The sequence below is a fragment of the Trachypithecus francoisi genome, unplaced genomic scaffold, assembly GCF_009764315.1.
Source record: "Trachypithecus francoisi isolate TF-2019V2 unplaced genomic scaffold, Tfra_2.0 Lachesis_group16, whole genome shotgun sequence".
NCBI lineage: Eukaryota > Metazoa > Chordata > Mammalia > Primates > Cercopithecidae > Trachypithecus > Trachypithecus francoisi.
Genome location: NW_022681461.1, coordinates 91,754,587 through 91,876,482, shown reverse-complemented (window position 1 = coordinate 91,876,482; position 121,896 = coordinate 91,754,587). Strand labels below are relative to the sequence as shown.

At 47.4% G+C, this 121,896-nt stretch overlaps 9 protein-coding genes and 1 pseudogene across 13 annotated transcripts; 4 read left to right on the top strand and 6 right to left on the bottom strand.

Moving 5' to 3' along the window:
• The first annotated feature begins 560 nt into the window (after positions 1 to 560).
• NPR2 (natriuretic peptide receptor 2) lies at positions 561 to 19,429 on the top strand. 2 transcript variants are annotated; one of them, XM_033238133.1, is made up of 22 exons: positions 617 to 2,108; positions 2,926 to 3,131; positions 10,042 to 10,155; positions 10,449 to 10,584; positions 10,816 to 10,910; positions 11,136 to 11,268; positions 11,494 to 11,578; positions 12,064 to 12,184; positions 12,347 to 12,421; positions 12,627 to 12,704; positions 12,936 to 13,040; positions 13,165 to 13,236; positions 15,319 to 15,478; positions 15,638 to 15,793; positions 15,873 to 16,041; positions 16,201 to 16,347; positions 16,828 to 16,951; positions 17,135 to 17,203; positions 18,241 to 18,415; positions 18,487 to 18,585; positions 18,854 to 18,945; positions 19,078 to 19,429. In XM_033238133.1, exons 1-22 carry the CDS (start codon positions 1,442 to 1,444, stop codon positions 19,141 to 19,143), a joined length of 3,144 nt encoding a protein of 1,047 aa, XP_033094024.1. In that variant the 5' UTR covers positions 617 to 1,441; the 3' UTR covers positions 19,144 to 19,429. The 2 variants fall into 2 exon arrangements, with proteins under 2 accessions (XP_033094025.1, XP_033094024.1); XM_033238134.1 differs by lacking the exon at positions 12,347 to 12,421 and having other exon boundaries at positions 561 to 2,108; positions 19,078 to 19,417.
• An 85-nt stretch (positions 19,430 to 19,514) lies between these two features.
• On the bottom strand, positions 19,515 to 22,058 carry SPAG8 (sperm associated antigen 8). Of its 2 annotated transcripts, XM_033238143.1 has the most exons (7): positions 21,815 to 22,058; positions 20,872 to 21,715; positions 20,576 to 20,750; positions 20,330 to 20,375; positions 20,132 to 20,246; positions 19,941 to 20,003; positions 19,515 to 19,826 (listed from the first exon to the last, which is right to left on the bottom strand). In XM_033238143.1, the coding sequence occupies exons 1-7, from the start codon at positions 21,850 to 21,852 to the stop codon at positions 19,644 to 19,646; spliced, it is 1,464 nt and encodes a 487-aa protein (XP_033094034.1). In that variant the 5' UTR covers positions 21,853 to 22,058; the 3' UTR covers positions 19,515 to 19,643. The 2 variants fall into 2 exon arrangements, with proteins under 2 accessions (XP_033094034.1, XP_033094035.1); XM_033238144.1 differs by lacking the exon at positions 19,941 to 20,003 and having other exon boundaries at positions 21,815 to 21,852.
• Positions 22,059 to 22,663: 605 nt separating this feature from the next.
• On the bottom strand, positions 22,664 to 25,183 carry HINT2 (histidine triad nucleotide binding protein 2). 2 transcript variants are annotated; one of them, XM_033238128.1, is made up of 5 exons: positions 24,603 to 25,183; positions 23,339 to 23,479; positions 23,140 to 23,244; positions 22,962 to 23,034; positions 22,664 to 22,849 (listed from the first exon to the last, which is right to left on the bottom strand). In XM_033238128.1, the coding sequence occupies exons 1-5, from the start codon at positions 24,681 to 24,683 to the stop codon at positions 22,758 to 22,760; spliced, it is 492 nt and encodes a 163-aa protein (XP_033094019.1). In that variant the 5' UTR covers positions 24,684 to 25,183; the 3' UTR covers positions 22,664 to 22,757. The 2 variants fall into 2 exon arrangements, with proteins under 2 accessions (XP_033094019.1, XP_033094020.1); XM_033238129.1 differs by having other exon boundaries at positions 23,140 to 23,214.
• A 2,743-nt stretch (positions 25,184 to 27,926) lies between these two features.
• Positions 27,927 to 38,511, bottom strand: FAM221B (family with sequence similarity 221 member B). The gene is made up of 7 exons (XM_033238127.1): positions 38,036 to 38,511; positions 35,079 to 35,703; positions 34,775 to 34,918; positions 29,637 to 29,747; positions 28,932 to 29,129; positions 28,626 to 28,745; positions 27,927 to 28,242 (listed from the first exon to the last, which is right to left on the bottom strand). Exons 2-7 carry the CDS (start codon positions 35,701 to 35,703, stop codon positions 28,205 to 28,207), a joined length of 1,236 nt encoding a protein of 411 aa, XP_033094018.1. The 5' UTR covers positions 38,036 to 38,511; the 3' UTR covers positions 27,927 to 28,204.
• Positions 38,512 to 38,790: 279 nt separating this feature from the next.
• On the top strand, positions 38,791 to 63,937 carry TMEM8B (transmembrane protein 8B). Its single transcript, XM_033238126.1, is given in 14 exon segments — positions 38,791 to 39,525; positions 43,960 to 44,149; positions 44,500 to 44,707; positions 50,625 to 50,758; positions 51,017 to 51,285; positions 51,880 to 52,205; positions 55,480 to 55,537; positions 55,540 to 55,572; positions 55,830 to 55,953; positions 56,036 to 56,178; positions 56,367 to 56,545; positions 62,340 to 62,486; positions 62,654 to 62,770; positions 63,014 to 63,937. Coding segments are annotated over 14 exon segments (2,772 nt in total). The 5' UTR covers positions 38,791 to 39,017; the 3' UTR covers positions 63,350 to 63,937.
• Positions 63,938 to 68,424: 4,487 nt separating this feature from the next.
• On the bottom strand, positions 68,425 to 71,975 carry LOC117098996 (olfactory receptor 13C7-like). The gene is given in 2 exon segments (XM_033238125.1): positions 68,425 to 69,290; positions 69,292 to 71,975. Coding segments are annotated over 2 exon segments (990 nt in total). The 5' UTR covers positions 70,093 to 71,975; the 3' UTR covers positions 68,425 to 69,101.
• On the bottom strand, positions 71,067 to 74,357 carry LOC117099278 (olfactory receptor 13J1). Its single transcript, XM_033238721.1, has 3 exons — positions 73,633 to 74,357; positions 72,620 to 72,683; positions 71,067 to 71,150 (listed from the first exon to the last, which is right to left on the bottom strand). The coding sequence occupies exons 1-3, from the start codon at positions 74,355 to 74,357 to the stop codon at positions 71,067 to 71,069; spliced, it is 873 nt and encodes a 290-aa protein (XP_033094612.1).
• Positions 74,358 to 83,334: 8,977 nt separating this feature from the next.
• On the bottom strand, positions 83,335 to 83,719 carry LOC117098995 (annotated as a pseudogene).
• A 31,010-nt stretch (positions 83,720 to 114,729) lies between these two features.
• Positions 114,730 to 115,782, top strand: HRCT1 (histidine rich carboxyl terminus 1). Its single transcript, XM_033238123.1, has one exon. It carries the CDS (start codon positions 114,921 to 114,923, stop codon positions 115,272 to 115,274), a length of 354 nt encoding a protein of 117 aa, XP_033094014.1. The 5' UTR covers positions 114,730 to 114,920; the 3' UTR covers positions 115,275 to 115,782.
• A 2,317-nt stretch (positions 115,783 to 118,099) lies between these two features.
• On the top strand, positions 118,100 to 120,583 carry SPAAR (small regulatory polypeptide of amino acid response). 2 transcript variants are annotated; one of them, XM_033238122.1, is made up of 2 exons: positions 118,100 to 118,554; positions 119,136 to 120,583. In XM_033238122.1, the coding sequence occupies exon 2, from the start codon at positions 119,443 to 119,445 to the stop codon at positions 119,668 to 119,670; it is 228 nt and encodes a 75-aa protein (XP_033094013.1). In that variant the 5' UTR covers positions 118,100 to 118,554; positions 119,136 to 119,442; the 3' UTR covers positions 119,671 to 120,583. The 2 variants fall into 2 exon arrangements, with proteins under 2 accessions (XP_033094013.1, XP_033094012.1); XM_033238121.1 differs by having other exon boundaries at positions 118,100 to 118,587.
• Positions 120,584 to 121,896: the final 1,313 nt, after the last annotated feature.

The following is a 121,896-nucleotide window of genomic DNA, read 5'->3' as shown; positions in this document are numbered from 1 at the left end:
AGGGCAGGGGGGGGCCATGGAGACAGCGGGGGGCCTAGGGTTCAGTCCCAAGCAAGAAGGAGCCTCGTGGACTTTCTAAGGACTGGTGGGAAGTGTAGCGCAGGGGCCCCTGGCTGCTGGAGGGGCCCGTCCAGGGAGCGGGCCTGGTCCCGGGTGGAGTAAGCTGCACTGCCGTCGGGAGGGCGCTATGGTTTGCTAGGTGGAGGGGCTGGTGAGGACACCACACGTCTGGGGATCCTCGACAGCTTCCTGGAGACTGGAGCCACTGAGGGACTCAGGGAGTTCACAGGGGAGACCCAAGAAGAGCTGGCTAAGCGAGGGGGAGAGGACAAACCCTGGGGTCGCCGGCGTGTGTGAAATGGAAGGAGAGGTGGCGGGGGGACCAGGGGCGTGGGGGAGACCGGGGTAGGCCCTGAGAGTGAGGGAGCGCCCGGGAATCCTGCTGGTCGGCGAGGCCTTGGTGCGGAGCCCCCAAGTGCTCACTGGGGTGGGTTTGGGACCTGGCGGTCCCGGGCGCCCGGGTGGGGGGTGGGGAAGGCAGCCGGCGCCGGAGGGTGGGGCCGGGAGGGAGGAGGAGGGGCAGCGGGGGAGGGGCGGGGGCGGGCGGCCTGCCCGGGGGAGTCGCACTCGGCCGCCGGCGCAGCGAGCGGAGACGGGCCGGGCCGAGGCGACCTGACCCGGACGAGCGGCGCGCGCGGGGCCCAGGCGGGGGGCGGGAGGAAGCGCCGGGCAGCGCCGGCCGCCAGGGCCCAGGAGAAGCGGAGCAGAGAGGAGCGGGGACACGGGCGGGGCCGCCGTAGCTCCGGATGGGACCAGCGCCCGGGCCCGTTAGTCCAAGCAGGAGCTTCGGAAGAAGCCTTCACAGGGAGATTTACCCCTGCCTTCCCCTGCCCTCCGGCCCAGGCCTCGCTTCGCTCCCCGCCTGCCCATGATCCCAGTCCGTCCTTCCGCGGCGCGGGCACCCTCCCACCTTACCCCCTTGGTCCTATGTGTCTTAGCGCCCTCCTGCCCTCCCGGCCCTTTCAGCTGTGAGGTTCCCCCAGGCCGTTTCTTTGTACCACCCGCCCCCCACCCCCATCCCATCCCAGTCCCAGATCCCCTTTTCCTTCTCAGCTTTGGATTCATCAGGCTACTTCACCTCTCACTGTCCCCATCCCGGCCGCAGGACTCCTCGGTGCCTCCCTCCCCCTGCCACCCCGCTCTCAGTCCTCAGTCCTTGCCTTAGGCTGGTAGCCGACTCCTTGCCCGCCCCCCGCCTTCCTCCCATTTCCCTGTCCTCTCCCTGGCCCCCAGCACCTTCTGCATCCCAGCCTACCTAGCCTACTCCTCCTTCTCTTCCTGGCCTTCTTCCCCAGGCTCCAGGCTGGGGGGTGTTCGTGTCTCCCCTGTAGGCCAGAGCAGCCCCAAGTTCTGGGGGCGGTGGGGCTGCTGCTTTATCCCCATGGCGCTGCCATCACTCCTGCTGTTGGTGGCAGCCCTGGCAGGTGGGGTGCGTCCTCCCGGGGCGCGGAACCTGACGCTGGCGGTGGTGCTGCCAGAACACAACCTGAGCTATGCCTGGGCCTGGCCACGGGTGGGACCCGCTGTGGCACTAGCTGTGGAGGCGCTGGGCCGGGCACTGCCCGTGGACCTGCGGTTTGTCAGCTCCGAACTGGAAGGCGCCTGCTCTGAGTACCTGGCACCACTGAGCGCTGTGGACCTCAAGCTGTACCATGACCCCGACCTGCTGTTAGGCCCCGGTTGCGTGTACCCTGCTGCCTCTGTGGCCCGCTTTGCCTCCCATTGGCGCCTTCCCCTGCTGACTGCGGGTGCTGTGGCCTCTGGTTTTTCTGCTAAGAATGACCATTATCGTACCCTGGTTCGCACTGGCCCCTCTGCTCCCAAGCTGGGTGAGTTTGTGGTGACACTACACGGGCACTTCAATTGGACTGCCCGTGCTGCCTTGCTGTACCTGGATGCTCGCACAGATGACCGGCCTCACTACTTCACCATCGAGGGCGTCTTTGAGGCCCTGCAGGGCAGCAACCTCAGTGTGCAGCACCAGGTGTATGCCCGAGAGCCAGGGGGCCCTGAGCAGGCCACCCACTTCATCCGGGCCAACGGGCGCAGTGAGTGTGGCCCGGGCTATTTTAGGGTCAGGGGAGGAGGGTTGCTGTGTCCCTAAAGCTCAGCACTGGGGAACTGTAGATGGAGACAGGCATTGAGCAGCTGTATGTGGTGGTTGGGATCAAGAAGCACACGTGGACAGAGCACCTGTGAGAGGGCCAAGGCTTCATGATGGGAGCTTGTGGACACCCTAGGCAGATGCAAACAAGGCAAAAGAGAGCATGAGGGGTGAAGCTTGTATCAAGGTGGAATGTGAAAATGAGGGGATATTTAGTTTCAGGAGCAATGTATGCACCCTAGAGTAGTGAATGTGATTGATGGCCACTCTGAAATGTGCCCTGTCTGTGATCAGAGCTACCACCCAAACTGGGTGCCAAGACCCCTTGGTGGTGTAAAAATAGTGAGGGCTCCATGAACGGGCTCAAGACTCAGCAGATTTGGGAAAGACAGGTAAAGCTCATACTGAGAAATCTGTGCTGTCAGTGCCTTTGAGCCCAGAGAAGGGCAGGGAAGAGTCAGGGAGTGAGGCAGGTTGGGTGGGGAGCAGCAAGGGAAGCTCTGGGAAAGGGAGGGGCTTGAGAGTGACAGCTCCTCTGGGGTCTGGACAGGCTCTGACTTCTGCCAGATGGTCCATATGGTCCCAGGGTACTTATGGTGGACTCCAAGGGGTGCGGGCTGTGGAGCATCTACTTTGGGGTTGATAGGTTAGGGCACTCTCTTTCTTGCTGAAGAGGGACATCCTAGTGATTCAGAGAGGGGGCTGTGTGGGGGACCTGGATACCTTCTCAGGGTGCTCCTCTGTCATGTACCTGCTCCCAGTTGTGTATATCTGCGGCCCTCTGGAGATGCTGCATGAGATCCTGCTTCAGGCCCAGAGGGAGAATCTGACCAATGGGGATTATGTCTTCTTTTACCTGGATGTCTTTGGGGAGAGTCTCCGTGCAGGCCCCACACGTGCTACAGGCCGGCCCTGGCAGGACAATCGCACCCGGGAACAGGCCCAGGCCCTCAGAGAGGCCTTTCAGGTATCATTTGAGCCAAATCTGAAGGAGGAGGGGGAAGAGGTGCTTCGTTGGAAATTCCCTATCTCTCACAAGACCCCGCAGAAACCCTACAAACCAGGGAGGAATTGTGAGCCACAGGAGTAAAATGAACAGAAGCGTTCTGAGTCTAGTGTCATCCTTTCTTACTTCTCTACTTTTGTGACTCTTAGTGTGCTTGCTGCCAAGACTGACTTTGGCTGCCTCTAAAATCCTAAAACACTGACTTTCCTAAGTGCCAGTAGTAGGCTATATTGTGGGGGAGAAAAGTTCAGGAAAAGATTTGATCCTAACCCTTGGGTGGGCTTCCACTCTTTATGGAGAGGTGAGGCATCGTTCTGGTACAGTTAGACAAAGTTTGAGAAAGGATATGATTATGTGTCCTGGAACAGACACTAAGAACTTTAGTGGCTCAGAGGAGGAAGAGTCAATGTGGGCTGTGTTTAGGGAAGACTTTTATACAGGAAGTGAGACCCTATTGTGACTTTAATGATAGATGTCATATTCACAGTTAGAGTGGGAGAGGAGATCCAGGCATCCTGAGCAAAGAGAAAAAGATAGGAATGGGCGTGTTTGAGAGACCAAGAAGATACTGACTTGACAAGAATGAGGGGTTCACTTAAAGGAGATACAGGAAATAAAGTTGCAAAGCTATAATCAGATTAAGGAGAGCTCTAAGTCTTAATGCACCCTTAGGACTTGAATTTGGGGTCCTTGACTTTTTTTTTTTTTTTTTTTGTGGAGATAAATATACAGTAGTGACAGAATTCAGGATTAGAAGAGAGGGAGACCTGGGGCAGTGAGACCAACTGTAACAGGTTAGAAGGGGGTGAGGTGATATGCTTAAACTAGTGTGATGATAGCAGGAATGGAAAGAAACACATTTCAGATTTCAGAAAATTTGTGGGGAATGTTGGCATGACTCTGTTCATTTCACTCCTGCTCAAAACTTTCAGTGACTTGCCTTTTAGAGAATAAAATCCCGACTCCTTTTTGTGACATTTAAGACCTTCTGCAGTCTGTTCTCAAACCACTTTTTCAGTTTTACCTCCTGGTACCCTCATGCTGAGAACTGCAGCTCACCAGGCCTCTCTGAGTTCCCCCAACCCCAGAGCCTTCCTGCCCCTATGCCTTTATGTTCTTTTTCCTTTTGTCTGGAATGCTCTTCCTTCCCTCATATAAGTGTTTCCCATGTATTTATCCATATCCCTCCTTTTTACCAAGAAGGATTGGAGGTGGCTTATGGGATAACCTTAAGGTCCTTTAAACTCTGGGATTATTTGGTTCTAAGTAGCTGTGTATAAGGGCTGGACCTGGGTGGCCATTCTTCTCCAGTGAGTAAGGTTTTATGTGGCTGTGATTATATATTTGGTTGCGACTGACAAGTGTGTCTGACTGTGAATGACATAGCTGTTTACATGCCTGAGAATGAGTTTGTGACTGTCACACTTGAATATGGGCAGTGGCAGGACAGGTTTTGTTTATGTTATAATGTTTTCCTAAAACAATCTTCTCACATTTGTCTGGGTAATGCTTCCATATTCTTTAAGATTCATACCAGTTATTTTCCCTTCTAGGAAATGATCCCAGAATCCCTAAGTGGGACTGAATTTCCTACTCTTTTGCTTAACTCCATCTATGATAGAACTACCCATATTATTCAGTCAGTGTTTGATTTATTTGAAGGCTGACTCATTTCATTAGTATTGACTGAGCCCCTATCATGTCCAGTCACTGTGCTAGGTACTGATATACAAGGGAGAGCATAACAGACTTAGTTCCTGCCTTTTTGGAGTTTACATTTGGTAGGATGGGCAGGCAGTAAACAAGTAAGCAAATAAATACAAATGTAGAAACATATTGTGATGTGTTACTAAAACATAAAGAGGAAAGGAATAGAGTGCTATGAAGGGAAGAACGAGGGGATTATACCTCAGCTGGTGTGGACTTCAGAAGATCTGTGGCCCTCTCAGGTGGGAGCTCTCCATAACCCTCCTGGTGATATCCTTTTTTTTTTTTTTTTTTTTTTTAGTCGGAGTCTTGCTCTGTCGCCCAGGCTGGAGTGCAGTGGCCGGTTCTCAGCTCACTGCAAGCTCCGCCTCCCGGGTTTACGCCATTCTCCTGCCTCAGCCTCCAAGTAGCTGGGACTACAGGCGCCCGCCTCGTCGCCCGGCTAGTTTTTTGTATTTTTTAGTAGAGACGGGATTTCACCGTGTTAGCCAGGATGGTCTCGATCTCCTGACCTCGTGATCCGCCCGTCTCGGCCTCCCAAAGTGCTGGGATTACAGGCTTGAGCCACCGCACCCGGCCCCTTTTTCTTTTTGAGTCAACACCGTTGCCCAGGTTGGAGTTCAGTGGTATGATCACAGCTGCTCACTGCAGTCTTGACCTTCCAGCCTGAAGCAATCCTCCCACCTCAGCCTCCTGAGTTGCTGGGACTACAGGCATATGCCACCACACCCCTCTAATTTTTTATTTTTTGTGGAGATGGGGTCTTGTCATATTGCCCAGGCTGGTCTCAAATTCCTGGGCTCAAATGATCTTCTTGCCTTGGCCTCTCAAAGTGCTGGGATTACAGGCATGAGCCACTGTGCCTTGCTGGCTGTATTCTATTTGTGGAAGAAAAGTCTCGCTTTCTTCTGTGAGAATTATTGGCCAGCCAAGGGTCCCCAGCATTAAGGGTAGGGAGAGGAGGGATCTAGTCATCCAATAATCAGTTATATCAGTTAACTCTCAGTTCTCCCCCTCACTGTGGGCATTATTCAGACAGAAATAAAGAGGGAGCCTTTGCTGCAACACAAGCGAAGGGAACTAGGCAGCCAGGAATATGCTGACGGGAAGGTCAAGGCTTTGGGTAGGTGGGGCTGAGGGGTGATGAGGTGCCCTGCCTCTCCCCCTCACCTTCCAGTGTGGAAGCAGGGGAGGGGCTGAGGGAAGTCGGGCAGTTAGCTCCAGCCAAGCAAGGATGAAAGAGCACAGAGACCTTCTCCCAGAGACACTGGCCCTCTGAGGTCCCAGACCAGGCCAGCCTGGAAAAGGTGGCAATAGAGGAAAGGAGGCCTTGACACAGATGCCCACAGCTTTTCCAGGAGGGTATCATGCTCAAGGAAAGGCCCTAGCTCATGCTGTATTGATACTGGCTACTGAGGAGAGAGCTCTGAAATCAAGTATGTTGATATGATTTTTCTGTCCCATTTAGATCTAGCTGCTCCAGGGCAGGGATCATGCTTATCTTCATATTCCATATGTGTAGTATGTAGTAGGTGTTTAACACATATTTGCTGAATTGAATTAGGTGTGTGTTGGGGAGAGGGGGATAGGGATTCATCTAGACAGGAGTAGATAATGTAAACTAGGTGATCAACCAGGATAGGGAAGAAAAGATTGAGTGGAACTAAATAAGCAATGACCAGGCTCTGAGGATCCAGAGGCCCAGGCTGGTCAATGGAGGACTGCAGGGTTAGAAACCCAGGCATGGGTCACAACCTACATGACCAGCATGAGATTGGGTTACATGCAGGGAGCACCAGTGGCAAGAATGGAAGAGAGCACTAAACCAAGGGCTTGGAGATCACTCGTCTTGTCAGGCCACTGTTGACCACCCTCCTGCTGTGGCCAGGGCAGGTCTCAGTGGGCGAGTCCGCAGGTAGAGGAAATGTGCCTCCTGATGGTGCACATTTCCTAGGTGTGTTGCTGGCACCCACCCACCACTGCACCCATTTGTGGTGGCCTTTGCTTGTTTTTTCCACCTGGGATCCACTGTGAAATGGAACACAATTATCCTAAACAATCTAAACAATCTCAAGCACCTGAGCAAACCCAGAAACTGTTTGAGGTTGGGTTTTTTTGGTTTGTTTTTTCATTTTTGTCTTTTGGTACTACAACTATAACTAGTAACAGCAAAAACAGTTCTAGCATAGCAGTTTAGGGGGACCATGGGGTCAAAACTATTTAAAAATAATACTAAGATCTTATCTGCCTGTCATGCTTGTTCTTTTGTGATTGTGTAGTGAAGTTTTCCAGAAGTTACATGGCATGATGATGTCATCACTTGGACAGCTGTAGAAGGTGTACTTGTGTGTTCTTGCATTTTCAAAATTTATCAGTTTTAATTTCTAAGATGGTGGTCAATATTGATAGATATGGTCCACATAAATAAACTTTATTTGGGGGTCCTTAATAATTTTTAAGAGCACAAAGTGATTATGAGACCAAAAAGTTTGATAACTGCTAGCCTAGCAAACCAGCCAACCTAGAGAATTGTGTTAAAAATATGTTAAAAACTTTTCATCGGCCTTTATTGAAATATAAATTGTGTTGAACTGATCTTTTCTCGCTCTTTTCCTGACTTTTTTTTTTTTTTTTTTTGATATGGACTCTCGCTGCCGCCCGGCTGGAGTGCAGTGGCGTGATCTTGGCTCACTGCAAGCTCTGCCTCCTGGGTTCACACCATTCTCCTGCCTCAGTCTCCCGAGTAGCTGGAACTACAGGCGCCTGCCACCATGCCCAGCTAATTTTTTGTATTTTTAGTAGAGACGGGGGTTTCACCATGTTAGCCAGGATGATCTCGATCTCCTGACCTCGTGATCTGCCCACCTTGGCCTCCCAAAGTGCTGGAATTACAGGCGTGAGCCACCACACCCTGCCTTTTCCTGACATTTTATATTGCTTGTCAAAAATATTCTACTTCTTTCTTTAATTCTTGGAACAGGTGCTACTGAATGAACTGTTTCAACCCTTTCCTCAGTTCCCTTGTCTTTTTTTTTTTTTTTGAGACGGAGTTTCGCTTTTGTTGCCCAGGCTGGAGTGTAATGGCATGATCTCGACTCACCACAACCTCCGCCCCTCAGGTTCAAGTGATTCTCCTGCCTCAACCTCCCGAGTAACTGGGATTACAGGCATGTGCCACCACGCCCAGCTAATTTTTGTATTTTTAGTAGAGACGGAGTTTCTCCATGTTGGTCAGGCTGTTCTCGAACTCCCGACCTGAGGTGATCTGCCCGCCTCAGCCTCCTAAAGTGCTGGGATTTCAGGCATGAGCCACTGCGCCCGGCTTCCCTTGTCTTTTTAAAAAAATTTTACCTGAGACTGGGAGAATATTAGAAGTGTGTAATCAGGCAGCCAAATGCTCTAGTAAGAATAATGATATCTTGGCCGGGCGCGGTGGCTCAAGCCTGTAATCCCAGCACTTTGGGAGGCCGAGACAGGCGGATCACGAGGTCAGGAAATCAAGACCATCCTGGCTAACACGGTAAAACCCCGTCTCTACTAAAAATACAAAAAACTAGCTGGGCGAGGTGGCGGGCGCCTGTAGTCCCAGCTACTAGGGAGGCTGAGGCAGGAGAATGGCGTGAACCCGGGAGGCGGAGCTTGCAGTGAGCTGAGATCCGGCCACTGCACCCCAGCCTGGGCGAGAGAGCAATACTTCGTCTCAAAAAAAAAAAAAAAAGAATAATGATATCTTGAGGCAAGCTGCAGTCTAATGTAATGAATGCATATTAGAAATCGACTGGCCGGGCGTGGTGGCTCAAGCCTGTAATCCCAGCACTTTGGGAGGCCGAGACGGGCGGATCACGAGGTCAGGAGATCGAGACCATCCTGGCTTACACGGTGAAACCCCGTCTCTACTAAAAATACAAAAACTAGCCGGGCGAGGTGGCGGGTGCCTGTAGTCCCAGCTACTCGGGAGGCTGAGGCAGGAGAATGGCGTAAACCCGGGAGGCGGAGCTTGCAGTGAGCTGAGATCCGGCCACTGCACTCCAGTCCGGGCAACAGAGCGAGACTCCGCCTCAAAAAAAAAAAAAAAAAAAAAAGAAAGAAATCTACTTTATTATTTCCTATCTGAAATGAATTGATACATAATAGGCCATATGTGATGTGTCTAGTGCAGCGTATCTCTATGGTCCACGTGTACTTTCTACGACAAGAATAAACAAACCTGAGAGAAATGACCAGATTTTAAATTATCATTTCACAAAGTCACGTATCACAAAATATATTGAACTGAAGTCTTTCCTTGAAGTTGTGATGCCAGTTTCCTGTTGGAGCAGAGATTGGTCTCAGTGACTATGTGGACTGAGGCAGGGCCTGAGGCTGGGAGGTCCAGCAGCTCAGGCAGGAGAAACGTGTGAGACTAATGGGAGCCAAGCAGGCACTTCGGTGAGAGACAGAGATGCTGACTCATGCACCAGTGAGATGTGTGCATGGCTGAGATCACACGTGTCATTTGCTTACCTGTGAAATGTGTGTGGGCATGTGACTGTGACATATCTGTTACTCAGTGAGCAGGACAGTGCTGTTTGTGGTAGGTGGTCCACACGTTAAATGGATGAGCACACAGCTTTTCACAGGTGGAATAACTGTCTCAAAGGATTTCCCTCTTAATTCACTGGGCAGAGACACTGTGTTCAAGTGGCCCAAATGACAATGTCAGTATTTTACTGATGACATTAACAGTGATTAACACCTCAGAGAGGAGCTGTTGGTGGGTGTTGTCCTTGGTCATGAGCAGATACCCAGAAAGCATGGGACAGAGGAGCAATGTGAGCTGTGGTGGCCTGGCGGGAACCTGGATGCTGGAAGGGAGCTCTGGAAGATGTTGGGCTGGGCTTTGGGGATGGGGTTGACTATTATTTTCCAGTTTCCACCTTCCCAGAACCAGTCCTATCTACCTTTCAGGAGGAGTGCCACTCCCTCTTCCCAGATGTATGAAACACAACACACACACACACACACACACACACACAGAGGTTAGTAACCCTTTCAAAGCCTTCTAACACACCCGTGTATATTTTATATTGTGTATATTTTACCAAGTTTCCCTGTCCTGCATCTTCTCTTCCCCTAATGCCTATCTTGAATCCTGTTCACTCTTCCCCATATGCTGCTGGTACAGACTGTATTGGTGATCACATACCGAGAACCCCCAAATCCTGAGTATCAGGAATTCCAGAATCGTCTGCTGATAAGAGCCCGGGAAGACTTTGGTGTGGAGCTGGGCCCTTCCCTGGTAAGTAGATCTCTCCCTTCCTGAGAGTCAGGCCAGGTTTTGGGGAAGGGCTTCTCTCCCAAACTCAGCATCAAGTCTTGGCTGTGGAGCAAGCCCAACTTTGGGGGGTATCCACTTCCATCCAGGATTTTTCCTTCTGCTCTAGGGAGTAGTTAGGAAGGGATGGCACTTTAGGAATGAAAGGAGGGAAGAAAGCAAACCAGTAGAGAGACTAGGTAGAAGGGAGACCCCAGAGAGTGGGGAAGGGGCCTTGCAGGACATTTGGAGAGTACTGCTGAAGTTGCCACCCCCAGATGAACCTCATCGCTGGCTGCTTCTATGATGGGATCCTGCTATACGCTGAAGTCCTGAATGAGACAATACAGGAAGGAGGCACCCGGGAGGATGGACTTCGAATTGTGGAGAAGATGCAGGGACGAAGATACCATGGTAATGAAGAGGGGTTGATGGGGGTGTGAGGGCTGATGTCAGGAATAGAGTGGGCTGAAGAAGAAACAGATGTCAGGGTCACCGCAGCTTTAGTGGGGGTTAGTGAATGTGGCAGAGGTGCCCACACCTCAAGATCAGGGAGGGGCAGACTCTGAGGGAGCCGTAGGCGTGGGTGAGTGGGAGAGGAGCCCAGGGTAGAACTCACAGTAAGGACACTCTTTTCTATCTTAGGTGTAACTGGACTGGTTGTCATGGACAAGAACAATGACCGGGAGACTGACTTTGTCCTGTGGGCCATGGGAGACCTGGATTCTGGGGACTTTCAGGTGATGGGGGAGGAGGCAGGGAAGAGAGTGTGGCCTTGCAAAATCCAGCTTTCAAGGGTTCAGTGGGGGCAGAACCAAAAGTACTAGAGGAGGGACTTGTTTTATCTGCTGGTGCTGCATCCTGGCTGGGTGGTAGGCTGGGGAGAAAAGCAGCAAAGCAGCTGGGGTCTGGGGAGGAGGCTGGTGGGAGTAGGCCTGTGGGCCCAGCTTTTTGCTTCCTTACAGCCTGCAGCCCACTACTCGGGAGCTGAGAAGCAGATTTGGTGGACGGGACGGCCTATTCCCTGGGTGAAGGGGGCTCCTCCCTCGGACAATCCCCCCTGTGCCTTTGACTTGGACGACCCATCCTGTGATAAAAGTGGGTGTGTGCAGGGACTGGGAGCAGCCTTCCTCCCTTTGCTTTCCATTCGTGGTCTCCACCCTTACTGACCCTCCACTCTTAACTGTGCTTCTGCCTTTACGTCTGCATCCCTCCCTCATTTCTTCCTACTCCCAAGGAATCTGTCTATGTACCTATGCACCCCATTCTCCATTCTGCCAAGTCCACACACAGTCTTCCTCAGGGTCTCTATCTCCCCTTCAGCTCCACTTTCAACTCTGGCAATTGTGGCTCTGGGCACAGGAATCACCTTCATCATGTTTGGTGTTTCCAGCTTCCTAATTTTCCGGTGAGTTCTGTGTTTCCCGCTGACCTACTCCCTACCCCCACTGCCACGCAGCCTCTGGCTGAAGCCAGGTGGTCCCTATAATGTGGGATAGGGTAGCAGGTTTAATTTGCTGGTTGTTTCTTAGGTCCAACAGTGTCTTCCTCTCTAGCCTTTCTCTTTAGTTGTCTTTTAGCCTACGTGTTTGTTCCACTTTTGGTTCTAGACTGGATATACTAACTAGTGTTTTTCAGTGGGGTTCAGATCAAAGGTAAATTTTCCATGGGTCTTCTTTTAGGAAAGAACTTTCACCCCCAATCTCTGTGTTTGTTAGTGAGCATAGGGCATGTGCCAGATATGCCGAGAATGCAGCCTTATCTTCCAGCCCTGTCTCTTAAGTGTAACAGTTGCAGCTTCAGGAGCTGCAGGGAAGCCCCTGCAACCCTGCTGTTGGCTTGGGGGTGGCAGGATTTGGCTTGCCGGTCAACTGAGGTGTGCAGTCCTTACAGAAAGCTGATGCTGGAGAAGGAGCTGGCGAGCATGTTGTGGCGCATTCGCTGGGAAGAACTGCAGTTTGGCAACTCAGAGCGTTATCACAAAGGTGCAGGCAGTCGCCTCACATTGTCGCTGGTGAGCCCTTGTCTCAGCTGTCCCTCTGCCTCCCTCTGAGTTCCTGTCCCTTCTTACCCTGGATCTCTCCCAGCACATTGGCTTGTAATGATAGCCCCTGCACTACCACCATCATCTAATGTTCCTTTCATCCTTCCGCCTCCATGTTGCCCTTGGCCCCAGCGGGGATCCAGTTACGGCTCGCTCATGACAGCCCATGGGAAATACCAGATCTTTGCCAACACCGGTCACTTCAAGGTGAACAGTCATCTGCTTGTTCTGGTCCTCACCATTTCATCTTGTCTCATCCCCATCTGCCACCTCTGCCCCTGCACCTCTGCCCCTCATACCCCCCTCTCTGTGCCCAGCTGAGCTCCTGGATGCTTCCACTGCTCTCTAGCATTTCCTTGCACCCAGAACTTCTGATATTCATTTTCCTTTCCCCTTTCACTCCCACCATCAGGGAAATGTTGTCGCCATCAAACACGTGAATAAGAAGCGCATTGAGCTGACCCGGCAGGTTCTGTTCGAACTCAAACATGTATGTAACGGAGGATGGGTTGAGGGTGAGGGGTAAACAGAGATGGGGAAGAGGAGTGGGGAAAACTACAAAATAGTAAAATTGGCTAGACGGGCAAGGGGTTGATTTATAAATGATTTTAAAATTGTAGATACAACTAAGAGAAAGGTCCTCGTATGTAGTGGTAAGTTTCTGTATCTAATTTTTAACTCTTCCAATTTTCTTATCCTTCCCATTGTTTTTTTTCTGCAGATGAGAGATGTTCAGTTCAACCACCTCACTCGCTTCATTGGCGCCTGCATAGACCCTCCCAACATTTGCATTGTCACTGAATATTGTCCTCGTGGGAGTTTACAGGTGAGAGATAGGTGTAGGAGATTATGGCAGGGGTGGGGAGGGTAGACCCAAAGTTATACTGACTCTATGTCAGGTGACAGCTAGTGGGACCAGGACAGACAATCTATTCCATGTCACTTACCAGGATATTCTAGAAAATGACAGCATCAACTTGGACTGGATGTTTCGTTATTCACTCATTAATGACCTTGTTAAGGTGAGTCTTCCCCACTCCTTAAAAGTTCATCCACTTTAAATCACTTCCACTGTTCTTTGATTGTGGTTTTTCTCCTTCTAGTCCTCTGAAAGTCCTGTTCTCTCATCTCCCCTTATTCCCATGGGGGGGTAATAATGGGTAAACAAGAAGTCTGGGACTCATAACTGGGAGAGTGAGTTTTACCTGCCACAAGGAGTCCTGTGCCTGTAGAGAGTTTCTGTCTTTCTGTCTTAAATATCTCAGGTCTCTTTCCATCATCTCTTTTACCTCCAAAAGCTCATAAAATGAGTAGGGTCTCTGAACATATTTATCTCCTATATTTCCTCTCATTATTTTACTCTCTGACCAATGTTTGGCATGTCTACCCTTTTGTTCAGAAAACTGAAATTTAAAAAAGGAACTTTTACTTGTAGAACTAAGAGAAACCAAGGAAGATTGTACTAAAAACCTTTGGTACTCTTCTGTTATACTAGGTTTCAGCTACGTTCAAATGACTCAGAGGCTCATGGGTTTGTGGAACATAAAACAGAATCTTGCAGGAGTTGGACAGGTTTTCTGAAATAAGTCTCATAGCCAGTGAGCATCCCAGTGGATCACCCCATGCTGTATTTGAAGCTAGCTTTGGTTTTCTGCTAAATTCTCATGAAATTATTTAAAAAGTATTTTTTTGTGTGTAAAAATCTGCTATCAAGTGAGAGATAAAATATTAGTAAAGCCAATGTCATGCTCATCTAGAGGTGTGATGATAAATATAAGAAAAACATGACTCTTGAGAGAATAGTGATTTGGTGGAAAAGTGATTTACAACAAAGCCAGAAGCCCAATCCTGTGATTTTTGAAGGCACCCTTTGCACAGTTTCCACACAAGTAAATTCACAACTTCAGAGATTCCTAAAAGTTTTGTTGATACCAAAAGAAATAAAAAGGAAGAGTTCATAGAGATTAGAGATTAGACATTAGAGTTATGAATTAAGTCCAGAGCTAAACATTTAGACAGAAATGTTTTTCATTAGCATATAGAACCTTGTATCCTCTTTCTGTCTCACCTGAACTGACTTGGGTGGCTCCTAGGGTTTCATTTTTGGGGAGCATCATTAAGACATTTTTTTCTTTTTCTTTTTTTCTGAGACTGGGTCTTATTCTGTCGCCCAGGCTAGAGTGTAGTGGCTAGATCACTGCTCACTGCAGCCTCGACCTCCTGAGCTCAAGTGATTCTCCCACCTTAGCCTCCTGAGTAGCTGGAACCACAGCGTGTGCTGCCGTGCCCAGCTCAGTTTTGTATTTTTGGTAGAGATGGGGTTTCGCCATGTTGCCCAGGCTCATCTTGAACTGCTGGGCTCAAGTAATCTGCCAGCCTTGGCCTCCCAAAGTGCTGGGATTACAGGCATGAGCCACTGATCCCGGCCTTTAAGGCCATCTTTCAGCTCTTCAGAGGCAAATGTTCTTCCCTCTCTGGACCCACGGAGCCAGCAGTTTTAGGCTTCTGCACTGGCTTAGCAGATTTTGTCCATTTTCCGGGTTTTTCTGTTTTATGATGTTCTGCACTTTCTCTCTGATCCAGCATTCCCTCTAGTAGATCTTATTCCTCCTTTACCCTGACTTGCCCACCTACACATGGTATGGTTATGCATTAAAGTTTACAACTGGTCTTCCTTGGTGTATCCAGGTACTCTTGATACCTAGGTCTCAAGTCATGTCTTTCTAATTAGTAGCCAGGTATCTGAGGCCACCATGGGTGTCATATCATTTTGGTCTTTACCCAAGTTCTGTTTTCTTCACTAATCAGAAGATTGACTGCCCTTTCCAGGGTAGTCGTTGGTAGCTCCACTTATCCATCTTTTTAAGTATTTTCCCTGTCCCTGGTGGCTGGGTGCCTGTGTCCTGCTTATGATACCAGGAAGAGATGACTCTTCTGTTCTTCCTGCTTCCTTGAGTGGAAGCTGCAAAGGATGCCTTCCAAAATCAGCTTCTTATTTTTGTGGACCTAAGATCTGTAGACAGCTAGCCAGCGCCCATCTCATGGAAAGAGGGTATTCTAAGCCAGATATGATCCAGTCCCATGACTTGATCTGTATCCTGCAGGGCATGGCCTTTCTCCACAACAGCATTATTTCATCGCATGGGAGTCTCAAGTCCTCCAACTGTGTGGTGGATAGTCGTTTTGTGCTCAAAATCACAGACTATGGCCTGGCCAGCTTCCGATCAACTGCTGAACCTGATGACAGCCATGCCCTCTATGCCAGTGAGGCCCACCCCCACAACCCACTTTATATATTGCTGCTCTTTCCACCTAGGGATGGTGGGAGAGGGAGGTGTAGTGACAGTAATATAGGGATGAGCCCAGGTGGGCTTGGGGGTACCCCATTTTGGGGGACCTGGCCAGCCTGTTTCCTCTTTTCAGAGAAGCTGTGGACTGCCCCAGAACTGCTCAGTGGGAACCCCTTGCCAACCACAGGCATGCAGAAGGCTGATGTCTATAGCTTTGGGATCATCCTGCAGGAGATAGCACTTCGCAGTGGTCCTTTCTACTTGGAGGGCCTGGACCTCAGCCCCAAAGGTAAGAGTCAATCCACTACCCACAGCCTCTTCTTCCTGGGGGAACTCAGTTCCTCATCCAAACCTTTGATCACCCTCAGAGATTGTCCAGAAGGTACGAAATGGTCAGCGGCCATATTTCCGACCAAGCATTGACCGGACCCAACTGAATGAAGAGCTAGTTTTGCTGATGGAACGATGTTGGGCTCAGGACCCAGCTGAGCGGCCAGACTTTGGACAGATTAAGGGCTTCATTCGACGCTTTAACAAGTGAGAGGGCATTATGGGGCAGGGGCTTCCCAGGGATAGAAGCCTCATTAGTCCTAGTGCATGAAGTGGGGCAGGTGGGACCCTGAGGGTGGGTTGGATAGGAAGTCCTAGGAGTCTTCAGAATCTTAGAGCAAGTGCCATAATCTGGCCTCCCCACAGGGAGGGTGGCACCAGCATATTGGACAATCTCCTGCTGCGCATGGAACAGTATGCCAATAACCTGGAGAAGCTGGTGGAGGAACGCACACAGGCCTATCTGGAGGAAAAACGCAAGGCTGAGGCTCTGCTCTACCAAATTCTACCCCAGTGAGACTTTGTCCCCCTTCCTGAATTTTCCTTTGGGATTCTGCTTTGTTGGGCTCTGCCTCATCAGGCACCTGAGAACTCGCCTCCCAACCCTCAGAATGCTGCTGGCCACAGGGAGTCCCCCTGGCTATAGATTTTTTGCTGTCATTCTGTCTTTGCATCAGCTGTGCTGCCTTCTTACTGGCTTCCCATCCCTTCTTACAACACTGCTCTACCATGCCCTTGCTTCAGCAAGTGTTTGTAAAACAGTCCCAACTTGAGACAGCTCCCATGCACAGGGATCCCCTCAAAAGCCCCCGCCACTTGTGCACCTTACCTTGCATTAGACTGTAATGTCTTCCCAGCCACTTTCCTCCCTCCCACTTGCAAAGCCCAGCTTTCTTGTTTCAGCTCATATCTGCTGCAGCCACATGCACCTTCCCTCTCTCTTCTGCTCCTACTCTCTTGGAGTTTGGCTCACACAGCACCCTTGCTTCCTAGTTCAGTGGCAGAGCAGTTAAAACGGGGAGAGACTGTACAGGCTGAGGCCTTTGACAGTGTTACCATCTACTTCAGTGACATTGTTGGCTTCACAGCATTGTCAGCAGAGAGCACCCCCATGCAGGTGAGAGCCATGGGTGAGAGGTGGCGGGTGGGGTCGGGTGGGTAGGGACCTGGGGAAGCCTCATTGATAACAGGGAAGATGAGTTTGTTCTAGAGTTCCTACATCTTGTGATGGCTCGTGGGTTAAGAATTCTTAGAAAGTTGGGTACAAGTTTCAGGGCCTCTGCTTTTCTATCCCTTTTAGGTAGTGACACTTCTTAATGACCTGTATACCTGCTTTGATGCCATAATTGACAACTTTGATGTCTACAAGGTGAGAGCTGGGGTGGCTCTTCAATAGAAGACTCTTTAATAGAGACCCCCTTTGAAAGCCAGTCTCCCTGAACCCCACACACCTTACCCACCCCATGATCAGCTTTCCCTCCAGGGGTCCCAGCATCCTGGTGCTGGAGTGTACTTTGTAAACAGATGTAGCTCCAGCACTGTCATTGTACACTCCAGTCAAATTTCTTGTGAATCCTTTGGCTTCCCTAATCAGAACCATCATGAGATTTAGCTCCTATCTCCCTGGAGTATAAATACAGCCTATCCAACATTTCTCTCCAGTCTTCTCCAGACATGGAAGAATCATATAGGATGTGGGTTGAGACTGATTTAGTGGGGTGAGGGAAAATATATTTTAAAAAGCAAAACTTTTTGTTGAAGTCATTGAGTTGGATTTATTGTCCTTGGAAGTAAAAATCATCTGAATTTGAATATTGGCTTGTTACTAACTGTGTGGCCTTACAGGTAAGTAACAGAATCTCCCTGAGCCTCAGTTGTTTTATCTGTAAGATGGGAATAATAGATTTGTTGTATGGAAAGTGCCTAACATTGTTTGGCATGTGGCAGAACAATGACATTCATTCTCTTACATACCTTTGGTACAATTACCAACATCAAATGCCTGCTTTCCTCCTCTCTGACAGTTTGGGCTGTCTGGTCATTTCATTGGGCCTGCTTTACCTCCTCGCCAGCCTCTGTTCTCTTGAGTTTAGCCTGTTTTCTTGCTTCCCATTTCCTGATGGCAGAGCCTATTTGTTCATGTCCTGCTGCAGACAGGGTGTTCATTCATTCAGCAAATGTTTACTGAGTATTCACCAGGTGCTGGGTGGAGAAAGAGGACTTAAAGATTCCCTTGACATCTCGTCTCCCCTAGACTCTCAGGACCATGGCACTTATTTTCTAGTCAATATTCTGGCCTCCAGGATGTCAGGATGATTAATCATGGTGTCCAGCTTGTCTCCCTCTACTCTTTCTCATTCCCATGGATACAAATAGAGGTGACCTTTTAATCCCCCTCTCAATCAGGTGGAGACGATTGGGGATGCTTACATGGTGGTATCTGGCCTCCCAGGCCGAAATGGTCAACGGCATGCACCAGAAATTGCTCGTATGGCCCTAGCATTACTAGATGCAGTTTCTTCCTTTCGCATCCGCCACCGACCCCATGACCAGCTGAGGCTACGCATAGGGGTCCATACTGGTAAGGCTGACTCTCACTTCAGCCCTAGTCTCCACCTTTCCCAGACTCTCCCAACCTGTTTCTTCTCATAGGGCCAGTCTGTGCTGGGGTTGTTGGCCTGAAGATGCCCCGTTATTGTCTTTTTGGAGACACAGTGAACACTGCTTCTCGAATGGAGTCTAATGGTCAAGGTAAGACACTAGCCCTCAACCCCACTGTTGGCCTCAATTTATCTTGCCATTTTCTTCTTTTCATAGTTCCTCCAATCTCTTAATCTGAGAGACCATAGTTCCTTAGTGTTGCATCCTTGGGCATATTTTGGTTCTAATAGATATGCATTGAGAGGTCTGGGAGCTTCCCTGGAATGGTTGGTTGGGCACGGTGCTATACAGTATCACCAATTCTTTGCCTTTTCTTTTATTCCTCTTTCCACCATCCTCCCTATCCCACCCACCCCAGCGCTGAAGATCCATGTCTCCTCTACCACCAAGGATGCCCTAGATGAGCTAGGATGCTTCCAGCTAGAGCTACGGGGGGATGTGGAAATGAAGGTGATGGCACGCCATGGGGAGGGAGGCATGGGAAAGGGGGGTGAAAGTGATTATGGGAATCATGGGGAAAGAGAGGGAGATAAAGGGACTAACGCTGAAGCATCTGAATCATGTCCACTCTCCCACTTCCAGGGAAAAGGAAAGATGCGAACATACTGGCTCTTAGGAGAGCGGAAAGGACCTCCTGGACTCCTGTAAACCCCCATTCTTCCCAAGTCAGACAGTCTCCTGCTGCTGGTACCTGGGTGGGCAGTGGCCACCATGTCTGCACACACCAGAAATGGACATTCTCATATGTAATGGAAAACAGCCACAAAAAAACCTACCTTATATGGAAGTTGTAGCCCTCTGCAGCTCAGCCCTGTACATATACCTGTCCCACTCTGGCTTGGTCCCCTTCCTCCCTACTTTCTGTAAATATCTGTATCTAAACCAGAATATTTTGGTCAAATATAAAACAATAATAAAAAAAGTTCTGATGTCATAGTGTGGGATGGGGCAATCCCAAGGAAAGGTTGTGGGGTATGCATGCAGTGACTCACAGAATCACTAAATTAGCAGTCTCGGGATGAGAGAGAACCCTTTATGTAAAGCCTCTTCAAGTACAGCGAGAATTAACTTTCTCCTGACCTCTCTAGTGCAGACAGAAATAGATTCCATATTCCATATCCCACTTCCCTCCTCACCCCTGACAGGAGTCATTCACCCCCTCCACCACCCAGCCTTCCTCCCTGACAGGAAAGGGAAGAGATTTCTCCCAATTGGTGGGGGTAATTCTCAGGTTCATAGGGCAAAAGTTGCCCCAGAGACAAGGGTACTGGTGTTGAGAAGCTGCAGTTCTTCCGGAAAGGTGTATCCAGTGTCCTGATGTTACTGACACCCTGGAGGAGTGCCAGGATGAGGATGGATCTCGCTTTCCCCAAGCCAGAACAAAACAACTCTGCCCTACCTTTCCTGCCCCACTCTGCCCCCAACACCTAGTCACCCTCACACACCGGTAGCTGTGGTGCCCTCTGTATCCAGAAGGTCTCAGGCTGCTCCTGGCGGTAGTCGTGAGGCTGTGAGGGAGGGTACTGAGTAACTCCTGGCCTTCAGCCCTCTCTCTCAACCTCTGGGCCTGGTACTTGACCACAGCCAGTCAGAGCCCAGCTGTGCAAGTGGCAGGGGGTGGGGAGTGGGTTCTCACCTTTGTTGGGGCAGGAGTCCCTGATTGCACCAGCTCCATTCGGTAGTCATGGTGTGTCACAGACTCGACCTCAAAGAGCTTCCTTGTGGGTTCCTGTTCTGCCTGTACCTCTTTACTATGTAGCCCGAGAGGTGTCAAGGCCATTCTCACCCAATTTTTCTCCTCCCCCTCCCTCTTCCCTTTTACCCAATCCCTTACCAGATCTGATGCTGCAGAAGCATCTCCAGCATGGCTTCACGCTTCCCTGTGAGAGGGCGGAGGGTGGGCAGGGTGGGCCTGGTTAAGAAGGAGGCCCAGAAGAAACTAACTTGAGAAAAGGAAGAAAGACCTTGGGGTTCTGCCCTTATATCCATTGGACAATCCACAGCCCCACCAGCAATTCCTTCCTCTTTTTCCCTCTGACTATTGGACTCGTTCTGGCCTACACTCTCTCACATTTCACACCTCGAAGTGGCCAATAGACATTTCCTGGTGGCTGGTAGGAGTCTTTCTGGGTGGTGCTGCGGGGCATGGGTGACTTTAGTTGCATAGTCAGCAGTCCCCGGTGTCCGTGTCGGAAGAAAAAACTCTCAGAGCCATCCTGCATGCTTGGGACTTGATCCAGGTGGTTGGTGGCTCTCTGTGGATCCCAAGTTGAATGACTATAATATCCCTTCTGGTACCCACCCTTACGTAAACTGCCTCCCCTAAGAAACTGAGGGCAGCCTTCAAGAAAAGGGAGCAGGCCAAAACTTTAATACCTCTTCCTCCCAGTTGTAGAGGAGGCACTGGCCCCGTGGCAATGTTTCATAGTGAATTGTAGGCTTCCCTTTAATGTCTGGGGGTTTCCATAGTCCTCGGGCACCCGGTTCTAAGACTTGCAAAAATTCCCAAGGTGGTTGTTTCTGGGGCTCCCAGGGGCAGTGCTGACTCCAGGAGGTATAGTTAGGGACCCGATCTGCCCCCAGGTTTCTGAACCCTGGAGGAATATAGGGGCTAAGCTCAGAGTCAGGGCCAGTGCCTGGACCAGGCCCAGAGGCAGGACCAGGATGAGAGCCAGAGCCATGACCAGGACCAGAGCCAGGACCAGGACCAGAGCCAGAGACAGGGACAGAGCCACAGCCCGGACCAGAGCCAGAGCCAGGGACAGAGCCATGACCAGGACCAGAGCCAGAGCCAGAGCCATGGCCAGCACCTGAGCTGGAGCCAAGAACAGGCCCAGAGCTAGAGCCTGGAACAACGCCAGAGTTAGAACTATGGTCGGTTGTACTGCAAGGGTCCTGAGCAATACAGGAAACATAGACGGGCTCAAAGCCAAGACTCCCATGGGCTCTATTGTGGGTAAAGCTGGGTCCCGCACAGGGCTCCCCAAGAAGGCTGGGGTCAGAGGATGGCTCCATGAACTCAGAGCAGGGAGCTGGGGTCTTTGTAGATAATGCAGCTGCTTTGGTGGTGGTGAAGGCTGCAGTAGCTGCAGCAGCTGATGCAGCCGCTGCAGCTGCTGCGGTTGCAGCTGCCAGGGCCGACCTAGGACTGTCATCTGAAGAAGGAAACGGTTCCGAAGTGGGCTCCAGTCCTTCGGAGCTGGGCTGTATGTCTAAAGATCTGAAAGAAAGCAAACACAAGGCTGTCAAAAGCGCAGCAGAGGAAGTCCGCTGACCTTCCTCATCCCCTTCTGCCTGCAGCCAGAGCTGCGGCTCTCACCGCGACCGCGATCCCTCCGTAGACTCGTTGGTCTCCATCTTCAGACTCCAGCTACCGGGTTGCCATAGAGACAGCAAACAACTCCTGGAGCCTGCGCAGAAGTAGAGCTAGGCGGACTTGCAGGTGGGGGTGGAGGCAAGTCCTCTGCGGGGCGGAAGTCTTCAGCCTAGTGCTGTCAGGGAGGACCGCTTTCCGGTCCCGGCGGCAATCCGCCTCAGACTGGGTTTTAGGGTTCCGGCTGGCTTAAGACCTCGCCCTCCACGTCCGAACAGTCTTTGCGGTTTTCTAAGGTGATGCTTTATGGGGATATGTTGTAAACAGGCACAGGCCTGTGGCATTATCTAACAGCCTACTTGGTGCTTGCAGAGAGGCAACAGTAGCTTCCCTTTAGTTTGCTTAGTTCATTCTCAAAAGTGAGTAGGGTCTTTAACAAATGTTAAGGTTGAAAATAAACAAACTAGCTTGAGCAAAATGGTGAGACATGGAACAGTGAAAAGGCAGCCGCTTTTGTTTGGGTGCTTACTCCTCCTCTAATAAAAGATCCTCCTCCTAAGCCCCTTAGAACCTGGTTTGACCTCTGAAGAAGGGCCAGGATGGGCTTTCAGTTTTTCTGGCTTTCAGTTTCTTCCTACTCATTTAGGCTCACTCCTACTGTTAACTTTTTTAGAAGCTTGACCTAGGGTGGACCACTTGTCAAGAAGACTTACATATCTGCAGGCAACCTTTAACCACAGGTTGGACCCTCCTCAGTGTCTTTCACTCAGACCAGTCAAGGGGCATCATAGCCCTGAATCAGTTTTCTTTCCCCTTTGTGGTATAAAATTTTATATTAAAGACAGGAGAGCACAATTAAGGGATAACAGTTTTATTAGCATCACAGGGTCAATTTTTCCCTTTCCATCCAAGCATCCAGAGTCTGGTGTCCTTTGGTCAGTTGGCAGGTTCAACCTGGAGGCCACTGGAGCTGCCGGCCCCCAAGTACATGAATGTGCAGATGATACACAGATTGTGCACCCAGCTTCCCATCGTTGATCACTGAAATTGAGCTTGGGGTTAGGGAGTCAGGATCATGGCAGAGGTCAAAGAATGAAGATCATATTGAGAAGTAGGAATGAGAATTCATAGGTGAGGGCCAAAAGTCACTCACCAAGTCGGTATCCATCTCCCAGGCCCTCAGCCTTTGCTATCTTCTTGGCCACAAGGAGTAGGTGTCCTAGAAGCTATAGGGAGAGCAGAGGGACATAGGTGGTTTCATTCATAGGGAGCAAGACCTCTAGCTGGGTCCAGGGCTCTTCCCAGCCAAACCCTGGCCCTGTTCTTCCCACCTGCTGGTCTTCTTCTTCAGCCTGGCTAATCCGAGGAATGGGCTTCTTAGGAATGACCAGGAAGTGCACAGGAGCCTGAGGGGCCACATCAAGGAACACAAGACACTGGGGGCAGTGATAGGCCAGAGGCCACATTACTTCAACAGGGTGAATGGTATCTACAACATTCCTAAGGGGATGGGTCCTAAGAGCACCCCACCTGCTGGTCCTCATAAAGAATGTCAGCTGGGAGGCTCCTGTCCAGGATCCGGGAGAAGACGGTTGGGGCTGCTCCCCCAGGAGTTGCCTGTTGGGCCTTGGCCACTTCATTCCCATCAGTCACACCTGCAGCTCCTCGGACCTGAAGGTGGATCGACCATATTCAAAGGAGGGAGCTGGCAGAAGCTGTGCTCTGGTAGTTGTTAACTTCGTCCTTCTAAGAACCTATTCGTGGTTCCCACCCAGGAGGAAAATCCCTGAATTTCAGAGCACCAGCAGCAAAGGGTAGGGCCAGATGGTGCTGGACCTGGTTAGATAACAGGCAGTATTATTACCCAGAATTCAGCAGTGCAGTTGATTCCTGCTCACATGTCTATGAAATATAGCACTGTTTAGGCAAAAGATCTAGAATGAGATACTGGGGATTTTGGTCTCAGTTCCTATCTTACCACACCACTGAACTACCTCAGATAAATTCCTTCTCTCAGCTTCTAAAATAAAGGGTGGTTTCCATAATCTCTTACGATGGCTTGAATCTCTTTCCACTCTCACCTTGTTAGTACATTTCCACTTATTTCCGTTACTTGTTTTCTGATCTTTCAGCCTTGTCGCCTGTTTTATTTAGGTTTTAATGCAATCACCCTGTTTGACACTAGTTGACCCCTCATCTGGGTGTCACATGTGACTCTGAATTTTAACTCTTGTCCCTTGAATGAATGGAGGTAAGAGTTCAGCTAAGTGACCTCTGCTTCCCTAGCCCCAGGGGACTGCGGGTAAGGCAGTCCCAGTTTCCAGGGGATTCAGAAAAGGCTGACGTCAGTGCATCACGCTGGGGGAGAATGGGACGGAATGAATTCCCTGACCTCCAAGCCGCTTCTGGCAAGTGCAGAAGAGAGGTTAACACTAGTGCTCATTAGGAGGCCAGAGGCCTGAGGAGGGCAGAGCACTGGCTCCAAGAAGAGAAGGCTCATTTCCTGCAGGGGGCACCGGGCCAGCCGGGCTGCAGGCAGTGGAAAGAGGCGGCAGCCGCTGTAGTGACCCTGTCCCGACCTCGGCGACCGGGCCTGCGCAGGGCGGGGATCATCACTAGCTCGTTCTCTGCAGCCACCAGTCCGACCTCACCGGACAGCCCCGGAGCTTGTGCCTCGGAGGGGCAGAGGCCACAGACAGGACCTCTGCGCTGCTCTGTGCGCCTTCGGTGGCCCTGGCCCCGGATGGCTTCGGGGCCCGCAGGACCCCCTACTCGCTCCCGCGCCACTTCTCACCTGCCCCCCGCGCACCCCCGTGGCCGCCACGGCTCTGCGCGCCGCGCGCAACCCGGCGGCCAGCACCACGACTGCCGCCATCTTCCCGGGGCCGCGGGAACCTCTCACCCGGGTCAGCACTCGGCTCCGCGGCCGGCCCGGGGTGGGGAGTCCGGGAGCGGGGAAGCGGGGTAGCGGTGGCTGGGCGAGCCCTGCTACCCCATTGGAGCGCGCCCCTGGGCACGATTCGCCCCATTGGCTCTGCAGCCACTTTGGAGGCGGGCTCTTTTCATCTCATTGGCTCCTTCTACCAACGCGAGGACAATTTTCCATTCCATTGGCTTCGTCTTCTAGTCCGTGTGAACGTTCTTTTCCCATTGGATCCCCTAACTAGTTTCGCTGTGAGAGAAACTTCCACTCCATTGGAAGGATTAAGGAGACTGGAGGTGGGATTTTCTCCTAGTTGGATTTGATACACAACCCTGGCTTCTAGGTTGCGGCTCCCGAGTGGGTGGGGCTTTTCGTTCTTGGTTCGTCCTCTTCAGGTCTGGTTCCTATTGGTGCGCGGGGAGGAAGGGAGCGTGGCTCCGTCACCTGCTGCAGAAAGGGCTATTTTAGACCCTCTCGCTGCTTTGGCCAGGAGGAGGGCGGGGCTCTGGGGGCATCCGGCGCTTATTGGCTCCAAGAACCACCCGATGAGGCTAAAGGTGAACGGGGATGAGGTGTGTTTTTTTGTTTTTGCTTGTTTGTTTTAACTGGCGGGGCTGATGCGCAGCATTTTCTCCACAAGGGCAGTTTCAGTCCCTTGAGCGCTTTGGAGATTTTAATGTACTTATCTAAGGGAAATTCTTCCTTAATTCTATGTTCTTGTTAACGCATTGACTCCATAGGTTAAAAATTCTGTGGTTTTTGCATTTGTTTTTGTTTTTTTTTTGAGCAGGCGGAGATAGTGTCCTATCTTGCCGCACAACTATTATAATAAGCAAAGGAGTATGTATTCATTGTTCTTTTCTAATCAGAAAAGGTGTGTGATACAGTTAGCTCGGTGCCTGGCGTTTTCTTTTTTTTTTCTTTTTTTCTTTTTCTTTTTCTTTTCTTTTTTTATTTTTTGAGACGGAGTCTTGTTCTGTCGCCCAGGCTGGAGTGCAGTGGCGCGATCTCGGCCCACTGCAAGCTCCGCTTTCCGGGTTCACGCCATTCTCCTGCCTCAGCCTCCCCAGTAGCTGGGACTACCGGAGCCCGCCAACACGCCCGGCTAATTTTTTGTATTTTTAGTAGAGACGAGGTTTCACCATGTTAGCCAGGATGGTCTCCATCTCCTGACCTCGTGATCCTCCCGCCTCGGTCTCGCAAAGTGCTGGGATTACAGGTGTGAGCCACCGCGCCCGGCCGGTGCCTGGTGTTTTCAGTGAGTCAGGTTTGCACTGCTGGAATATATATTTTTGACATAAGAAACGTGGGGTCACAAAATACTAATGTTCTCAGACACTAAGTAAGTATTAGTCTGACATCACATAGAACAAGTTACCACTGTGTTTCTTTGGTTTTTCTTTTTTTCTTTTTTTTTTTAACACATGGCCTGATACATACAGGTGCTCAGTAGTTGTTGAATGAATAACATCTGGTGTTTCCTGTCATTTTTTCACAATATGTAATACTATGTATTGCATATGATACTAACCCATGTGTAATCAATTTTTCATATTTGTACAGTCTATGTAAATATAGTTTGTATTAGCTGCTTGTTATTTCCTTCAATGAGTTTATCATAGAGTATTAATAGAGTAATCCTAACTCTATTGTTGACTATTAGTTGAATTAGTTTCAGGTGAATGGTTATCATGGTACATATAACTACTGTCGGCAAACTCTCTTCTAGAGATAGTACAATCTCTTTTGTATAGCTATATTATTGTTAGAAAGTCCTTTCTCCTCCAAAGGGCAGACATTTGATTCTGTGATTTTCCCCAGGGATCCTAGCGGTTCAGATTACATTCCTTCCTTTGGAGGAACAGATGGCCCCCCTAATTGTGAGGAAATGTAGAATGGCCTCTTCTCTGGGCCCCAGAGGTTGCAGTTCTCTGTGGTGCCTCTGGGACACTGGGAGACCCTAGAATTGTCCTGGAGAAGGGCAAGAGATAAGTGGATCTGGGATCTAGGAAGAGGAAGGAAGCCAGTCTGGAGGATAGGTGGATACAAAGCACTTTGAAATTAGTTATTTCTTTGGTTCTCATAGAAAGCAGGCAACACAGAGGTTATTCCTATTTTACAGGTTCAGAAACTCAGCCTAAAGAGGGACAGTCACTTGTGTGGGGTCCCAGAACCTATTCGTGTTAGAATCCCCTACTCCCATAAGAACCTATGGACTTCCTAGTCACTTCCCACATTCACTGATTTTGATCCCTGCCCCACAGTCTTCTCTACTCCAAGCACGTATCACCTGCAGTTGCCCTCATGTGAAAGGTGTTCTGCTCTGCAGCCTCTGGACACTGTCTCCTGTACTTCAACCCCTGCCCCTGTGTCTGCTACTGTACCTCATTAGAGACTTCTCTTCCTTTGACTGCTCCCGTTTTCAATCTGACATTTGCCTCCTGGCATCACTTTCTTTCCCTTTTGGTACCATATGCTCCCTTCACATCCTCACGCCTTCTTTTGCTTAGTTTTCCTGATCATCCTCCCTGATACCCTCACATCATCAACCCATTAACTATTTGGCTTCTCTGCTCCTCTAACTAGGTTCTCACTTCCAACCATGCCCAAATCCTAAACTACCCACTGATCAGGTTTTTCTCCAGTTCCCTACATTAGCCTTCCCAAACCTTCCCTTTTCTTCTCTTGTCTCCTACTCCCTACTCTTATCCCTCTCCCCCTGGACCCCCAGCCATTGGCCTTATCTCCTACTTCACAGGGCATATAGAAGCCATCAGAGGGGAACTTCCACAGATTCTTGTTCCCTGAAACTCTGGGAAGGCTCCATCTTCTTCCTTCGTCTTGGTCATAGGAAGTGGTGTTTCTCCTGTCCAGAGCAAATCCCTTTACCTCCACTTTGACCTCATCCCTTTCCTCTGTCTCTGGGATCTTGTCTCACCAGGTATCTCTTCTCTCTCTTCTGGGCCCTTCAAGGTCCTTTAGTCTACTGGCCTCTTTCCCTTTTCCTTTCTATAAAAGTGCTTCCTTGACTCCACAACTCCCTCTGGATATTGTCTGACTTAAGCTTCTTTACGAGACTCCTTGAAACTCACTGCTATTTGACTCCTGCCTCCACTGCACCAGTGTGAAACTGCACTCTCTGAAGCTTCCAGAGATCTTCTAACTGTAAAACCCAATGGATACTTTTCAGTCTTTATCTTATTGGTGCCCCAACTGCATCTAACATCACTTCCCACTCTATCCTTCTTGAAACTTCCTCCCTTTTGGCTTCCTTGAAGCCACTTTCCTTCAAGCAGGCAGCTTGAATGTGGGTATGATGGAGGCAGATGGCCAGATCCAGGCTTTCTCCTGTGCCTAATAGGTGTCAACTCTAAGTTACTAGGCAGTCTCTCCCTGGGCTGGGATCTACCTGCCCCATATGGAGCCAAGTCAGGTTCCAGTGACTCCTCTTTTATTGCTGATCTGGGCCAGACTCACAAAGGCCTGTGCCAGTTGCTGACAGTGTCTGTCCCTGGAGGAGGGAAGAGCAGAGGTGAAAGGGTCAGGTATGGGGGTCAGAAGGGAGGCCAGGCTGGAGGTTGTGTGAGGCAGGGAGTCCCCGGGGACTAGGGTGGGAGCTGGGAAGGCCAGAGGGCCCCTGTATCTGCAGGGCCTCGAAGTCAGAGTTGCTGAGGATGGCTTCTCGGAGCACAGACATCTCTGCAAAAGGTACATAGTCTGCTCCTGGGGGTGAAAACCAGTGCAGATGTGGGATGCAGGTAGGTGGGTGGTGGGGAGGTGGGCTGAGGAAGCGTGCTAGTCCTGGAGGGGATGGTTGAGGATGGGAGTGCCTTCCTGCCTGGCCTTCTGACTACAGACCCTGGAATGGCCCCCTGTCCCAGGTTTCTGCCTCACCGTGAGGTCTCCCTCCTCGTCGCCGGGTCCTCTGGGTCTCAAAGAAAGTCTCATGTTCCTCCCAGCGCCGGTCACAGGCCGCACAGAGGAAATTAGACTCAAAACAGCCGCAGCAACAGCCTGGGGCAAAATTGCAACCAAGAAGCGTTTAGGAAATGGTGGTATCCCCAGGAGCTGATCACATTCTCATCTCTTCCTCAGTGACCGCATGCCCAAGTCTCTCATACTCGCTCCCGTCATTATCCCCAGACTGCATCCTATCCCCACCTACCCTGTTCCCAATACACCTCTTGCCCTGGAAGTTACCATGATGCCTGCAGGGATGGGGCCCAGTGGCTGCATGTTCTTCGTGGCTGTGTTTGCAGCGACATTGGGCCCTCCAGGCCTTGGGGTCAAAGGTGGCCCGTCTCTTGAGCCAGAACTCACCCACCTCCTCTGGGCGTGATGGGATAAAGCAGAACATGAGGCAGTGGCACTGGCTCACCTTGCAGGGCACCGATATGTCTGTGGGATTGGGGATGGATGGTAGGGTTAGACCAGTATCTGAAAGGACTTTGCCTTCTTGTGCCAACCCCATCCTCCATCCCCACCACCCCCTACGCACTCAAACATGCTTTTTTTTTTTTTTTTTTTGAGACGGAGTTTTGCTCTGTCACCCAGGCTGGAGTGCAGTGGCATGATCTCAGTTCACTGCAACTTCCACCTCCTGGCTTCAAGTGACTCTCCTGCCTCAGCCTCCTGAGTAGCTGGGACTACATGTACATGCCACCACGCCCGGCTAATTTTTTGTATTATTATTATTATTTTTAGTAGAGACGGGGTTTCATCATGTGAGCCAGGATGGTCTTGATCTCCTGACCTTATGATCTGCCCGCCTCTGCCTCCCAAAGTGCTGGGATTACAGGGGTGAGCCACTGTGCCCAGCCACATGCTCTCTCTCATACTTCCCAAGACATGACAGAGTACAGTTATTCCTCCACACTCAAGAGGGGCTGGTCAGTTCTCCCCTACCTGAGATGATCCGGTGCTCTCTCAACAAGTGTCCACAAAAGCATCTGGACTCATCCCCAATCCGGAAACAGTCCCATAGGTAATGGGGGCAGCGCCAGCCAATGTAGAGACCTAGGTGTGCAGGATTAATAAGGAAAAGTGAGAAGTAAAAAAATTCTAAGCTCCCCCAAAGTGTTCTTACCTATCCCTTGATGGGGGTGAGTGGGTGGGGGGAACTTACCTCTCCCCACCCCCAGGTATCTTTATTTCCACCTGAAAGTCCTCACCTCTACCCCTTAGATTTTCTTTTTCCTTGGGATTTTCTCATTACCCCACAAGTGTCTTCAGTTCTCTTTCTACCCAGGATCCACTCCATCTCTGTCAGCCTGCCAGAGATGACTCAAGAGAGTCTTCGGTTTCTGAGCAGGAAGATTATAGATGAAATTTTGTTTGAGGATGAACATGAATCTCACTGAGTTCTCTGTGACCACAGGGATTCTCATCTCCTCTCCTGATCCCACTAAAGCCCAACTTTGCTTTGTTTTCTTGAAGTGTCTAAGGTGAAGGAAAGGGAAGATGATTGGCCAAGTGTACAGACAATGGGATTGAACTTTGCTTTGTTTTCTTGAAGTGTCTGAGGTGAGGGAAAGGGAAGATGATTGGCCAGGTGTACGGACAATGGGATTGGCTCCTAAGGAGCATGGTTATTGAAGGTCCTGAAGAGGAGGAGGAGGTTGGATAGCCCTGGTGCTGGAAGGTAGGTGGAGGGTTTCCTCTCAAGTCTCCAGGTTGGTACCTTAATACCTCCCTCTGTGTTCCTGGTGCTATTGTCCCAGTGCCCTCTTTGTACCTAAGAAGGGCTGCCAAAGGTTCTTCAAGGGTTAGGAGAAAGGGGTAGGTAGCAGTCATGAGCGGTGAAGACCAAAAATTATACATTGTGAGGCTAAGCAAGGAGGCATGGAAAGGAAAGTGAGGCTAAGAAGTGTCCCTGAGAGTAGGCACCAGTAAGAGGTCACAACCCTTGAGAGCTGGTATTCAGCAGTGAGGTCTGAATCCCTGATTTTGTGACCAGTCTTGAGGTGAGGATGGTACTCCTCACCATTCAGATTTTCTCATTCTCCATGAGAGCCGAGAGTACCCCAACTTCTAGCCAAGAATCCTGTATGAGGCCCCATGGAGTGGACCTCCAGGTGTAGGATTCTTAGTCCCAATTAAAGGCTCAACTGAAATGTCACCTCCACCAAAAAGGTGTCCCTGACTTCCCCTGTCTGTCTGGGCTCCTCCTCTTGCCATCCGTAGCTCCTTGTGCTACTCCCATCGCAGTACAGTGCAATATAATAGGCCATTCCCTTGTATTCCTATTAATCCATGAGTTCTTCAAGGGAGCTGTCTTTTCACCCATATCTCTAATCCTAGTACAGGGCCTGGCACAAAATGGTTGCTGAGAGAATGTAGATTGCCTGATTAAACAAATGAGCTCATTCCTTCAAGAGGAAGAGAGAGCCAGTATTCAGGCATAACCCGGAGGCTCCGTAACATGAATGAGGAGAGTGGCATCATCTGGTCTTTGACTCTCGTCAGGGCCACAATTCACAATTTTGTGCCGCAGATTAAGTTTTCTTGTCTTACCCATAGTCTGCCAGGATCTAAAGCCTGTCTAGATGTGCCTTTTGGCTTTGCTGCTTCTGTCTTGATGCTGATTGCCTATAGTGCCACTGCCCCCTTACACCAGGGAGGCTTTGTTGAGAGAGCAGGGTATAGGCAGTCACAATGCGGGTGGGCGGGAGCCAGGATTCCACTAGAGGAGTTCTGAATTCTGTCTGGAGTAGCAGGATACATTAAAAAAACAGGAGGTGAGGCCCATAGATCAAGGCCTGCTCGGAGGGCCTGGGGAGGGGGAGTCAAGTCCAAGCACTAGTGTAGGAATCAGTGCCCAGCATTCAGATGAAGAAGACTGGAGTTTGAACAGGGAGACTGGCGACTATACTTCAGATTCTGTTACAAGTGTTAGTGCTCTTAAAGTGGGAGAATTGGAAGGTGGCTGTGGATTCCAGTGGGACCCTCTACTCTCTGTCTTGATTCCAAACTCCCTTCCTGTTGTGGGTGGACAAGGCCTGGCAGGGGAGGAGACATTGTTTGGGATGCCATTTTGATTCGTCTAATACAGTCCAGTTCCACAATCACATAATCACATTTGCATGATGACATCTCTTCATGCATAGTATGGCTCCATAAAACACACAGCTGTCTTTACAGGAACAATGTCTCCAGCCTAGCCCTTTCTCCTGAGCTTCAGACCCATATGGCCAGCTGTCTACTAGATTCTTGGGCCAGCATGTTTCATAAGCACTTCAAATGTCTTATGCCCAATTATTCCCTCCAAACCTGGCTCTCATCCTTTGTCCTCTGTTAATCCAACACATGCCTACCAAGCATCTACCCTTTTCCAGGCATTCAGTTAATGGCACCATCATCCTACCACTTATGCCAAAAACTTAGGTGGCATTCCAGGCATTTCCCTCTCTCTTATCCTATACATCCAGTGTTCCAATGGTCAGTTTCACTTTGTTAGCTTTTCTTTTCTTTTCTTTTTTCTTTTCTTTCTTTTTTGACAGAGTCTTGCTCTGTTGCCCAGGCTGGAGTGCAGTGGTGCAACCTCGGCTCACTGCAACCTCCGCCTCCCAGGTTCAAGCAATTCTCCTGCCTCAGCCTCCCAAGTAGCTGGCATTACAGGTGCCCACCACCACGCCTGGCTAATTTTTTGTATTTTTAGTAGAGACAGGGTTTCACCATGTTGTCCAGGCTGGTCTCGAACTCCTGGCCTCAGATGATCCACCCACCTTGGCTTCCCAAAGTGCTGGGATTACAGGTGTGAGCCACCATGCTCGGCCTGTTAGCATTTCTTGAACCTGTCCACTTCTCTCCACCTAAGCCCATCTACTTCTTACCTGGTTATGACCAGTGCCTCACAATGTATTCACTTGCCTTTCCATACCTCCTCTCTTAGCCTCACAACTCCAGTCTTGTCTTTCTCCGGTCTATCCTATTGCCAGAGTGATCTTTCAGAAACAGAAATTTGCTCATGTTATTGTTCTACTTTAAACCTTCTAGTGACTCTCAGTTGCCCTCAGGATATAATTCTAGCTTTTAGCTTGGCACAGAAATGCCTACAGAATTCTGCCCTTCTAGAACAGAGCTGGCTCTTCTCCCCACCACTCTATGCATCAGGCATAGTGCATTGCTGTAGATTCCTGCTATGCCTTACCCTATCGTGTCTCATCTTACAGCACTCTTTACTTGGCCACCTCTTCTTACTCATCTTACAGATATCAGCTGAGAAGTCATTCCTTCCAAGGCTTATTGTTCCTCAAGCACTCCAGATAAGATGCCCCTTTTTTCCTGCTCATGCAGCAGTCTAGGATAACCTTGATTATAGGAATTATTAGAGTGAATTATAATTGTCCTTGTACTTATTGGTATCTCTCATTAGAGTACCAAGTATTTTGTCTTTGAACCCCCACCCGCATTACCACTTCCATAGCTAGCTCAATGCCTGGCACATAGTTGGTGCTCAATAAATGTTTGTTGAATGAATAAAAACAAAGGTTACACTTGATATTTCTGTACACATCACATATACTGTTATGGACTACCCAGGACTCAACATCTCCACTATTAGGAGGGGACCTCAAATATAATTGTTCAGGGTTGAATGACACGAATTTCTTTATAAAACTTCCTGTTTAACAAGAAGATGAAGAAGTTCAATTTGAAGAAGAAAAAGAAATACAGTGACCTTGAGGAGTGGGGAGTAGACAGGAGGTTCTAAGAAGGGGAATAAGAGAACTGAACACATCCTGCATTTTTTTTTTTTTTTTTTTTTTGAGACATTCTGTCACCCAGGCTGGAATATACTGGCACAATCACGGCTCACTGCAGCCTTGACCTCCTGGGCTCAAGTAATCTGCCCACCTCAGCCTACTAAGTAGCTGGGGCTACAGGTGTGCACCACTATCCCTGGATTGTTTTATTTTATTTTTATAGAGATGGGGTCTCACTATCTTATCCTGGCTGGTCTCTAACTCCTGGGCAATTAAGTGATCCTCCTGGCTCAGCCTCCCAAAATTTTGGGATTACAGATGTGAGCCACCTTGCCAGCCAGAATTTGCAAGAAAATAAGAGTAATCGAATATGTTAATATAGCAAACAGAGCCATTTCAATGCCTGAATTGAGACTGGGAAACAAATGAGATCACTATGACTTTCTTGGCTTGGTGGCAGGGCGGGGTGGGGGGGGGGCAAGGACGGGGAGGTGGAGGGTCCCTGCATGGGAAAGGGGAAAGTAGATTTCATGGAGGAGGGGTAAGCATTTAGAATTATCTGATTGTCTTTATATTTTAGGCCTGTCATCATAGCTCTGTTCCCATCATAAAGGGAAAGGAAGTATAAAGGACCGAAATAAATGTCATAACTATTGAATTCAGTCTAGAAAGACCTGAATCCTTATAGCAGGTCAGGGTGGCCCTCTTGCTTAAGGTAATCCCTGCAGATACGAATTTCCATAACACAGGTAGACATGCTCATGCACAGGATGGCATGTTTTTACAAGTTCATCTGTACGCAGCATGCCGCTAACAGGACTGTCAGGAGGACTAATCATAGGCTGAGGCTTGGAATCAACAGGGCCAGAGGACACAGCTCTCCCCTTTGGTAACAGAACTCAAAGTTTTTGGGCACCCAGCATGGGCCTGGCATGCAGGGGTGTCAGCCTTTTAATGGAGTTCCACCAAAGGGACTGAGGTCTTTGTCATATCAGAACAGCAAGTTTCCTGGGGACTGTCCAGGGTCCTGGGCCATCTCTGCTTTAGGGTCTGTAGGCTCTCTAGGCCCTATATCTGGGGTGGGCCCATGACCCTTCTGTTTTTAATAATTTTAGTTCAGTTACCTGTTTCTACCTGGGCTTTATATGAATCTCCCCACTTTTTGTCTGCATCCACCCTTGTATTCCTTGGCCCACTTGCCTGCTCCTTTTCCACACAGGTGGTATTGCCATTTCCAAAAGGGGCAGCTATCTGCTGAATGTTCAGGTTCCCAGATCTTTTGGATTAGAGGATGCCCATGGGCCTGTCACAGGCCTCTGTAAGGCCACATGGGCTCACCTGTCTGGATGGCATTCAGGGCTGCATCCTTCTCCCACTGGAAAAGATTGTTCACCTGAGCACCAAACTCCTCTCTATGCATTGCCTTAGCCACTTCCACCAGCTCTGTCTGCTTAGCAGGGACCACTGGGCGGGCTGTGTAACCTAGGATGGGAGGGGATGAGTAACCAGGGGGAAGTGAGAAGGCCCTAAAACTAAGAGAAGGGGCCATGTCCAAGAGTAACCCAGTCTCCTCCTCCTGGGGCAAGTCAAGAACAGTGAACAGTAGTGAGAACAGGACAGGGGAGAGGACAGGTGCAATTACAGCTAACTCCTTTCTTCTTCTTCTTGCCTAGTTGGTGTCCAAGTTGGGCTGTGTGATCAGTGCTGTCACTGGCATCTACTCCCTTTCCAACCTCTCCTGCTTCTTCCTCCTGCTTTTCAGATGCGTCCATTTGGACCTGGGCTGAAGGGCCTGAAGGAGAGTGTTCTGGAAGGCTCTCAGATTCAGAGAGATGGGTAGACCTCCTTGTCCATGGGACCTCATTGGAAGAAAACTCAGAGGAGAGATCTTCCTTCAAAGTATCAGAGGAAGACAGAGAGACATAGTTTCGTGATTGGGGAGGAAGAGTAAGGTGTTTCTCTGGCACCACTGAGATGGGACTATCCAATGAAGCCTCATAGGTAGGGGTCCCTGAAGGAGTCTCAGAGATGGAAGGCTCCTGATGGGTTTCAGGGGAATAGGCCTGTAAGGGGATCTGGGAAGGGGATGGCACCAAAGGGGATTCAGAGGTATGGGGTCCTAAGGGGGTCTCAGAGGTAGATGGCTCCAAGAAGCTTTCAGAGATACGGTTCTCCTGTAAGTCCTCAGCAGAGGGGTCCTTTGAAAGGGGGTGCTCCTCTGCATCCATGGTGGTATGAGGCTCTTCTGTGATCTCATCTGCTTCCATCTAGTGGTAGAACAGGGTACAGGCTTCATTAGTTTGGAAATAGAGGGCCTGCAAGTCAGGGCACAGCCCAGGGTTCGCAGTGCATTATGGAATTTGGATAAGATTCTCAGTGCACCTGAGATATAAGAGGGAAACAACATGAACTCTGGGTCTTAGAGTGTGATGCCAGGAGGTTCACCCATGTGTCCAGACCTCATATGGCATGCTGCTGTGGCTTGTTAGGGAGGTGGAACTTAAAGATTGAAAGACTGAAGTAGTTAGAATCTCATCAGTAGATGGTAGCAGAGAACCATGTCCCAGGAGGGAGTCTGAACACCACCACTTGGCCAGTCCAAGAGCAGGGTCCTTGGCATTTCGTAAAACCCTGGAGGTCAGACCATGGAATTTTAGAGACTGGCAATACCAAGCCAAAGTTGGGGTTGGCTCCTAAGAGTGCAGGGGAATGCTATGTCGCATAAGGCAAGACTCTGCACTCAGCCTGGTTTTGTCTAAGCACCACACACATCTTCCTCCCTTAATGATGTCATTCCTGTTCAAAGCTTCAACTACTTCCAGTTGTGTATTAATGACTCCTAAATTCAAATTTCTAACTCAGACCTTTTTTAACCTCTGTACTTCACACTCATATCCACCTGCCTGCTGGCCTTCCCTTCCCTTCCCTTCCCTTCCCTTCCCTTCCCTTCCCTCCCGTCCTCTCCCCTGCCCTCCCCCTCTCTCCTCCCCCTTCCCTTCCCTTGTCTTTTCTTTTGTGATGGAGTCTCGCTCTGTTGCCCAGACTGGAGTGCAGTGGCGCAATCTCAGTTCACTGCAACCTCCGCCTCCCGGGTTCAAGTGATTCTCCTGCCTCAGCCTCACGAGCAACTGGAATTACAAGCATGTGCCACCATGCCTGGCTAAAGTTTGTATTTTTAGTAGAGATGGGGTTTCACCATGTTGGTCAGGCTGGTCTTGAACTCCTGACCTCAGGTGATCTGCCCCACTTGGCCTCCCAAACTGCTGAGATTACAGGAGTGAGCCACCATGCTTGGCCCCTGCTGGCCATTTCTAACTGAGTGTTTCCGCAGGCATCAAAACTGAACTTTGGGAATTATCCTAGTCTTCTCCTTTTCCCTTAGACTTCATCTTCAAATAGGCACCAATAACTGTATTTCCTATCTTCTAAATATTCCCCAAATGCATTCTCTCCTCTCCCTTCCAATTTTATTCAAGTTCTCATCATCTTCAGTCTTTGTGTGATAACTTTGCCCCTCTACTTCCATCTACAGCATTTTAATCCATTCACCCATTCTTTCATGGATTTATGTAACTTATACTTTTACAAAGAGCCTAATCTGATGCTTTTACTGAGCCACTGTGCTAAGCTCTAGATTGAGCTGAGTCTGGGAGAAAGACTGATTAACCAACAATGGCAATACAAATAAATTGATGTTGTGCTAGGGTGAGCCTAGGATACTGTGGGGAGGGGGATATACCTAATTTATCCTGTAAGGATGTAGTCCTCCTTCCTGACCCAATCAGGATCTTTCTAAAGTGCAAACCCAATACTGGCACTTTGGGGCTTAAAAACATTCCATGACTCAGTCTAAAGGATTAAGTCCAAATTTCTTGGCCCTGGCATTCAAGGCCTGTCATCATTTTCAATACAGCCTGAGGATTCCTGCCTTAAATTTCCATGCTCCCTACTTTCCTCCCATGTTCCAGAGACACTAGATATATCACTCCTTAAACTAATCAGAGCCTTTTTGAAGTGGACGTTTGGGAAGGGAATTAGGGGCAGAGGTAGGATTATGGGGAGGAAGATGACCAGAGTCAGCTAGAGAGAAAAGGGGCCTATGGGTGGAGAACCAGAGGATAGAAGGTGAGGAAGGGGAAAGAGAACGGGAGGAGGAAATTGGGTGGAGGAGGAGAGTAAGGATGAAAAGTACAGAATGTGGGCCAGGCATGGTGGCTTATGCCAGTAATCCCAGAACTTTGGGAGGCCAAGGCGGGTGGATCACTTGAGGTCAGGAGTTCGAGACCAGCCTGGCCAACATAGTGAAACCCCGTCTCTACGAGAAATACAAAAATTAGCCGGGCATGGTGGCCCGTGCCTGTAGTCCCAGCTACTGGGGAGGCTGAAGCAAGCAAATCACTTGAACCTGGGAGGTGGAGGTTGCAGTGAGCCCAGATTGCACCACGGCACTCCAGCCTGGGGGACAGAGCGAGACTTTGTCTCAAACAACAACAACCACAAACGACAACAAGAAGTACAGAATGTGAAGGGACTGAGGGGTGGGAGAGAGACAGAGGTCTTAGGGGGATGAGGGGGAGGGCCGTTGGAGAAACTACCTACCTCTGGGTTTTGGCTTGGTTGTTACAAGTCCTTAGGTCAAGACCTTGCCTTAGGATGACAGGGGGAGGTGTTGATCCTCAGAGAGGGAAAGCTCTTGGTTGTGGACGTGCTCCAGCTGCAGGCGCTGAGTGTTGAAATGCCTTGCCTGAAAGTCTGCTATCTGGGGAGGGGACTTGGATATCTGCAGAACTTCGCAAAGGAGATCTGGCATGACCTGGGGAATTGGGTAGGGACAAGGGGTCCAGGGCCGATGAGGGAGGGGCTTGACTGAAGCCTCTGGAACCCGGGCCGGGAGAGTAGGCACAGGTCACCAGGGCAACTGGAACGCCTAGTAGTCTCCGTGGCAACGGCGGTCTATTCAACTCCCCGGTGGGTGCAGTCTCCTGAGGAGCGTGCATTGAACCTCGAGGGGGCGAGCCCAGAGGGTTTACTTCTGAAAAGTGGGGTGTGTGTTGCGGGATCTCTGTGAGCAAGTGTCTGGGTAGGGTCTGCGGAGATCTGTGCGTACATCCGGGGGAGTCTGGGATTGTGAGGATAGGGTTCCTTTGAGACATCTGTGGGCCGGTCTTTGGGGGCTGTGAGGATCTGAGGGGATCTCGGGCTCTGTGCTTGGGTAAGAAAGGCAGGGTCTCGGGTAGCGGGGCGGGGGCGGAGTCTGTGTGTCCTCGAAGCCCGGCAGGACTAAGTTGGAGACCAATAGAGTAGGGCGGGGGCGGGCTTTACTGACAGGGACCAATTGAGCCGGCCGGGGGGCGGGGCGTCATGCCGACGTCAAGCCGAGGCCGCCGCCGCGGGGCCTGGTTATCGCCGGTTCAGCGCAGCCCGGAGTCGCCCAGGCCTGAACTCCCACCCAGGTCCTCGGCCCCCACTCCGGGCCCGTGAGGACACCGGAGGTCACCCCCTGGGGGTGGGGAGCGGAGCCGCGGGTCAGCTCTGCGAGCGCCCCGCGCTGGCCTGTCCGGCCCCGCCCCCGCCCCGGGCCATGGCCCAGCCCTTGTCCCGGCCCCTCGTCCTATCCCGATCCCCGCCTTGGCCCCCAGTCCCGCCCTCTCCCCGCTTCCCAAATCGGCCCCAACCCCTGCCTAGGTCCCCATCCAGGACCCCCTTCCAGTCTCTGCCCCTGGCCTGGCCCCCATCCCGGCCTCGGCCCTCGTTCTACCCCCTGTCACAAATCTCAGCCCAGGCCCTGTCCCAACCCCATTCCCAGTGTTTGCTTAAGGCCCTGGCTCAACCCCGTCCCTTGCTGCAGTCCCCATCACAGCCCCTCCTTCCATCCCACTCCCTGCCCTTGTTCAAGCCCCCGTGTCCAGCCCAGCCCAACTCATTATCTCAGCCTTTGCCCTCATCTCTGTGTTTACCCAAGTCTCTCCCGCTAGTCCCCCCCATCTCTCATACTCTGCCCCTCTCCCAGCCTAGACTCAAGTCTGGGTTTCAGCTGCCGCCAGCCCTATTGCTGCTGTTGCTGTTCTCTGTCCTTGGCCCGGGGGCTGGTGAGTGCAGAAGCAGGGAAGATTGAGGCAGGAATGGGGTTCCGGCAGGGAGGGGTGGGCTGGAGAGATTCAGGAGTGGTGGGACCTGGGGAACTAGATCATTGGGGAACAAGTGGGAGAAATAGAGAGGAGTGAGGTCTTACAGAGCAGAGGGATTGGCAGAGTCAAAAGAGTGGTAATTGATTGGGTTTGAGGCTCAGCAGGTGGCTTACAGTTTCTAGGACAGAGACTCCAAGATTGTTTCTGGTGTCTGTCCTGACCCCACTTTGACTCTTGCTTTTCCAGGGAAATCTTGTGGGCTTTGTCCCTGCTCACAAAGTTTGATGGGGGAGAGACAGTCCCACACCAGAAGCCCCTAGTGCAGTGTGGGAATATGTAGCCTAAACCTTTGAGATATTGGGCATGCATTCAAACAGCATGAAGAAGAGTTTTAAAGATAATATGTAGCAAACAGATGAATATGGATTAATTGCCATTATAATGAGTTTTCTTCTTGTAATGATTCTTGTTCCAAAGAAGATTGATTTGCCTAGGAATAATTCCTGATACTTTTAGAGCAGGGCTGAAACTCGGAGGCGATTTTACAGATGGGGAAACTGAGGCTCAGGGAGGGAGCAATTTGTCCAAGTTCAGATAGCTTGTGATAGGCTGCGTGCTGGGGCTAGAAAAAAGGTTTCCTAATTCCTATCTCATACTAGTGGGTTTTTTTTTCCCTCCACTGCATGTATACTTAATAGAAAAACAGACCCAAGTGGGAAAAGGCTCAAAGCATAACCTCCCTTCTCCCCAGTCTGCCCACAAGGGGGCTTTATCCACAAACTGTTCCTTATTTGCTGGGCGTCAGTCAAGGGCCACCCTCCAGTGGGGAAGTGACTTGGACAGGAGAGAGGTCCAATATTTTAATGGGTGGAATGTGGGAGGAGGAGGGGGTGTCCTGGTCTAGGGGATGTGCCATGAAGATGGCTACATCATGAAATGACTCTGGTCTTCATGGCCCAAGTCCGTAGTCACCTCTGGTGTGTGTCACTCTAGGATGGAGATGTGCCTGATGGAGTCTTAGGAAATAACAGCCAACAGAGCAGCTGTTGGTGGAGAGTGGGTATGAGTGAGCTCTGGGGGCCTGGTTCAGTGTACAAACTTAAGGAGATGAATGCACATGAAAGGTCATAGCCCCTGCAGAGATGTCTGGCCACTTATGTGTCTATGTGTGTAACTGAGGGATTGTGGGAAGGCTGGCAGTGTGTGTACATGCTTGTGTGTTGGTGAGTGTAGACACATGCATGTGTGTGGGGTGCATGTGAGCCAGTGTATCTTCTGAGCGCCTGTGTTACGGTATGAAGGGGAGGGGACATGTTGTGGCCCATGTACATTCCTCTTCAACTCTGCCTGCTCATCATATGAGCAGATCACTGAAGCTGTGAATGGGGCTGGAGACCCTTTCTCAGCAGTTCCAAGGGTGAGGGCAGTGTTGGGTGCCTCCCGGAACGAATATAAGTTATCCATCCACCCCCAGCCAGTCCCCTTGAAGGAAGGAGCCGTGGAGGCACTCAGTGTTGATTATTGCTGCTGTCAAGTTGGGCACTGGGCAGAGGCAGTAGCCAGTCAGGTTTTCAGTTTTGGTGAGGGGGAGTTTATGCTGTTGAGCCAAGTTCCTAGCTTCTATCCCCTGCCATCATGGCTGCTTCATGCGCCATTGAGCAAGCATTGGGCTGGTGAGGAGAGCTGGGTGACTGATGGCCACAGAGCATATACAGCTGAAAGTTGTGGATAAAAATACTGTTGCCCAGAAGCGGGTTCAGGTGCTTTGGGGAGAATTGTAATGAAGTTGGAAAGGAGTACCAGTCCACCCAAATGGAGGCAGGGCTGCCTTTAGTGCTGTTAATAGTGAATGCCTTGGCAATTTTGGACCTAAGTGCAGGGTGCTCTGTGACCTAATGGTGGCGATGGGTTTTGTCTGAGAAGAGGCTGGCAGGGTCATAGGACCATCATGGCACAGGACTGCATAGTGCTTATCGGTTGCTTTGGTTTCATTTCAGGAATGGAAGTTATCTCTTGGGTCTAGTGGTCCCATTCCTGATCCTTGGATCTTTTCCTTGGGCTTAGTTGAGGACCCACACATGCCTTGCTAGTCAAAAAAATGGGCTTTTATTCTACATAGTGCTGTTACTAGCAGGGCTGGCCTCAGCCTATGTGTTGTGTGGGGGTGTGCGTGTGTGGTGTGGGTGATGGTCAGAATCACCCTAGCTTCATCATAGAAATATTGGGGAACCTGGAATAAGTTCATCTGAACTCGGTAAGGGCCTTACTCATGCTTCCTCTGGACACAGCTCTGAAAGTCCCTGTTCAAACCACAAACCAAAGTTTGGGGTGAATGGGGCTGTGGACCCTTTTCAAGCATCTGCCCTCAGAACTTCTTCCAAGTTCCTCCTAGCATTCCCAGCTGCTGCTCACTCCTTTATCTCACAGGCCTATTCTGTGACCTCTGTAGCCGCTGGCCACGTGGGGATGGCTTAGCTAGTTCCCCAGTTCTCCAGGCCATACCGTGGTCTTTTGAATTACAAGCATCTTTGTGCTTGTCTGTCCATGTTTCCCAGAGGTCATTAAACTTTTCACCACTAGCCCTCTGAGGGTCTGCACTGAGAGACTGACCAACATTTCTCCTAACAGTAGCAATGGTTCATCAGATGACCCATCCCTGGTACCAGCTTTGAGGAGGAACAGCCCCTCCCTAACCCCAGCAGAAGGCATGCTAGAGTTCTGATTTCTTCTAACAATAGTATCCAGGCTGTTCACCTCTTAGCCTTCTGCCTGTTACTTAGCACAGCTAGGGTTCCTAGGAAACCTGTCTCCCCCATCAGTGGGTTCCGTTTCCCTTTATCCCTCTCGGATGCATCTCTGTCACTCTCTGAATGCTGCAGTGGTAGCCTTTCTGGGTTCCTGGGCAGTGCTCAGCTTGCAAGGTGGCAGGCTTTCCTTCTTGACAGTTGAAACTGATCATGTGGTCTGAACTGGACAGACTAGTCCTTGAGTGTAACCATGACCTCCAGTGGCCCCCACCTATGTAGGGCAGCTCTCTGGGGTGACTCCTGGGGTTGCTCTGGTTCAGTGTTCCTCCTTCAGCAGCCTCCCTTTCCCTTTCTTTATTTCAAAAACAGCTCATTTTTGGAGTTAATCTCTCCCATCTCCAGAGAGGGAGATGATTGAACTAGGTTAGCCCTGAGGGTATTTCCTGCTTGGCTGAAAATGCCCCTCCAGTGTAGTCCATACCCCAGCCCCGGGTCTGTCCTGAAGCTGCTGAGTTCCCCACCTTCTCACTTGTCCTAGAGGTGTCATCTTGGGCTTCTTTTCAGGCTGGTCCGAAGTCTCCAGAGCAGTCAGATTCCCCAAAGGTTTACTTTGAGAGACTTTGCCTGCCATTTGGGACCCTCTTCCCCTGTCTGCTACTGGGTTGCCTCCACTGTGACAGCTATTCTAGTCCCTTGCCTGGCTAGCTGCTGACACGACTTCTGCTCACCTTGGCTCTGCTCCTGACAATCATGATCAGGTATCTTGGCATTTTAATGAGAGATGACCACTTCCTCCCCACCTCCCAACTCGGCCTGCTCTGAAGATTCCCAAGGGGCTTGAAATCCACTGGGTCACCAGCTTACTGCCTCATTGGGCCTCCCTTTGGAAGAACATTCCCCCGGCCCCCACCTACTAGCTGTACATTCTGACCCGGGAGGCCTGATGAGTCTCCTTTCCTGGGGACTCTCATGGTGGCCTGCCAGCTCCTGTCCTTCTGCCACCCAAGCAGGCCCCTGGCAGCTGTACCACACTTTCCCCTCCCCTCTCCTGCCCTGAGCCAGTATACAGGCAGCGCTTGTGAGGCTGCTGAGGGTTTTTACTGCTTCTAACCACAGGGGAACAGAGAAGGGAAGAAAATCAACAAGGAAGTTACACAGTTCCATGCTGACTCCCAAGCCCCGCAGGTGGAGTTCCAGCCTGCTTAGTGGCTTAAGAGCCCATGCCAAGATACACACACACACACACACACACACACCTTCCCCACATCTGTTTTTTTTTAAGTTTGGTAAGTGGAGAAAATGGCTCCTAAGTGAGGGGCAGCTGTGAAGTCAAAGAAGGGATCTTAGTTTTGGATTTAGAGAGAGCTAGATTTGCATCCTCAGTTTGATCTAGGTCTGAGCCTCAGTTTCCTTATCTGTAAAAGGAGGGTTTTTTTTGTTTTTTGTTTTTTTTTTTTAAATAAGATTAACGTAAGGATTAAACCAGATGATGGCTAGGTTTCAGATCTGCAGCCTGAAACCTAGTTCCTGGCTCAGAGGAGAGCATTTGTGGAGTTGATGCTATCGGTGAGGAAGACTGGCATGCCTGTTGCTTAATGGAAATGCCCTCTGTCCTGCCCTGCTCCTTTCTCTCTCTCCTGCTTCCCAGGAGGCCTTTTCCTGACTGATTACTCCACCTGCTCACCCCGCAAGCTGAGTCCTTTCCGCTCCTTTGCCAGCACCGAGCTCTTCCACTTCCATGTTCCCGAGGACACATTCCTGGCTGTTTGGAACCTCATCATCTTCAAGGAGCAAGGGGGAACCTTTGGGGACCACTGCCCAGACCAAAGTGTGACTGTGTGAGTGTCTGAGTTAATTTCCCAACCCCACTTCCAACCCCTGACCACTTTCCAGACTAAAGTGTGACTTTAACTGACCCTGACGCCAACCCACGTCCAGATTGAAGTGTGACTGAGTGAGGGCCATGACCTCTGTCACATGACCACTTCTGGACTACTGTATGACTGTGCGAGTGCTTGAGCTGATCTCTCACCCGTGGCCCCTGACCTGGAACCACTTTGTTGAATGTGTCAGTATAGGGAATCTATTTGTTTTACCGGTAATGAGTGACAGTTCTTCTTTCTTTCTTCCACTTCCTGCCTCCCACCCCATTGCCTGCTTTTCTCCTCTCCTAATTCTGGTCCCCCAGGTATTTCCGGTCCGGGGCACCCCCTGTCATCAATCCCCTGCATACACACTTCCCAGGGGACACAGCTGTGCCTGGGGTTTTCTCACTGACCCTCAGCTGGACACTGCCCAACCGCACCTCAGGCATCTTTAACGTCAGCAGCCCCTTACCTGGGGACTGGTTCTTGGCTGCCCACCTTCCCCAGGCCCATGGCCACATCTCTGTCAAGGTGGGTTGATGTTGCCCAGGCTCGGGGGTCTAGAACTGCCCTTCCATCTCTGCTGAATTCCCCCCACAGGCTCCCTGGCACGCCAGCCTTGTGTCAGGGTGGGCAGCAGCACAAGGGTGGCTGGGGTGGGGCATGGCTAAAGGCCAGCAGGTCACCTAGTGGGTCAGAGGCCATGATCTGGAGGAGGCAACTTGGGAGACCCAGGAGGACATGCTGGGTCCAGGTAAGCTGAAGGGAAAGTTGAGAATCTGGAGTTGGAGGCTCTGGCATGGGGGAGTAGTGCCGCTTCCTAGTGGAAGGCACAAGTGTTAATCAAGGTGAACAGAAGCCAACTATGGGCTGGTCCAGTCTGCTGCACACACCCAGGACTGGTTTTATTCTACATCTTGATTGACAATAGCCCTGAAGACTCTCTTAGCCCACGGCCCAGCCTTTAATCCATCTGGGAGAATGCATTCCTCTTGCATCATAATTTCAGACAGCTTCCTACACCCTTCAGAAGACCACAAGAGGAGCTCTTTCCTGCTAAAAGGAGGCTTTGGGCAGCTGGTGTCCATCCTGGCCTTTGCCTCACTTTTCTCCAAATATCAGCCACCCCAAGCACTTATTTCACAGAGGTTGTTAAAGACTGAAGGGCAGGTTCAGAGGTCAGATGACTCTCTGGTTTGGAGTGGAAGGAAATGCCACAGTGTTTTCCTACCACTCTCATGGATTAGGCCAGACAGGTCTCCTACTCCTGTTCACTGGAGGAGGAGCAGGGGGTGTACTGAGCTGGCTGTTGTCAGCGTGGGATGGCCATGTGCATGGGGCCTGTGGTGAGGGTGAATAAACGAGCAAGAACAGAGCGAGGATTTAAAGAACAGGACTCTAGCACTCAGAAATGTGGTGAATAGTGCCTTTGAATGAGCTGAGACTCACATAAGGACAAGGGTGCTGGTACTGCTATTGTCAGAGATGGGAAGTAGGGCTGAGGTAGTGTCTCTAGGCCTCAGTGACGGCCATTTTTCCTGAGAGTGATGTGGATGTGCAAAAGAACTCCCCATCAAGGCCTGCGAGCCTGCTGAAGGACAGCATGTTGGGAGCTAGCGTGGAAAGGGACCTAGGTTCTAGGTAGGCCTTGACTCTCATCAGAACTGAGGGTTCTTCTGTTAGAAGGAATGTCTTCATAGGTCTTTGGCAAAATCCCAACAGGGATGTTCCTTATCCTAACTCTGATCCTTGACCCACTTTGTGAGAACTGACAGGGAAAATCCTCCTGAAGCCTGGCTATAGTTATCCAAAAACCTTTCTAGGTAAGCAGGAACCTAGGGCCTAGGCCTGGGCTGGGATTGTGGGAGCTGAGGCCCAGTTAGAAGTGGTCAGGATTGCTTATGGCTATCAGATTGGGACAATGGGGAATGGAGATGGTAGTGCAGAGAAAAGCTGATCAGACCCTAAAGGGTGATTCAAGTACCCAGACCAAGGGGGAGCTGGGCAGTGAGAAAAGAACTAGGCCTGACATGTACATTTGCATCTAGACATGGGAAGTGGGGCCTGGGGAACTTGGTACCGAACTGGAATCCTGGTCAGAGGTCCCCCAGGTATGTGGTGAGGCTAGACAGAAGAGGACCATCCCACTCTGCCCGCAAGCAGCCGTGGGTCTGGATGCCATGAGAGATGTAGTGCTTCCGCTAGGCCTGTTTGAGAGGTTGATGGGGCAAGGATCTTATGTCGGTCCTTCTAAGAATTAGATTAACTTCTGTAATCTTATATGGTCCTCAAAGGGTTCTTCAGCTCTCCAGATCCTGGTTAATTTCCAGGATTCCAGCTTGTGGGTTCCTTGTCTAGAGCATTCCTCCATCTTCCCAACTTGTTTCCTCCTGCTACTATGGTGTGCTTCCTGTGAGGCTTGGCGAACACAGGCATTTATGTGGGTTTAGGGATATCCTTTGGTGGGAACTGAAGAGTCCCAGCGATAAGAAGGCAGTGCTGTTTCTAGGGCCCTTCTCAGCTTTGGGGATGAACTCAGATCTCCCTTTAGCCTCAGTCCTTTAGTACCTGCTTTGTGCCAGGCCTTGGGTTGTGTGCTGGGGACATAGAAATAAATAAGATGCATGTTAGATACAGGAGATGTTTTAGGAGGAGAAAGGGGAGATGGCTAACTCAGTGTGGTGGAGGTGGTATTGGAAACTGTTAAGTGGCGAGGCCTGAGGTTGAGAAGGTAGGGAAGGGCATTCCAGGTAGTGGGAGTAGCATGGCCCAAAGTTTAGAAGGAACTGAAGTGGTTCAGTGTGGGCTGGTTTTGGGGTGGTGAGGAAGGTAGAGGGATGAGCAGAGGCCAGATCATGAAGGGCCTTGACATTTGAACTGTATCCTGAGCGTAATAGGGAGCCCTGAAAGGTTGTGAAAAAGAAGTGACTTACCTGGTCTGGGCCACCCTCATGAGCTCTAGTCCCACACTTCTGCCAGACCCTGTGTCTGTGTTATTTACTATGTATTCCTAGCCTTCAGTGCAGAGTCTGGCACATGATGCTGTTTTACCTCCTTTCCCTGTCACCTTCTTCCTACCAGCCACTTCTGTCCTGTCCCTGGCCTCCATCTCCTTGCCTTTCCTGTTTTGGATCCTGTGTTCATTCTAAGGTGCCCAGTTGCCAGTCTGCTCTGAGGTGCTGGCCTTTGGGTTGTGGATACCATTTGGCACCCAAATGGCTCATAAGGGGAAAGTACTCCTAAATGTCTTTTAGAGCACGGGTTCTCTTCTTATCCTTCCTCTTCCTGTGTCTAAGATTTGAAAAAGTAGGTAAAATAATGAAAGCAACTACAAGGAAAGTGAAGAAGTCAATTGTACAGGAGAAAGGATTCTGTTGAATCCACCAACTAGGACCACACGTGACTCAATATCTCAGCAGAGGTGGTTAGAATCTGCTAATAGTGCAGCTGCTTTTCCTCTTCCTCCTAAATTATTTTATTTATATTTTGAATAGGCAATCTGTGCACCTGGTACAACATTCAAAAGGTACAAAAGACATACAGTGGAAAGTAAGTTTTCCTCTTCCCTTCTTTCAGTCTAATTCCCCTCCCCAGAGTTAACTAGTAACTAGCTGTTAACTAGTTCCCTACATTACTCTTTCCTTTTTGAAACACCTTCCCTTCTTGGCCTCTGTGACTTTACAGAACTGTCCTGGTTTTCCCACTGCGCACTCCTCTGTCTCCTTTCCTGGCCTCTCCTCTGCTTGATCTCCATGTTGTAGTGGCCCAATGCTTGGTCCTGGAACAGCTCCTTTTTTATTTTTCTATTCTCTTGCGTGGTGTTCCAGCACAATAGTTTAAAATACCGTCTGTATGTTAATGCTTCCAAGAGTATTCAGCCAGTTCTAATTTCTTTGAATCTCAGACTTTATATCCCACTGCTTACTTGACATCTCCAATTGGATGTCTAAGAAATGTCTCAAAGAGTATTTAGTAAAACCAAATCAAAGTGAAGCTAAAAGTATAAAACTCTTTAATTTCTATTTCACTGCTCCCAGTCCATGCTTCTTCTTTCTGTAGTTATTGTGATCTTCCTCAGGAAATTGCACTGTCATCCACCCATTGCTCAAGCCCCAAATTAAGTGCCCCAAATCCTTGATTTTTCTTTTCTTCTTATTCCTCACAACCAATCTGTAAAGAAAAAGTCTTGTTGACACTACTTCTGAGGCATGCCCTGAATGCATCTACAGCTCTTCATTTCCACTTCCAGCACAGTTTCTCTGCTTTCTGCAGGGCTACCACAGTGGCCTCATAAGTGGTCTTCCTGCTTTCACCCTTGCCCCCTGAAGTCTGTCGAACACTCGTTTGCTTCTGCACTGATTGGGTGCTTTCTGACTGTGGGCATGGGCTCAGCTGTGCAGTCACTATTCCCGCAGAGAAGGCTAAGTGTCTTTGGGCATCTTCAATCTGCAAGCCCCACCCAGAGTCTGGCTCTGGCCACCCCGCTCAGGTCTTTCTGAAGAAACTCAGCCCATACGTATGAGGACATTCTAGGAATCTACCTACCATGCCTTCCACTCCAGGATCTTTCAGCCTGTAGCCCATCCATGTCTCACTTTTGCCTCCCCTAGTTTCTCGAGCTGCCTTGCCTGGGCCCTGGGCCTCCCCGACTGCTGATGTTCTTCTGGCCTCTTGGCTCAGTTGGGACACTCTCACTTGGCATCTGCCCTGGCAGCTCTTGAGGACCTGACTTCTGGTGCTCTTTCTCTGGCCCCATCACGGGGTGATGGTTCCCTGCATCTCCCCTGGTCTCCACTGACTAAACACTCCCTCCGCATGAAGAGGGGGGACTGGCACGTTACACAGTTGAAGGAAGGAGCACATCTTAACCAAACAGGTCATGTCCACTGATCTTTCATTGAATCAAACACAAGCAAAACTCCAAAACGTGGAGCAAAGCGTTTCTTTCCTGGACTGTCTAGCAAGGAAATGGGCCACCACTGGAGCATGAGCCCCCACCCTTGGGACCCATTCACTACAAGATTATTATGGTGGTAATTCTTGCCTATGGAGGTGGAGTCAATGCAGTGACTTGTGAGAGTCTTTTGGTTCTTAGGGTTTGACACCAAACCTGAGCATCTAGGTTGGTTCAGGAGCTCTCTGAAGGGACCCCCTTTTTGATACCCATTCTTTAATAGCTATTTTAGCACCTAGTATGTGCCAGATGGTGTGCTAGACACTGGGGATGCAAAAGGCACAGACCTTCTAGCCTTGTTGAGTTTTGCTGGAAGTCAGTGCCTTGACTGGCTTGTTCTGAGCCATGGAACTCAGTGGGATGTCAGGGCCTGGAACTTTTGTCCCAGAACAGAGTTTGAAGGTATGACCTAATTAGGAGCCCCCACTTCCCCTTAACTGTGAGGTCTGTAGGGCTCATATAGCTGCACGTGCTGCAGAAGAGGAACTGTGACAAACGGGACTGTGCTCACTGGAGAGTGGTGAGGCTGTGCGGGCCAGGGGGTGTCAACAGAGAAGGAGCTGGGGATTTTCTCCAGAAGAGAAGCTGGGGGAGACATGGTTGATATCCTTTAGCAGCAGAAGAAACACAGTCTGAGGCTGAGGGACCAGACGGATCAGTGGGTCTCCTTAAGGCAGAGTTGGGGCAGGGGCATCAAAGATGACAGGATTTGGCTTTAGCAAGGTCAGCACTTCCCCCAGATGTTGTGATCCATTTACTGATTCATTAATTCAGCAAACATTCATCTGTGAGGTATGCACTCTATGTGAGGCCCTGTGTCTAGAGGAACAAAAATCAAATAGGACAGAGTTCCTGTTCTCAAGCTGCTTATAGTCTGGAGATTGCCTGGAAGGTAATGAGTGGCCTGCACTCATTACCTGTGTAGGGCTGCTCATTACCTGGGTGTAATGAGTGTGAAAGCAGAGGCTGGACAAGCACATGGGAGTGGGGCAGGGTGGGGACTAAAGGAAATTAAAGGTTGAGATTGCTGGCGGGGAGAGTGAGGGGGTTGGATTGGAGGCCTTGAAGGAGCTTTCCACCCCACCCCACTTTGCCTAAAAGAGCCAGTGTTCTAAGTTCCTGAGCTTGGTCGGGAATGGGCTGGTTGGAGATCACAGTGCTGCTGGGCTGGTCCAGAATGCTCAGGGGGAGAGGTTAGCTTGGGAGAAGGGGCAAGCCAGGCCTGATTGTCAGGAGGGCCTGGGTTTGAATCCCAAAACCTCAGCCAGTGCTGAGGATCCCAGCAGACCTTGCAGACTGAGGTGGGACAGAGATGACCAGAAATGACTGCTCAGGCAAGAAGGACCTAGAGTTTAGAGAGACCTGGGTTAGAGGCCTGGGAATGGTGGCCAGGGTGGGGGTTTCTCCCTGGCCCACCCAGCAGGTTCTGTTTGCCTTGGTTTAGTCACGCCCCTGCTGTCTCTCCCTCTCCTGCCACCCCTGCTTTTGTCCCAGGGTCTCCAGGATGAGTGTCAGTACCTCCTTCAGCCGCAGCTGATTGTCCGGCGTTTGCTGGACGTTGCTGTACTGGTTCCTGGCCGGCCCTCAGAGCAAACCCTCTCCCCACACAATCGCTCAGCGCTCTACAAGTAAGTCAAAGACTCCCCACACCTGGTCCTTTCCCACTTCTCTGGCCTCAAATAGGCTGCAGAGTTCTCTCTTGGCTTCTCCGCCTACCTGCCTGGTCCCTGGGTGGGATCCCTGCCTCCCTCCCTCCCAGAACAGAGCGGGAGACCTGAACAGGCCTCCTTCCCACCCCATGCCCCTTCCTTGCTAGTGCTTCTCTTGCCCTGTGTTCCTCTCAGCTCTGTTTTTGCCTTCTTACCCCCAACCTCTCCTCTGCCCAGGGTCTTTGTGCCCAGCTTCACTTACAGGGTTTCAGCACAGCTGGCGTGTGTGGGGGGCCGCGGGGTATCTGCCTGCCCCCTGTCACTGCGTCTGCGTCCCAAAGCCCCACCCCTGCACAACTCAAGCTCTGTGGCCTGTGGAGGTGCCTCGGGATGCCAGCTGGAGCTGGCACTGCCCCCCTGGGGGCACTGGGTCTACGTGCGTGTGGAAACATCATCCCGGGGCCCTGGTAGGACCATCCGCTTCCAGCTGTGTGTGCGGTTGCAAGGTCAGAACCCCTGCATTTGCCCTAGTCTGTGCAGATATCCGTGGCTGGGAAGTGACGTGGCTCTGTTCAGTGGCCCTCTGCCACATCCCTACAACCTCCCCTTCCCCACCCAGGCTCCTTCACGCTCCCTGAAGCCATCCCACTTGGAGCTCCAAGTTATTGGAAGGCCTTTAGATAACTTTTTTTTTTGCATCTGACTTGAGACAACTAAAGGACCTCATTACTTTCTTTGATTTAATCTCTCAGTTTCCTGGGGTAGGCAGGGACATCCAGGACCTCTGGGACACTGTCCTTGCCAAAGCCCTTGCAAGTCAGTGAGACAGTCTGTCATACTTAATATCTGTTTCAATAGCGTCTTCACTGCCTTTAGGGAGGGATAGATGACCTCGGTTCCCTCCAGTGTGGTATTGCATTAGCTGTCACCATTAGGAAACCCCTATGACCCTGGATGCCCCACACTCCCAAGGGACATTGCATTCTAGTTCTCATCCTTCCCCACTCTTTGCGAAATCCTCTCTAGCTCAGATCTGTTTATGAGTAAGTTCAGGACTGTAAAGGCTGCAGGCCCAAGCTCTGGTTTCCTCTGCCCCACAGAGTGCCCACAGCCCGGCCTGCTTCGAGCCCTGGTCCCTGGAGCTGCCATGAACATGCCCCAGTCACTGGGCAACCAGCCACTGCCCCCAGAGCCACCATCCCTTGGAACCCCTGCGGAGGGGCCTGGGACTACATCCCCACCTGAGCACTGCTGGCCAGTGCGCCCGACTCTGCGCAACGAGCTGGACACCTTCTCTGTCCACTTCTACATCTTCTTTGGCCCCAGTGTGGCCCTTCCCCCTGAGCGCCCAGCCGTGTTCGCCATGAGGCTGTTGCCAGTGCTGGACAGTGGAGGCGTCCTCAGCCTGGAGCTCCAGCTCAATGCGGTACTCTTTATGGAGAGTGGGGAGGTTGCTCTCCCGGGGAGCTTGCGGGGAAAGGTGTCAGGGGTGTTGGGGTCTTTACCTCCTCCAGGAGGTAAAAGCCTGTCCAGGTTGCTCCCACCCATCCTGACAGTTGGAGACCATGACTCAGCCCAGTTCTGGTCAATAAACATGTTCGGAGTATTGACTCTGCTACAGATGGGAAGGTCAACCAGGTCGACTCAGTGTCTGGGGTTTCCCAGTTTTGTAGGCTCACCTCCTGCTCATTACTGGCCTTTCACTATGGCAGTTGTTAACCTTTTCTTGCAAATCTCCTTTGATGGGGAGTTTACCACCTCTTGAGGCCATGCAGTTCATGTTTGGATAGCACTGATTGCCAAAGGCATTCCTGACATCCCATCAAAATCTGTCTCCATGAATTTTTTACCCACTCATCTTTGATTCAGTGGGTAAAAGCCCTATCCAGAAGCCATTTCCAGTAAATCTATCTCTGTCTTGTTCTTTTTTAAAGCAATAGACTTAATTTTTTTTTAGAGCAGTTTTAGGTTGAGCAGAAAGCACAAAGTTCTCATATACCCACTCTCACGTTTTCCCTATTATTAATATCTTACATTAGTATGATACATTTATTGCGTCCCAGTCCTATTTTTACAGCCCTTCAGATGTTACCTCCAACCTCCCAAAAGCTGAAGAACCTCAGTGTCTTTGGGGTCTTAGTATTTGGATCTCTCCCCTTCCTTCACTGTCTCACCTGGTCATACTTCTAGTGGTCACTGTGTCTCTGAAATAAGTGATCTGAGGTGGTCTGATCGAGGTGGCAGGTAACAAGACTTGCATTTGTGCTGCCTGGGATTGAGTTACTTTTTTCAGCAGCTGCATTACACTGTGGGATCACCTAGGGCTTGTGGTGAATTGAGATCCCTGGGTCTTTTTCCTTCCTTTGTATTTTCTTCAAACCAGTTGTACACATTTTTTTTTTAATTATAAGAGTAATAGGATCACATAAAAACTTTGGAAAATAGGGGAAAATATCTCCGTAATGCAACTGTTTAACCTTTTTTTTTTTGACACAGAGTCTCGCTCTGTTGCCCAGGTTGGAGTATAGGGGTGTGATCTTGGCTCACTGCAACCTCCGCTTCCTGGGTTCAAGCGATTCTTGTGCCTCAGCCTCCAGAGGAGCTGGGATTACAGGAGTGCACCACCACACCCAGCTAATTTTTTGTATTTTTAGTAGAGACTGGGTTTCACCATGTTGCCCAGGCTGATCTCAAACTCCTGGACTCAGCTGATCTGCCTGCCTTGGCCTCCCAACATGTTGGGATTACAAGTGTGAGCCACTGTGCCACAGCTGTTTTTGGTTTATGTCCTCCCATTTCTTTTCCCCATTAATTGCTTTGTTTCTCTAGTTGTAATCAAGGAGCATACACATATTGGTGCCAATTCGCATATTGTATTTTTGCAGTGAATTTTTGAACCTGAATGGAAGAATTTATGTCCCTCCTTGAGGCATTGCCTAATACTGGTTTGGGACTCGGGCCTTCTCCACTTTGTGTAATTCACACACTTGCAAAGCCAACTTTTTGTACTTCTTAGTCATTACTGTCAGCATTAAGACCGAGATGAGGGTGGAGCCCTATGCTGGCCCATTAGAGAATATCTTCAGCTTAGCTTTGATCCAATAACTTACATACTGTTCCCCCAGCCAGGGATCCTTTTAACTCTACTATCCTCCAGCTCTGAGGGCAGGGACCACTTTCCCATCAGCCAACCTGAGGCCTGGTCTGTGGCTTCATGTGGCCTTTTATGGGACATGGTTTGGAACTTTCTAGTGGTCCTGTTAGAGTCATTTATTCACCCTGAATATATTTCTTATTTACAAAATCAAATTCTCTCTTTGTTCTCGCTAAGACTGTATGTATTTTGTGTTTGCTTATTGCCATGCCTCTGGGCAATGACAGTGAGATCTTGATTCGACCTTGAAACTGTAGACCCTGAATTAGAGGACAGCCTTGCCCATACTTGTTGTTTCTTCCTCAGTACCCTGAGAATAGAAGCCTAGCCCTCCTGCAGCCCCTCACCCTTTCCCTCTCTGCATTTCCATCCATTCACTTTAATGAGCATCTGTTTACATTCCATCACCTGCATTCTATGACATGTGCTACCCACCTCAGCCTGTTCTGTTTATTCTGAAAGGTATTTCCTCCAAATATTTTGATTTTTTTTCTCCCCTTGGATCAAGAACTGGACATGTGGATCAGAGAGAACTGTATATACTTTTTTCTTTGGCTCCCTCCTAGAAAGACTTTCACTGAGTAATACTTTGGCATATTGCCCCGGGCTTGCATTGAAGGAAGTTATATAAGCAAGTTGTATGAAACTCACTCTTGCGGCTGAGGACAGGATGCATGACAACACACAGTGCTGCTTTGATGAGAATTTATCTCAGAACTTCCCCTTTGGATGCTGTGATTCTCCAGAGACTCTGATTAGCTTTTATATTATGTAGTTGCAAATCTGGTAACTCATTATACTTCCTTTGCTTTGGTTGCTTGGAAGTCAGTATCAAATATATGGCCTACATTAGGGACAGACTTTATTTTCCTATCCTGATTTTTAAGTTTCCCTCAGGCATTTATTGTATTCTATTTTATGTAAGCTGCCTCAAATCCTTCTTGAATGAGGTGAGCTTATGGCATCCTGTTACCTTTATTCTTGTAGACAACCCCTTACATTTACTCTTGCAGATTATCTGGTTTCTTTTAATCCCAGCCATGTTGCTACATTTAATCTCTTGGGCATTCTGTTACCACCGTTCAGTACCTAGGATCATTTCACCTGAATTGGAGTGAGTGTCTTCATGCTCCACCTGTCTTGGGGTCCAGGTGAAGATGATGGAAAACCTTACAATTGCCTTTGTCCACAATTAGTTTCTATAACTGGCAACAGCCCTCTTTCCCCTCAGTGAGCTAGATAGGACTGAAAAAGAGGGTGTTCTCTCTTGCTCAGACAGAATTGAAACACTTCTGCCCAAAGAACAGATTCAGAATTGGGCCTTGCCGTCTCATCAGTCCTTGAAAGATTTCTGCTGTGGAGGATCTGTTGTTTTTCAGTTTTTCTGTTCTGAGAATGGAGGTGAGAGGGCAGCTTTGGCGTGCAGAGCGCCGGGAGGAATGGGCTGTCCTTGGAAGGTGTGGGTTAACAGGGGTGGGAGTCTGAGGGTGGCTGTGGGTGGAGCTGGAGAATGTGGCGGCCTCACCTCCATACCTACCCTCCCCAGAGCTCCGTGCGCCAGGAAAACGTGACGGTGTTTGGATGCTTGACTCACGAGGTGCCCTTGAGCTGGGGGATGCAGCAGTGACCTGTTCCAAAGGTGGGGTTAGGAATGGAGGAGGAGAAGAAGCTGCAGTGTGGTGGCAGGGGGCGGTGGTGGTGGGTGGGGGTGGGGGTGGGGGGTGGGGGGGGGGGGGGGGGTGGGGGGGTGGGAGGGGTGGCGGGCAGAGGTGAAGGTGGGGAGGGATGGAATGGAGGAATGATAGGCTAGGGTTCCGGGAAGTGGGGGCAGGTGGGTGAGGGTTCTTGGGTCCTGACCCCTCCTTCCTCTCACTGACCCCTTCCTTCTCCCTTCAGAGTCCCTGGCCGGTTTCCTCCTCTCCGTCAGTGCCACTACCAGGGTTGCCAGGCTGCGAATCCCATTTCCGCAGACGGGGACCTGGTTCCTGGCCCTCCGCTCCTTATGCGGGGTGGGGCCTCGGTGAGCGGGGCGGGGCCAGGGCTGGGACCAGGACTCGGCGGGGGTGGCCCGGGGCCCCAGGTGACTGCGAGTGTGTGCGCAGGTTCGTGCGGTGCCGCAACGCGACGGCCGAGGTGCGGATGCGCACCTTCCTGTCCCCATGCGTGGACGACTGCGGGCCCTATGGCCAGTGCAAGCTGCTGCGCACACACAACTATCTGTACGCAGCCTGCGAGTGCAAGGCCGGTGAGCGGGCTGCGGTGGACTGGAGGTGGACCTGTGGGCCTGTGGGCAGGCGGCGGGAGTAGGGGAGTGCGCAGCCTGAATTGGGGACGGCTTTGGCAGAGCCGGGGTGAGACCACCCTCCACCGGCAGTGACATAGGCCCATGGCTGCCGTCTGTCCTCTTTCATCCTGTTCCCTCCCCACCCGCAGGGTGGAGAGGCTGGGGCTGCACCGACAGTGCAGATGCGCTCACCTATGGATTCCAGCTGCTGTCTACACTCCTGCTCTGCCTGAGCAACCTCATGTTTCTGCCACCTGTGGTCCTGGCCATTCGGAGTCGATATGTGCTGGAAGCTGCTGTCTACACCTTCACCATGTTCTTCTCCACGGTATGCGGCGGTGTCTGCATCTTATCACTGGGTGCTTGTGCGTGGTGGTGGGTCACAGTCTGTATTTACACCACGTTCTCCGAGGGTTTGGGAATGTACGTGCCTTCACTGTGTCTTTTACAGACAGAGACAGCAGTGCTTCCCAACCTATCATGCATAGAAAAGGGTCATTTTTGTAAGGCACATTGGAGTAAATGAACAAAACTGTTTGCAACTTAATAAAGTAAGTTTGGGCCTCCAGCTGTTCCACACTCTGTCCACCCTTAGGGCTGAGGGGACCTTTACTCAACACATGGGCCAAGAAACTGGCCTACAGTATGGATTTGTGTCTACACAGTCACCGTGTTCTGTGTATGGGGGCAGGAAATCTGTGCTTTCCCCCACATCTCTGCATGGAGTGTCTGCATCTTCACCACATTCTTCCATGATATGAGAGCTAGCTACTCTGAGCCCCCCTTCTCCATCACACTGGGGACTTCTACATCGTTAGCACGTTCATTCCTGTGGTCTGAAATGGTGTCCCCATTCAGTCGCCGTGCCACCTTGATTTCTCATGGGAACTTTGGAAAGATAGAGGGGACCTCTGTATTGGGGGATTATAGGACAGTCTGACTTTCAGAGTCCTGAGAAGCTTTACAGACTCAACTATGTCCTGAGGCATTGTCAGAAGTGGCAGTATCATATCACATCCCAGCTCAAAGGAGTGCATTTTGATGAAAATTAATATAGTTTAAAACCCCTCCATTCCCATTGCAGAATCGCCACAATCTCTTTCCTGTGTTTTCCCCACTCCTCCGTAATCAGAAAAGTTCATTATAAGCAAGTGTCCAGAAACTATAAGGAAAGGTAGAGAAATGAGCCTGCTGATGTGACTTAACCCCAAGTAGACTTTTACCTCTGAAGTGTCACATCTGGGAATCTTTTCAACTCATCTCTAGGCTCTTGACACAATGCGACATGCATGTGAGCACTGCAAAAACTCTTAGATGGTTTCAGACTCTCAGGCCTTGGCAGCAAGGATATCACAGAAACCAAAACGGGCCTTCCTGGTGTCCAGCATTACTAGGTCAGACATATGTCTAAATTAGAAAAATCATACCTCTCATCTGGGAGAAAGCAGGGGCAAATGTGCTGAAACTGAGGGGCCTGGGTCCTCCTGGAGATTCATCCAGAGATGAGGAAGAGGAGGCTGCAGCCATGCTGCAGAGAGAGATCTTGGCTCTTTAAGCTGGGTAAGAAGCACATACCCCAGTTTTGCTTGATTGGCCCCTTTTTAGGCCTGCTCCCACAGTGCCTCATTCTATTTTTATATTAGACACTATTTCTCTTTCGTATTGCCAGATGCCCTTTCTACTGTGGCTCACCAAATCCTCCAGCAACAGCTGTTCCACCAGCCCACTCTCGGCTACATGCAGATCGAATGTGATTCATAATTAGTAAGCCTACGTAAGTGTGTCAGGAGCCTGCAGCATGTAGGGAGAGCATATTCACTCTCTGGACTTGACACAAGCATCCTGATTGGCTCCAGAGTGTTCAGTGCTAGATGATTCTTCCTTATCTGGATACGGTGTCTGTCAACCTGAAAAGACCTTCCCTGTAGCAGGAGCACTGGGAGAGCCTCAAGTTACATAAAAAGCTCCCACTTTCTTTCCTTCTTTCTTTCTTTTTTTTTTTTTTTTTTTTTTGAGACGGAGTCTCGCTCTGTCGCCCAGGCTGGAGTGCAGTGGCTGGATCTCAGCTCACTGCAACTTCTGCCTCCCAGGTTCAAGTGATTCTCCTGACTCAGCCTCCTGAGTAGCTGGGACTACAGGTGCATGCCACCACACCTAGCTAATTTTTGTATTTTTGGTAGAGACAGGATTTCACCATGTTGGCCAAGTTGGTCTCAATCTCCTGACCTCATGAACCACCTGTCTTGGCCTCCCAAAGTGCTGGGATTACAGGCGTGAGCCGCTGCGCCGTGCCAAAAGCTCCCGTTGTCTTAAATAAGGCAATAAGGAAAAGCTGCTGGCTTTGAGGTGTTGCCTAAAGCCCTGCTCTAACTCCTGTTCTTTTCCACATGGGCCAGAACATAAAGCTATGTTTTCTCTTTTCCCTGCAGGTTCTCTGTGGTCCCTCCTTGCCATTCTTAGACTTATTTCATTCTGCAGCAGTGTCCATTTAAGGGCCCATTGGTCAAATTGCAGTTGTCAGTACTAGGACAGATGACAGTTATCTTCCTTGTCTTCAAATAATCCAGGACAGTCTACACTTGGGAGTAGTAATTCATTCTTATCTGGGACATAGGAGCAGACAGTAGGGATTCAGGAGTTTACAGATGTAAAATATGTTTTGAAAAAACAAAAACAGGCCACAAACTTAGCATTTGATTTTTGTATATAGGCAAACAATTCAGATAATGTTTACAACAAAATGACATTTACTGAATATGTGCTGTTTCAGACACTGCTAATTTAATCCTCACAATAGTACTGTAATAGTTGATACATTCTTTTATTCTTGTTATCGTTTTTTTTGTAGATAAGGGAAAGTTAAATATTTTGCCTGAGGTAGAAAGTGAGTATCTACCTTAGAATCTGGGTAAGCCTGACTCCAGATCCCTAACAAGTAACAGATGAGCTGTGTTGCTCCCTTTGCACTAGGGCAGTGAGCATGCATTGATATGCTTTTAACCTGACTTCAGTTTCTCCTAAGGCCTGGAGTATGTAGAAAAAGGCATGGCCGCAGTTTAGTAGTTCTCACCAAATTCTTAAAAGATAAGAGCCAGTCAAGAGATCTGAAAATACAACTAAGCCAAATATAAGAAACCATCAGGGCAAAGATAGCAAAAATTTTAATTGTGCAACTTGAACCCATACTGTTCAAACTGTGTATCCGTCACAGTGTTCCTTGAATCCTTATAATTAGAAGACCCAGACAGAGCTGGCATTCTGGGGCTGTGCAGGTGTCCTTGCTGATTGCCGACATCCTGGCTACAAGCCTACCTTCTCATTACCCCTGACATCCCTCAGACCATCCCAGGTCATTCTCAGTGTTCCTTGGCAGAATCCCGTAACTCTTTGCAAGAGAAAATGAAAGCAGAAAACAGGAAATAAGGGAGTAACAGCGAGTTCCGTTATATCCCAATCTTGGTATGGATTAACTATGTTTTCATTTATAGTCCACATTCTGCAGTACCTGGATAGCCCATTTTGGAGCATTAGATGTACTGTTATAAAAATGTAAAATTCCATAGAAAAAAATTTTAGGATAATTTCCCTACATTGCTTCATAAATAATGTCCAAAGCTGAGAAAGTTATCAACTTAGATTAGAATTATATCAATAGAAGCCAGTTTGTAGTCTAATTTTTTTTCTTAAATTCCCTGATTTTTCTGTGTCACTTCTACCTTTTTATTGCTGTTGACAAAACGAATGCCAATCTAAAAATTAGTCCACAATTTTTAGTGGACTAATTCCCTCATGCTACAATTTTAATTTAACTCTACCCCTGTGGATTTTTCACAACCTTAAACAATCTCTTTGACCTTTTAGTATACTTGGAAGATAATCAGTTGTAAAATATTAGTGAGATGATTTCTTCAAATCCTCTCCACTCTGGAGATAATATCTCCATTTTTCTTTATTCTTCTTTTAGTGCAAAGTCCTAGGAGGAAGTCAGCCCTTAATTATTCCCCTAGATATGTCTTCAGCGTTTAGTGATTCAGCTTTGCCTTTTTTCTGCTGATATATGTCTTCCTTTATCTGAGATATAGTACAAATCCCTCTTCCAGAAACTTCTGGGCATTTCTTTCTATATACTTGAAAGTGAAGCATATGGAGCCAGTGTTTGGTTAAGCCTGGATGTAAAATTAGTGCTTTAAAATAAAATCCAAGTCATAAAACAGTATTGGGGTAATTTAGTGGCCTGTAGTACTTATGTCTGGTCTTGGAGGCAGAGAATAATCAATGTCCTATAACTAAAATAGAAAAAGACCAAAATATTGATTTGTTTAGGAACTAAATTAACTCCCAATGAATCAGCACATATAAATAGTTGAAAAATAAACCAGTCTCTTAGACATATTCAAACATTAATTACTTAACCATTTTTATTTATTTATTTATTTTTGAGACAGGGTCTCATTCTGTCACCCAGGGTGAAGTGCAGTGGCATGATCATAGCTTAGTGCAGTCTTCACCTTCTAGGCTCAAGCAATCCTCCCACCTCAGCCCCTTCTGCCCCCACCCCCAATTCCCTGTTCTCCACCAAGTAGCTGGGACTATAGGCACATGCCACCATGCCCAGCTAATTTTTGTATGTTTTGTAGAGATGGGGGTTTCACCATGTTGCCCAGGCTGGTTTGAGCTCCTGGGCTCAAGTGATCCACCCACCTCATCCTCCCAAAATGCTGGGATTAATAGGCGTGAGCCACTGCACCCAACCTAAAAAAAATAATTCTAATGTTGATATGGACCTACATGAAAAGTCTCTGAAAATTTCCCAATAAGAACTCACTTTTTCAATTTAAAAGGGAACCATGTCCCCAAAATAACAAGCCCTTTTGAAAGCCTGGAACACTCACTTAAAACATGTTCATCCTAAGGCAGTCTCTTCTTGCAGGAACAAAATTATTTACCTCCAAAGTGAAGGAAAAGAAAGAAGATAGATACACAAGCTTGAGTCTTGCAGCTTAAAATTTAAAGGAATCAAACCCAAAGTTTCCCGATGCCAATTCATATCCCAGGTTTTCTTCTTCATTTTGTTTTCTTTTTCTTAGATCCTAGCTTCTTCCTTTCCGTATTTGTCTGTTGGAGTTGTAATTTTTGCAATTTGAATGACTGGATGACATCTTCAGTAGGGTCAAAGGAAACAGCGATTTCTTTTTCATCTTTTGTCTCTAGAGACTGACTTTGGAGTATGTTTTCCAGTTCTTTTGGTGGCATCTCTGCCACTAAAGAGTTATCCCTAGAAAACTTTTTTCACAAATAAGGGAACACAGGATGCTGGAAGCCATGGCATTGTCCAGAGAGACAATCTGGACATGGGTCAGGACTACAGACAAGGGAGCAGTGGTAGACTTTGCTTGGTTGCTTAATTAGGATGTCCAGTCGAGTTTGATCCAATTCCACTTCTGTTCCCTGCATCCCCTTTGAACCTCCTCAGTAGTCCACTCTTCACTATGTTCTCCAGAGTGTAGGATGGGTGGACACTGTCCCCTCTCCATGTTCTTCCCCATGGTGTGAAGTGCCATGCCTCTCTCCATGGCCTTAGGGACTGCCTTTTTTCTTACCTGCCACACACTCGCCGCATTTGTTGGTAGGGGATGAAGAGGGTCAGTTGGTGGAAGGCCTGAGAGTGAAGCCCAGTTCAGAGTCTGAGCTATCAGGGGAAACTGGGACATAGCGGGGAGATTTGGATTCTGGGTAGCCCAGAGCTTGGGCCAGGGATGGGGATTATAGGTGGGATCCATGGTGAGCGTGAGGAGATGGGGACAGGATTGGCTTCAATTTGAGGATATCAGAACCCCCTGGCAGGGCACTCTCCACAGCACCTTCCAGAAGCAGGAAGATTAGGAAGGTCAGGACCAGGGTCAGGGCTGCCAGATACATACTATCTATGCAGCAGACTGGACCTCCTTACCACATTCTTCTCAGGATTTGGGGAGTCAGGCATTTCCCAGATCTTCTCATCTGTGACCTCTCACCTCTGCTGCTCTGACAGCAGCACACCACCCCTGGGCCTACCCCCTCCAGTTTTGTAGACCTGGACCTCTGCCTCACATTCTCTCAATGCCTGTCATTTCTTCCTTCAGTTCTATCATGCCTGTGACCAGCCAGGCATTGTGGTTTTCTGCATCATGGACTACGATGTGCTGCAGTTCTGTGATTTCCTGGGCTCCTTAATGTCCGTGTGGGTCACTGTCATTGCCATGGCTCGTTTACAGCCCGTGGTCAAGCAGGTCAGTCCAGAGTGGGCCCTGGGGAACAGCCATGGCCAAGTCTCCTTGAAATCCACTCCTGACCTCTCCCTGGGAGCATTTCCAAGTGCCTCTCATAATTCTGACCCAGCCCCTGGAGTGCTGTCTGTCACCTGGCCCAAGCCCAGCCCTGGAGTCTCTTTCTCTAGGTGCTGTATTTGCTGGGAGCTATGCTGCTGTCCATGGCTCTGCAGCTTGACCGACATGGACTCTGGAACCTGCTTGGACCCAGTCTCTTCGCCCTGGGGATCTTGGCCACAGCCTGGGTAAGGGTGGGGAGGGATGTTGGGGTAGGGTCCCAGCAGGACTTGGGTGTGGGGCCCCAGGTATCTGGTCCCCAGCTTAAGGTGGGCTTAGCTCTGTCGTCATCACCTGCTGCTGGCAGTGTCCGCTCCAGTCTTAGAAGATGTCTTTAGGTCACAACCTAAAGAGGAAACCTGAGAGTGACCAACTGTGGCTTGGGTTCCAGGGCTTGACATTCCTGAGCCCCACTTCTCTGTCTCCCCCAGACAGTACGCAGCGTCCGCCGCCGGCACTGCTACCCACCCACGTGGCGCCGCTGGCTTTTCTACTTGTGCCCGGGCAGCCTTATTGCAGGCAGCGCCGTCCTGCTTTATGCTTTTGTGGAGACCCGGGACAACTACTTCTACATTCACAGCATTTGGCATATGCTCATTGCGGGCAGTGTGGGCTTCCTGCTGCCCCCTCGTGCCAAGACTGACCACCGGGTCCCGTCTGGAGCCCGGGCCCGGGGCTGTGGTTACCAGCTATGCATCAACGAGCAGGAGGAGCTGGGCCTCGTGGGCCCAGGAGGGGCCACTGTCAGCAGTATCTGTGCCAGCTGAGAGGGGCTTTGGGCCTGGCCCTGGGGGGATATGAACGCTTCCTAGAGTTCTTTCTGGGGGCGTGGAGCCCTCTTACAAGGAGACAGGCTGTATTTCTTGAGGACATGGAGTCTTTCTCGAGGACACAGAACTCTTCCAGGGACCTGGAGCCCTTTCCAGGACATGGAGAACTTCCTGAGGGCCTGGAGTCCCCTTGCATCATGGAGTCCTTCTTAAGGACTGGAGCCTATGCAGGCACAGAGCCCCTCAGGACCAAGGAGTCCCTCCTGCAGGTGTGCAGCCTTTCCCAGGATACGGAGCCTTCCCAAGACATGGATTCCTTCCCAGGGAGACAAACCCCTGTCAGGAACACGGATCATTCCAGAGGAGGTGGAGTCTATCTTGGGGAAACCAAATTTCCAGATTTTCCCAGAGGCTCAGCAACTCTGGCCTCAGGCTTCCTTTCCAGAGGCAGCGTCTGGGCTGTGCTGTGCTGTGGAGGAGGGATTGCAGGATGGATGAAGCTGGGACTGGGGCTGTCTGGGTGGCTGGTATCCTCATTTGATACAGGTGGAGTCTGTGTGTCTCCAATGAATGATTGGTTCAGAATGGTTCTGTGCTGCCTTTTTTACCCCTGGGGTCAGGGGTGTGGGGAATGGGGGAAAGAGGGCCCCTCAGGGAATCAGCAGGGCTGATGGGAGCTACTGCTGGAGGCTTTTGTCATGCCGTGTACACAGTCTGATCCCGCTCATCTGGGCCTTGCATTCATTTCTAAACACCTTCTAATGTCCATTCCCCAATTCATATTGAGCCCAGTTTGCAGTAACTGAGGGGGTGTGTGTGTGTGTGTGTATGTGTGTGTATGTATGTGTATGCTGAGATGGTTTAAATCAGGGAGACAGACTTTCCTTATGATGCCCACACCCAACACAAAAGGAAGCCGAGATCCCAGGAAATTGGAATAGCAGGTACACATCTCAGGTGTGCAAGAAGTATCACAAGAATGTAGCTTCTGTTTTGAGCCCCCATTTTTCCTGAATGCCAGAAAAGATCTTTTGTCTATTCGGGATTCCTTCTCTTCCCGTGAGGGTCATAGCTGAGTTCAGAGGGTCTTACATAATGCCAAGAAGTTGGGAGAGCATTCTTACTGATCACCAGTGTCCATACTTCATCCATCCCCGAGATTTCCATCGTTCCATCTAGTCCCCAGTCAGAGGTCCAGACAGTTCATCTGGGATGCAGAGAGATTTCTTGTTCCCATTTGCATAACCCTCTCAGTCCTAAGGTTCTCTCTGCCACTTCTGGGCCATATGTGGAGAACTGTGAAGTTGTCTAAGGCCTTGGCTATGCAAACACGCCTTAAAGCCATTTCTGTTCTGGTTTTTGACAAGGCATGAGTTGCTGCATCTTTTAAAACCTGCAAATCTATCTTGGCCTGGGGTGTGGGGCTCAGGGACTCTCCCTTTTGGTACCCTCTGTGTCAGTATTCTCACTACATTCTCTCCCCTTCTCTCTTCTTTCCCCTTTTTGTTGATATTGGAGGTGAGGAAGCCTTACTTAATGTTTTCTCCTGAATCTTTTTTTTTTTTTTTGAGACAGAGTTTTGCTCTTATTGCCCAGGCTGGAGTGCAATGGTGTGATCTCAGCTCACTGCAACCTCTGCCTCCCGGGTTCAAGCGATTCTCCTGCCTCAGCCTCCCAAGTAGCTGGGATTAGAGATATGCGCCACCACGCTCAGCTAATTTTTGTATTTTTAGTAGAGATGGGGTTTCTCCATGTTGGTCAGGCTGCTCTCGAACTCCTGACCTCAGGTGATCCTCCCGCCTCAGCCTCCCAAAGTGCCGGGATTACAGTCGTGAGCCATCGCACCCGGCCTAGCCCGAATATTTTATTTATGCCTTAAGCCTTTTCTGTTCCCTTCAGGACCTAGGCTTTTGAACCCCAAAAGCCAGGAAAACATGCCTGTGTTATCTGCTTTCTGCAATCACATCTCTTCCCTGGGATACTGAGCAGAGAATGGTGTGGCCAATTGAGTAGTGAGAAGCAATGAGGGGATATGAGCTATGTGTCTGTTCCTGTTTTAGAAAATACTGTTCCTACATCAGAAGTACCACATTAAGATGTATAGAGCCACATCACTGGCATGCTTGAACCCAAATAGCTGGGATTCTGGATGGAGTCGGCAGAGTACAGAAAGCTCTGAACTCGGAGATGGAGCTGGGGTGCATCCCACCCAATGAGGAGGGGTCATAAAGGGCATCCTGGAAGAGTGGAACTAGGATTAACTGAGTTGCCATGATGCCAAGATAATGGGAGAGTGTTCTTTGTGGTCACCAGTGTCCATATGGCATCCCTCCCCTGAGATTTTCATCATTCCATGTGGTCTTCAGTCAGTAAAGCTCTTAGAACACTTGTATAGTGCCTAGTCTGGTATGTGATGTGGTCCAGCATATGTTAGCTTAAGGTCACCAAGTGTTTGGACATGGAGAGGGAACAGCAAGGGGGAATGCAGAGGCAGGAAAGATTGATATTTACTCTGTGCCTGGGCTGGTGCATGTCCGCATGCTTTTGTGTGTGGAGTGGGATGGTGGAGGTAAGCAGCCAGTGATGTGGTTGGATAGGTAAGTGGAGGTTGGGTCTTTAGTCTATGGGAAATGAGGAGCCGTTGGAGAGATTTAAGCAGGAGAGTAACATGGTCAGATTGGGGTTTTGATGGCTGGGGCAGAGGATGGACTTTGGGAGACCTTGGAGGACAAAGTACAGTGACACAGCTATTGGAACATTTGAGAGAGAAATGGTGAAGCCTTCTTAACGCAATGTCGGTGGAAAGGAGGGGACTCTTTAGGACTTGGTGACTGGATGTGTGGGGCGGTGAGGTATGAGAGAGCCTAGGATGATGGTAATATTCTGATTTGGGGGTGGTGGTGCCATTCCCTGAGATGGTGACACCACTTTGGGTCAGGGGACGATGAGCTTCACTTTGGACAGTTTGAGGTGCATGTGGGATTCCCGGAGGGAAGGGGGCCAGCAATATGACAGTGCTGGACGTAGCCACTGAACCAGGCCTGTCTCCAGGCTTCCAAAATGGGGATCCTTGGTTGTCTCCTGACCTGTCTCAGTGGGAGAGATCCCAAGATTCAAACAGCCCTTCCTTGCCTTGAATACAGGGCTGTGGCTGGCAGATATTGCTGCACCCTTGCACGTATCTGTACATACGACTGGGCAGAGACTTCTGAGCACCTGCAGCTGCCTGGGGCATGTTCAGCAGCACAGGGCTCAATCCCCACAGGGTGATGTTCTGAAGGCTTCTGAGTGACAATTCAGTCCCGCAAACCTTCCACAGGGAATGTGCTGTGGGAGCTACAGAGATGAGCCAGACCCGACTGAATCCTGCCCTGAATGAGCTCACACAGTGGTGAAGTGTCATGAATGTGAGTTAGATGGGACAAGTGTGAAGTGGAAGATCTGACAAAGTGCTGTAGGATGTAAAGAGAATGATCTTAAAGTGCAATGGGAAAGGATGCATGAAAGAGATGATGTCTAACCTGGCTTTGAAAACTAGTCCCAGGTATCATCAGAGAACAGCACAATACATGCAAGGGTGCAAAGACATAGGGGTGCGGCAGTACAGATAATGTAGCGAGCGGACAGCCATGTGAAGGGTGTAGTGGAAAATCAGGCTGAAGAAGCAGGTGGGGGCAGATTCTGGAGGGCCTTGAGGACTCAACTGAAGAATTTGGACTTAATGGTAATGGGAGCTGTCAAAAGTCCTTGATCAGAAAAGTGATGAATCAATCCAGGTTTGACCAAAGTAACAGAACCACTATGAGTGATAAAAACATGAGAACTTTACGGTCATGGGAGCAGTTGGAGAAATCTGTGCAAAACTGTTAACCTCTGCATTTGGTGTTGGGCTTGAAGCTGTTACAGCTCAGCTGGGCCAGCAGTTAGGAAAGAAGGTTGAGTGTGAAGTGAGGGGCAATAAGGGCACACTAGAATCCAGGAGGACAAACTGGAACCTGTGCCTGGCCCTTGTGCCTTCAATCTCAGTGACTGGTGACCTGCAGGAGAAGCTGGCACCTTTACCATGGAGCTTGCACTTGGTCCAGCAGTCAGCACAGTGGAAGGAAGTGTCCTGGTGGGGACTGGACAGGCTGTGCTAATGGGGAGCCAGCAGATTAGCGACATGTGAGTGCCCTCACTGTGTCTGGTGCCCTTTCTTTCTTTCTTTCTCTTTCTTTCTTTCTTTCTTTCTTTCTTTCTTCTTTTTTCTTTCTTTCTTTCTTTCTTCTTTCTTTCTTTCTTTCTTTCTTCTTTCTTTCTTTCTTCTTTCTTTCTTTCTTTCCTTTCTTTCTTCTTCTTTCTTTCTTTCTTTCTTTCTTTCTTTCTTTCTTTCCTTTCTTTCTTTCTTTCTTTCTTTCTTCTCTCTCTCTCTCTCTTCTTTCTTTCTTCTCTTTTCTTTCTTTCTTTCTTTCCTTTCTTTCTTCTCTCTCTCTCTCTCTTTCTTTCTTTCTTTCTTTCTCTTTTCTTCTTTCTTTCTTTCTTTTTTTTTTGAGACAGAGTCTTGCTCTGTCACCCAGGCTGGAGTGCAGTGGCAGCATCTCAGCTCACTGCAGCCTCCACCTCCAAGTTCAGGCAATCCTGCGTAGTAGCTGGGACTATAGGTGCACCACCACACCCGGCTAATTTTTTGTATTTTTAGTAGAGGCAGGGTTTCTTTTTTTTTTTTTTTTTTTTTTTTTGAGACGGAGTCTCGCTCTGTTGCCCGGGCTGGAGTGCAGTGGCCAGTTCTCAGCTCACTGCAAGCGCCGCCTCCCGGGTTTATGCCATTCTCCTGCCTCAGCCTCCGAGTAGCTGGGACTACAGGCACCCGCCACCTCGCCCGGCTAGTTTTTTGTATTTTTTGGTAGAGACGGGGTTTCACCGTGTTCGCCAGGATGGTCTCGATCTCCTGACCTCGTGATCCGCCCGTCTCGGCCTCCCAAAGTGCTGGGATTACAGGCTTGAGCCACCGCGCCCGGCCGAGGCAGGGTTTCATCATGTTGCTCAGGCTGGTCTCGAACTCCTGGCCTCAGGTGATCCGCCCACCTCGGTCTCCCAAAGTGCTGGGATTACAGGCATGAGCCACCACACCTGGCCCACTTTTGCCTTCCAAATCTCATGCAAACTTCTCTGTGGCCAACACTAACCAAATCTCATGCAAACTTCTCTGTGACCCTCTAACCTAGTTTGGTTGACTCAGTATAAAGCTACCACAAGTGAGCTAACCAGAGCTTTCTTGGGACGATTAACCTGGCAGCAACCCATGAAGGATAGATGGTCAGGATAAAGAAAACCAAACCTCCAATAGCTCTTGGGTTGACACTGTCAGCTGGTGTGGTAGTCATTAGGCCATTCACAAATCTCTCTGTCCCTCTCTTTTGCCATCCAGACACATGATAGCGTGCTTCTCCCCCTTCACAATAGGTGTGGTCCTGTGCCTTCCTGTAGCCATTGTCTTGGCCACTGAAATGTAGGTGGAGGCAACACAGCCACTTCTGAATAGAAGCTTTAAGAGTCAGTGCAGGCTTTGTTACTTTCCCTTTTCCTTTTGTCATGGTGACCAGCTGTGTTCCCAATGGTAGCTGCTTTGTCATCCTGAGTCCCAGAGGGGTGAAGACCATGATGCGGAGCAGAAGCCCCACCAGCCTCTGGTGGACCTGCAGCAGGAGCAAGAAACAAACCTTAATGGCTTTAAGCCTCTGAAGGTTTGAGTTCACGACCACAGCACAACCTAGCCTATGCCAGCTGACAGGGGCAGAGGGCAGCAGTAGCAGTGGGATGCTTTCCTGGAGAGCAGACCTCCTCTCAGCAGAGCTAGGACAGCAGCTTTCACCTCTGCGTTCCTCAGGCTGTAGATGATGGGGTTCAGTGAGGGTGTCACAACCCCATAGAACAATGTGACAATCTTATCCATGTCGCATTGGGTCCTTGGCCTTGGGTTTGAAGTACATGAAGGAGATTGTCCCATGAAAAACCACCACCATTGTGAGGTGGGCTGAGCAGGTGGAGAAGGCTTTGTACCAGCCTGCGGCAGAGGGTACCCTAAGGATGATGGCCAGGATGAAAAGGTAAGACAGGCAGATGAGCAAGAGGGGGGCCAGTGTAAGGACACCTGTGGCCACCATTAATGCCAGCGCATTGAGGGAGATGTCCCCACAGGCCAGTTTTAGCACTGCCAAGATCTCACAGAAGAAGTGGTTGATGACGTTGTGGCCACAGAAGGGGAGGCACCAGACAAGGATGGACTGTAGCAGTGAGTTGGCAAAGCCTGTCCCCCAGCTCAGCACTGCCATCCACATGCAGGTCTGCCCACTCATGAGCTCTGGGTACCTAAGCGGCTGGCAGATAGCCACATAACGGTCGTATGCCATCACAGCTAGCAGCAGGCACTCCGTTGATCCCAGCGCCAGGTTAAGGTACAGCTGCAGGGCACAGCCAGGGAAGGAGATGGTCCTCTGGGCTTCCAGGAAGTTGACTAGCATGAGAGGCACAAAGGACGAGGTGCCGCAGATGTCCATGAGGGAGAGGTTGCTGAGAAAGAAGTACATGGGGTTGTGCAGGTGAGGGTGCCGCACATTCAGCCCTATGGGGAAGGCATTCCCCAGCACATTCATGGAGTAGACGCCCAGGCAGAACATAAACAGGAGCACCTCCAGGTTACAGTGCTTGTGTAGCCCCAGCAGGACGTTTTCTGTCACAGCTGTCTGGTTTGCCTCCTTCATCTCATTCTGTCTCCTTTTCCATCTGGACCACCCAGCTTTTTGGAAAAAGCTCCAAGTGGCCTGGGAGCCCAGTGACCTGATGTCTGAGCTGCAGCAGATCAGCCTCCCTCTCTGTAATTTAGTTTCACCATCTGTATAATGAGGGAGTTGGACTTCAGATCTGCAAGCTGGCCTTCTCAGTGCTGCAGTTCTGCGGACATCACTGAGGGGAGGATGGGGCACATTCTAGTTCCCTAGGTTCCTCTCTGCTCTCCCCAGGATGGGGTCAGAGGAGACAACAGAGAAGGATTCATGTTTAAAATGATCCTTTGGAATCCAAAGTGTTTTTGGCCATTAACAGGAGCAACTTTTCTACATTACGGCTTCATATGACCAAATTATGGCCATAGAACTTCAGATTTATCCATCCACTAAATATTAAGTACCTATTCTATGCTAGGTATCAGGTGCTGGGGCTATAACAGTAAGGAAAATAAGTGGACAAAAGGATTCCACACCTGTCACAGGCGCTGCTCCACTCCCTGAGTCAAGTGAGATGAGCTCTGGAAGGCAGGGGGTAATGGATGATGCTCACCTAGTGTTCCTTTGGGCCATGAAGATCAAATATTTCAGCCCCACAGGATGTGTAAGCTTGATTTCTGGTCATCTCTCCTTAAGGAATCATGGACCATTCATTAATTTTTTTAAAAGGACACATAAGAACATACATGTCTTGATAGAGTTACTGGTCACAGGATTGAACTCTGGTCATGAAAGCCAGGTGACTTACTTTCTGGCTTCCATATTGCTTTGTAGGAGAAATGATACAATGATGTCACACGAGGAGGGAAGCCAGACACGAATCTGGTGGAGGTGCAGTCAGTCGTGACCAACTTTGCAAAGGGAGCAGTGGGCGAGGCTGTGGTCTCTCCCAGGTGACCTCCATCGCCATGCAGAGCTGCTCTCACTTCTCAGGAAAGGCCAGCATCAGGTATTCATAGGAGGAAGCCCAGGTGTCCCCAGAGAATAGTAGTCTTGTTAGGACTGGAAAACCGTCTTATGGCCAGGTGGTCCCTGGTCTGAAGGAAAAATGGGAGCTGAGTGTGAACTTTCATCACTCAGAAGATATAATCCACCTCTCCCCTCCCACCCTTCGTTCCTGGATTGGTTGTGAGGACAGTGCTTTGTGACAGCGATGGAGCCCTGTCTGTCCTTCTGGGCTAGATTTCTTTTTTCTCTTATTCCTCCTGTTTCGTTTTATCCACCATTTGTCGAGTTGCAGGGCTCACCCTTTCCTGAAGAAACCATCTCTTTTCCCAGCTCCGCACCTTTGTCCTAGATGGAGGCATGTCTTTCCTCCCATCCCCAGTGTGGGGGTGTTCTGCCCATTCTCCAGAGCCCAGTGCTGCACCATCTCTTTTCCTCCCTCTCCTTCCCCTTGCTGTTACCTGCTCCCATCTTGTGCTCCCACCGCCCTTGGCCATCCCTCCGTGTCATTGTGTGCTGTGTGGTGCACCTGTCTTCCCTACTACACCTTAAAGTCAGGAGTCTGCCTCCTTCCTACCAGCACCTCACGCAGCAAGTGCTGCGAACTGCAGGCACCTGGCAGATAGTGAATGCATGACTCCAAAACCCAGCTATGCCTCCTGGCTGTAGCTCAGACCAGCTGTGTGATACTGACCAAGACACTTGACCTCTCTGAGACTCAGCTTCCTCCTTGAAGACTGGGATGCTGTGTAGCTCAGAGGAAACATACACCTGAAGGTGCTGCCCTGGGGGGTGCAATGACCTGTCACTGAGGCTGGATGGAGGACGGCATCCATCATCAGCTACAGGTGCCTGCTTCATCTGTACTAGCCACCTCCTGGACAAAGGCTCCAGTGTCCTCCATGACACCAGCTTTCTCCAGAGCCTGTGCAGGGTTTCTTTCCTCTACCCTGAATCAGGGTGATTCTTTTTTTTTTTTTTTTTTGAGACAAAGTCTGGCTCTGTCACCCAGGCTAGAGTACAGTGGCGCAGTCTCAGCTCACTGCAAGCTCCGCCTCCCGGGTTCACACCATTCTCCTGCCTCAGCCTCTCGAGTAGCTGGGACTACAGGCACCTGCCACTACGCCTGGCTAATTTTTTGTATTTTTAGTAGAAATGGGTTTCACCGTGTTTGCCAGGATGGCCTAGATCTCCTGACCTTGTGATCCACCCGCCTTGGCCTCCCAAAGCGCTGGAATTACAGGCGTGAGCCACTGCGCCCGGCCAATCAGGGTGATTCTTAAAGGACAGTTTCAGGAACATACAGGGGCACTTGGGTAATCTTGGTCAGTAACTGACCTTTAACTATGATCCACGTGAACATCTATAGTTAGGGTTTTTCTTGGCGAGGCTTGGCAAAAAGTAAAGAATTCCCCAAGTGTGAAGCCTCATTCATTCACTCATTCAACAAATAGTTATTGAGCACCTCCCATGTGTTAGGCCCTGGGCCAGGTGCTGGGAATACAGCAAAGGCAGACCTGGCTCCTGCCCTCATGGAATTTGTAGTCATTCATTTACTCACTCGGTGACTTTGAACACCTCCCCTCCTCTCTCCGGGCTTTAGATCTCTGAGATTCTCTCTGCGTCTGGGATGTAAAGACAAAGTAAAGCCTGAAATCTGGAAAGCAGAACTGTAAGATCTTTGTTTTTGATGGGTGTGTTGTTACAGAAAGAACTATGTTCATCTCAAATTCTGACAATGGACACAGATGTGGGGGTTTCAAGCAGGTGAAGGGTGGGAAACCACCTGACTGCATTTTTCTTCATCACTCACACCTCTAACAGTAAGACCAAGTGGGCATGGTGGAGGCATTTGAGGGCTTTTGTGTGTAGGCTCTGGCCCGTCCTCCTGCCTTGCCTCCACCGCATCCCTCACGCACAACTGCTGCAGCCTCACCAGACCACTCCCTGTCTTTTGGACAAAGCCTGCGTGCTCCAGTCCCGTCCCTCTTCTTGGGCAGTTTCTTCAGGCTGGAGTGCCTTTCTTTTCTACTCATCCTTCAAGGCTCAGTTCACACACCACTGTCTCGTGCAGCCTTCTCTCAGATGGCTTCATACAAACTGACCACCCAGACAACAGGATGGTCACATAGCTGTTAGCAGAGGTTACATTCATTTTGCCTTCATTATAGTTCCTTCTTCTTGTATATCTCTCTCTGCCTAGACTATGAGCTATTGCAGTGAAAGGGCTGTGTCCTTCATCACTGTCACCCTCCAGTGACCTACAGCCAGGAGGTGTCAGTGATTGCCATTTGAGTTGAACCGTTTATTGACATCCCGTGTTGTCCTGCCAAAAATCCCGATCCTAGGAATGGTGGTTTGCACCTGTGCACCCAGCTACTCAGAAGGCTGAGGTGGGAGGAGCACTTGAGCGCAGGAATTCGAGGTTACAGTGAACTATGATAATGCCACTACTCTCCAGCCTGGGCAACAGTGTGAGTCCCTTTCTCTAAAAAAGCAAACAAAGAATGCTGAACCCAAGGTCTTGCCTCAAAATCCATTCCCCCTTCCCCCTTCCCCCTCCAAAACATATACCGCAACAGAATGATGCAGCTATTGTGATTGCTAGGAGAGGGCACCCTCAGGATGGTGGCCAGGATAAGCAAGTAGGACAGGCAAATGAATGCCAGGGGCACAGGCAGCAGCAGGATGGAGCCCGCCAGCAGGAAGACTTCACTGACCAATGTGTTACCGCACGCCAGCTTCAGCACCGCCAGGATCTCACAGGTGAAGTGACTGACCACGTGGTGGCCACAGAAGGGCAGCCTCATGGCAATGACTGTCTCAGTCACCGACTTGAGGAGGCAGAGGACCCAGGCAGCTCCCGCCAGCAGCACACAGAGTCGGTGGCTCATGAGCAGGCGGTATCTGAGTGGCTGGCAGATGGCCAGGTAGCGGTCGTAGGCCATGATAGCCAGCAGCAGGCACTCCGTGGAGCCCGTGGACAGGCTCAGACACATCTGGATGGCACAGCCAGTAAAGGAGATGGTCTTCTGGGATGACAGGAGGTGGACCAGCATCAGGGGCACAAAGGTGGACGTGTAGCAGATGTCCAGGGTGGATAGGTTGCCCAGGAAGAAGTACATGGGCGTGTGCAGGTGGACATCTAGCACGCTCACCGTCACAATGGCTGTGTTCCCCAGCAGGGTCACCAGGTACATGGCGGAGCACAGAGGGAAGAGCAGGTGCTCCAGGGCTGGGTAGCCAGAAAATCCTTTCAGAAAGAATGCGGACACCCCTGTTCTATTGAGCGGCTGCATGCTGCAGAGTTCTGAAGGGATGATCCACAGTTGGGATGAAAGGAGAGAGGGTACAGGGCATGGGGAAGCTCACAGAGCCCCTTCTGGGACGAGATGGACTGTCAGGATCTTTTCCAGCACTACCACACTTGCTCTCTGTGACGTCGGGCAATCCCTTTACCCTCTCTAGGCCTCAGTTTCTCCATGTGAAAAGTGAGGATTGATTTAGATCAGCATTCCCTGAATGTTAATCAGAACATTAGTAAGCAATCTGAAAAACCAATTTGAGACAACATTTGATTAATAAAAAATAAAGCTCTTTACTGCAGGACTTCTCGGAGTCTTTAACTTGCTAATGTGATCTATGACTCCCACAAAGCAATGTAGAACATGTGTACCCCAAACTTATTTGATCATGGATCCCCTTTTACAGAACACCCATTAACCTACTGCAGATAAGTGTTCTATGAACATAGTCTGGGAAACAGTGGGCTAGATCAACAGTTCTCAAACTTTAACATGCACCAGAATCACCTGGAAAGTTTGTTAAAACAGATTGTTGGGCCCCAAACCCAGTTTCTGACTCGGTGGGTCTGGGTGATGCTTCTGCTGCTGGTGCAGGTACCACACTTTGAGGAACTATTGGGCTAGATGGTCTCTGAGCAGGTGGAGATTCTCCTGGCTTTAAGGAAGCCTCTGAGCCATCGTATTTGCTATTCCCACTGTCCGGAATGTCCTCGGCCTGCAGTGGTCTGACCTGTCTCTTCAGGCCTACTGTAGTGTCCATGAACAAAGCATACACCGTGCTGTGTGTCAGAGGGGCTGCTGACCTTGAAGGCTGTTGGTGGGCATGTTTCCCTGCCCCCTGCCCAGGGCCTGTTTCATTAGCTACCCTGTGTGGATTGGACCTTCATAATCTGCCTTCCTGTGGGTATCCCAGCTAAAATCTGATGGAGCTCTTGGCCCAGCTCCAAACCCCTCTGTTCTGTGGGCCAGAGCCAGGGTTGCTTTGGCTTCATGAACTCCTAGGGTATTAGCATGGAACATGCCCAGAGGCCAACTTGTTGGATCTCCCATTGTATAGATGGGGATGCTGAGGTCACACAACAGGTCTCTGGAGAGGTGAAGCTAGAATCCAGCCCTCCCAACATACACCATGCTCAGAGTGGGTGTATGCTTCTATTAGGTTTCAAACAATGCTTGTTCTTTTACGGTTCTAGATGGGTATCTGTGCCCCAGGTGCTGCCACAATCCTCTCACCAGCAAAAGAGCATGAGTCACCTCTCTTTAGTGTTCCAGGGTATCTGGCATGGTGTCATTAATCCCATGGGACATGATGCCAAAGCCTGGGCAGAGCACAGTTTCTCTCAGTGCCTCCCTTACAGGAGACCATTTCTGTCTTTTATTCCTCCCTCACTTACCCCAGAACCCAGAAGTGACTGAGGACCTACTACATGCCAGGTGGTGCCAGATGTGAGGGACCACCGAGGACAGGTATGCTCCCAGGCTGCTGAGTGCAAACCCTTCCTAGGCAGAGAGGACCCCCAACTCTCCCATACCCAGCCTCCCCCTCTCCCACTCTTCCATACCCAGCCTCCCCCTCCCCCAACTCTCCCATACCCAGCCTCCCCCTCCCCCCACTCTTCCATACCCAGCCTCTCCCTCCCCCAACTCTCCCATACCCAGCCCCAACCTCCCCCCACCTCCCATACCCAGCCTCTCCCTCCCCCAACTCTCCATACCCAGCCCCAACCTCCCCCCACCTCCCATACCCAGCCTCACCCTCCCCCCACTCTCCATACCCAGCCCCAACCTCCCCCCACCTCCCATACCCAGCCTCACCCTCCCCTGACTCTCCTATACCCAGCCTCTCCCTCCCCCAACTCTTCCATACCCAGCCTCACCCTCCCCCTACACTCCCATACCCAGCCTCACCCTCCCCCCACTCTCCCATACCCAGCCCCAACCTCCCCCCACCTCCCATACCCAGCCTCACCCTCCCCCAACTCTCCCATACCCAGCCTCCCCCTCTCCCCACCCTCCATACCCAGCCTCACCCTCCCCATACTCTCCCATACCCAGCCTCACCCTTCCCTGACTCTCCTATACCCAGCCCCAACTTCCCCCCACCTCCCATACGTAGCCTCACCCTCCCCCAACTCTCCCATACCCAGCGTCCCCCTCTCCCCACCCCTCATACCCAGCCTCACCCTCCCCCCACTCTCCCATACCCAGCGTCCCCCTCTCCCCACCCTCCATACCCAGCCTCACCCTCCCCATACTCTCCCATACCCAGCCTCACCCTTCCCTGACTCTCCTATACCCAGCCCCAACTTCCCCCCACCTCCCATACGTAGCCTCACCCTCCCCCAACTCTCCCATACCCAGCCTCCCCCTCTCCCCACCCCCCATACCCAGCCAGCCTCACCCTCCCCCAACTCTCCCATACCCAGCTTCCCCCTCTCCCCACCCCCCATACCCAGCCTCCCCCTCTCCCCCCCCCCATACCCAGCCTCACCCTCCCCCAACTCTCCCATACCCAGCTTCCCCCTCTCCCCACCCCCCATACCCAGCCTCACCCTCCCCACACCTCCCATACCGAGCCTCACCCTCCCCCAACTCTTCCATACCCAGCCTCATCCTGCTTCTGTTTGCCTCCCTCTAGTGACAGGAAGCTCATTACTCCTGTACATATTTTTCTTCCTTTCTTTGTGCTGTCAGGCTACTTGAAGGGTCACAAGTGGAGTCTCTCTAGGTCTCACTGGGCCTTCGCCACTCATGAGGTTTCCGGGTGGGTGGCCCCTATGGTTACTCGTTCTCCTCCCAGAGTGTAAGTGTAGGGTTCAGAGCTTAACCCCACACACGGAGGCCCTCCCTCAGGGAGTCCGGGGTGCCTTGCAGCAAGATCTCTGATCCAGGCCTAGGGCCTGAGAGAAAAAGTCTTCAGACTCACCATGGGCCCAGGTACATGTGAGCCACAAGTTTCCTTCAAGACTTTGGAGTTCCCAGCAGGGAAACTCTGAGATTGGATTCCTGGAGCGGGACCCCCATTTAACAGGGCACAAACAGAAACAAGCACTGTGCCAGGGCTGGGGTGCGACACAGAGATGGCATCATGAGCCCCCAGTGGCTGGCTCAGGCACCACCTCCTCTTTGCGTGGTTCCAGGTACTACAGTTTATTCCCAAAAGTCACAAGGAAGCATCTGCAGCTTTGGCTACCTATTGGAATATACATGCAGGCCACCACATGTGCAGTCACCTACAGGAGAATGCACAAATACTTGTGTGACATACAGGTGCACAAATGTGTGCCTGTGAGTATAAGCCACACATAGGCTCATGTGTGTACCTGTGTTGTCATTCACATGAGCATACACACATTAGGTACCGCTCACTGTCTCTTACACATATGTGTGCACACACATGCCCAGCTCCAGTAGTGCATCCCCTTGAACCCGGGGCCAGGGTGCTTCAGAGGGCTGGGCAGATGCCTTAGTCCCTGGGAGGAGGCGTGTGGAAACCACGGCCAGGAGGGGCAGCAGGGGCATCTCTAGGAAGGAGCAGCTCTGAGGGAAGGGAGCAAACTCTGCCTACAACGACCCAGAAGGACACGGCAGCCCAGGAGCAGGGGCAAGCCACAAAAGACCTGGGACCCCCGCTCTTCCTTCTGCCCTTCAGCTGGGGGATGGGGCCTGCGGGAGGAGGAGGAACGTGACCGATGCTGTGGACTCTGGTTCCCAAAGCAGGGCCAGAAAGCTTTGTCTGCAGAGCCCATGATATTCTTTCTGCCCCCACCTCCCTCCTGGCAGAATGCTACGGAAAAACCAGTTCAAATGGCACCTCCACAAGGAGCCTTCCTGTATCCTCCCCAAGGCTGTGCTGAGCCTTCTCTCCTTTTCACTCCATGGCCCTGTGTTTGGACCTCTTGGATAATGCCCACCTTTCTCTCTCACTTCTTATCTGCTTCCTATCCCAGCCAGCCTGCAGGGATGTCACCCTTCCTCTCCTCTCCCAGGTTCTGAAGGCCAAGCTGAGACTGCCAACCTGGCCATGGCTGACTTCCTCCTGTCTTGCTGTGATGTTCTGTGGCTAAGACAAACGGGGAGTGAGCCTCTGGATGCCAAACACAGGCTGGTCCCTGCCTAGGTGACACCTTGGCAGAGCTGGGAAGGGTCTCACAGATCAGCTGGACTGCCCCCCTGTTATACATGGGGAAACTGAGGCCCAGTGAGGCGAAGAAGCTTGCCCAGTGTTGCACAGTCGATCAGAGTGGGAAGCCAAGGCCCCTGTTCTTCTCAGGCTCTTGACTCCCTCCTCTGCCTTCACATCCCCATTTCTCACTCACCTTCAGGCTCTCTGGATCCATTTCCTTGGCTCACTGGAGGATGTTTCAGGGGGTTTGAGACCAGGGACCTTTTCTCTCTGGAGCCAGGAGGACACAGTTCAAAGAAGGAAGCCCAAGCCTCCTAAACATAGAGAATCCAGGTGGACGGGACATGGAGTTTCACACCAGCCCAGCTTTCCAAACTCTGAAAACATGCCTGAACTTTCATAGAATTAAGCAAAGTGTTTGCAACTCGATAGAATTAAATGAAACTTTCGGAATTTGGCAGAATTACACAAACTGCTTAGAATTCAGTGGGTTTCTTGGCAATGTGCAGGTTTGGTAAAATTAGGAAACGGAGAGGCCAGTAGTTTACTGTGGGCAGCCAGGGACCCCCTGACCTGGTAGCACCCAGCTCCATCTCAGCCGACAGCCTCCGGGGGAGCAGGCAGGCCATATGGAGGTGGCACCTTTCAAAGCACTCTGTGCACCAAGGGACTGCGCGATCCCTGAGGAAATTTAGAGGGAAGAGAGGAAATGTGCCCAGCTTAGAAACTTTGGGGTGCCTCAGGGATAATGTCCCAAAGACCCAATTACAAAGAATCTATTTAGAAATCTTAATTGGTATGGAAAAGTTGGAGAAAGTGGCTAAGGGACAGGAACCATCCTCTTAGGCCAGGCCCCAGCCAGTGCTGACCCAGGAATGTTTACAGAATGAATATGTGAATGGATGGTGAGCAATTAAATGAACACATAAGCAATTTTCAATGAATAAATACATGTAAAAATAAATGAATGAGTGAGTGAACAAATGATAGGCAGACTTGCTTTCCAGGTGGGGAGCTAGAGGTCTTGGCTCAACTCTCACAGGGATCTTACAAAAGTGCAAAATCTAGGAAAGTGAATAGGGGAGTGAACTGAACTGGATGAAGAAGCGCAGCAGAATTACAGACTATCAGAGCAGGAAAGTGCTTAAAGGCCATCTTAACCCATGCTCACTGTCCAGGCGGGAGAACTGCCCTAGAGGGGTGAAGGGGCTAGCTCAGCGCCACTTAATGAGGCAGGAGCATGGCCCTGGGTTAACTCTGACACTGACTTGTCCACCCTTGAATACTATCTCCCTCAGTCAATGCAAAGCCTGTCTGCCCAGGCAGCCAGTGACTGGGTTCCTCCAGTTGGTTCCTCTTCCCTGTGCTCAGAGCATCCATCTTGATGGTTCCTCCATGAGGTTCTCGACAGTTTTCAGAGTCCATGTCTCTGCAGGCTTAACGGTCTCTTTATTTACTTATTTATTTATATTTATTATCATTATTATTTTTGAGACAGAGTCTCGCTCTGTTGCCCAGGCTGGAGTGCAGTGGCACATTCCCAGCACACTGCAACCTCCGCCTCCCAGGTTCAAGCGATTCTCCTGCCTCAGCCTCCCAAGTAGCTGGGACCAGAGGCATGCGGGCATGTGCCACCACACCTGGCTAACTTTTGTATTTTTAGTGGAGACAGAGTTTCATCTGTTGGCCAGGCTGGTCTCGAACTCCTGACCTCAACTTATCTTCCTGCCTTGGCCTCCCAAAGTGTTGGGATTACAGGTGTCAGCCACTGCGCCCAGCCAAGGGACTCTTTAAAAATTAGGGTCATTTTATTTTGGAACTAGATATTGTTGTTCGAGTTTTATTTCACTATTTTAAAATTAAAAGGAAGTTTATTAGAATTTTATTTATTTACACAAAATAAATTTACACTTTTACTTTTCCAAAAGTAACTATTGTTATTAGTTTTGTGTATATCTATCCAGATACTTTTCTGATCATTTGCATATGTATATCTATACATAGAAATAGGTCTTGTGATTATATATGTATATCTATATATATAAATAGTCTTGTGACTTTTTAGTATGCTTTTTTGTTGCAGGGTTATTGAAGGATGATTGATGTATAACTACATTTAAATCATATAATTTGATTAGTTTTAATGTATACAGTCATGAAACCATGACCACAATCAAGATAATGAACTTATCTAATATACCTACAATTTTTCTCATGCTCCTTGGTAATCCATTCCTTTCTTCCCCAACCAGGCAGCCACTGATTTGCTCTCTGTAACTGCAGATTACTTTCCTTTTCTAGCATTTTACATAAAGGGAATTATGCAGAATGTACTCTTTTTAAAATCTGGCTTCTTTCACTCAGCGTGATTATTTTGAGAGTCATCCATGTTGTGCGAATCAATGGTTAGTTCTTTTTAAAAATAGCATCTTTATTGAGCTATAATTCAAACACCATGCAGCCACCCATTTAAATTCGGCTGTTTAAAATGTACAATTCAAATACAAAACTGTTGCGTTGTACACTTGAAATGGGCGAGTTTAAAGTGTACAATGGGTGAATTTAAAATGTACAATGCAATAGTTTTGAGTATCATCACAGTTGATTTTAGAACATGTTTATCACTTTCAAAAGAAAGCCCATACTGTTTAGCAGTCATTCCTCTTTTCCCCTCAACCTCCACCAGTCTTAGGAAATCTACTTTTTGTCTCTATTGAGCTGCCTATTCTGGACATTTTATATAAATGAAATTATAAAATATGTTTCCCTTTGTGACTGGTTTCTCTTACTTAGCTTAATGTTTTCAAGGTTCATCTATATTGTAGCATGTATCAGGACTTAATTTCTTTTTATTGCTAAATAATATTTAATTGTATGGATATACCACATTTTATCTGCCCATTCATCAGTTGATAGACATTGGGTTGATTCCACTTTCTGACTATTATGAATAGTGCTGCTATGAACATTTGTGTACAAGTTTTTGTGTGGATGTATATTTTCGTTTTTCTTGGATATTTTCTTAGGAGTGGAATTTCTGGGTCGTATAGAAACTCTATGTGTAGATTTTTGGGGAACTGCCATTTTCCAAAATGGAAAGTATCATTTTACTTTCCCATTTTACATTTCCCCAGTACATGAGGGTTCCAATTTCTCCACATCCTCACCAACAATTGTTATTATCTGCTTTTTAAATTATAGCCATCTTGGCCAGATGTGGTGGCTCACACCTGTAATCCCAGCACTTTGGGAGGCTGAGGTGGGCAGATCACTTGAGACCATGAGTTCGAGACCAGCCTGGGCAACATTGTGAACCCTCGTCTCTACAAAAAATACAAAAATTAGCCGGGCGTGGTGGCATGTGCCTGTAGTCCCCACTACTTGGGAGACTGAGGCAGGAGAATAGCTTGAGTCCAGAAGGTTGAGGGCTACAGTGAGCCATGTTCATACCACCCTACTCCAGCCTGGGTGACAGAGTGAGACCCTGTCTCAAAAATAAAAATTTATATATGTATAGCCATCATAGTAAGAGTGAAGTGGTATCTAATTGTGATTTTGATTTGCATTTCTCTAATGGCTAATGACGTTGAACATATTTTCAAGTGCTCATTGGCTATTTGTATATCTTTTTTGGAGCAATGTATATTCAGCTCTTTAGCCTATTTTTATTTTAATTTTCAATTTTAATTTTTTTTCTTTGAGATGGGGTATTGCTCTGATACCCAGGGTAGGGTGCAGTAGTGTGATCTGGGCTCACTGCAACCTCTGCCTTTTGGGCTCAAGTGATCCTTCCACCTCAGCCTCCTGAGTAGCTGGGATCACAAGCACACACCATCATACCCAGGTAATTTTTTTGTATTTTGGGTACAGATGGGGTTTCACCATGTTGGTGAGGCTGCTCTTGAACTTCTGATCTCAAATGATCCAACTGCCTTGGCCTCCCAAAATGCTAGAATTACTGGTGTGAGCCACTGCATCTGGCCTAATTATATACTTAAATTTTACTTTACAAACGTAAGATCACAGTCAAAGAGGTTAACTATAATTTCAAATTTTATCATCAGCCACTTGTTCTATTTTATCACATTCGAAAATATTCACTCTTACTATTTACTTTAAACAGTGATCTATAAATTTGTTTAGACAATAATAATTAAGGACCTTTTCTTCTTCAGGATGATAAAAAAATTAATGATATATTGAAGATACTACTAAAGAAACTTTACTTTTGGATTATGGCCTCTGCATTGAAGATCTGTAGGATTTTTAAAAATTAATTTTCAAATCTTTCCATGACCTCTCTGTTCTAAGAAATATCATCTTTGTAATAATTTGTGTGATTACTTTACAAATCAAAAATTGATTCACAAGACTGTATTACCATAATCACTAATTTTAAGTCTCTTAAATATTTTCTTTTTTTTTTTTTTTTCTTTTTTGAGACGGTGTCTGGCTCTGTCGCCCAGGCTGGAGTGCAGTGGCCGGATCTCAGCTCACTGCAAGCTCCGCCTCTCGGGTTTACGCCATACTCTCGCCTCAGCCTCCTGAGTAGCTGGGACTGCAGGCGCCCGCCACCTCGCCCGGCTAATTTTTTGTATTTTTTTTAGTAGAGACGGGATTTCACCGTGTTAGCCAGGATGGTCTCGATCTCCTGACCTCGTGATCCACCCGTCTCGGCCTCTCAAAGTGCTGGGATTACAGGCTTGAGCCACTGCGCCCGGCCCTCTTAAATATTTTCTATATTTCTTTTCTTGATCATAAAATGTCAATAATATGGATATGCTCTTAATATAACAAAATATTTAATTATCTCAGTTTCCCATCAACCCACCAGCCATTTATTAATTACATTGGCCATTTCCATTGATTGGCAGGAGGCTCCTCCACAAACATCTCCCATGGTTTCCACTGCATCATTTATCTTGCCAGACTTAGTTCATTTTCAGCCTGAAGAATCACCTCTTTTATTTGAACACCTTGAAGTTGGTCTTCTGATTGTTTAACAGCTGGTTCTGCTTTAACCATAGCCAGCTTCTCATTTGCAATCTGTTCTGTATACTTTCTATATGCTGCTTTTTTAGGGGTTCGCTTAAGAACATCAAGGATCTTTGTGTACAATATTCTTAGCCTCTTACATTTTCGCAGACTGATTTTAGTTGCTTGTCTTGTGTGGACTCTTGCATACAGCCAATCCCACAAGGTCAGTGGTCTTCTTCAGCACACCTGCCATGACCATGCCGACAAGCCAATTGGATCTTCTTTAATTTCTTTCAACAATATTTTGTAATTTTTAGAGTATACATTTTCTCCAAGAATATAATTATATATATGTTTTATATAATTTCTTTAAAAAATAGGAGAAGAAATAAGAAATATGCACTTGAAACTGCCTTTTATAATTATATAACTACCTTTATCAGTGCTGTTTGTTCTATCACGTGGATTTGAATTTCCATCTGTATTTGCTTGCTTTCAGCCTAGAGGATTTCTTTTAGTATTTCTTGTGAAGTGGGTCTGCTAGCAATGAATTCTCTTTGTTTTTGTTTATGTAGGTATGTCTTTATTTTGCCGTGGTTTTTGAAAGATAGTTTTTCTGTTTTTAATATTTTTGGTTGGCAGGCTTTTCTTTCAGTACTTTGAATATGTCAGCCTGCTGTCTTTTGGCTTCCACTGTTTCTGATAGGAAATCAGCTGCTAATCTTATTATCATTCCCTTGTATGTGATGAGTTATTTGTCTCTTACTGCTGTCAATGTTTTCTCTTTGTCTTTCAAGCACTTTTACTATTATATGTCTAGGGTGGGTTTCTTTGAGTTTGTAGAGTTTCTTGAATGTGTAATATTTTTCAACAAATTTGGGAAGTTTTCAGTCATTATATCTTCTAATACTTTTTCTGTTCATTTCTTTCTCTTCTCTCCTGGTAATCCTATCTCACTCATATGTTAGTACACTTAAGGGTGTTTCACATTTCCCTAAGGCTATGTTCATTTTTCTTTATCCCTTTTTCTTTCTGTTCTTCAGATTATATAATCTCTATCAATCTATCTTCAAGTTTGATGATTCTTTGGCCAATTCAAATCTACTGTTGAACACCTCTAAGTGAATTTTTCATTTTGGTTATTGTACATTTAATTTTGGAATTTCCATTCAAAATAGTTTCTATCTCTTTATTACTATTCTCTATTTGATGAGAAATTGTCACCATAGCTTCCTTTATTCCCCCACCCCTCACCAGAGGTAGAATTGCTGGATCATATAGTAATTTTATTTTTAACTTTTTTGAGAAACTACCATACTGTTTTCCATTTTATATTTCCACCAACAGTGCACAAGGGTTCCAATTTCTCCATAGTCTCACCAACACTTGTTATTTTGTGTTTTTTTTTTTTTAATAGCAGCCATTCTAACAGGTGAGATGGACTATCTTATCTCATTGTAGTTTTGATTGCATTGCCTTAATGATTTAGTAATAAACATTTGTTCATGTGCCTATTATCCATTTGTATAGATTTTTGGAGAAATGTCTATTTAAGTTATTTGCCCTTTTATTAATAGCACTGGTTTTTTTTTTGTTTATTTTGGGTTTTGGGAGTTCTCTCTATATTATGGATGTGAGTCCCTCATCAGATATATAATTTATAAATATTTTCTCCCATTCTGTGAGTTGCCTTCTTACTCTGTTGACATAGTCTTGTGATGCACAGCATTTTAATATTTTCATGAAGTCTAATTTGTTGATTGTTTTCTCTTTTTTTGCCTCTGCCTTTGGAGTCATATCCAAGAAATTATTGCCAAATTCAATTTCATGAAGCTTTTGCCCTGTGATTTCTTCTAAAAGTTTGATAGTTTTTGGTAGGTCTTTGGTCCATTTTGAATTTTTTTTTTTTGTATTTGGCACTACAAAAGAATCTCTTTTGCATGTGGATATCTAATTTTCCCAGCATGATTTATTGAAAAAAACTGTCCCTTCCTAAATAAATAGTCTAACTTCTCTTGACAAAAATCACTTGATATGAGGGTTTACTTCTGGGCTTTTCATTCTATTCCATTGGTCTATGTGTCTGTCTTTATGCCAGTACCACACTGTTTTGATTACTGTAGCTTTGTAGTAAGTTTTGAAATCAGGAAGTGTGAGTCCTTCAGCTTTGTTATTTTTCAAAGTTGTTTTGACTACTCAAGGTCCCTTGAGATTCCATATGAATCTTAGGATGGATATTTCTATTTCTGCAAAAACATCATTGGGATTTTGATAGGGGTTGCACTAAATATGTAGATCCTTTAGTTCTTTAAGCATGAATTCCTTTAATTCTTTGAAAATAGTTATAGTGGATGCTTGAAATCTTCATTGGCTAAATATGACTTGAGGCCTTTTGCTGGCAGTGTCTCTTGCCTGTGTTCCTCCTTCATGTGTGCATACTTTCTTGTTCCTTTGCATGACTCATAATTTTTTTGTTGAAACTTTATATTTTTGGTAATATATGGTAGCCACGCTAGATACCAGTCTTCTACCCCTCTTTGTAGCTTGCTTTTGTTATTTTTTACTTCTTTATTACTGACTTGGCTAGACTATTTAATTTAGTCTATTATCCCACAGTATGAAGCCTCTGTCTTTCCTCAGAGACTGTAGCCTTGGATATGTGCACATTCACCCTGGGATAACAGTGGTTTTAGCAGAGCCATTTGACTGCCGCTTTTCCTGATCTATTTGTAAAAGTATCTACTTCTGTTGGTATCACACCCAGTGTTAGGCTCCACAAATTGTTATCTGATTGCTTTATTGTTTTTGAGCATGTGCTGGGGAATACATTACACCACAGTCTGATCCAATTACATTTGGGCAGGAGTATTTTTGAGGCCAGTCTTTGAGTTTTGTTTTGACCCCAGGAGAATTATCCTTAGCTCTCTTTTTCCATGGTATTCTGCTGTTGTTGGGTGAAGGATTTTATAAATATCAATTAAGTTGGATAAAAGTATTGTTCAAGTCTACTATATTCTTACTAATTTTCTGTTTACTTATTTTTCAACTACTGAGACAGGGATGTTGAAATCTTTGGCTGCAATTACAGATTTGTCTGTTCCTCCTTTCAGTTCTGTCAGGTCTTGCTTTATGTATTTTGAGGCTCTGTCATTAGATATATAAGCTTTTAGGACTGTTATGTTATTCTGATGAATTGACATCTTTGTCATTTTCAACTGACCCTCTTTATCCCTGTTAATATTTTTGCTCTAATATCTACTTTGCTATTAATATAGAGTTGGATCTTTAATTTTTTTTTTTTTTTGAGATGGAGTCTTGCTCTGTCACCAGGCTGGAGTGCAGTGGCGTGATCACAGCTCACTGCAACCTCCACCTCCTGGGTTCAAGCAATTCTCCCATCTCAGCCTCCCGAGTAGCTGGGATGACAGGCACGCACCACCATGCCCAGCTAATTATTGTATTTTTAGTAAAGATGGTGTTTCACCATGTTGGCCAGGATGATCTCGACTTCCTGACCTCATGATCCGCCCTCCTCGGCTTCCCAAAGTGCTGGGATTACAGGCGTGAGCCACCGTGACTGGCTGGATCTTTAAAAAATTAATCAGACAATCTCTGTCCTTTAATTTAGATGCTTACACAAATTACATTAAAAATGACCAGGGATATAGTTGGATTTAAATATTTCATCTTGCTGTTTGTTTTCTATTGCTCCATCTGTTATTTGTTCCCCTTTTAATCTACCTTTAATTAATATAATACCACCTCACCTATAGTATATAAATGTTGCAACAGTGCACTTTCACTTTGTGTCTTCTGGGTTTTAGCTGTTGTTGTTATATATCGTAATTCCACATCTGTTAAAATTCTATAATACCTTATTACTTTTGCTTCCAATAGTCAACTATGTTATATGTTCCTTCCTTTAAAAAATTTATTAGCTTCCTATTGGCCACATCCAAGCTATGTTTTAAAAGGTTTAAAAATTAGAGTAAAAATATTTTATATTTATTCACATATTTACCATTTCTAAAGCTCTTTATTGCCTGGTATAGATAGGTATTTCCTTCTGATAACATTTTTCTTCCACCTGAAGGACTTCTTTTTAACATTCTTATAGATCTGGTCTGTTGGTAATAAAGTCTTTCAAATTTTGTATATCTGAAAATATTTTTATTTAACTTCGGTTTTGAGAGGTATTTTGCTTAGTATAGAATTCTGACAGCTAAATTTTCCTTTTAGCATTTTGAAGATATTACACCACTGTTTTCTGGCTTGCATTGTTTCTGACAATGACTGCTGTCGTTCTTATGTTTGTTCTTCTGTATATAACGTGTCTTTTTCTATGATTGCTTTTAAGATGTTCTCTTTACCACTGATTAAAGCAATCGTATTATAATTTGCCTTGGTGTAGCTGTCTTCATGCTCTTCTGCTTGGGCTTTGTTGAGATTCTTGGATCTATGATTTCGTAGGTTTTTTTTAAGTTTGGAAAAATTTTGATCATTTTTTTTTCCATTTTTTTTTTCTGTCCATTGCTTCTTTTCCTGAGATTCTAGTTGTACATATATTAGGCTACTTGAAGTCCCAAAGCTCACTGATACTTTATTGATTTATATTTTTTCTATTTTATTTTGGTTAATGTATATTGCTATGGTATCAAGTTTACTAATATTTTCTGCTGCAGGTTCTAGTCTGCTATTAATTTCATCTAATACATTTGAAATTTGTTTTAAATTTTGAAATAATTTTAGATTGGCAGAAGAGTTCTAAAGAGAGGATACAGATTTCCTGTATAACTTTCAACCAGTTTCTTCTAATGAGAACATCTTATATAGCCATGAAATGTTTATCAAAACTCAGAAATTAGCAGTGGCACAACTAAACATAATTGGCACTATTAATTAAACTATAAGCTTTATTAAAATTTTCCCAGTTTTCCCACAGACATCCTTTTTCTGTTCCTGAATCCAATCCAGGATATCATGTTCATTCATCCATTTGATTTTTTTAATTTCAAAAATCGTATTTTTTTATTTTTAAAAGTTTTATTTGGGTCTTTTAAAATCCTCTGTGTCGCCGGGCGCGGTGGCTCAAGCCTGTAATCCCAGCACTTTGGGAGGCCGAGACGGGCGGATCACGAGGTCAGGAGATCGAGACCATCCTGGCTAACACGGTGAAAACCCGTCTCTACTAAAAAATACAAAAAACTAGCCGGGCGAGGAGGTGGGCGCCTGTAGTCCCAGCTACACGGGAGGCTGAGGCAGGAGAATGGCGTAAACCCGGGAGGCGGAGCTTGCAGTGAGCTGAGAACTGGCCACTGCACTCCAGCCCGGGTGACAGAGCGAGACTCCGTCTCAAAAAAAAAAAAAAAAAAAAAATCCTCTGTGTCTTTCTTTAATATATGAGGCTTACTTTTAACAATATACCATGTCTTGTGTATATATATATATATATATATATATATATACACCAGCACACCCTGATGATTATTTTAATTTTTTTGTAGAGATGGAGTCTTGTTATTTGCCTAGGCTGGTCTTGAACACCTGGTCTCAAGTGATTCTCCTCCCCTCAGCCTCCCAAAGTGCTGGGATTACAGGTTTGAGCCACCTTACCCGGTCTCAGTCTTTTAAATTTTGTATTACAATGGGTGAAAAAGGATATCTTGCTGTTTTATTTTACATTTCCCTGATCACTAAAAATGTTAAGAATAATTCTATTTGTCATTTTTTGCTATTAACATTTTTCTTCTGTTGATTATCTCTTCATATTTTATGCTCATTTTTCTAATTTTGAAAATATTGATTTCTAGAAGTTCTTTATTCTCTATAGTATTTCTTTGTGTATTACATATGTGGCAATCATTTTATGTCAGTTACCTTTTTTATTTGTGTATGATATCTTTTGTTATATAGAAGTTTAATTATTTGGGGTAGCAAATTTCTTTTTTGTTTTTGTCTCTTGTGTAATATCCCCAAGGTTTTAAGTACATTCTCCTTTTCGTATTTTCTTCTAACGATTTAAAAGTTTTACTTTTCAATTTAACTTTTATTTTATCTGGAATTTACTTATTGAGTCAGTGAGGTAGGATAAGTAAGCTTATTTACTTGCCACAATAAAATTTATTATGAAGGTCATTCTTTTCTCATTGATTTAAAAAATGCCACCTTTCTCATATACGAATTTCTTACAAATTTATTAGTCTCTTTCTGGACCCAGTGTTATGTTCTAAAGAAATTTTATTGTCTCTTTCTGTCCTCATGTAACACTGTTTTAATTACTATAGCTTTATAGTGATTTATAGCCTTATATTGATATCTGCTAGGCCAAATCCTCTCTTAGCAGCCTTTTAAAATCATTTCTTGGCTGTTCTTGCACATTTTCTTTTTCAGATAAATTTTGCAATCAGCTTGTCACATTTCATAAAAATTCTCCTGGGATTTTGCTTTTAATTTATTGGCTAATTTGGGACAGAATTGACATCACTACAAAATCAAGTTTTCTCATCCAAGAACATTGTTTTTTGTCTTTCCATCAATTCAGGTCTTTTAGTTTGTCCTGACTATATGGCTCCTCTCCTTTCAATACGTTAATAAAGTGATTTATATTAATGTGTTTTTTTTTCCTAATGTTGAATTATCTTTGTATTTCTAGGATAAACCTTTCTTCTTCCTTATGTTTTATTCGTGTCATGCATGGATGCTGGATTGATTTCAGGTGAACTGATCTGCTTCAGCTTCTGGGTTCCCCCTGGTGGCCATCAGGCTCTTCTCTGTGATCTTTGGGGATGGGGTTTGGAATAGCTGTGAAATCCTGGGCTCCAGGGCTCAGGCCCAGGGAGTTCCCTATGGCAGCAGGATCACAGATCTAGGAATCTGGTAGACATAAAATCTGTGTGCCCGAGTTATGTAACCATCTGTTTTGCCTCTGTGGGTTCTGTTAGTTTCTGTTTACTACAAGACCCTGAGGAAAGAGACCACATCTGTGTTAAAAGAATCTACTCTCTCAGAATCCAACAGTCCATTCACTGACTTGTCCCTTTCTCTAAGCTTTATAATTATCTTTATGTCATTTTCAATGAGGGGAGACCGTCAAATATAGTTTCACTTTTGTGAATTTGGATGACTTTTCATATCAGTAAACTTATAAATCAGAAACGTATGTCCCAAATTTGGTCCAGAAAGTAAGATCTTGCGTCTCTGGTATTTTGATAGGGATTGTATTTAATATGTAGGTCGCTTTGGTAGTATGGTCATTTTTGCAATATTAATTCTTTCCATCCATGAACATGAGTTTTTTTTCTATTTTTCCTGTGTCCTCTTCCATTTCTTTCATCAATGGTTAATAGTTTTCCTTGCAGAGATCTTTTATCTTCTTGGCTAAATTTATTCCTAGGTATTTTAGAAAATAAATTCTTAACAGTGCTGAAAAGCAAGAGAAAGTGCTACCAGCCAACAAGAAAAGTTCGGGAATTCCTGAAAAATGGTAAGCAGATGAGATTGAATTGTTGGAAGAAACCACAGCCAAACGACGTAAGGAAGGGATTACTGCAATAAGGGGAGTGGTTCTGGAGGTGTTCTTAGTTCAGAGGCAACAGTTACAAGGAAAAGAAGGAGGGACCTGGGGCAACCATCATGATGGCTGGTTAGGGACTCTAATTTGCAGCAAGTGGGCAGGTTGAAGCAGTGAGCATCACAGACATTTGCCCTTAAGCAGAGTCAGTCATTGCCAATGCTTGAACTTGAAACTCACAGAAATCTCTGAAGGAATGAGGGGCACAAACAATATCCTCCCATTTATAATTTCTGGAGATAGTCAATGAAAACCACATCCACAGAGAGGCCAATATGGAACCTTAAATAAAAAGATAAACCTGACAATAAGAATAAGCACACGCCGAAGGAAAACTAACATCATAAAAGTGAGAAACCGAATCCAACAACGAGAAACTAACGTTGAAGAAAACCATGAATAAAGTAAACAAGACTTTGAAAGAAGTATGATTTATACCATTGGAAGGACAAGAAAGGATTTTTCATCCATGGAACAATAACAAGTTCATATGAAAACAAAAACCAATTAGAGATTCTGTTGATTGTTGAAATAAAGGCAAAAACAAACAAATACCTTCAGTGAATTAGTTCCTCTAATGATAATACACTCCTCAAATGTGTTCATTTGAGGAGCAGATTATCAAGCCAGAAGGTCAAGTTGACGAATACTCCCAAATGTGATATAAAAAGGCAAATATATGGAAAGAAATATTAGATAATGTGAAAGATATAGTCATCATTTCAAATCCAGATAATAGAAATTCCAAGTGGATAGAATGGAAAGAATAGGACCTGGTCCTTGAGTTCTTTGTTTAAAGTGGGTGATTTGTCTATCATCGCAGCAATATTGTACCGTCTTGATTACAGGAGCTTTACAGTAATTGTTGTTATCTGGTAAGGCAAATATCCCTGCTTTGGTATTCTCTTTACAAGAATGCTTTGATGATTGCATACAAATTTTAAAATTAGCTTGACAAATTCTAAAAAAACTTTTCAGAAATTTGATTGGAATTGCTTTGAATCTATAAAGTAATTTTGAGATAACTTATATCTTTTTTATATTGAGTCTTCCAGTCCATAAACATGGTATATTGCTCCATTTACTTTCATTTTCTTTAAATGTATTTCATTAAATTAAAAAAATGTTCTCATTAAAGGTTCTGTACATTTGTTATTTTTGGAACAGCTGTTTTTTATATTTTAATGTTTTTGTAAATAGGATCAATTTTAGAAATAACATTTTCAGGGTTTATTGTTGTTATACTGGAATGCAATTAATTTTTGTTATTTTTGTTTATTGATTTTAAGGCCTGCATTATTGCTCCACTATCACATTAATTGTAGTTATTTATCTATTTTGGATATTCTTGTAGACAAACATCATCTGCAAATAATGACAGGTTTGTTTCTTCTTTTTCAATCCGTATTCCTTTCTACATATTTTATTATGCCTCTATGCTGGCTAAGATCTTTGAGAATGATGTTGAAAAGAAGTAGTGAGAGCAGCCATCTTTGTCTTGCTTTTTTTTTTTTTTGTGACAGAGTCTCTGTCGCCCAGGCTGGAGTGCAATGATGTGATCTCGGCTCAATGCAACCTCTGCCTCCCATGTTCAAGCAATTCTCCTGCCTCAGCCTCCTGAGTAGCTGGGAGTACAGGCATGTGCCATCATACACGGCTAATTTTTGTATTTTTAGTAGAGCTGGGTTTCGCCATGTTGTCCAGGGTGGTCTCAAACTCTTGACCTCAGGTGATCTGCCTGTCTCGGCCTCCCAGAGTGCTGGGATTACAGTTTTGTCTTGCTCTTGATCTTTAATGCTTTCAAGTATCTTTTATTTATCTATTTTTCTGTCTATTTATTTATTTGACACAGGACCTTGCTCTGTCACCCAGGCTGGAGTGCAGTGGCATGATCATGGTTCTTTGTAGCTTTGATTTCCTGGGCTCAAGTGATCCTCCTGTCTCAGCTTCCTGAGTAGCAGCAGGGACTACAGACACACACTATCAAGTCCCGCTAATTAAAAAAAAAAATGTTTTTGGTAGAGACAGAATGTCATCATGTTGTCCAGGCTGGTTTTGAACTCCTGGGCTCAAGGGATCCTTCCATCTCAGCCTCCCAAAGTTCTGGGATTACAGGCATGAGCCAGCATGCCCAGCTGCAAATATCAGTGATGTTTGATTTTAGATATTCTTTATCAGGTTAAGAAAGTTTCTTTCAATTCCTAATTTGCTAAGCATTTTTTACAAATGTAATTTAATTGTGAAGTTAAAATTTATTTTTAATAGCCTGTTCATTTTTGCGGCACAATATTCAAAAGGCAGAAAAGGATATGTAGACAAACTCTCCCTTCCACTCAGGTCACCTCATAACCTAGTTCTCCGCTCTGGACACTTTAACAACAGTCATCACACACAAATGCACACACACACACACACACATTCCCCCTTTATTTTTCACCCAAATGAAGACATAATATATTACTGTTCTTCATTTTATTTTTTTCTCTAAGAGTTTTAAAATCATAAATGAATGTTAAATTTTGTCCAATAGTTTTCACATCTATTGGGATGATAATGTAATCTTTCTTCTTTATTTTTTTTAATATGATGAATTATGTTAATTGATTTTCTAATGGTAAATCACCCTTGTATTACCGGAAGAAATCTGTCTTTGTCATGATTTATAAGGTTTTCCATACACTCCTGGATTTAATTTGTTAATATGTTTTCAGGATTTACATATATATGCGTAAAGGCTGTTGTCTCATAATTTTCCTTTTCTATAGGGTCTGGTCAGGTTTTGGTTTCAAGGTTATACTAGCTTATAATATTTTTCTGTACTGGGATAGTTTGTGCAAGTTGGACCTATTTGCAACTAGTGTTCACCTTGTGGGAGGATTTTAACTACTGACAATTTTTTAAATGGTTATAAGTTTTCTGTCACATCACAAATCAGTTTAGGCAAATTATGTATTTTTAGGACTTTTTCTACTTCATCTAGGTTTTTAAGTTAATTTGTTATATTTTCTTTTCTGTTTTTTTTAGGGGGGAACAACTTTATTGAGATATACCATACAATTCAGCCATTTTAAGTGTACAATTCAGGGCTGGTCACAGTGGCTCACACCTGTAATCCCAGCGCTTTGGGAGGCTGAGGTGGGCAGATCACCTGAGATCAGGAGTTCGAGACCAGCCTGGCCAACATGGTGAAACCCTGTCTCTATGAAAAACACAAAAATTAGCCAGGTATGGTGGTCTGTAATCCCAGCAATTCAGGAAGCTGAGGTGGGAAAATCGCTTGAACCCGGGAGGCGGAGGTTGCAGTGAGCCAAGATTGCGCCATTATACTCCAACCTGGGCAACAGAGTGAGTGAGACCCCATCTCAAAAATAAACAAACAAACAAATAAAATAAAATAAAATAAAGAGTATAATTCAAAGATTTTTAGTATATTCACAGGGTTGAACTGCCATCACCACAAGCAACTTTAGAACATTTTCATCACCTCAAAAAGAAATTTGGTACCCTGTAGCTATCCTGCTGTGCCCCCATCCCTAAGCAACCACTAAGCAACCACTAACCTACTTTCTACCCCTATAAATTTGCTGATTCTTCAAGTTTCATATAAATGTAATCATATATTATGTGGTTTTTTGTAACTGATTTTCCACTTAGCATGTTGTTTTTAAGATTCATCTATATTCTAGCATGTATCAATTCTTCATTCCTTTTATGGCTGAATAATATTTCATTGTACAGCTATACTACATTTTATTTATCTATTCATTAGTTGATAGATATTTGGGCTGTCTCCACTTTCAGCGTTTACAAATAGTGCTGCTATAAATATTTGTGTACAAGTTTTTGTGTGAACATAGATTTTCATTTCTCTTGGGTGTATATCTAAGAGTGGAATTGTTGGGTCATGTGGTAACTCTATGTTTAACCTTTTGAGGAACTGCCAGGCTGTTTTCTACAGCAGCTGCACAATTTTATATTCTCACCAGGAGAGTATGAGGTGTCTGACTTGTCCACATCCCTGTCATTACTTACTATCACCTGACTTTTTGATTTTAGTCATCCTAATGGGTGTGAAGTGGTATCTCATTGTGGTTTTGATTTGCATCCTGATGTTTAATGACATCGAACATCTTTTTATGTGCTTATTGGTCATTTTTATATCTTCTTTGAAGAAATGTCTATTCAAATCCTTTGCCTGTTTTTAAGTTGGGTTGTTCGTCTTCTTATTAATGAGTTGTAAGAGTTATATATTCTACATATAAGTCCCTTATCAGATATATATATATATATATTTTTTTTGAGACGGAGTCTCGCTCTGTCGCCCAGGCTGGAGTGCAGTGGCGCGATCTGGGCTCACTGCAAGCTCCACCTCCCGGGTTCACGCCATTCTCCTGCCTCAGCCTCCCGAGTAGCTGGGACTACAGGCACCTGTCACATGCCTGGCTAATTTATTGTATTTTTAGTAGAGACGGGGTTTCACCGTGTTAGCCAGGATGGTCTCGATCCACCCGCCTCGACCTCCCAAAGTACTGGGATTACAGGCATGAGCCACCACGCCCGGCCATCAGATATATTATTTGCAAATATTTTCTTCCATTCTTTGGATTCTCTTCTCACTTTTTTTTTTCTTTTTTTGTTGGCAGTGTCTCGCTCTGTTGCCCAGGCTGAAGTGCAGTGGCACGATCTTGGCTGACTGCAATCTCCACTTCCCGGGTTCAAGCGATTCTTGTGCCTCAGCCTCCCAAGTAGCTGGGATTACAGGCGCATGCCATCTTGCTGGCTAATTTTTGTATTTTTAGTAGAGATGGGGTTTCACCATGTTGCCCAGGCTGGTCTTGAACTCCTGACCTCAGTTGATCCATCTGCCTCGGCCTCCCGAAATATCTGTCCCTGGGATTACAGACATGAGCCACCATGCCCGGCCTCTTCTCACTTCTTAATAGTGTATTTGGAGCACAAAACTTTATTTTTAATGAAGTCCAGTTTATCTAGTTTTACTTTTATTTCTTGTGTATTTGGTGTCATATTTAAGATTCCATTGCCAAAGTCAAGATCATAAAGATTTGAGCTTATGTTTTATTCCCAGAATTTTATAGTTTTAGCTATTACATTTAGATCTTCATTCTATTTTTGTATTTGGTGTATGGTAAGTGTCCAACTTTATTCTTTGCATTTGGATATCCAGGTGTACAAGCACCATTTCTTGAAAACACTGTTCTTTTTCCATTAAATGTTCTTGGTATCTGCTTCTAATTTTTTGAAGAGTTTGTGAAACATTCATATTAATGCTTTAAATGTTTGGTAAAATTCACCAGTGAAGCTATGTAGGCCTGTGCTTTTCTTTGTACGGTAGTTTTTTAAATTACTAATCTAATCTCTTTATAGGTCTATTCAGATTTTTAATTTATTCTTGAGTTGGTTTTGGTAATTTCTGCCTTCCTAGAAAATTGTCCATTTCATCTATCTATTTTTTTTTGGTACACAATCGTTATAGTGTTTTTAGAATTTTTTTTGTATCTGTAAGATTGGTAGTGATGTCTTTCATTTCTGGTTCTAGTAATTTGAGTCTTTTCTCTTTTTTTCTCGGTTAATCTAGCTAAAGATTTGAAATTTAGTTAATTTTTAAAAATACTCAACTTGGCCAGGCACGGTGACTCATGCCTGTAACCCCAGCACTTTGGGAGGTTGAAGTGGGTGGATTACCTGAGGTCAGGAGTTCGAGACCAGCCTGGCCAACATGGCGAAACCCTGTCTCTACTAAAAATACAAAAATTAGCTGGGCATGGTGGTGTAGGCCTATAGTCCTAGCTCCTCAGGAGGCTGAGGTGGGAGGATTACTTGAGCCTGGGAGGTGGAGGTTAAGTAACTGAGATTGTGCCACTACACTCCAGCTTGGGTGACAGAGTGAGACCCTGTCTCAAAAAAAAAAAAAAAAAAAAAAAGAAAAGAAAAGAAAAGAAAAAAAAATCCAACTTGTGATTTTGTTAATTTTCTCTATTGTTTTTCTATTCTCTATTTCATTAGTTTCTACTCCAGTGTTTATTTCCTTCCTTCCTCTTGCTATATCTTTTCATTTGTTTTAAAATATGTGAAGTATCTGTGATATCCTTTTTAAAAAATTTTATTTGTGCTTTCACTCTTTTTGTTTATTTTCTTTCCTTCTTTATTTTATTTTCTTCCTTTTGAGACAAGGTCTTGCTCTCTCACCCAGGCTGTAGTGCAGTGGCATGATTACAGTTCACTGCAACCTCAAACTCCTGGGCTCAAATGATCCTCTTGCCCCAGCCTCCCTAGTAGTTGGGACAGCAGGCAGGTGCCACCATGCCTAGCTAATTAAAAAAAATTAAAAAAAAAAAAATTTTTGTGATGATGGAGTCTCACTGTGTTGCCTAGGCTGGTCTTGAACTCTTGGGCTCAAGTGATTCTCCCACCTCTATCTCCCAAGATGCTGGTATTATCGGTGTGAGTCACTGTGCCTGGTTTCTTTTTGTTTCTTAATAAATATTTCCTGAACTTTCTTAATTCTATTAGTCTTTTCAAAGAATCAATTTTTGGTTTTGTTAACTGCTCTTATTTTAATTATTTCCTTTCTTTTATTTTCCTGTATTTATTCTGTTGGTCTTTTTTCAATTTTTAAACTCATTAAATCCTAGACTTTCTTTTTTCCCAGTATAAATGATGATTTCATTTAATTTTATGAGCTTTGATATATAGTATTTTGTTTCTGTCAGGTTCCAAGTAATTTCTAATTTCTATTATTACTTCTTTTAATTATTTCAGAAGTATTTATTTCTTAATTTCCCAACAAATAATATTTTTGTGTAAACTTTTTAATTTTTAAAATTGATTTTAGCTGAATTTCTAATGTAATTTCCTTGTGGTCAGAGAATGTGGTTTGTATGATACCCATCTTTAAAAAGTTTTTTCTTTTTGTTATTGGTTACAGCAGCAATAGGAAAAAACATTTTTATTCTTGCTTAATGACTTGATTTCTGGTCATTTTTTGTAAATATATTCTGTGTGCTTGAAAATAATGTGTCTTGTTTGTTGAGCGTAATGTTCCTGTATATGTTCATTTGATCAAACTTTATAATTAATTTGTTTAAATCTAAATATCTACTGACTTTTTGGCTCTGAATTACTTAAAGATATGTGTTAGAATTTTTTCATTCATTGTGAATTTGTCAAATTCTCCTGATAGTTCTATAAGTGTTTGCTTTACATATTTTGAGACTATGTTTTAGGTGCATATAAGACTAGAATTGGTATATCTTCCTGGTGAAAACTGTCTTTTATATTTACATACAGACTCCCTTTATCTCATTTGGCCTTAAAATTTACTTTGTTTATTATTAATATAATTATACCAGTTTTCATTAGTATTTGCTCTATATTTCTTTTTTCTTTTTCTTTCTTTCTTTTCTTTCCTTTTTTTTCTTTTGAGACAGAGCCTTGCTCTGTTGCCCAGACTGGAGTACAGTGGCATGAAAATGTCTCACTGCAGCCTTGACCTTCTGGGTTCAAGCAGCCTTCCCACCTCCGTCTCCTGAGTAGCTAGGACTACAGGCATATGCCATTATGCCTGGCTAATTAAAAAAAAATTTTTTCCAGAGACAGGGTCTTGGCATGTTGCTCAGGCTGGTCTCAAACTCCTGGCCTCAAGTGATCTTCCTGTCTCAGATTCCCAGCGTCCTGGAATTACAGGCATGAGCCACCGCACTCAGCCTACATTATATATCTTTTGTATCCGTTTGCTTTCCACTTTTCTGTAAGTAGTCTTGTGTTTTAGACTTTTCTAGTACATAGCACATAGGCTTAGAAATTTTTTTTTTTGGCCAGGTGCAGTGGCTCACGCCTGTAATCCCAGCACCTTGGGAGGTTGAGGCGGCAGATCGCTTGAGCCCAGGAGTTCGAGACCAGCCTGGACAACATGGTGAAACCCTATCTACACACACACACACACACACACACACACACACACACACATCCAGGCATGGTGGCACATACCTGCAGTCCCAGCTATTCGGGGGACTGAGGTGGGAAGACTGCTTGAGCCCGGGAGGTCAAGGCTGAAGTGAGCCATGATCGTGCCCCTGCACTTAGCCTGGGTGACACAGCAAGACCCTGTCTCAAGAAAAAAAAAAAAAAAAAAATCAATATGGGTATAAAGAGAGAGAGAAGTGAGGCCCAAGGAGGGTCGTGTCAAGGTTCTAGAGAACAGGAGACTCATGACATTGGGTACTGAGACAAAACATCAACCTCAAAACATCCTACTCCACCTCTCCCTGACTCTAATCCCTCTCCCTTCTGTGGGGACCTCATTCTGCGAGTCCTGACCCTCTCCACTGGTGACTCTACTGCGAATGTAAAGCTCAATCTTCTTGCATCTTTAAAGTAAAAATCTTTGGCATAATTCTCTCTTTCAGCTGCTGCCTCATCTCTCTCTTCGCCTGCACTGGCAAGTTTCTCAAAAAGTTACTCCTGCCTGTTTTACCACACAGTTGCCCAATCCAGATACGTAGGAATTATGTTTGGCTCTTGCTTCCGTTCTCCTCATCAAATGACTCAGAAAGTCTTTTTAATTCCATCTCCAAAATAGATATGGATTTGAAATCTGTTCCACCTGCTGCTCTCTCTGCCACTGCTGTGACATGGGTATCCACCATCTCTTGCCTGGACCTCTGAACCTCCTCCTGGGAATGGATTTCTGATCCTTTCACAAGCTGACAGTGATCCTCTTCTCTCTGAATCCTCACACCCTTGCCTGTTCCCCAACCAAAGCTTTCTGGGATTTCCTGAGGTTTGGGAACTCCAAGTCCTTCAACCTGAGTTACACAGGACACCCACACACTCTCCAACTCCCATAGCTCCAGCTCCTGAGATTAGGCCAGAGAAGTGACTCATTTTCATTGGGTACCATCCCCATAAATGCTCTGCCACCGTGGCACTTTAGGGTCTGATGCTGGAGGCTGGCATGCTGAGCTCTGGGGACAGCCTCCCAGAAGCCCAATTAGTCTAGGTTAATTGAAACTTGCTATTGGCAATCTCCATAATCAGACAGGTTTCCTGCTGCAAGTCAATCCCTTGGGTGTCCCTGACTGTCCCAGGTGTTTTTCTTACCCTTAAGGAGGCGTGGAATTGGATTATGTGACTCAGTATCCCAAGAAGTTCCTTGTTCTTGACTCCATAGAAATAATGATATTGCTGGCCAGGTGCGGTGGCTCACGCCTGCAATACTAGCACTTTGGGAGGCCAAGGTGGATGGATCCCCTGAGGTCAGGAGATCAAGACCAGCCTGGCTAACCATAGTGAAACCCCATCTCTACTAAAAATACAAAAAAAGTCAGCCAGGTGTGGTGGCAGGTGCCTGTAATCCCAGCTACCCGGGAGGCTGAGGCAGGAGAATCGCTTGAACCCAGGAGGCAGAGGTTGCAGTGAGCCGAGATCACGCCACTGCACTGCAGCCTGGAGGACAGAGAGAGATTCCATCTCCAAAAATAATAATAATAATAATAAATAAAAATAAATAAATAAATAAATAAATAAATAAATAAATAAAAAGAAATAAAAATATTGCCCCAATGTGGGATGGAGAACAGACCTCGGAGTCCTCAACCAGAGGAAAGAAAGGGGAGTGTTACTTTTCCTCTACTTTTGGGTTTCTCAGCAGATGCACTACTGATGTTTTGGGCAGGACAAGTCTTCCTCCAACGGGGCCATCACACTCATTGGAGGATATTTGTCATGCTTGGATCCTGCACACTAAATACTTACCCAGTCATCTCAATAACGCCAGATGCCCCCACATATTTCCAAATATTCTCTAGGAAGGTAGTTATGCCCCAAGCCTAATCCAAACACACCTAGTGGACATCCACAAGCAAGAAAGTCACTGAGATTACAGTGTGCTGAAATCATCTGATGATTTTTAGGCTTGCTTTGTCTACAGGACCTAGACCTTCTGCTCTCTGAGATCAGTGACAACATTTGATTCATCTAGGTGTGAGATGTGCCACTGTTCAGTAGAAATACAATGCAAGCAACAGAATTTAAAATTTTCTAGAAGCCACACTAGAAAATTGAAATGAAACAGGTGAAATGAATTTCAATAACATTTTATTTCACTAAATATATCAAAAATACGATTATTTTAACATGTAGACAAGATTTAAAAGTTACTAATGACATGTTTTACATTCTTTTGTGTACTAAGTCTTTGAAACCTGGAGTGTATATTATACTTACAGAAATCTTTTTTTTATTATTATTATACTTTAAGTTCTAGGACACATGTGCACAACATGCAGGTTTGTTACATATGTATACATGTGCCATGTTGGTGTGCTGCACGCATTAACTTGTCATTTACATTAGGTATATCTCCTAATGCTATCCCTCCCCCCTCCCCCCCACCCCACAACAGGCCCTGGTGTGTGATGTTCCCCTTCCTGTGTCCAAATGTTCTCATTGTTCAATTCCCACCTAAGAGTGAGAACATGTGGTGTATGGTTTTTTTGTCCTTGCAATAGTTTGGTGAGAATGATGGTTTCCAGCTTCATCCACGTCCCTACAAAGGACATCATTTTTTATGGCTGCATAGTATTCCATGGTGCATATGTGCCACATTTTCTTAATCCAGTCTATCATTGTTGGACATTTCAGGGATCTAGAACTAGAAATGCCATTTGACTCAGCCATCCCATTGCTGGGTACATACCCAAAGGATTATAAATCATGCTGCTGTAAAGATACATGCACACATATGTTTATTGCAGCACTATTCACAATAGCAAAGACTTGGAACTTACAGAAATCTTAACTCAGACTAGCCACATTTCAAGTGACCAATAACCATGTGGCTAGTGGGTACCATATTGGACAGCACTAGAAAGCTCTGTTTACTTACTTTCTCCCACAACTATTGTCTACTTTTTTCTCCCAATATTTTTTGTGTGTTTTCTTCATATTTCAAACATATAGAAAGGTTGAAACATAGGGAAAAGTTTAAACATATTTCAAACACACAGAAAGGTTGAAAGAATTGTACAGTTGAATAGCCATATACTTAACACTAGTCTCTACAATTGCTAACTGCTTGCTACATTTATCACATATCAATTTGTCTATCCAATCATCTCCCCATAACATTTTTTGATTATTGTCTACTTTTTAGAAGTGTTTCTTTTTATGTGTGTGTAGGATAGGTTGAAAACCCACTCAGGAAATTATTATCTCTTTGAACATTGTTCTACAAAAGCTTAATCAGGAGATTTTTCAAATTTCAGGGCAAAAGAACTTGAAAGCTTCTCTCCTTTTCCTCTTTATTATCCTCTTATGCCTGTGTCCTGATTTTCTCTCCTGTGGATTCTCAGAGACATGACTTCTCTTTCCCATCAGAGAGCAAGCTTTCTGAGTGAAGCATCACGTTCAGTTACATCTCTCAGTCTAGCACAGTGTTGTTCTGGGTTAGAGGTAGGCTTTGGGGTCAGGTAGGTCTGCACTTGATTCTGGCTCTGTCGTTTACTACTGCGTGACCCAGAGTGCTTTATTTATTTATTTGTTTATTTTTGGAGACAGAATCTCACTGTATCCCCCAAGCTGGAGTACAGCGTCGCGATCTTGGCTCACTGCAACCTCTGCCTCCCGGGTTCAAGTGATTCTCCTGCCTCAGCCTCCCAAGTAGTTGGGATTACAGGTGCTCGACTCCACACCCGGCTATTTTTTTGTATTTTTTGTAGATAATGGAGTTTCGCCATGTTGGTCAGGCTGGTCTCGAATTCCTGACCTTAGGTGATCCACCCACCTTGGCCTCCCAAAGTGCTGGGATTACAGGTGTGAGCCCCCGTGCCCGGCAGCAGTGAGAGCTTTAACTCTCTAAGCCTCCTATGTAATATCAGGACAATATGTTTGTTGTGAGATTTAAATGAGATACATTTGAAAGTGTAATTATTCTAGCAATTATTAAAATAGTTGGGGAGGAAAAGAAAAAGAGATTATTGCTTATGAATGACTCCTTTTGTGCTTTCCTTGTGAACACTTAGGTCCCAGAATTTACGCAGTGTGTTGTAATAATTTACATTTCTGTCTCCTGTCCTAGGTAAAAAGCTCTTGGAAGGCATGGATTTTCTTTTTTCTACCCAGCCTCAGCACCAGGCACAGCGTCTAGTTCAACAGATGTTAGTCACATCAATGAATATAATTCTAAGTGTCACGATTATCTTTAGATGATTTCAGAAAATTACAGAGACTTGAAAATCCAGAGAGCAATAAACCTTAGACGACACAGATTCAATCTGTCTCCAGTTCTTCCTTCTTTGTGCATGAGGACAAACTTAGGCTCAAGAAAGTTCACTGCATTTACTGCATGTACATGTCTCAAAGCTCATGGACACGCTGTCCAGGGAGGGTGGGAGAAGCAGTCTCCTTAGATTAATCAGCTCCCACACATCCCCAAGGACAGCGAATCTAGGACACCTCTTCCACTTGTTGGCATCTTTTTTTTTCTTTTTCTTTTTTTTTGAGACAGAGTCTCTCCCTGTCACCCAGGCTGGAGAGCAGTGGCGCGATCTCGGCTCATGGCAACCTCCGCCTCCCGGGTTCAAGCAATTCTCCTGCCTCAGGCTCCCGAGTAGCTGAGACTACAGACACACGACGCCACACCTGGCTAATTTTTCTGTATTTTAGTAGAGACGGGGTTTCACCGTGTTGGCCAGGCTGGTTGCAAACTCTTGAGCTCAGGCAATCCACCCCCGTCTGCCTCCCAAAGTCCTGGGATTACAGGCAAGAGCCACCGCACCCGGTCGGCATCTTTAAAATGACACCAATGAAGCTTATTATTCTGGGGTCTAGCTGCTCTCTTCGCTGGTGAATGGGGTGGATCACTTGGCTGGGATGCAGACCTGTTCTACTTGGTGGGCGTGCTTTCTGAATATTTTTCTAAAGGTGCTATAACTTTTGTTGCTTTCATTATTATATAAGTAAAATGTTCATCGTTGCAAGTTTTAGAAATGTAGAAATGCCAGATAAAAAGCAGTCACCTGCAAACTCACTGCTCAGAGGAAGCCCTGTTAAGATTGCATCATGTAGCTCTTCAGACTTCTGTCTGTGCATGTTTATATGTGTGACACAAACATTGCCAGCACTAACCACCCTGCATGTACAAATGTGGTCACATTTTCATGAATACCTAGATTTTGTAGACCATACTCCCCATCCAAATAACATCAGTACCTCAGTGTATTCACCTGTAGCCCTGTCTTCCTGTAGCCTTCTCCATTTATTTTTGAAGCTCCCTAGTAGCTGCCACACACATTTTGTACTTCATGCCTCTCTTCTCTCTCCTTCCCATCATCCCTTGGGGCCAGAAGGAACCAGGCTTCTCCCAGGCCTGGATATCATGGCCTCCATCTACCTTAGAACTTCAAACTTCAGCTACATGGCTGTCGCATGTGGAATAGGGGAGCTTTCTACATTATGGGAGATCTGCATGGGCTGGATCCTCATTTGGTTCTTGATTCAGTATGTAGAAAAGGAGAGAAAAAAGAATTTGGAAAATCCTCTTAGAAAACTGGCTTGACTTGCAGGGCAAAGGCCAATTTTGAAGGTCAAAGATTGCATGCATATTAAACTCCTTCTCCTTGCATTCTTTTTGTAATAATTCAACTCTCTCTCCAGGCGAACGCTCTGCAACAACTAGGAAGAAACTTACATATTTGGAAAAGTAACTTTAAAAAGCAGGTTATCAGTCTAGGCAACACAGCGAGACCACCTCTCTACAAAGAATAAAAAAATTAGCCAGACGTGGTGGCACACAACTGGAGTCCCAGCTACTTGGGAGGCTGAGGCGGGAGGATTGTTTGCACTCAGGTGGTCAAGGCTGCAGTGAGCTGTGATCATGCCACTGCACTCTAGCCTGGGCAACAGAGCAAGATCCTATCTTGAAAAAAGTATATTAATACTTTTCAAAAATATTACCTCTATAGCATATAAGAATTTATTTAACAGATGCTTGTGGCAGGTTGTTTGCAAGTCTCACAGGAGCCATATCCACTGAAGTGTAGCCTGGACTATAATGCGGGCTCCTCCCTTTCAGACACACGGTGTGGTGCTTCAGTTAGGTCTTCTTTCACAGCTGTCAGTGAAGAGCTGCTTTTTCTTTTGTCCATGTTGATCTTCCACGTCTCTTGTTAAGTTTATTCTTGTTTGTTTTTAGAAGTTTTACATTTTTTGTTTTAATATCAATAATGCCTTCATTCTGTTTTTGAATTAGTTATTACTGTTATGTAGGAAAATCACTGATTTTGTATTTTTTAAATTTTAGAATCTAAATTTATTATTATTATTATTTAGAGATGGGGTTTCACCATGTTGGCCAGGGTGGTCTTGAACTCCTGGCGTCAAGTGATCTGCCCACCTCAGCCTCCCAAAGTGCTGGGATTGTGGGCATAAGCCACTGCTCCTGGTAAAAATTTTAAATTAAGTTTTATTTAAAAATGTGAATTTTTAAATTAACTCTTATTAGTGTTAATAGTTCTCCAGCATATTCTTTCAAGTTTTCTAGATACATAATCAGATCATCTCTAATATTTCTACCTTTTATTATATGTTGTTATTGTATTAAGCTAACTAAAAATGGTAGAAGTCAGCATTCTAGCTTGTTCCTGGTTTCACTGGGAATCTCAAAGTGCTGGGATTACAGGCCTATTTTTTTTCACCATTAATCATGATGTTGACTACTGGTTTGAGATATTTTTCCTTTAATAATGTTAAGAGAGTATCCTCCTAATAGTACACTTTTTTTTTTGTTTTACTCATTTGCAACACAGGAGTACCTTGGAGATACTGCAGGTTCAGTTCCAAATCACTGCAATAAAGTGAGTCACATCAATTTTTTGGTTTCCCAGTGCATAAAAAATTATGCTTACACTTTCCTATAGTCTATTATGTGTGCAATAGCATTATGTCTAAAAAGTACATATCTTAATTTAAAAATACGTTATTGGCTGGGTGCAGTGGCTCACGCCTGTAATCTCAGCACTTTGGGAGGCTGAGGTGGGTGGATCATGAGGTCAGGAGTTTGAGACCAGCCTGGCCAACATAGTGAAACCCCGTCTCTACTAAAAATACAACAACAACAATTAGCCGGGTGTGGTGGCACGCACCTGTAGTCCCAGCGACTCCAGAGGCTAAGGCAGGAGAATCATCTGAACCCCGGAGGCAGAGGTTGCAGTGAGCCAAGGCCACACCATTGTACTCTGGCCTGGGCAACAGAGTGAGACTCCATCTCAAAAAAAAAAACAACAAAAAAACAACAAAAAAAACCTTATTGCTAAAAAATGCTAATGATCACCTGAGTCTTCAGTGATTTGTAATATTTTCACTGGTAGAGGACTTTGCCTTCACGTGGATGGCTGCTGACTGACCAAGGTGGTGATTGCTGAAGGTTGAGGTGGCTGTGGCAATTTCTTAAAATAAGTTGTTAATAAATTTTGCCATGTTGATTGAGCCTTCCTTTCACAAAAGATTACTTTGCCCAGATTCATCAAAGGAATCACTCTGTATGGCAGCTATAGCCTTACAAAATGCATTTCTTAAATAAGATGACTTGAAAATTGAAATTCCTCCTTGATTCATAAGCTGCATTATGGAAGTTGTGTTAGCAGGCATGGAAACAACATTTATCTCCTTATACTTCTCCATCAGAGCTCTTGAATGACCAGGTGCATTGTCAATGAGCAGTAATATTTGGAAAAGAATCTTCTTTTCTGAGTAGTAGGTGTCAACAGCGGGCTTAAAATATGCAGTAAACCATGCTGTAAACAGATATGCTGTCATCTGGGCTTTGTTTTTTCTTTTATAAAGCACAGGCATCTATAAATCAATAGAGTGGATTTAGCATAATTCTTTTTTTTTTTTTGAGACGGAGTCTGGCTCTGTCGCCCAGGCTGGAGTGCAGTGGCCGGATCTCAGCTCACTGCAAGCTCCGCCTCCTGGGCTTACGCCATTCTCCTGCCTCAGCCTCCCGAGTAGCTGGGACTACAGGCGCCCGCCACCTCGCCCAGCTAGTTTTTTGTATTTTTTTAGTAGAGACGGGGTTTCACCATGTTAGCCAGGACGGTCTCGATCTCCCGACCTCGTGATCCACCCGTCTCGGCCTCCCAAAGTGCTGGGATTACAGGCTTGAGCCACCGCGCCCGGCCTAGCATAATTCTTAAGGGCCCTAGGATTTTGGGAATGGTAAGTGAGCATCGGCTTCAACATAAAGTCATCAGCTGCAATAACCCCTAACAAGAGTCAGCCTGTCCTTGGAAGCTCTGAAGCCGAACGTTGACTTCTCTAGCTACGAAAGTCCTAGATACCATTTTCTTCCAATAGAAGACTGCTTCATCTACATTAAAAATCAGTTATTTAGTGTAGCCACCTTCATCGAGCATTTTAGGTAGATCTTCTAGATAACTTGCTGTAGCTTCAACATCCCAAAAGTACAAGTGCTGCCTCACCTTGTACTTTTATGTTATCAAGATGGCTTCTTTCCTTAAGCCTCTGCTAGCATCCAACTTTTCTTCTGCGGCTTCCTCACCTCTCTCAGCCTCCATAGAAATAAAGAGCATTAGGGTATTGCTCTGGATTAGGCTTTGGTTTCAGGGAATGTTGTGGCTGGTTGTCCTTTTATCCAGACCACTCAAACTTTCTCCATATCGGCAATAAGGTTATTTCGCTTTCTTATCACTCATGTATTCACTGGAGTAGGACTTTTAATTTCCTTCAGGAACTTTTTCTTTGCAATCACAAGTTGGCTAACTGCTTGGCGCAAGAGGCTTTGCTTTCAGCCTGTGTTGGCATTCAACATGCCTTCCTCACTAAGGTTAATAGTTTCTAGTTTTTGATTTAAAGTGAGAGACGTGACTTTTCCTTTCATTGAGCATTTAGAGGCCATTATAGGATTATTAATTGGCTTTATTTTGATATTGTTGTGTCTTAGGGAATAGGAAAACCCTAGGAGAGGAAGAGAGATGGAGGAAGGGCTAGTCAGTGAAGCAGCCAGAATACACACAACATTTATTGAATAATATTATATGAGTGCAGTTCATGGTGCCCCAAAACAATTACAATAGTAATATCAAAGATCACTGACCACAGGCTACCATAACAGATATAACAATGATGAAAACATTTAAAATATGGTGAGAATTACTAACATGTGTGACAAAGGGACATGAAGTGAGCACATGCTGTTGGAAAATAGTGTCGAAAGACTTGCTCGAAGTGGGTTGCCACAAACCTTCGATTTGTTTTTGTTTATTTTTGAGACAGAGTCTCACTCTGTCACCCAGGCTGGAGTGCAGTGGTGCAATCTCAGCTCACTGCAACCTCTGCCTCCCGGGTTCAAGCAATTCTTGTGCCTCAGCTTTCTGAGTAGTTGGGATTACAGGTGCAAGCCACCATGCCTGGCTAAGTTTTGTATTTTTAGTAGAGATGGGGTTGGCCTCACCATGTTGGACAGGCTGGCCTCAAACTCCTGACCTCAAGTGATCCATCACCTGGGCCTCCCAAAATGCTGGGATTACAAGCATGAGTCACTGAGCCCAGCCCAAACCTTCAATACGTTAAAAGGATAAAAAAGAAAAAGAAAGCAATATCTGTGAAGCACAATAAAAATGAGGTATCCCTGTATTTATCAGGAATGCATAGTGAATTTTATTTTATACTTTTTGACATCTGTTGAGATGATCACATGGTTTTACTTTTTAACCTATTAATATAATTAATTGCAACATATTTTAAAAATATGAACCCACCTTCACATTCCTAGAATAAATTTATTTTATGGAGTATTCATCTCCCAATGTTCTGCTAGGGATATAATATAAATTTGTTAGAATTCTGAGATTTGGGACAGGCGCGGTGGCTCACGCCTGTAATCCCAGCACTTTGGGAGGCCGAGGCAGGCAGATCACGAGGTCAAGAGATCGAGACCATCTTGGCTAACACAGTGAAACCCCATCTCTACTAAAAATACAAAAAATTAGCCGGATGTGGGGGCATGCGCCTGTAGTCCCAGCTACTCAGGAGACTGAGGCAGGAGAATTGCTTGAACCCGGGAGGCGGAGGTTGCAGTAAGCCGAGATCATGACACTGCACTCCAGTCTGGATGACAGAGCGAGATTCTGTCTCAAAAAAAAAAAAAAAAAAAAAAGAATTCTGAGATTTGTAGTGTTTTTGTGATATGATTCTTATATTTGGTATCAGGTTATGCTAGTTTTATGAAGTAAGTTATATGAATTTAAAAAATAAAAAAGGATCTCTTTATTTTTTGAAACAGTTCAAACAGCTCGTGTTGTGGTTTGTAGGATTATTTTCTTTACTCCTTTTGTTTTTTTAAAAGAGTAGACTTTATTTTTTAGAGCAGTTTTAGGTTCACAGGAAATTTGAGTAGAGGCTACAGAGATTTCCCATATGAATCCCCCCTCCGCTATTATCAGCGTTCCACAACACAGAGGTACATTTGCTGTAATCTACTCTATGTTGACATATCATCACCCAAAGGCCATCGTTCACGTTAGGGTTCACTCTTGGTGTTGTACATTCTACAGATTTTGACGAATTTCAAAATGACATGTATCCACCATCATAGTGTTTTATAGAATAGTTTCACTGCCTTAAAAAATTCCCTGTGCTCTACCTCCTGCCTCCTTCCAGCCCCTGGCAACCACTGATCTTTCTACTGTCTCCATAGTTTTGCCTTTTCCAGAATGTTAAATAGACGGAATCACACATATGTAGCCTTTTCAGATTGGTTTGTCTCACTTAGCAATATGCATTTAAGTTTCCTCCATGTTTTTTCATGACTTGAGAGTTCATTTATTTTTAGTGCTGAATGATGTTCCATTGTCTGGTGTACCACAGTTTATTTATCCATTCACCTGCTGCTTCCATTCACCATCTCAGTTGCTTCCAAGTTTTGTCAATTATGAATAAAGTTGCTATAAACATCCACATGCAGGTATCTGTGTGAACACAAGTTTCAGCTCATTTGGGTAAATTCCAAGGAGTGTGAGTGCTGGTAAATAGTTAGAAACAGTAAATAGCTGGTAGAGTGTGTTTAGTTTTATATGAAAATTCAAAGTGTTTTCCACGATGGTTATACCATTTGGTTTCTCTTTATTGTTTTAATGTTAAAATTTTGCCTGGATATAACTAGATGATCTGGCCTCTTTAAATAGTTTCCTTAGGCGGGGTGTGGTGGCTCACACCTATAATCGCAGCACTTTGGAGGCCAAGTTGGGAGGATTGCTTGAACCCAGGAGTTCAAGACCAGTCTGGACAACATGGCAAAACCCTGTCTCCACAAAAAAATTAAAAAAAATTAGCCAGCATGATGGGATCCGCCTGTAGTCCCAGCTACTTGAGAGGCTGAGGTGGGAGGATCACCTGAGCTCAGGAGGTCGAGGCTGCAGTGAGCCAACTGTGATTGTGCCACTGCACTCCAGCCTGGGTGACAGAATGAGACCCTGTCTCTAAATAGATAGATAGGTAGATAGATAGTTTGCTGAGTACTAAGTCACTTTTTGATCTAAGGAGTTAATTCTTCAAGTCAGGCAATTTTCTTTATATTTTTTTCATGATTGTTTCTCCATGGGCTCTATTCTCCATTTCTGGAATGCCTATTATATAGGTATATTTGATTTCTGGATTTTTCTTTTCTTTCTCTCTCTCTTAATCTATTTATTTATTTATGTATTTCTGAGTTATAGGGAAGGTTCTCAAAGCAATCTTTCCAGATTTGGTTTTTAACTGGAAAATAAATTTCCTGTTTTTGCATATTTTCCATATTCATATATAGACTGACTTTTGGAATTGTATTTACAATATAAATTATGGAATTTTACTGTTTTTGTTTCTTAGATTCTAGTAACCCTAATGATAAAGATATAATAACTTACATCTTTTTTTGTATGTCTAGATATTATTATATATTTCCTGACTTTATGGAGGGACCTAGATCTATATACGTTTGGAATTGAGATTTGAAATGGGTCCTCTGAAAGATATGTAGATCATTTTCAAACATGTTGGTTCCAGGCAATGGGAAAAGAAGAAAAATGGAATATTTATAGTTTAGTTTTCTAGATTGGGAGATCCCATCGACCATGATTAGGGCAGGGAGAGCTTCTGAGAACAGGAGAGAAATTTGCTGTTCTGCTATGCAACTTCTTTTCACTATTTGTTGAGGTAGTCCAAGGTTGGCTGGAAGAATGTCCCCCCTTCTCTAACTGGCACAAGCACCTGGGTTAGAAACCTGCTGGCCAATGTCCCTACTTTTCTGTGCAAACCAAAAGACGAACTGAGCCTTGGCTACCTTCTCTGTGAGTAGGCAGTCGCAGTTCCCAAGGTTGCTCAATTTGTTTCTCGCTTACGCCCATCTCAGCCTTGTTCCTAGTCCTGGCTGTCTACTATGGGGCTTTAGGGAGACTCTCCTGGGGCGTATCCTCCATTATTTCTCAGGAATGTCCTTCTTTAGTCGATACACCCATCAGCTTGGCTCCATTTGTATTGTATCTTGTTGAAATTCCTTAAAGTTTGTGGGCCAGTAATTTGATTTTTTTAATGGATTTCTGGTGTGGAATAGGATTTTCCCTCTTTTGCCTCTGTCTATTTTAATAGGAACTTGGAATAGAGAGGATTTAAGTGCATGGGCCCAAATTATGATCTATAAACAACCATCAGATATCATAACTTTTGACAGGTCAGAATACAAAACTGATTTATTTACAGTGTCACCACTAGGTGGTGCCACCAATTAGTGAAAACAATGTGGTTGCTAAGGGTAGACTTCCAAGAACCACCTGCAGCTACTACAAGCACAAGTTTGAGTTGTCTGGAACTTGTATTCACCTGTGCATATTTACATGTGCATGTGCACACACAATTATTGGTGTATGAGTTTTCCTACAGAGCAATATTGATTTACAAGCATGTGCATGAGTCTGTGTACCCTGGAAATATGGGCATGACGCTAAATAATATGAGTTTTGAAAAGCTTACTCATCAGCTGTGTGGTCTAGAACTCCCGTTCCTTGGCTAGGAAGTCCCAACCCTGGGGAAGAAATACAATGACAAGCTTTTCTGAGGCGGGGGATCCGGAAACACAGCCACAGTGTCCTTAAAGTTATCAGTCCTGCAAATGCTTGTGTACAGTGTACAGTCAAGCCCCTAAGAAGGTCTCTGTCACTTTTTTTTTTTTTTTGAGACAGGGTCTTGCTCTGTTGCCCAGGCTGGAGCACAGTGGTATGATCTTGGTTCACTGCTATCTCAACTGCCCAGGCACAAGCAATCCTCCTGCCTCAGCCTCCTGAATAGCTGGGATTATAGACATGTGCCACCATGCTCAGCTAATCTTTTGTAATTTTTAAAGAGACAGGGTTTTTTGCCATGTTGCCCAGGCTGGTCTTGAACTCCTGCGCTCAAATGATCCATCCCCCTCCGCCTCCCCAAATGCCGTGATTACAGGCTACTGCACCTGGCTGTGTCACTTCTTAACATTTATGCCTGGTGTTCCATTATTGGAACGCTAAGCATGTGGGAGTTATTTTTATCCTACTGATCAAGGTCATTGCCAAGGTCTGATTGCAAAAATTCAAAAAATTGCAACCTTAGGCATAAATGGGTTAAGTCACGGAGGACTGTATTCTCAATGGCTGTCCCTCATTGCCCCCATGAGTGCCCAAAGCATCTAATCAAATGTTCACTTTGGGATCCTACTACCCAGATGGGGAGTGAATCTGTGCCTAATGAAACAGATGTCATGTGTATGTGTATGTGTTAGGGGGCCCCCCAACCCCTGCACCCTCCAGGTTTATTCGCATCTCCACCTCATCTTCCCACTGTCTCTGTGGAAGGCCCTGCTGATCTCAGGCTCTCACTCTGGATGGCTCCCTCACTGCAGGGACAGTACTCTGTTGAGTACCTGCTGTGTAGATTAGCACACAAGGCCGGGGGAACTTAGGGAAGTCTTTCCCTTCTCTGGCCTCAGTTTCTCCATCTGTCAGTGAAGGCTGGGTCTGGGTGATTCCAAGGGGCCCTTTTTGCTGATTGAAGTTCTTCAGGTTCATAGTAGTAAGGTCCTGCCCTGCTGCCAGCGGCTGGTGTGGGGTGGGAGTCTTCTTGGAGAAGTTCTGAGGATGAAAATCCCGTTTGGCTTCCTCCTCCTCCTCACAGCAGACTTCCCTCCCTAACTTCCCTAGGGAAGGCAGCCAGGCTCCCAGGGCCCCAGGAGTCTGCAGGAGGAGTTCTTATTCCAGCATCATTAAAAGTTCAAGTGGCTCCCCCAAGGGCCGAAGAAGTGCCAGGAATCATTAAACCTGCTGCCCCCTGAGCCCAATTTGGTTGAAGAGAATGTTTAGCCTTTTCATCTGCTGAGGGTTTTCATTAAGGGTTTGAGGCCTCCCTGAGAGAACTCACCTCAGATTGAGGTAAGAGGGGGAAGGGTCCCTGGAGGTCACTTCTTGCCCTGGGAGTTCTGCAGAGGAGACAGGCTGGGTCAGGGCGAGGGGTTTGCCCAACATCACAGGGTGGAGGTGCTGCCAGAACTCAGAGAACCAGCCTTGCGGTGTCTGCAGACATTCCTCCAGGCGGCAGGGAAGTGAGCCTGGAGGGAGGGGCTGGGGACTCAGCCTGGAGGGACGCTGCAGAGCCAGACACAGAGCTGGGGCTTTGGGGAGCCCCACTGCATGTGAGGAAGGGCTTGGAGAACAGCCCAGCACGCCCACAGCAGAAAGGGTTGCCAGAGAGAAAATGAGCACCTGTGGCTGAGGCCTGTCAGCAGGATGGGGCGGCGCCTCCCGGGAGGAACACAGAGGATCTGAGCCTAGCGGGTGGGCTTGGAGGGAGAGTCAGTACTGCTCAGATTCTGCCGCACTGTAAATGCTCCACTAGGTAGGAATGGTACTCACCACTGCTGGGCAGGGGGGTTGTGACAGAGCAAGGAACATGCCATTTATGGCCATTTGAGACTGCTGAACTGGGAACCAGGAGGCTGGGCCTGTGCCTGCCCTCTCTGAGCTCAGTGGCCTCCTTCTTGCCTCCCAGCAAACTTGGGCGGATACCCAGACCCTCCTGCCTCCCAGAACAAGCTGGATGGAGGACTTCGCTGGATGGCAAAATCTGCCTGTGGTGCCTCCCTGAGCTTCTCAAGCTCACTGAGCTCAGGATGACTCATCTGACAGAGCCTGACTCAGCCCTGGAGGGCTCTGCAGGCTGCAGGACAGGGAATCACAGACTCTCAGACGACAATGTCTCCTGAGCCATGGAGTCCATTGCAGTAATATCAATGGCAAACATGTGACAGGAGCTGGTGTTGCTGATTTATGCATCTCAACTCCTTTAGTCCTCAGAACACCCTATTAAGGAAGGAACTGTTAGCAGCCATTTTACAGAAGAGGAAACAGAGGACAGAGAGGTTAAGTAACTTGTGCACAATCTCACAGCAAGTGAGTTGTCTGGCTCCAAAGCCCGTGTTGTTCATCTCTGTTCCACACAGTCTCTGAGAGGGGACTGAAACCCGGAGAGGGAAGGTCACTGAGCCAGGGAGCAGGAGGGTTTCTTTCCTCTAGACTCAGGGCTCCTCCCTCAACCAGATCCATCCTGACAGCTCCTCTGTCTCCACCTGGCCTCCCTGCCAGGCCTCCTCAGAGTTAACAGCAGCCTGGCTTCACCCTTGGCCAGCAGTTGCAAGTCCAAACAGGCTTCGCCCACATTCCCTGGCTGCTCTCCAGCCCGCAGCGGAGACAACAAAGTTCAGTGACTGAGAGGGCTGAGCGGAGGCTGCTGAAGGGGAGAAAGGAGTGAGGAGCTGCTGGGGAGAGAAGGACTGTCTGGCTCCGAGATGCTGGACCTCCTGGGGAGCACGGCCCTCGTGGGATGGATCACAGGCGCTGCTGTGGCGGTTCTGCTGCTACTGCTGCTGCTGGCCACTTGCCTTTTCCATGGACGGCAGGACTGTGACGTGGAGAGGAACCGTATAGGTGCAGGGGGAAACCGAGTCCGACGGGCCCAGCCTTGGCCCTTCCGGCGGCGAGGCCACCTGGGAATCTTCCACCATCACCATCATCCTGGCCACGTATCTCACGTGCCGAATGTGGGCCTCCACCACCACCACCCCCGCCACACCCCTCACCACCTCCACCACCACCACCACCACCACCCCCCCCACCGCCACCACCCCCGCCATGCTCGCTGAGGCTGCTGCCGCCGGTGCCTGTGGACAGCAGCTGCCCCTGCCCTGCCATCTGTTCCCAGGACAAGTGGACCCCATGTTTCCATGTGGAAGGATGCATCTCTGGGGTGAATGAGGGGAACAATGGCCTGGGGCTTGCTCTGGCTGCATTTGCATGCTATGCCCCAGTGTACTATGGCTGCAGAGAATGGAAGAACACTGGGGCCTGAAGTGCTGAAGGGTTTAGGGAGTGGAGAGTAAGGGTGCTCTTTTGGGGTTGGACAGCCCACCTTGTGACTGTAACTACCAGTGAGCCCCAGAAGTGACAAGGGTGTCTTGGCAGAGCCAGCACACAAGTGGATGTGAAGTGCCCATCTTGACCTCCTCATCAGGCCGCTGAAAGGCCTCTGGCGGGCGGGGCACTGGGAGAGACCCTGAGAATGTCCTTTTGGTTTGGAGAAGGCAGTACGAGGCTGCACAGTCAATTCATCGGTGCCTTAGTCCAAGAAAATAAAAACCACTAAGAAGCTTTTGTGAAGAGGCTCTTGATTGCAGCATAGTGGGAGGGAGGGAGCTGCCCAGCCTGCGTCCTCATTGCCCTGGGACCTCCCTCTTTGATGGGAAGTGTGTGCCTGGAGCAGGTGGCTTCTGTCTGGGTCTTAGGGGCTGCTTGTGGAGTGGGAAGAATTGGGTGGGCTCTTTCTGAGCTCTGAGGGAGGATTCAGGGTTTGCACAAAACCCTGCCCACAGCAGGTCATGTGTGCACCAGCAGGGCTCTGGCCTTCCGTGGGACAGTCCAGGGCCTTGGGGAGAGGAAGGTTGGAGTCACTGCGAGGCTCGCTTCCCAGAGCTCTGCTCCTGTACTCTTTTCAGCCCATGTCCAGGGCAGACTGAGCTCTGAAACTCGAGGAAGCCCCATCCACTGGCTGCCTTGAATCCACTTTCCTTGGTAACTGGGTCAGGGTTTCTTCTCCAAGGCTTGTGTCTTCAGCCATACTGCCCCAGTTGGTGCCTGTGCGTGGTGGGAGGGCTGGGAGGCAGCGAGTGGAGTTCTTTAAAGTGGAGTCTGTGATGCTGGGGTGCAGGGTGTTGGATGGCCTTGGGAGAATGCTGGGGTCTCCCTGTCCTCTTCTCTCCAATGGGTTGGATAACAGAGATGCCCCCTTGCCAAAGCCTGGAGGCTCGTTGGAATATGCTCTGTGAACAGCTGGTGGGATCCACAGCGAGGGAGGAAGTCTGGCTCTGAGGCCTTCAGCCTGTGCCTGTGAGATGAAGTGGGAAGTGGGGGGAGACGAGGACTGGGGGCCAGGAGAGGCAGTGGGGAGGGGCTGGAGAGCAGGCCAGAGAGTCAGGGGCCTGGTGACTCACGGGAACAGAATGTCCTCTTTCCTTTCTATTTCCCAGTGGATTCTCTGTGAGGGCTGGAGGAGGAGGGTGTGAGAGAGGAGGCAAATTCACACTGATTTCCTCCACCTTAGGTTTCTGGGCTGGGAAAGTGGACCCTAGGCTGCCGTGCAGTGTTGATTTTCTCTGTAGTGTCCTTCAAATCCACCCCCTTCTCCATTCCCATGCCCTGCCTAGCCCAGCCCCTCCATCCCCCTCCTGGATTCCTGCCATGACTCCTCTGGCTGCTCCCTGCAGCCCTGCCCCTTTCCCAAGTATCTCCAGGCTGATTTCACAGATGAATCAAAGACGGGGAGGAGATTCCCTGAAAGCCGGAAACGGGAAAGGAAGCCTATGCAGGGCAGCAGATAACCCGCTGAGCAATCGGCCTTTATTCCAGTTTAAAAATGAGGAACCACTCAGACAATCCGCAAATCCGCAGGTGGCCTACAGCTGCGTGCACACAGGAAGAACAGGCGATGAGAAATCAAAGGAACAAATGTTCAAGCTTGAGGCATAGTCCCCTGGTGCCCTCTATCACCCCAGTTAAGGAGGTGATGTTGGTAACTCAACCTGAAACCACAGGCCCCACAGATCAGCCCATCGTTTCCTTCCTTCTGGCCATCCCAGTTAATACAAATAATCTAAGGAATTGGCTTCCTGTCGCGGCCCACAGCCTGCTCCATGTGGAGGAGGAGCCCAGGGCCCAGCTGGTCTCATCATCTCAGAAAAGGGACAGATTGAGGATACGACAGGCCATTGCTTGCTCTGAAAAGTTGCTCTCCCATTCTGTGCAAAGTGCCAGTTTCCTAATACTGGTTCTAAAGCAAGTTCCCTTGGGCCTTGGAGAAACTGAAAAGGACCCAGGCTGTGTGAACTTGGGCCAGCCCTCTGCCCTTTCTGGCACTTTGCACCCAGATCAGTAAAATCACAGAATCAGATGGTTGCTCTGTGGTCCCATGGTAACTGGAAAGTGCACTGTAGGAGTGGAGGGAGGGTGGTCCCTCCTGGGCCATTGCTCACTTCTGTTAACATGGCTAATTCAGAATGGGCTACAGGCAGGTCATTTTTTTCTTTTTTTTTTTTTTTTGTTGAGACAGAGTCTCGCTCTGTCGCCCAGGCTGGAGTGCAGTGGCCGGATCTCAGCTCACTGCAAGCTCCGCCTCCCGGGTTTACGCCATTCTCCTGCCTCAGCCTCCCGAGTAGTTGGGACTACCGACGCCCGCCACCTCGCCCGGCTAGTTTTTTTTTGTATTTTTAGTAGAGACGGGGTTTCACCGTGTTAGCCAGGATGGTCTCGATCTCCTGACCTCGTGATCCGCCCGTCTCGGCCTCCCAAAGTGCTGGGATTACAGGCTTGAGCCACCGCGCCCGGCCGACAGGCAGGTCATTTAACCTCTATGACCACAGGATCTTTATCTATAAAATGGAGGCTGTCTTGCTATCACTATGCAGGGGTGCTGGGGAGGTTATATGAGATCATGTCTGGTGAGGTCCCATGCCTGGAGTTATTGTTCTCACGGCTCTGTTTCCCAGAATATGGACAAAATGGGGCTAATAGTCCAGTCTCCTTTCTGGAAGTGGTGGGGGTCTCAGGAGGTGTTGGGTGTGAAAGGGCTCTGACCTGGCAGACCAACTCAGTTGCCTGGGCCTAGCTTATTCCCCTGACCTCCTGGCAGGGAGCAGGGTGGAAATGGCCTGGGGTGCGCATGGTGGGGCAGGATAACTGCTGAGCGGGGGTTGGACAGCTGCAGTGTGGATCCTAGGCCCTCGCGCACAATTGGAGGAAAGAATTCAGGAAGTGCTCACAGTTGCTCAGACATCTTGGAGCCAAGTTCCAAGTAGGACGGAGGCTGCAGCACCCAGGGAGGAACGCCAAGGTTTCTGGGACAGCCACCAGTCCAGGAGGCTGCAGCACCAGGTACAGCCAGGGCTGGCTCTTGGGAAGCCCAGGGTAAGTCTTCATAGTATAAGAGTGTGAGCAACAGGCTGAGCAGGCAGCAAAGAGGGTGGGTGAGGCCAGCACCTAAGAAGGCTCTTCCGGGACCTCTGGGTAAACAGCCCTACAGTCATGGACAGGGCAGGGATTCCCGGGGAAGAACACGATACTCTATCTAAACTGCATTATCCCAGCGCCATGCAGAAAAGGAGGCCAAATGCAACCTGCTCCTGCCTCCAGCCCCCGCTGAAGGCCCTGGCACCTGGGGTGACCTGTGAGTGTCCCCTGCCTTGCCCAGAGCTGGCGCATGCCTTCCTCCCTCCTCATGTCCCTGCCCCCAAGGGCTGGGGAGGCAGCAGATAGGCCAACTGAAGGACTGGCCCAAGGTCCCTCCTGGGGAGGAGCCGGGATACTCCTGCATCCACAGTAGGGGGAGTATTTTGTCTTTGGTCTGAGTGTAACTTGCTCTTGAAATCCGTAGGCGTCACGGGAGGGCCAGGGCTGGCTAGGCTGTCTCTGTGTGACGTCTTCTGACCCCTCCTCTCCACCTCCTCCATGTCCAGGGAGTCTGTGCTCACGTCTTCCAGGACAGTGCTTCTTCTAGAAGCTGACATGGAGCTGACCACAGCTCTTGGAGGCCTGGCCTGAGGCTTAGAAAATAGACAGAGATCATCTGAGATTTGAGCAGTGGGGCCACGTGGCAGCGCCCGATGGCCTGGAGCAGGAGCAACCCAGGGACTCGGAGCAGCATCTTCTTAGGAGACAGAGGGAGAGCCGCCGGAGGAGCACGGGGCAACTGCGATCACCAAGAGCCTCCTGTTCTGGATGGGAGCGAAGGCTCTGAGAGGACCTAAGGTTGCTTAGCGGGCCATGGAAACGGCAGTGATTGGGGTGGTGGTGGTGCTGTTCGTGGTGACTGTGGCCATCACCTGCGTCCTCTGCTGCTTCAGCTGTGACTCGAGGGCCCAGGATCCTCAGGGGGGCCCTGGCCGCAGCTTCACGGTGGCCACGTTTCGTCAGGAGGCTTCTCTCTTCACAGGGCCTGGTCGCCATGCCCAGCCAGTGCCGAGTGCCCGGGACTTCTGGACCTTCATGTGAGGCCTGAGTCCCCAGGATTTGCTGTGCCGATGGGTCAGACTCACCCGCCCCTCAGCAGGCCTTCCCGGACCTTCCCCTCCTCCCAGGGCCTTCTCCCTGTCCTTCCCCTCCTGTACTGTGAACTTCCTGTCTCCCCCCATTCTAGCCTTCTGTGCCCTCCAGGCTTGGGGATCCTTGTTATTGGGACCCCTGACAGCCCAGTCAGGGTCGACCCACAGGATGGGGCTTAGGAGGGGTCTGAGGAGTGAGTGAACAGACACGGCGCCGGACTGCACAGTCGGCTGGCTTTGCTGATCTACACCAACCACTGAAATATCACTGGGATGTATTGTAAACGGTGTGCCTATGACTCCCACCTGAGCACGCAGCACCCTCGAGTGGCCATTTTTAGAAACCGCTGCTTACTTGCTCTCCTAATTGATTACTTTTGCACATTGCACAGAACCCAACCTCGAGGCCTGCTCCCTGCCAGTGGCCTGAAATCAGCCCTAAAATTCTGAAACCAAAAAAGGTGCTTCCTGGGAACAAGTGATTTACTTTAGATTTGAAAATGTATATCCTTTTATGGGCCTTTCCAAATCTGATTTGAGAAACCACAAAAGGAAACAGAAGAGAAAATAAGAGCCACAGAAAGTACAATATGTTTTATTGACAGGAAAGCCAGAAATAAGATTTTTTAAACATATTTTTAATGAGACTTTATTGCTATATTCCACTTCTATTCTCAGAGAATGTGAATGACTTGTGTCACTTCAGAGTGACAGAAAAATCGGGAACCGAAAGATAATTCCAGACAAGTTAAAATGTTATGTTACATTCAGAGCTCTTGTTTTCATCACAAATAAGGAGATATTCAGTTTTTATTAACAGAAAACCCATTCTCCCATGGCCATGGAATAAATGCTGTGCTATATTTAAGGAATTTGGTTGGAAGGGTGCAAACTTGTGAGCCTCCTGGCTCTTATGTCTGTATCCAGCCCTGAATAGATGGCTCTCCCAGGACCTGTTTGTTGAGGAGGGCAGGACTGAGCTTTAGGGGGGCTCTGGCCTCTAAGGGTGTCCAGACAGGCTGCCCTTGCCATGTGGCTGCTACGGGAAGGGCTCTCAGAGAGAGTGGCTTGGAGCTGGAGAGGTGTGGGGGCAGGGGGCGGGAAGGGGCGGGGAGACAGTGAAGCTGACAGAGAAGGAAGTGGAGGAGCATGGTGGGCGGGGCTCAGCCCAGGTCCAGGAGGTCCTGGGACCATGTCCTGGACACTCCTGACACCAGCCCCCCACACAGGGCCTTCAGAGATGCACAGAGAAGGGAACTGGCATGTGTGGGGAGGCCCTGGAGATGGAGGGAAGAGAACTTTTGAGGGCTGTGTTCTCGAAAAGCAACAGTGAGACAAAGTTTGGGTGCAAGATATTTATCAGGGATTAACACCTTTAAGGGGAAGAAGGAAGAAGCAAGATTGGGTAGAGGAAGAAGTCAAACCGTGATGCAGGTCCTTAATATCTCCACAGCTTTGCTCCGTCTCTGAGTCCTTCTCCCCTCCCCCAGGGTCTAACCTCAGCCAGGGCAGCTCTCTGCAGCCGAGGCAGGCCTTGAAGTCCTTCCTTTCTATTTTATTATTATTATTTCTTTTATTTTATTTTAGGAGATGGGATCTCACTCACTCTGCCACCTGGGCCAGAGTGCAGTGGTGTGATCATAGCTCACTGCAGCCTTGTATTCCAGGCTCAATCAATCCTCCCACATCAGCCTCCTGAGTAGTTGGGACTATAGGTGCATGCCACCATGCCTAGCTAATTAAAAAATCCTTTTCTTGTAGAGATGGGATTTCACTATGTTTCCAAACCTGGTCTCGAACTGTCCTGGCCTCAAGTGATCCTCCCACCTTGGCCTCCCAAAATGTTGGGGGTACAGGTGTGAGCCATTGCATTTGGCCGAAGTCCTTCCTTTAAAGGGGACCTGGGCAGCACATCTCCATAGGAACTCAGTGGGGTCCTGTTCTTGGAAGAAACTGGACTGGTCAGAGGTGGGTGAGTGTGTCCAGATACAAAGAAAAACCTGGGCATAGGAGATTCATGATGGGAGAGACGGCTGTGCAAGATCTGGAAGGGAGAAGAGTGGGCCTCAGTCTCCCCCTCTCCTCCGCCAGAGTCAGCTCTGCTCCAGCTCAGGCACCCTTCACCAGGAGCCAGGCCCAGGGCTCTGCTCTTGTACTGTGTGGTCACAGCGCTCAC

Excerpts from the sequence above, each read along its gene's own strand:
- SPAAR (XM_033238122.1), top strand. The coding sequence starts at position 119,443 with ATGGAAACGGCAGTGATTGGGGTGGTGGTGGTGCTGTTCGTGGTGACT.
- FAM221B (XM_033238127.1), bottom strand. The coding sequence starts at position 35,703 with ATGGAAGCAGATGAGATCACAGAAGAGCCTCATACCACCATGGATGCA. Across the intron at positions 28,746-28,931 it reads CCATCCCTGCAGGCATCATG|GCTGTTGCTGCGGCTGTTTT; the intron begins GTAACTTCCAGG and ends ATTTTGCCCCAG. Across the intron at positions 28,243-28,625 it reads ACGAGGAGGGAGACCTCACG|GGACAGACACTGTCAGCAAC; the intron begins GTGAGGCAGAAA and ends TCCCTCCTCCAG.
- HINT2 (XM_033238128.1), bottom strand. The coding sequence starts at position 24,683 with ATGGCGGCAGTCGTGGTGCTGGCCGCCGGGTTGCGCGCGGCGCGCAGA. Across the intron at positions 23,035-23,139 it reads CTGAAGAAGAAGACCAGCAG|CTTCTAGGACACCTACTCCT; the intron begins GTGGGAAGAACA and ends CTCTCCCTATAG. Across the intron at positions 22,850-22,961 it reads GGGAGATGGATACCGACTTG|TGATCAACGATGGGAAGCTG; the intron begins GTGAGTGACTTT and ends GCTCAATTTCAG.
- LOC117099278 (XM_033238721.1), bottom strand. The coding sequence starts at position 74,357 with ATGCAGCCGCTCAATAGAACAGGGGTGTCCGCATTCTTTCTGAAAGGA. Across the intron at positions 72,684-73,632 it reads AGCTGCATCATTCTGTTGCG|ACGCAGAGAGAATCTCAGAG; the intron begins GTATATGTTTTG and ends TTTACATCCCAG. Across the intron at positions 71,151-72,619 it reads GAGGTGTTCAAAGTCACCGA|ACCAGGGACCACCTGGCCAT; the intron begins GTGAGTAAATGA and ends TTTTTCCTTCAG.
- NPR2 (XM_033238133.1), top strand. The coding sequence starts at position 1,442 with ATGGCGCTGCCATCACTCCTGCTGTTGGTGGCAGCCCTGGCAGGTGGG. Across the intron at positions 13,041-13,164 it reads GTCCTCGTGGGAGTTTACAG|GATATTCTAGAAAATGACAG; the intron begins GTGAGAGATAGG and ends GTCACTTACCAG. Across the intron at positions 16,952-17,134 it reads CAGAGAGCACCCCCATGCAG|GTAGTGACACTTCTTAATGA; the intron begins GTGAGAGCCATG and ends TATCCCTTTTAG.
- HRCT1 (XM_033238123.1), top strand. The coding sequence starts at position 114,921 with ATGCTGGACCTCCTGGGGAGCACGGCCCTCGTGGGATGGATCACAGGC.
- SPAG8 (XM_033238143.1), bottom strand. The coding sequence starts at position 21,852 with ATGGAGACCAACGAGTCTACGGAGGGATCGCGGTCGCG. Across the intron at positions 20,376-20,575 it reads TGTCTATTGGCCACTTCGAG|GGAAGCGTGAAGCCATGCTG; the intron begins GTGTGAAATGTG and ends GCCCTCTCACAG. Across the intron at positions 20,004-20,131 it reads GGACTCCTGCCCCAACAAAG|CCTCACGACTACCGCCAGGA; the intron begins GTGAGAACCCAC and ends CCTCCCTCACAG.